Genomic DNA, 121789 nt, shown 5'->3' with positions numbered 1-121789 from the left:
AATTATTCCAAATATGTTATTCAAGACAAAACCCCTGTTTAATGTTAAAATTTGAAACACTAGAAACCTGATTGGTTTTGCTTGATATTGCTGCTCAATGTGTAGGTAGTGTCTCGAGCCAGACGGATTACTTCCGCAATCTTTGAATGCTAGAGTTAAAAAAAGGTCCAATACAGCTTTTTTTATCTCAATATAAAATCATTTCTGAGTATCTTACTGTGATTGCTTTCAATTAAAATGGTCCAAAAAGAAACAAAAATAGCTTCTTAGCAAAGAGCAATTTCTCAAGCAAGAATTTGGCTAGGACTGACTGGGAATGGTCTGATTGGGAGGGGACAACTGAAAACTAGCTTTGGAACTCTGTAATTGATCTATTAACTAATTTTGTGCCTGGCCAAAACTCCATCCCAGCCAAAACAGGCAGACATTTCAGGAGGTCTTTTCAAACAGCTCTTACAACAAAAAGGTATCATCATACATTTTATAATATTATTCCAACCTCAGTGTGGAAAAATATATATAACACAGGGAAATCATGTTTTTGACTGTACTGGGCCTACAAGCCGTTGCCCAAGGTCTGGCTAGTTGAGACTAATGTTTAGGCAGGTACCTGGTGTGAGGTCGACATCAGAAGTGCGACGACGCGAAAGTGTAAGACTGGCACTGTTAAGATCAGAGACTCGTCTCCTGAGTATGCACCTTCGTTCAAGGTGTACATACCTATGTCTCCTAATTACAAACCAAGTAATCTTACCTATAGGTCATCAAGCTCTCTTGAGAACCTTGATCAACTGCGAAATGGAGTCAGTCAGCAGTGGTGAGCGCTCTGAAGTTGAACCAGTCCAGGATGTATTGGGCCTACCTGTGGTGACAGGTGTGGTAGAGTCTTCCAACGTTTGCCCTGAGAACCGTACCAGAGATTATTTTGGACAGGTAGGAGTGCGATTTTTGGAAAGAGTGGATTCCTGCTTTTTGGCCGACCCATACATTGAGTCAAGCTGGGTAAAGGATAAACTGGTTATATTTGTGAACGTTTCGAGAAGATTAATTGTTTAGATTTGTGTATCTGCCTCCTAGAGGAAGTGGGCACTTGGAGTCACGCGGCTCGGGACTCAACCTGTGGTGGGCTTTTTTCTCTGGAGCCACTAAAAAGGGTGATCAGTGGGATAGCGTTGAGTGTAGAGGTGGATCAAATTAAAAGGTATATTTCTAGTGTTTGTGACAACCGCCGTTTGGTAAGACATAGACTCGGTGGAAATGGCGAGACTGAGAATACCCTGTCTGTCATGTTTAGCTTTGCTATTCTGTGAGGGCCTATGTTCTGAACCCGCTTCGGTGCTTTAGGTACCAAGGATTCGGACATGTTGCAGCAGTGTGTAGAAGGGAGATCCCACGATGTGAGAAATGTGCAGGATGGTATAGTCAGAGGGAGTGTGCAGTTGGGATAGAGAAAGCACTGTAGTCAACTGTGGGGGCGCCCATGCAGCTGGGGATCCGAAGTGCCCTGTGAGAGAGAGACAGGTTGAGATTGCCAGAGTTCATGTGGGGCAGAAAGTTTCCTATGAGGCAGTGAAGAGAGTAGAATATAGCCCAAAGATGAGTGAGTCAACTGGGATGCCCCCATGAGTAGGCCTGAAGAGAGAGAGCCAGCGAGGATGAGTTTTAGTAAGGTTGGATTTCTTGCATTTATAGCCATGGTGATCAACTTCACTGCACTAATGGAGCGGAAATCACAGAAAATAGATGTGGTAGTTGCAGCAGCAGATAAATATTTGGGTGTGAAATATTTTTAGCTGAGAAGATCTACAGGACGTTTTGAGAGAAAGGGTTCTATCATCCCAGGCTCGTTTAGGGCCAAAGTTGTGGGATGGGGTGGTGGGATAGTGTATAGGTGCAGGGTTAGATGGTGGTGCAATTAAAGTTTTTCCCTTTTTGTTGGTCACAAAATGTGCAATCCGTACTCTGACCTGCGAATGGCAGCAATTCAACACAGCATCTGATCTACCGGAAAACCAAACGAAGAAGAAGTCTCGACGTCACTACTGTAAACTTCTGATCCGGAAGAATACTTGTCCATTATGAAATCACAGGCGACAGATAAGTGCATTTAGTATACAGTAGTTTATTATAAAAAATATTTCACGGGCCGACATTGTGATCTGTGAATATGACCTTCGCCTTGAGACCAACGCGACGCTTGTACGCTCACCTGTCAACGTCTAATTTTGTGCAGTGTCGCACTATCAAGAAAGAACGCACTTTAAAAGTGAGCATTCAGTTAACTTGGTAATGTGTCAGTTTGTTCTGATATTTTGATCATACCGGTAGTTGATGTTTAAAAGCTTAATGAGCAGCATGATATAATCTTGTTCTGGTAGATAGATAACCGAAATGCACGACTGCATTTATTCTGTAGGCGAGTAGAGCCTTAGCCCTTGATCATGACTCAGTTCCATTGCATTACACATGAGATTCATTGGACGAAGGCGTCTTCTATAGGGGGAGTTTTGTTAAGATCCCGACGCTCGGTCTGAACATTAACATGCATCTCTTGCGCTACTGTTTTGGAAACACAAGAAGCTTTCATATCATATATATATATATATATATATATATATATTTATTTATATATATATTTATTTATTTATATTTATATATATTTATATATATATTTATATATTTATATATATATATTTATATATATTTATTTTTATATATATATATATTTATTTATATATATATATATTTATTTATATATTTATATATATATATTTATATATATATATTTATATTTATATATATTTATATTTATATATTTATATATTTATATATATTTATATATATATTTATATATATATTTATATATATATTATATATATATTTATATATATTTATATATATATATATATATATATATATATATATATTTATATATATATATATATATATATATATATATATATATATATATATTATTTTAACTAAAGGTTAAATTGATACACACCTTGTTAAGGTTAGTGTGGCCATTTCTCTATGTTACAGCACTTGTTTACTGTTCCGAACACCTGTGTGTAATGCCGCGTTCAAAACAACAGGGAACTCAGTGCAAATCATGAAGTCAGTGATCGTCAGTTTGGAACTCTAGAGAGGCCCGGGTTCCCGAGTTGGAATTCTGAGTTGAATAACCCTTCAAATCGATTTTTCCCAGTCGGAGCTAGTTTTTCCCGTGTTTCCCAGTTGTTTTGAATTTCATGTCGGAAGTCGGACATTAGTTTAGTCAGATGGTAGCACCCATAGCTGAATGGATCTGTGCAAACTGCTACATTATGTGTATATGTTTTATTTGAAGGATTCTTTCTCACTGATGAAAGATACGATATTTTTCGAAAGCCATATAGCAAGTGATGATGATTTCCATTTATAAACGTTAACATACAGCGTCGGGATTGTAGTTCATGTGTGGCATTTGTGGGCGAAGCTAATGGCTGAGAACTGTAGGGAGAAGGCAGAATGCCACCTAGTTTTCCAGAGCTAGTATAGCCTAGCCATCTAAGCTACCAAATAAGCACAATTACGTTGAACATGTATTTTTCAGACGTGTACATCACATGCATTTCAGGCTCTGGACGTCAAAAATACATCTTATACGAAAATGAAAAGACGTCTTGTACAGACGTCACATAGGACGTTTTTTCCGGATGTTTAAAGACGTCTTCTCCGGACATTGAAATCAGTGCATTATAGGTGTTGAATGAAAGGTAAAATAGGTATTTTACGGACGTGGAAAATACGTATTTTTCAGGCATTTAATCTATGGCCAAAATTCAACTGCTATACATTCTTAATTAAGTAAGCATTATATCTTCATAGGAAAGAGGAGCAGACTACAGACCACTTCAACTACAATAGCATTCTAGAGTAACGGTTACAGATGTTTTTATTTTTTGCTATGACTGATATGTTGTTTATCTATCTTAGTTGAAAGCACTGACTAAGTCACTCTGGATAAGAGTGTCTGCTGATTGACCTAGACCTAAATGTAAAAACAAATGAGTTGAATGCACTAAGTCACTCTGAATAAGTGTCTGCTGACTGACCTAAATGTAATGCAAAGCATGATGGGTATTAGTCTAATTAGTTTCGCCCCCAAACAAGTACACATTTGGCCGGTGCGAGCCAGATCTACATCTGAACGAATCATAAAGTACGGCACAGTTTAGTATAGTAGAATACAGTACAGGCCCCGGTTTCCCCATGGCGATGGAATTTAGGCTTATGGGTGTTTTAACAATGCATCTTTCCTACAACTGGCGAAGATGTAACACCCGTTTCACAAAACACCACACAGACAGAACGGTCGCTAAGTGTTTTGTTGAAGCATGTGTCTATACTGATGGAGTCGAAAGAAACGTAGAGCTGCTCTCCGATCACCCTTTTCCATTAAAGTCTTACCTTAACATTAGAATTATTTCACAATACTGATGACGAATCAGCTCCTCGAGAGATAAACACTCATGGCTGCAAATATTGAGGTGGCTTATTCTAATTCTTATCCAATAAAAATGCACTAAATCACAGATTTGGAACATTGAGCTCATGTTAGGCTACACATCATGAAATATGTTGAGGCAAAAATGACTGACAGGAGCCAAATAAAACTAAATTGAATGAACATGAAATGTATTTCAATATCATTGAAATACAGTATATAGGCCTATGTAGCCTATACTGTACAGTAGGTAGGCTATTTATCTAATGCAGTCATCTCAGTTTTCATTTGAAGCATCTTTTCATCCTTTGCTTGTTTGCAACAATTTCAAAGACATTGTATTTGTAGTCAACTTTGTTGTGAAGTTATCTGCAGTCACAGAGACAGATAAACCTCTTCTATGTATGAAGTGACACGGAAGGGCAAAAAGGCATCTATCAAAGCACTTAACTAACTGTTCTAAGAGTGGTCTGAGTCAGGCGTTAGAATATAAGCGTTTATAAGTGCATCGTTAATAACGATGGTTTTGGGAAACAGCTCAGATATCTATCGATGAACTTAGCCTTAAGATGCTTTTGGGAAACCAGGCCCAGTACAGGACAGTAGAGTTGTATTCGGTAGAATACGACACAGTAGAGATACATTTAGTAGAGTACAGTTTAGTAGGGTACAATAGGTTTCCAAAACTCTGTCCTAGGGCCCCAATTGGGTGCATGTTTTGGTTTTTACCCTAGCACTACACAGCTGATTCAAACAATCATAGCTTGAGGATGAGTTGGTTATTTGAATCAGCTGTGTATTTATTTATCCTGGCAAGTCAGTTAAGAACAAATTCTTATTTACAATGACCGCCTACCGGGGAATAGTAGGTTAACTGCCTTGTTCAAAACGACAGAATTTTACTTTGTCAACTCGGGGATTAGATTCAGCAACTTTTCGGATACTGTCCCAATGCTCTAACCACTAGGCTACCTGCCGCCCCTAGTGCTAGGGCAAAAACCAAAACGTGCACCCGGGGGGGGGGGCAGGATCGAGTTTGGGAAACCCTGCACAAGAGTATACTTTGCTTTACTTAAAAAGAAGACACATTCTCATTTACAGCAATGACCTGGGGAATAGTTACATGAGAGTGTAGGGGGATGAATGAGCCAATTGGAAGCTAGGGTTGATTAGGTGGCCATGAGGGACAGATTGGGAATTTAGCCAGGACACCAGGGTTAATAACCTTACAATAAGTGCCATGCAATCTATAATAACCATAGAGTCAGTACACCTGTTTAACGTCCCATCCAAAAGACTGCACCCTACAAAGGGCAATGATCCCAGTCATTGGGTTCTTTTTTTGTTGACCAGAGGAAAGAGTGCCTCCTACTGGCCCTCCAACACCACTTCTAGCAGCGTCTGGTCTCCCATCCATGGACCAACCAGGACCGACCCGGCTTAGCTTCAGAGGCAAGCCAGCAGTGCTCTACTATATTGTACTGTACTCTACAGTACTCTACTCCCCTTTTCTTTACTGTACTGTGCCGTCCAAACTTGTTAAACATAGATGTCTATGATTGACCCAAAAAATACGTTGCGTGACGTCAAATGCTTAGTGGGTACTTTCTTAAGAAGGTGCTGAAAACAAGGGTCTCTCTTTGTCAACCCTTATCTTTTGTGATTTTTTTATTTTTTTGTTGTTGTAATTTTCGGGACTTGTGAACAGTAATGCTTTATTACTTGTTACAAGCATGTATACATGTCTTTTTAAGGCTTATAATATTTATTTCTGTGCATTTTTTTAAATTCACCTTTCTGCCTTTCTTGTGTATAGAAGTATACAGTTTATTAATTCAGTCAGAAGTCCAATACACCTATGTGGTTCTTGTACAGTCCCCTTGTTCAGGTATGGCTAAACTGTTACTATTGTGTGTGTCCCTGTGTTAGAATGGTGGGTGGGAGCGGGTGATCCCTGCATTCCGCTCTGTGTGTGGTGAAGATGGAGTGTCCTTGGGTGAAGCAGTCAGGGAGCAACATGGCAGAGACGAGTCTGTACACAGGTGAGCTCCGCCGTCTGGCACCAAGCAGGTGTGTCCTGTCTCTAACATGCACGCACACATACGCACACACTCGATTTGTGTATGTGTTTCAGGGTTAGGGTCAATTCAAATTGAAGCCAGTCAATTCAGGAAGTGAACTTAAATTACAATTCAATAATTGAAAAAGAGGGCATTTATTTTCAATGTCTTCTCAATAAACTGAACAGTAGAAGCTATTTAAAAAAAATCTAAATGTGAATATTAAATTCACATAAATTCCTGAATTGACTGCCTTCAATTCGAATTGACCCAACCCTGATGTGTTTCTTGTGATGGATAGCTACAGGGATTCGGGGTGTGCCTTTGTGGTTCTAGGAGTATCCAATAAGTCTAAGTGATTGTTCTCATCCCAGATGTTGCCCCCCAGACGTAGTGGTGTGGCCGCGGAGTGTGGAGGAGGTCAGTGCCCTCGCCAAGATCTGCCACCACCACCACCTTCCCATCATCCCCTTTGGCACAGGCACAGGCCTCGAGGGAGGAGTGGGTGCACTTAAGGTGAGAGCGAATCAGTCTGTGTCAAGGAGAAAGATAAATACCAGCCTGGAAAGTTTGATTCATCTCTCTGAATTTATAGAGGAATTTATACATAATTTGATTAAGCTAATTGATTGTACACAAATGAGCCATTTTAATTGATAGGATTCAGATAATCTTCAATAAATATAGTAGCTAACATCCAATTTGGAACTTAATTCTTCCTAACAATGAGTAAGACATAAGGAATCCAATAAATCATAAAAAGCCACCCATGGAGCCAACACACCTCATGCCAATCCAACCCCAACAACCAGTACACAGTATCGTTTATCAGTGTTTGAAAAGTAGTATGGCGTATTGCTTCTTCTGCATCCTTTGTAATGTATATCCCTGTGAATCTGGTGATGGTTTTTCCCCCTCTTCAGAGAAATTAGTCATTGAAGTCACTTGCATTTTTTACCATAAATACCATGTTTTGTCCAATAGATGCCGCTGTTCCTGCTACTGCCACCACACCCTTTTATCCATGTTGCTGGTCTCTTGTGTTTATTAAATAAATCACAACATTCTCTTTGCAACTTTGGGTAGAAAACCAATAGCTATTGCTCATGAAGAAAATAGATTTTTATGGTCATCCTCACAATTCAAGCCTGTCCTCCATGAAAGCAATTCCGTTTTTCATTCTCTTAGGCTTAATTTCTGTCCATGAAACAGACCCTCTGTGTGTGGTTTATCCCCTTCAAAAAGGTCTGGATTAGTTAGACCATTCCTGGTGAACAAGCAAACCATTAGGCTACAGCACTTCAATGGTTCAAGTCCCAAATACACACTGTGTGTATATATAGTGTTTTGCAATGGTAATTGTATTGGGTTGGGTTTAATGGTAAATGTCACTAGTCACACTACATAATAGAGATGTTTTCTAAGAATTTGATTGAAAAACATATGACTGCCATGCAATGGATTAGATTTATTATTTTATAAGGGTTGTCATAACATTTTAGTCACTAGCCCATTTCTCCATCAACGTTTTGGGCTTGAAAGAAAAGTCTTCATATGAGAATTGCACCATACGGATAGTTCTCAGAGAGCTGCCACTTGTTGGACTATTCAAGGAGAGTTGGGTTGAAGCATTAGATTGCTAAGAGAAGGACAAACTGAATTGCTTTCATGGAGGACTGGCTTGACCACACAATTGACCACACAATACATTTTCATCATGAGCAAAAGCTATTGGTTTTCGACCCAATTTCCAAAGAAAATGTTGCGATTCATTTAATTAACACAAGAGACCAGAAAAATTGATAAAAGGGTGTGGTGGCAATAGCAGGAACAGCGGTATCTAGTGGACAAAACATGGTACTTTCACACAAATTTATGGTAAGTAATGCAAGCGACTTCAATGGCTAATTTCTCTAAACAGGGGTAAAAACCATCACCAGATTCACAGGGATATACATTACAAATGGTGAATAAGCAATACTCTAAGCCACAGCTCCATACTACTTGTCAAACATAGAGAACTCAATCAATCAAATGTATTTATAAAGCCCTTCTTACATCAGCTGATGTCACAAAGTGCTGTACAGAAACCCAGCCTAAAACCCTAAACAGCAACCAATGCAGGTATAGAAGTACAGTGGCTAGGAAAAACTCCCTAGAAAGGCCAGAACCTAGGAAGAAACCTAGAGAGGAACCAGGTTCTGAGGATACTGATTGATGGGTGGGATTGGCCTGGGTGGCTTTTCACCATTTTATTAGAGTCCATGTGTCTCACTCAATGATAGGAAAAGTTCAGACCAAATCGGATGTTTGGGTACTATAATTTGTTGACTATTATGTGAATCCAATTTGGGTACAATCAATCAGCTTTATTTCTCAATAACAATCTGAGATGCTGGGTGTCATGGCTTTTTGAAATGACATGGAATGACCCTAGAGAGAGAGATTACGAGAGTGAGAGAGAAGGTTGTTTTGTGTAAAAGCCGTAATAATTCATGTTGACGTTTTTTGATTCTCTTGCACAATGTTAGTCGGAATGTGTGTGACAGTAAGACAGGATGCAGTGTCATCATCTCCTAAAGGTGTCTAAATGAAGGGTGCTGTGTAAGAGGTCTTGAAAAAGGGCTCAATGTGTTGTCTGCCTGCTCTGTTTGGTACTGACGTCTGTACAGTGCATCCCTGACCTCTAATAACGTGGGTCCTTGTATTCACAATGTTTCATTGAGGGTCTATAGGAAGTATTCCAATTGTGTGTGTGTGTGTGTGTAAGGGCGGGGTGTGTTTTAGTCTGAGGAACATGGACAGGGTGTTGGACCTCCATCAGGAGGACTTTGATGTGAGCGTGGAGCCAGGTGTGACACGCAAAGGCCTCAACTCCTACCTGAGAGACACGGGCCTGTGGTTTCCTGTCGGTGAGTCACGTGACCTGCGATGATGTCACTGCTCCAACGGGTAGGCCCAATAGGCCTGTCACTATACACACGCCCGAGTTTAGTTAACCATTGTGAAATTAAGTGGAACGTTTTTCCATCGTGAAATAGGGCTCCATGGGTGGAAAATGTTGGGAACCCCTGATATAAGTAATCATACGAACTACCTTCATGTACAATGGTATTGCATGATCGTCATTCTCGCTGGCATTTTGTGCCTGAAGTTGTGAAGAATATTTGAAGTGTTGGGTATGAAATCACTGAGGTGTTCTACTGTCTGTCGGCACACACAGACCCTGGTGCAGACGCGTCTCTGTGTGGCATGGCTGCCACCAGTGCATCAGGCACCAATGCGGTGCGCTACGGCACCATGCGGGAGAACGTACTCAACCTAGAGGTGGTGCTGGCAGATGGATCCATCATCCACACAGCAGGCAGGGGGCGCCGGCCCCGGTAACACACCCAGACATGGATATATTCATGGTTATATACATCATTGGTTACACTGCTAGGCCTGAAACAGAAAGTGACAGTTAAAACATGTTTTAGTGTTTAACTATTAACAACCCATGTGGTGTTCTCTCTCTCTAATTTCACCAGTAATGAGGACATGTATGACCTTTGACCTTCTCTCGTCTCCGTTAGGAAGACGTCAGCGGGCTACAACCTGACCAACCTGTTTGTGGGTTCAGAGGGCACTCTGGGGGTGATCACGAAGACCACCCTGCGTCTCTACGGGGTGCCAGAAGCCATGGTGTCTGCTGTGTGCACCTTCCCCTCTGTCCAGGCAGCAGTGGACAGCACTGTGCAGGTCCTCCAGACTGGAGTGCCCATCGCACGCATCGGTGAGTAGACGAGGTGGCCGTTTACTAGTTTTTTAACACAGAACTGACCTCTGCGTTCATTGTTTTCTAACTGTAAGGTGCCTGTCCATCTTAAACTGGCACTGAGCAAGAGACTGCTATGCATTCTTACTTAAGAGTAACCAAGGGCTTTAGACACTAATTGGAGGACCTGATGCTATTTAAAACACTGACCAAGTGTTTTACCACCATCTTCTCAGTGGAGCTGGAGCCTTGTTCTAAACCAACCACGTCTGTCCTTTCCAGAGTTCCTTGATGATGTGATGATTGACGCCTGTAACAGCTTCAACTCGCTGTCCTACCCCGTGGCCCCCACTCTCTTCCTGGAGTTCCACGGCACTGAGAAGAGTCTGGAGGAGCAGGTTACCGTCACAGGTGTGTGTTTTGTTGCTATACGGTGTTATACTGAATGTGTGATGTAATTGTACGTTAAGTTAACGTTACTTGCGATAGTTTGCTGTAAATTTGACTTGTGAGAGTGAGATTTCTTCTTATTTGTTGATGGGAAACTGTCCAGAGGAGATCACGCAGGCTAACGGTGGGTCAGACTTTAGCTGGGCACGGGATGCAGAGACCCGCGGGCGCCTGTGGAAGGCACGACACGATGCCTGGTACGCTGCCCTGGCACTCAGACCGGGCTGCAAGGTAAGGCTCTGACTCGACTCAAATAATTATTGATAAATAATGTAAATCGCTTTGGCATTATTGTTTGTAATGTTGTAACAGGAATGTGCTGACTCCATTTTGGTCCTGCAGGCCTACTCCACAGATGTGTGCGTCCCTCTCTCTCGTCTCCCTCAGATCATTGTGGAAACCAAGGAGGACCTGATGCTAAACGGACTCACAGGTAACGGCTAGCTAACAATCAACACAGACTCCCTCGTGGGGCGTCACTCAGAGGATACAGTGTTTGTGTATGTTACTGTACATGTTTGTGTGTGACCAGTAGTGTATTGAGAATTCTTTCTCTCCTGAGGTCCGATCGCGGGTCATGTTGGAGATGGAAACTTCCATTGTATAATGGTCATGGACCCCAATGACCAGGATGAGGTCATTAGAGTTCATGAGTTCACTGAGCGACTGGCCAGGTACTGTATGTCTCTCTTTCCTTTCTCCTTTATTGCCCCCTTGTTCCTGACCTTTGAACTCATTCCCTCTTATCCCTGTATTTATAGTTCTCTGTTTCTGTCACGCTGTAGGAGAGCACTGGCCCTGGACGGGACATGTACGGGGGAGCACGGGGTGGGCCTGGGGAAACGAGCGTTGCTCCGAGAGGAGATGGGACCCCTGGCCATCGAGGTCATGCAGGGCCTCAAAGCCACCCTAGACCCCAAGAACCTCATGAATCCTGGGAAGGTTCTGTAGCTGAAGGTACTGAAGCTATGACCTTATCAGAGCACCAAATCAATGAATGAAGTGTAATACAATACATTTGTCTGCCAGAGGGCGTCAGGAGTCTATAGTATTTAATAGCGTAACTGACTGAGTACCAAGGGCAAATTGTGTTATTTTTGCCTGTCCCCCGTTTTTCCTGTTAAGTTCCTCAGAATTAACTGCTGCTAATTTAGATGTTATTACAATGGAACAGTAGCTTGAAATTATTTACTATTTGCGACAAACCTAATGCAACGTTTTGTGTTTTGTTTCTGCTAAATTGTGTGCCCTGTTGATGTGTACATACTGTATTCAAACTGTAATTGGCCACTTCTGATTGACAATGAAGTATTTTTTAAATAAAAATCCCTCATATTGCCATGGTGAAGTTGCTCTTATGTCTAAAGATTTCTTCTTACAATCTGATTTGTTCCTCTTAAGACAATCTTCGCTGATGCCTTGAAATTGGGTGAACAAAGTAACTAAATGATAAGCATTTACACACCATTTCATGAGTAGATTTGTTAAAATTAACATTTAGGCCTGAATCTAGTTAAGGAAATTACATGGGAAAAACATGTTTATTTTGACTTTTTTATTATTATATTTATCATTACTCATCCCACAGATTGCACATCAAAATCATGAGACAATTAGTCGATACCTCCAAAACAGGCATCCATTCACATCCTTTGGAAAAAAAAGTAATCAAAAGACATTAAAACTAAATAAAGCAAGAAATGAAGGTATGGCCCTTTAGAGCGTTGAGCAAGGCTACAGTTAGCAGGAGACGTGAAGTTATATAGTTTATATCATAACTGACTAGTAGTCCGTCTCCCCTGTGTTCCTTGTTCAGTCTGAGAAGCTTGGTGGTTGTCTGCTTGCTTAATGGATGGTTTTTGTAGTGTACTCACGGGTATGAAGCAGATAACCCTGCAAAAATACTATTCTCTACATTTTAATCTAGCACAACTGGAAAAAATATTCACCCATTTGTTCAGCTTTGTTTTTTTTTCTCCCAGAATCATCATTCTGTTATTCTTTATACATTAGAGGGAATCTTCTTAAATGTGAATAAATAAATTGTAACCCCGGAATAGCTCAGGTGTAACCCCGGAATAGCTCAGGTGTAACCCCGGAATAGCTCAGGTGTAACCCCGGAATAGCTCAGGTGTAACCCCGGAACCGGAATAGCTCAGGTATAACCCCAGAACCGGAATAGCTCAGGTGTAACCCCAGAACCGGAATAGCTCAGGTGTAACCCCGGAATAGCTCTAAAATGTTTGGGTTGATGGGTCTTGAACACCTCCATTACAGTAAGTCACATCAGCCAACACAACCAGAGAGGACATGACCTATTTCAGCAGAAAGCATATGGGGCACAGACAGTCTCTTAGGCCAAGAGGCATCACACACACAAACACACTCAAGGCCCTTACAAAGAAATGACTCATTCTGATCAGTGTCTCCCCATCACAGCAACAACCTGGCGGACAAAAATAACTACATAGTGTATGTCATGTCGATTTTCTGTAACTGTAAACATTAGCGAAATGACACATTCACACAGGGAAAATGGACATCTAAATTGTAAACGTTTCAAACACAGACCAACACACAGTATTGTCTCAGACTTCTATTTGACCCTTTAGCAAATCAGGCTCTCACTACAGAGATCATCATCACCCCAACCACACCACGGGTACGGTGACTGACGTCATCCTCACCGCCCCAGCACATAGAACGTAAACCAACTGTCCCCCACAACACACAAGCACACATTCACACACCACCAAGCATAAACAATGTACCCCCTCCACACACAGAACAAGTGTAGTTTGACTGGCATCTTCACTGCCCCAACACATATAGAAGCATAAACTACACCATGACACCGCCCACACACACACACCCCACACAGACCGACCCTGCCTGCCCCGCCAATTCTGTACCTCACACACCGCTACTCCACCTCAAAGCGAAGACTAAGAGAAGCCCATGTGACTCCAGCTAATGAGTGAGTGGGTGGGTGCTGTAACTCTGGTGATTGGGGGGAGCTTCTGTCGGATGATCAGACAACGTCCTGGGAGTCGACCTTTCCCTGGCACACAGGGTGCATCCAGCCCGATTCTTCCTCCTCCTCTGTCTCTTCTGGTGAAGGCCATGCGAGGACTGGATCCAGATGAGTGACAGGGAGCCAGGGAGCGCTAGACTCTGGAGGCAGAATGGAGGGCAGAGCAGGGGGCCAGGGCATGTGGTGGGGCAACTGGCTGGGGGGGGGACAAGCGGCCTGGTGAGGCAGTTTGCCTGGAGGGGTGGTCAGCCTGGTTGGGCCGACTGGTAGTCTCTACGGCTGAAGGGGCAGGGAGGCGGGGCACTCTGTAATGCATGTGGAAGTGACAGTATTGGCTTGATGTTTCTTCTTTTGGTTCAGTTTGCTAGGAATTTTCTTGATAGCTCAATTGATTGGTTGTTTTGATTGTTTCATTTTTTTGGTTACTTCAGTATCCAGATATCCATGGTTTGACCATAAAGTGCCCTGAGAGGTTATAGCATATAATCAAAGTGGATACAAAAAGACAGTTAAGGATGTTATTTAAATGCATAATTCACACTTACAGAATGCCATAATTTCATACCGACTGAGAATGTTAGTTTTATTCAGTACATGCATGTGTGCGTATGTATGCATTATACAGTGCATTTACACCGAGTATACCAAACATTAGGAACATTCCTAATATTGAGTTGCTCAATTCGTCTTGGCATGGACTCTACAAGGTATCAAAAGCATTCCACAGGGATGCTGGCCCATGTTGACTCCAATGCTTCCCACAGTTGTGTCAAGTTGGCTGGATGTCCTTTGGGTGGTGGACCATTCTTGATACACACGGGAAACTGCTGAGCATGAAAAACACAGCACCTTTGCAGTTCTTGACACACTCAAACCGGTGCGCCTGACATCTACTACCCCGTTCAAAGGCACTTAAATAATTTGTCTTGCCCATTCACCCTCTTTAACCTGGCTCCTCCCCTTCATCTACACTGGATTGAAGTGGATTTAACAAGTGACAATAAGGGATCCTAGCTTTTACCTGGATTCACCTGGTCAGTCTGTGTCATGGAAAGAGCAGGTGTTTTTAATGTTTTGTACACTCAGTGTAGATGTGAGTGAGCTATTGCAAGAGTATGTTCTCATCATATTACTACTACCACCTAGTTACACTGAGTGAGTGTCCAATTTGTATCATAGTGTTCTTGTAAGAATCTCCTGTCCCCAGTCTCCTGTGTGGAAGAGAAGGGATGCTCTCACCTTGAAGCAGTAGTAGGACTAGCAGCACAGAGGTCAGTCAGTCTGAAGGATGCTCAGGGCAGGACCGATTAATCTCAAACCAGGAGTCTATACAGCTGGGAGAGGAAGAGAGGAGAAAAAAAACAACCATTACATGAATGCACATATCTCTGGCCTCAGTTACGGTATATCACTGAGGCCTAATTGTATTGCCCCACTGAGTATAATTCATCTAGTGGAGTCATCTCAGGCTGGGTAATCCTGTGAGCCTGCGTGCTTACTGTACAGTGCATTGGGAACGTATTCAGAGCCCTGGACTTTTTCCACATTTTGTTACGTTGCAGCCTTATTCTAAAATATATATATTTTTTATTCCCTCAATCTTCACACAATAACATATAATTACAAAGTGAAAAAAGGTTTTTAGAATGTTATGTAAATGTATTAACTAAAAAACAAAAATACCTTATTTACATAAGTATTCAGACCCTTTGCTATGGGAAATTGAGCTCAGGTGCATTCTGTTTCCATTGATCATCATTGAGATGTTTCTACAACTTAATTGGATTCCACCTGTGGTAGATTCAATTGATTAGACATGATTTGGACAGTGCATGTCAGAGCAAAAACCAAGCCATGAGGTCAAAGGAATTTTCCCTTGAGCTCCGAGACAGGATTGTGTCAAGGCACAGATCTGGGGAAGGGTACCAAAAAATGTCTGCAGCATTGAAGGTCCCCAAGAACACAGTGGCCTCCAACATTCTTAAATGGAAGAAGTTTGGAACCACCAAGACTTTTCCTAGAGCTGTGCCCTTGGTCAAACTGAGCAATCGGGGGAGAAGGGAGGTGACCAAGAACCCGATGGTCACTCTGACAGAGCTCCAGAGTTCCTCTGTGAAGATGGGAGAACCTTCCAGAAGGACAACCATCTATGCAACACTCCACCAATCAGGCCTTTATGGTAGAATGGCCAGACGGAAGCCATTCCTCAGTAAAAAGGCACATGGCATCCCACTTGGTGTTTGCCAAAAGGCACCAAAAGGACTCACACCATGAGAAACAAGATTCTTTGGTCTGATGAAACCAAGATTGAACACTTTGGCCTGAATGCCAAGCATCACGTCTCGAGTAAACCTGGCACCATCCCTACGGTTAAGCATGGTGGTGGCAGCATCATGCTGTGGGGATGTTTTTCAGCGGCAGGGACTGGGAGACTAGTCAGGATCGAGAGAAAGATGAACAGAGCAAAGTACAGAGAGATCCTTGATGAAAACAGGCTCCAGAGCGCTCAGGCCCTTAGACTGGGGCGAAGGTTCACCTTTGAACAGGACAACGATCCTAAGCACACAGCCAAGGCAACGCAGGAGTGGCTTCGGGAAAGTCTGAATGTCCTTGAGTGGCCTAGCCTGAGCCCGGACTTGAACCCGATCGAACATCTCTGGAAAGACCTGAAAATAGCTGTGCAGTGACGCTCCCCATCCAACCTGACAGAGCTTGAGAGGATCTGCAGAGAAGAATGGAAGAAACTCCCAAAATACAGGTGTGCCAAGCTTGTAGCGTCATACCCAAGAAGACTTGAGGTTGTAATGCTGCCAAAGGTGCTTCAACAAAGTATTGAGTAAAGGGTCAGAATACTTATGTAAATGTGATATATATATATATATATATATATATATATATATATATAAAAAATATATATATTTTTTTTTCTTCCAATTAGCAAAATTTTTGAAAAAACTGTTTTTGCTTTGTCATTATGGGCTATTGTGTGTAAATTGTTTTTTCCCCCTCATCAATTTAATCCCTTTTAGAATAAGGCTATAACGTAACAAAATGTGGAAAAAGTAAAGGAGTCTGATTGAATACTTTCTGAATGCACTGTACAGTCCGGACCAGGAGTTGAGTCAGAGGGTTCGTCAAATGGCACCCTATTCCCTATGGTGCATGTCCTTTGACCTGAGCCGTATGTGCCCTAGTCAAAAGTAGTGCACTATCTAGGGGATAGGATGTCATTTGAGACGCAGCCTGAGAGCTGAGTCGTACCTCACCTTTTGTGATAGATGCAGAGACAAGGCAGTCTGGCGATGGTGTCTCCTTGCTGCAGCTCCTCCAGACAGATCACACATTCCCCGGCATCCCTTGCTAGCACGTCATCTGTGACACGCAGGCAGACACACACACACACACACACACACAGGAAATCAGGCACACACAAACACATGCACGCACAAAAGAAAGCAAGACAACGGGGAGTTTCAATGACACATCACATCGTACCAAATATGAAAAACTAAGGCAGTGTGTCACTGCCACAAGAACAAAACTAAAATCAGTAAAACACTGGAGACTATTCCACTAAAGCAACAATAGAACAGGTACACCAGAATAGAACAGAGCAAAAGAAACGCAGCTGTGCACTCTGCCATTCAGGTGGAAGAGCATCCAGTCAGTGCGTCAGAGGAGAGGGAGGACTAGGCCTTGTCTGGTTGCTGCTGTGTAAAATAAACAGCAGGGGGCAGCATTGAGCAAACTCTGGTCTGGACCAACACAACCAGAGAAGAAGAGGCGAAGCAAGAGTGTCCACTGCTGTCAAAATCTGTCCATGCAGGAATACAGCGATAAGCAGACCGATAAGCAGACCGCCTGCCTACCCGCCTTTTGGGACAACGACTACTATTTTTAGGGCAGAGACACAACCATCTCACACAGCATATACACAGTATCTCTAACACAACTCACTGATGCAGGGTTTTACCGGCTTACACCGGGCCAACACATTGTTTGGCTTCTAGACCCAACATGGCTCACAGTTACTGTCTCTGTGCACAGGAAGACAGTACACGAACCAGAAAACTGTGTGTGTGTGTGTGTGTGAGAGCTGTTACTGGAAACATCCAGCCATTTGTTCAGCAAGGTAATGATCAGCAGGCTAGAACACGGTAGCTCATACCCCAACAGTGAGTCACTGAAACACATTTTGCAACAGCTATTGTTCTTAGAATAGGAGATTGTGGATTCCAGTAAAACCTAGTTTTAATTTGACAGGAAATGCTGCACTGCACAGTGCCAGAACAGAGTAGGACACCAGACCACATCCTGTTACAGCAACTCAAAACGTTCCCTGGAAACACCAGTGTGTGTGTACGCGCACATCGTTCTTGTCATGACTGTTTTGTTTGAGTGAGAGTGGGGTTTTAGAAAAAAGGGTAGACTTAAACAGTAAGGCCCAAGGGGCTGTGGTGTATGGCCAATATATCATGGCTAAGGGCTGTTCTTATGCACGACATGAAGCGGAGTGCATTTTTGCTTTTATAAACTGGTTACCAACATACACGGAGTATATTAAACATTAGGAACACCTTCCTAATATTGTGTATCAAAAGCTTTCCACCGGGATGCTGGCCCATGTTGACTCCAATGTTTCCCACAGTTGTGTCAAGTTGGCTGGATGCCCTTTGGGTGGTGGACCATTCTTGATACACACGGGAAACTGTTGAGCGTGAAAAACAGCAGCATTGCTGTTCTTGACACAAAGCGGTGCACCTGACACCTACTACCATACCCCGTTCAAAGGCACTCATTTTTGTCTTGCGCATTCACCCCCTGAATGGCACACAAACACAATCCATGTCTCAATTATTTCAAGACTTAAAAATCCTTCTTTAACCTGTCTCCTTCCCTTCATCTACACTGATTGAAGTGTAATTAACAAGTGACATCAATAAAGGATCATCGCTTTCACCTGGTTGGTCTATGCCATTGAAAGAACAGTAAACAAGTATGTTTGTGTCATACCCGTGGTATATTGTCTGATATACACATTCTGTTTTAGCCAATCAGCATCACAGACCCAAACTACCCAGTTTATAAAACGGGATGGTGAGGTGGACGTGATTATTGAACCTCTGGTAGTCCATTCAAAGCATTTAAGGAAGTAAAGGTTAGATTTTTAAATTACCCTTAATGAAATGTTTGGTTAGGTTTGAGCACTGGGTGAAAACAGTATTGGAACAAAGGAAAGCGGGAGGAGGAGGGATGAGAGAGGGGATGTGGGGAAGCTAAGGTGAAGGGAGGAGAAGACTGCGTGAGATGGAGTGAGACAGACAGAAGACATATGCTCTGAATGTAAATCAGCTTAGCTGGCTGCCCAGTCCCGTCAACCCTCTGCCTCCCCCTCTCTCCCCACCCCCTCTCCTCCAACATCCTCAATCTCCAAAACTGGTCCTCAGTAAATTTATACACAGCTGCTCCCTTTCCACACCCTTGCAGATAGAACAATAAGCACCCCCCCCCCTCCCCCCCTCACCTCCTGCTCCTTAGATTGTTATCCTCTTAGGAGCTATGGCATCAGCGGCTCGCTTTGCATTATGCCAGCCAGCCAGCCAGAGGGAGGGAGTGTGTTTTTGTGCATGCGATGTTGTGTACATGGGGGGATTTAGGTCTTCACACTGCAATGTGCAGTATATGTCTATATATTTGTGTCTGTGGGTATGCATTATTATTTGTGTGAAGTTAGTTAGGTCTTATGTTTTATGCGTATGCATGTATGTATGTGTGTGTGTTTTCTAGGAATCTAGGGGTGTTTGAGTGAGTGACTGACTGTGACACTGTTTTAGTAGAAATGTAAGTTGGAGATTGAAGGATAGGTGTAGCCAGTCCACGTGAGCTGACTACTGTCTTTTTTGGGCTACGGCATTGCATGATGATATTTTAATACCTGTGGTTAAATATAGCCCTTGCAGAGAGAGAGGAGATTTGGAGAGAGAGGAGAGAGAAAGAGTTTGGCTTTTACAGCACAGGTGATGGCTGCCTGCTAGTCTGGAGGACACACAGAGACAGACAGGGAAGCAAGCCATGCTTGAGAAAGCCATAAAAGAAAAGTACTTTAATCCTATTTGATGTGTTTGGGAAGAATGCCAAATCTCTGTTGGCAATATACTGTATGCAAATGACACGGAGTGGGAAAAGAGTTTATCTGTGAAATATAAATGAATAATTCAATAACGTCAAGATATTACACTGTCTCTTACAGTTGATGGTGTACGGCGCTGTTTTTGACCAACATTAATGCACTTATATATATATATCACCACCCCTATGTTAATCTCCTAGCAGGATCAATACTGGCTGGGGTAGACAGGAGTTCACAGGTATAAGCACAATGAAAGACCACTGGGTCAACCACACAAATAATGTGTGGCATTTCTAACCAGTAACCAATATCACAATGTCAATCTTCTGGCCAGATACCCACACCTCACCCAACCCATACAAACACACACTGTATGGATCCTCTATGTCATTATTATAGACACACACAACTCTAGCTGCAGGGTGTGTGTGTGTGTGGAGGTACATTGGCCATGCAGAGAGATCTGCTGATGTGTGACAGGCAGCGGGCCCAGCTGATTGACAATGGACCACAGAGCATTCTGGGAAATAAGATAAGCCGCAGTCCTGTCCCCATGTGTCACTAACTCAGGAGATTGCAGAGCGAGAGATTGGGATGGTGTTCTTCGGCTTGCAAGCCTCCCCCTTTTTCCTCCAATCATGGCCAAACAGTTCTATTTTTGTTTCATCAGACCAGAGGACATTTCTCCAAAAAGTATGATCTTGGTCCCCATGTGCAGTTGCAAACCATAGTCTGGCTTTTTTTATAGCAGTTTTGGAGCAGTGGCTTCTTCCTTGCTGAGCGGCCTTTCAGGTTATGTCAATATAGGGCTCGTTTTACTGTGGATATAGATACTTTTCTACCTGTTTCCTCCAGCATCTTCACAAGGTCATTTGCTGTTGTTCTGGGATTGATTTGCACTTTTCGCACCAAAGTATGTTAATCTCTAGGACACAGAACGCGTCTCCTTCCTGAGCGGTATGATGGCTGAGTGGTCCCATGGTGTTTATACTTGCGTACTATTGTTTGTACAGATGAACGTGGTACCTTCAGGTGTTTGGAAATTGCTCGCAAGGGTGAACCAGACTTGTGGAGGTCTACAATTATTTTTCTGAGTTCTTGGCAGATTTCTTTTGATTTTCCCATGATGTCAAGCAAAGAGCCACTGAGTTTGAAGGTAGGCCTTGAAATACATCCACAGGTACACCTCCAATTGACTCAAATTATGTCAATTAGCCTATCAGAAGCTTCTAAAGCCATGACATCATTTTCTGGAATTTTCCAAGCTGTTTAAAGGCACAGTCAACTTAGTGTATGTAAACTTCTGACCCACTGGAATTGTGATACAGTGAATTATATGTGAAATAATCTGTCTGTAAACAATTGTTGGAAAAATTACTTGTGTCATGCACAAAGTAGATGTCCTAACCGACTTGCCAAAACTAGTTAGTTAACAAGAAATTTGTGGAGTGGTTGAAAACAAGTTTTAATGACTCCAACCTAAGGGTATGTAAACTTCCGACTTCAACTGTATGTAACCTGACCCAAGTTATGACATTACCAACCAAAACGTTCACTAATAGGTCCGGTATCACATCATCAACTTGTATCGATCACATTTTTACTAACATGGCTGAAAATTGTTCTAAAGCTGTATCAGTGGCACAAGGTTGCAGTGATCATAACTTGGTTGCACTCACTAGGAAAACTAAAATACCAAAGGCTGGCCCTAAGATAATCTACCGCAGGTCCTACAGAAGGTTCAATCAGGACTCATTTGTGGATGAGATTACGAATGTGCAACGGTTAGAAGTGTGTAGTAAGGACGATCCTGAAATGTCACCAAGTTTGGTTATGAAATTATTTATGAGTATAGTTGATAAGCACACCTCTTTAAGAAAATGCACTGTGAGGTCAAACGGCACCCCATGGATCGATGATGAGCTGAGAAATTGAATGATTCAACGTTATGATGCCAAAAAGGTAGCAGATAAATCTAGCACTCTGTTTGATAAGCAGAGTTATTGTAAATTAAGAAATCTTGTGACCAAGCTAAACAAAGGAAAGAAGAAAGGATTCGATCAGCACAAAATGAATGAAGGGTGATGGGAAAAAGCTGAGGGGAACGTTGAACACTATTATGGGTAGGAATTCGAACATGTCTGCCTCTTTTGTTGAATCAGAGGGTATATTTATTACAAAACCACATGACATCGCAAAACTACTTGAATGAATATTTTACTGGCAAAGTGGACAAGTTGAGGAATGCTATGATTCCAACTGATGGCTCCATGTCATATACCCTTATAAAAGATTGTATCATGAAGGAGAGGCAATGGATGTTCGAATTTCATCAAATAGAAAGGGAAGAGGTAGAAAGGATGCTGTTGTCTCTTTTGGATGACAAGTCACCTGGTACAGATAATCTTGACGCCAAATTGCTTAGAGCTACAGCTAACCAAATATCTACCCCAATCTCTTATATTTGTAATAGGTGCTTGATGTAGTGGGTGTGCCAGAAGTCTGGAAAGAGTCAAAGGTTATTCCACTACCTAAGGATAAAAAAAATAAAAATCTGCATTCACTGGTCCTAATAGTCGTCCTATAAAGTTTGCTGCCTGAGTTAAGTAAATTATTGTATCTGTACAAATCAAGGATTATTTCTCATGTAGTGATCTGATAACGGGTTTCCAGCATGCATACAAAGAAGGGCATTCTGCGAGTACGGCTTTAGCACAAATGACAGATTATTGGTTAAAGAGTATGGATGACAGGAAGTTAGTTGGTGTTGTGTTGCCAGATGTCAGTGCTGCTTTTGATGTAATTGATCATGAACTGTTACTAGGTAAACTCAAATGTAATGGTTTTAAGTCTGCAGCTCTATCCTGGATGGAAAGCTACCTATCCAGGAGAAGGCAAAAATTGTTCTTTAAATGGTAGCTTTTCAAACAGTAAAGATATACACTGTGGTGTTCCTCAAGGAAGTTGCCTAGGCCCACTTCTCATTACCTTCAGTAATGAACAAAGCAAGAGTGGTCATGTATGCTGATGACTCTACAATGTATAGTGCAGCATCAGAATGTAATGAGCTAACAGATGTACTGAGCAGTGAACTAAGAATGGTGTCTGAGTGGGTTGATATGAACAAATTGGTGTTGAACATTTCTAAAACTAAATGTATCGTAATTGGTTGAAGATATATGTTTGCTGATGATCCCCAATTGAATGTGTTGATGAATAGAACGCATGTAGAGCAAGTGAAAAAAACTAAACTACTAGGCATCATGTTGGATGCAGCTTTATCATGACATAGATAATATTTTTGTTAAGATGGGTAAGGGAATTGCTGTCACAAGAAAATGTTCAGAGTATGTAACATCTAGCACACTGAATCAGGTGATTCAATCCCTGGTTCTATCACACTTAGAGTACTGTCCGGTTATATGGTCATCTGCAGCAAAGAAAGATATACAAAAGCTCCAAATGGCTCAAAACAGGGCTGGTAGATTACCTCGTCATTGCTCTATCCGTATGAATATTATCCAAATACGTCAGAATCTCTCATGGGTTCACGTTAAAAACAAATTACAATCTAGTCTTCTGATTTTCTTTAGAAATGTTACATAAAAAAAAAAAATTAAAAATGATTTTTCAGTCCAGTTAGTACATACTAGCAACACGCATAACCACCAAATCAGACAGGCAAATTCAGGGCAGCTAAAACAACCCAAGCCAAGGAGAAATCACCTTAAATCTACAGTTTTATATAGAGCCATAGCTGAATGGAACAATTTACCAATCCATATTTCTCAGGCAAAAAATAAACCCACCTTCAAGAAAAAATTATTGTTCTTTACATCTAATGCGATAGACCATATGACTGGACAAGAAATAGAAAGCATCAACTGAATGTTAAATGTGTTTCCTGTCAGGTATTTTAATGATCTGTATTGTCTACTTGTTGAATGTTTGTGAAGTCTTGAACGTGGTTGTTTGTAATGTCTTGTTAATTGGTGTTGGAACCCAGGAAGATTAGCCATCGTTACGGCGTTAGCTAATGGGGATCCTAATAAAAATTACAATCGCAATCTTTTTCTACCCCCATTCCTTTTCAGCCCCTCATCTATCTCCTTCTCCATCTCCATCCTGACAGACCTGGCTTTAAACGAGCCCCAGAAAACAGACTGGTCATACGTGACACGTAGCCCACAGGGTCACCTTCAGCCCCAGACCGGAACGGAAAGCGGTCACTCAAACAGGTAGCAGTCAGTCAGTCACAGGGGTGACCAAGGCTGCAGGCAGCCATCTCAGCTAGTCACGCTGTCAATCAAACAACCTGGAGCCAGGCCGGCACACAGGGTCACGGGAAAAGAACAGCAGACAAGCACCCATAATGCCCTGGGAAAGCTGATTGTATACCTGAATCGACTCTGAACATATACCTGGCTTGACTCCCTGAACATACTTATATGTGCTTAGCTGACACTCTGAACATTTAACTGTCTCTCCTACAATTTGAGCATACTGACTTCACATGAACCAAACCCAATTACAGAGCTAATGGCATACATACACTATCTCTGTGTTTGGCTACTGTATGGCACATGTCGATCAGGTTTTTCTTGTTTAGATACTGTGATTACTTCAGTACAAGCAGCTCAAGCCATTGATATAGACATACAGGATTCTAATTCTATGGCTACAGTCTGCAATCCTGAACTCTCATATCGAGGCATGTCCACAGACAGACAGTAGTAATATGGAGAGAATCGATGGAGGGAATAACACTCGCCGTGACCCCCCAGCTCCGGTACTAGAGAGACGGCTCATATAGAGTTCACATCTACATTCCCACAGTCACAGCCAACATCGACATAGGGGGGGAGAGAGCATCATAGGAGACGGGGATGAGAGGCTACGTGAGCAAGAGAGAGACAGAGGGAAGTGTGTCTCAGAGGAGGAAAAGTGACAAACAAGAGGGGAGAGAAGAAGAGATGAAGAGCAGGATATAGGGTCTGGGGAGAGGTCGAGGAAGTGTGTCTCACCATTATAGGACAGGCGGGGCTTGCTTAGACACATGATGAAGTGCACCTCCATCTCATTGGACGCCACAGACTTGGAGCAGACAGGACACTTAAACCCTGTGGAGAACGAGGTTAGACCTTAGTATACACACACACGTTAGTTACACTGGCGCTCAAAGCAACCATCCAATTTACAACAGTGAATAAGTGAAACAAATTATCTTAGATTATTACAAACCAATGTTCCAAACTAAAATGGGAGCACCACAAACATTGGCATCAACCATGGAGTCACACTGAATCACTCTGTCTTTTCTAGTCAGTCCCCTTTGCATGACAATGTGATACAGACCTGTCCCCTATTAATCATGTAATACAACAATTATCATCTGTAAAAATGTTGAATGTTTACCTGCATATGGAAAGGGACTGCAGATGGAAATGAGCTGTGTTGAAAAAGCTGGTGAGATATACAGTATGTTGTCCCTGACTAATAAACTAAACTCTTTTTCAAACTGTGTTGATACAAATCTGGCACATAGAGTGAGTCATTAATCACATACTGTAAATCCCATCTCAAATAACAGACATGACTTACTGCAAAGCCCTATTTTAGCTATCTCCCTTACGATGTTTGGTTTCAGCTTTGTGCATACAACAGCATTAGCAAAGCACATAACAGGAGATTACATCAATTCCTGGCGTCGCTCTCTATCCAGCCACGGGTGGAGTTTTGCATCAGGAGCTCTCAATACTGCTTAAACGCAGACACTAGTAGTGTTCAGCTGGCTGCACCCAACACCTTAAAACGTGCACAGCAACCATAAAACAGACACCGGGGTAGTGTCCCAAATGGCACCCTTTCCCTGTATAGTGCACTACTTTGGAATATAGGGTCTCATTTGGGACACATCCCAGTAGTGTTTAGCTGGCTGCTGCACCAAACCCTTTACATTTATTTACACAGTTACCATCCCAGATCCCACAGCGCTGGGCTGGACTTGCCAGTGTTTTAAATGTACAATAGCAGGCCATTATCACACAGCACACTATGCACACACGCTGTGCTGTGTTTGCATGGTCAGAAATTAGCTAAGCCGTGCCAAAATCAGCGTGTTTTTGGTACAATCATAACTATGCACTCATGAAGATGTTGCTATTCATTTAAACTGGTAGCATATGACCGAGCTATTCTTCATTACTAGTTAGTTATTCATGTATTTTAGAAATAATAAATATATATATATACACTGCTCAAAAAATAAAGGGAACACCTAAACAACACATCCTAGATCTGAATGAAAGAAATAATCTTATTAAATACTTTTTTCTTTACGTAGTTGAATGTGCTGACAACAAAAATCACACAAAAAGAATCAATGGAAATCCAATTTATCAACCCATGGAGGTCTGGATTTGGAGTCACACTCAAAATTAAAGTGGAAAACCACACTACAGGCTGATCCAACTTTGATGTAATGTCCTTAAAACAAGTCAAATGAGGCTCAGTAGTGTGTGTGGCCTCCACGTGCCTGTATGACCTCCCTACAACGCCTGGGCATGCTCCTGATGAGGTGGCAGATGGTCTCCTGAGGGATCTCCTCCCAGACCTGGACTAAAGCATCCGCCAACTCCTGGACAATCTGTGGTGCAACGTGGCGTTGGTGGATGGAGCGAGACATGATGTCCCAGATGTGCTCAATTGAATTCAGGTCTGGGAAACGGGCGGGCCAGTCCATAGCATCAATGCCTTCCTCTTGCAGGAACTGCTGACACACTCCAGCCACATGAGGTCTAGCATTGTCTTGCATTAGGAGGAACCCAGGGCCAACCGCACCAGCATATGGTCTCACAAGGGGTCTGAGAATCTCATCTCGGTACCTAATGGCTGTCAGGCTACCTCTGGCGAGCACATGGAGGGCTGTGCGGCCCCCCAAAGAAATGCCACCCCACACCATAACTGACCCACCGCCAAACCGGTCATGCTGGAGGATGTTGCAGGCAGCAGAACGTTCTCCACGGCGTCTCCACTCTGTCACGTCTGTCACGTGCTCAGTGTGAACCTGCTTTCATCTGTAAAGAGCACAGGGCGCCAGTGGCGAATTTGCCAATCTTGGTGTTCTCTGGCAAATGCCAAACGTCCTGCATGGTGTTGGGCTGTAAGCACAACCCCCACCTGTGGACGTCGGGCCCTCATACCACCCTCATGGAGTCTGTTTCTGACCGTTTGAGCAGACACATGCACATTTGTGGCCTGCTGGAGGTCATTTTGCAGGGCTCTGGCAGTGCTTCTCCTGCTCCTCCTTGCACAAAGGCGGAGGTAGCGGTCCTGCTGCTGGGTTGTTGCCCTCCATGCTCTGGACACTACGCTGACAGACACAGCAAACCTTCTTGCCACAGCTCGCATTGATGTGCCATCCTGGATGAGCTGCACTACCTGAGCCACTTGTGTGGGTTGTAGACTCCGTCTCATGCTACCACTAGAGTGAAAGCACCACCAGCATTCAAAAGTGACCAAAACATCAGCCAGGAAGCATAGGAACTGAGAAGTGGTCTGTGGTTACCACCTGCAGAACCACTACTTTATTGGGGGTGTCTTGCTAATTGCCTATAATTTCCACCTGTTGTCTATTCCATTTGCACAACAGCTTGTGAAATTGATTGTCAATCAGTGTTGCTTCCTAAGTGGACAGTTTGATTTCACAGAAGTGTGATTGACTTGGAGTTATATTGTGTTGTTTAAGTGTTCCCTTTATTTTTTTGAGCAGTATATATATATATATATATATATATATATATATATATGCCGCTGGGACAGCAGTGGGCAGAATGTGTCCTTCCGCATTTTCTCTTTATTCAGTAGAGGGAAGGACAGCATAAATGTGTCAGTGGTGGGATTCGTAACCGTATTGCCCATGGACAATATGTGCTTGGGAGACTGCAGCACTACCGCTATGCCACGCTCCCGCACCGGAATGTGTGTTTAGTGTCAGGATCTAAAGTCTTTCTTTGAGGCTTGTCTGGTTTCTATGAGTCTGTCTGGGATTTACCTAGAGAGCATAAAGCATTAAGCAGACGGACCAGCACAGTCGGGAGAAGAGGTGGAGAGATGAAGACAAGCTGTAGAGGTCTAGGTAAGGGAGTAGCTTGAAAGATAAGTATGACAAAGGGATGAAGGTGGGATTGATAGAGGGAGGGAGAAACTAAGAAGGGAAGTAAATGTAGTCAGTAAACCAGGGCCCCCTCCCCACCCACCAGCCCCCCACGGCAGCTGACCCACTTTTCCCCTGGCTGCTATTTTCAGCCCCTCCTTAGGGACAGACGGAGAGAAGGATGGAAGAAATTTGAGAAAAAAAAGAGAGGTGCAGGAGGACTTTATAAGAGAGATGCTCTGCAGAGGTTGGATGTATCTGATGGACAGAGAAAGCCCATGAATCACCTCCCAGAAGGCAAGAGGCCAGAGAGGAACTATCTGTAAATGGCAAAGCAGACATTATATGGCAGCATCTCTATGACCATTCCAATGATCAAAGAAGTGTTCAAACAGATTTCACTTGACAACACTGTGGACCTTTTACCCTCATCATGGAATGGAAACAATGCTAATTTACCCTTCCCTATCTTGTTCAGACTTCCGCCCATTTTCTCTCACTGAATATAAGTGTGTGTGTCCATCCACTGAGGCAACATCAGCCTCTGAGAACATACTGTAACCGAGAAATAGCACTCTAATGTGAGGTCAAATCGGGGCAAAAAGAAAATCACAAGACTGCATCAAAACACAAGCAAACAAAGATATTCCCTACAGTGAACACAGTGTGTGTCATGAACACAGAGCTGGCCCTTCATCAAACCACACATACTTCATACTGGCAGAGAAAACACAAATAATCAACACAATAATACCTACATGAAACTAAGACTAACCAGCACACCATAACAGATTTCTTATGCGTGATCACGCTCTCCGTAGCCAATGGAAGTGAGACCTTTAAACAGGTTAAATTCACAAGGCCGCAGGGCCAAATGGATTACCAGGACGTGTACTCAGAGCATGCGCTGACCAGCTGACAAGTGTCTTCACTGACATTTCCAACCTCTTCCTGACCCAGTCTGTAATACCTACACATTACAAGCAGACCACCATAGTCCCTGTGCCCAAGAACACCAATGTAACCTGTCTAAATGACTATCGCCCCAAAGCACTCACATCTGTAGCCATGAAATGCTTTGAAAGGTTGGTCATAGCTCACATCAACACCATCATTCCAGAAACCCTGGACCAACTCCAATTCGCATACCGCCCCAACATATCCACAGATGACAATCTCTATTGCACTCCACACTGCCCTTTCCCACCTGGACAAAAGGAACACCTACGTGAGAATGCTGTTCATTGACTACATCTCAGCATTCAACACCATAGCGCCCTCCAAGCTAATTTTTATTTAACTAGGCAAGTCAGTTAAGAACAAATTCTTATTTACAATGACGGCCTACACGGGCCGAACCTGGACGACGCTGGACCAATTGTGCGCCGCCCTAAAGGACTCCCAATCCCAGCCGGTTGTGATACAGCCTGGATTCAAACCAGGGTGTTTGTAGTGACGCCTCTAGCACTGAGATGCAGTGCCTTAGACCGCTGTGCCACTCGGGAGCCCATTACTAAATTAAGGACCCTGGGGCTAAACACCTCCCTCTGCAACCGGATCCTGGCCTTCCTGACGGGTCGCCCCCAGGTGGTAAGGGTAGGGAACAACACATCCGCCACGCTTATCCTCAACAGAGGGGGCCCTCAGGGGTGCGTGCTTAGTCCCCTCCTATACTCCCTGTTCACCCACGACTGCGTGGCCGCGCACGACTCCAACACCATCATTAACACCACAGTGGTAGGCCTGATCGCCAACAACAATGAGACAGCCTACAGGGAGGTCAGAGACCTGGCATTGTGGTGCCATGACAACAACCTCTCCCTCAACGTCCGCAAGACAAAGGAACTGATCGTGGACTACAGGAAATGGATGGCCGAGTACGCCCCCATCCACGGGTCTGTAGTGGAGCATGTCAAGAGCTTGAAGTTCCTGTGTCCACGTCATTAATGAATTATCATGGTCCAGACACACCAACACAGTCGTGAAGAGGGTACAACAATGCCTCATCCCCTTCTGGAGGCTGAAAATATTCGGCACGGGCCCTCAGATTTTCAAAAGGTTCTACAGCTGCACCATTGAGAGCATCTTGACTGGCTGCATCACCGCTTGGTATGGCAAATGCTTGGCAAGGCGCTACAGAGGGTAGTGTGGACGGCCTAGTACATCACTGGGGCCAAGCTCTCTGCAATCCAGGACCTCTATATCAGGCAGTGTCAGAGGAAGGCCCTAAACATTGTCAAAGACTCCAGCCATCCAAGTAATAGACTGTTCTCTCTGCAACTGCACGTTACGCGGGTCGGTGCACCAAATCTGGAACCGACAGGACCCTGAACAACTTCTACCCCCAAGCCATAACACTGCTAGACCCTTTTGGCACTAACTATTTTGACTCATCACATACACTGCTGTTACTGTTTATTATCTATCCTGTTGCCTAGTCACTATCGCTGCCTACATTATATGCCACAGGAGGCTGTTGAGAGAAGGGCGGCTTATAATAATGGCCGGAACGGAGCGAATGGAATAGCATCGATGTATTTGATACCATTCCACTCTAACCATTACCATGAGTCCGTCAACCCCAATTAAGGTGACACCAATCTCCTGTGGTATATGTACATATCTACCTTAATTACCTCGTACCGCTGCACATTGACTCAGTACTGGTACCCCGTGTATTCAGCCAAGTTATCATTACTCATTGTGTATTTATTCCTTGGTGTTATTATTTTTCTATTATTTCTGTTTTTCTTCTCTCTGCGTTGTTGGGAAGGACCCGGAAGCACTTCACCGTTAGTCTACCTGTTGTTTGCAAAGCATGTGACAACTAAAATTGTATTTGGTTTGATATTCTTACTAGGTAATAGTACAGCCACTGTATACTTACCCTGAACAATGTAGAGTACAGATGTTGTCACACAACTGTATAGATATCAAGCCGTTGTTAAAGTAACTATGGAGTGGGCATGCTTAGCCCAAGCTGACCAGCGTGCTGCCCCCATGTTTCTGTAGGTGAAATAGAGCCGTCACACTGCGCTTCTGTTAAAGTGTCCCAAGGCGCCTCTCGACAAAGCCGACACATTTCTCAAGCCGAGCCGACTGACTCAATCTCTGCTTCATGCATTTTTCATGATACCGCTGCAGTCCAGCCCCATTCCCCATCGTCAATGATAAAGAATTCAAAACCTTACAAAAATACCTATGTCTCGGAAGCTCATAAAAATGTCCATGACTGGCCACCAGCATTACGATAGCTTCCTTCCTCAGGACCATTTCCCTCTCGATACCTAACCCCACCTCTCCCTGTGTGTGAGAGAAGAAAAACCATCTCGTTTTCTACATGATGTCAAACTGCATTTACCCTTCTGAAGAAGCACTTCAAAATGTGAATTACTGTGATTTAAGACTAAAGTGTAAACATTAGGCATAAGAAATGGATCACTTAAACCACCAAACAAAAAAAAAAGAAGTAGATAGATAGGATCAGCCCCCTAAATGAGTTTAGATCAAATTAACGGTTAGGTTAATTGTTTTGTAAACCACACTCTGACTGAATCAATACATTGTTGTAACAAGTGTATTCAACCTTCACATAAATATCTAGGCTCTAGACCTGTTTTGGATAAATGCTGATGGTAAAGGCAAGGCCATGCATCTGACACAATATTTCACTCATGTGGTACAAACATCACTGCATAAGCACAGTTCAAATACCTCAGAATAATTTCCTCCACACAGGTCTTTTGGGGGCCATAAGTGAGATTTGGTTGGGGGGCCCCTCACGTCGCAGTAAAACATTTTAGTGCCCCCCCTCTTGACGGTGGAGAGAAAACTAACGTTTTAAAGTTAATTTCCTGCAATTGTACACATTTTGTCTTGGGGCGTAGAGAACATGTTGCAGTTTTATAAAAAATGTCATGCAATTCTAGAGCAGAGACACAAAATGTGCAATTTTACAGCTAATTTCCTGCAAATCTACCTATTTTTCCATGGGATTGAGAAAGATTTTTGCCATTTTAAAGCTAAATCCCAGCAATTCTACATTTCCCCATGACTTATGCCATGATAATATGATATCTGAGTGAGAGTGACTAACAAAATCAATGGGGGCCCTCTGGAGGTCAGGGCCCCTAGGCATGTGCCCGGTGGGTATCCCTGCATGCCCAGTCTATATTCGGCCATGATTACTACAAGTTTAGATAGCTGGCTAGACTACCTATCAATCCAGATATTGTTAGCCGACACGGCTAATTGAGTGACTGTCAGTGATGATGAGAAACATGATGAGAAAAACTGCTAATGCACAACTAAATTTATAAATTGCACTTGGTGTATTCTACTATTCTTACTCTCAATAGTAAGTTGAGACCCCAACTGAGTTCCTAAAAAAAAATTCAAGAAGAGAAATAATATCAGTCTATGAATTTCACGACTGGGAATACAGATACAGTATCAGGTAAGACCCAAATGCAGACTGTGTTGAAGTAACAATATTTATTACAGCAACAGGGGCAGGCAAACGACAGGTCAAGGCAGGCAGGGGTCGATAATCAAGAGTAGTGGGGCAAAGAAACAGGACAGCAGGCAGGCTCAGGGTTTGGTCAGGCAGGCGGGCTCAGAGACAGGACATGCAAGGGTCAAAACCAGCAGGGCGAGAAAGAGAGAGACTGGGGAAAAGCAGGAGCTGAGACAAAACGCTAGTTGACTTGACAAACAAGACAAACTGGCAACAGACAAACAGAGAACACAGGTATAAGTACCCAGGGGATAATGGGCAACACCTGGAGGGGGGGGGGGGGGGGGGTGGAGACAAGCACAAGGACAGGTGAAACAGATCAGATATGCGTCTGTTGGTCACAGATACCTTAAATAAAAGGTAGGGTGTGGATCAGAACACCAGTCCGTATCTGGTGTGACCACCATTTGCCTCTTGCAGCGTGACACTCCTCCTTTGCATAGAGTTGATCAGGCTGTCGATTGTGGCCTGTTGTCACACTCCTCTTCAATGGCTGTGAGAAGTTGCTGGATAAGGGCGGGAACTGGAACAGGATGTCGTACACGTTGATCCAGAGCATCCCAAACGTGCTCAAATGGGTGACATGTCTGGAAAGTATGCAGCCCATGGAAGAACTTGGACATTTTCAGCTTCCAGGAATTGTGTACAGTTCCTTGCGACATGGGGGCGTGCATTATCATGCTGAAACATGAGGTGATGGCGGCGGATGAATGGCATGACACTGGGCCTCAGGATCTCGTCACTGTGCATTCAAATTGCCATTGATAAAATGCAACTGTGTTTGTTGTCCGTTACTTATGCCTGCCAATACCATAATCCCTGTTCACAACATTGACATCAGCAAACCGCTCGCCCACACGACGCCGTACATGCTCTGCAATCTGCCCAGTACAGTTGAAACAGGGATTCATCCGTGAGGAACAAACTTCTCCAGCGTGCCAGTGGCCATCGAAGGTGAGCATTTGCCCACTGAAGTGGGTTATGACGCCAAACTGCAATCAGGTCAAGACCCTGGTGACGTCGACAAGCACGCAGATGAGCTTCTCTGAGACAGAATTTCTGCACAAACTGTCAGAAACTTTGTGTGTGCAAACCCCAGTTTCATCAGCTGTCCAGGTGGCTGGTCTCAGATGATCCTGGAGGTGAAGAAGACGGATGTGGAGGTCCTGAGCTGACGTGGTTATACGTGGTCTGCGGTCGTGAGGCCGGTTGGACATACTGCCAAATTCTTTAAAATGATGTTGGAGGCGGCTTAAGGTAGAGAAATTAACCTTAAATTATCTGGCAACAGCTCTGGTGAACATTCCTGCAGTCAGTATGTCAATTACACGCTCCCTCAAAACTTATGTCACACAACACAATGCCACAAGTGCACATTTAGAGTTGTCTTTTACTGTCCCCAGCACAAGGTGCACCTGTGTAATGATCATGCTGTTTAATCAGCTTCTTGATATGCCACACTTGTCAGGTGGATGGACTATCTTGGCAAATAAAAAAATACTCACTAACAGATGTAAACAAATTTGTGTACAAAATTTGAGAGAAATAAGCGTATGGAAAATTTCAGGGATCTTTTATTTCAGCTCATGAAACCAACACTTTACATGTTGCGGTTATATTTTTGTTCAGTGTACTGTATATTATTTGTATTTTTTTCACTTGGGGGCCCCCTAGCGACCACTTATGCCTGGAACCGGCCCTGCCTCCACAGGTCAAAACTGTGAGCTAGATGAACTTGGAAAGATCTGGTTTTGAATTAATAAAGTTCCATTTCCAGATGTTCTGAAGACTCACCCAAAACCAACACACTATTTTAATTAAATTGTAGCAATTCATTTAGACAAATGTTTGGCTTCTACCTTGAACTTGTATTGATTTTAAAGCAATCATGAATCTGAACACTTCATGAATCATTAATCTCTACTTAAAGCAATCCTGTCATCGCCTCAAGCATTCTGCATAAATTATACAATGCATTCGTTAAGTATTCAGACCCCCTGCCTTTTTCCAGGGGGTCTAATTTTTTAAAATCCTCATCACTCCACAATGACAAAGCAAAGACAATTTCTAAAAACCTAAAGCAAATGTATTAAAAATAAAAAACATACCTTACTTACATTCAGACCCTTTGCTAGGAGACTCGAAATTAAGCTCAGGTGCATCCTGTTTCCATTGATTATCCTTGAGATGTTTCTATAACTTGATTGGAGTCCACCTGCTGTAAATTCAATTGATTGGACATGATTTAGAAAAAGGCACACACCGGTCTATATAAGGTCCCACAGTTGACAGTGCAAAACCCAAGCCATGAGGTTGAAGGAATTGTCCATAGAGCTCCAAAACAGGATTGTGTCAAGGCACAGATCTGGGGAAGGGTACCAAAACAATTCTGCAGCATTGAAGGTCTCCATAAACACAGCGGCCTCCATCATTCTTAAATGGAAGAAGTTTGGAACCACCAAGACTCTTCCTAGAGCTGGCCGCCTGGCCAAACAGAGCAATCGGGGGAGAAGGGAGGTGACCAAGAACCCAATGGTCACTCTGACAGAGCTCCATTGTTCCAATGTGGAGATGGTATAACCTTCCAGAAGGAAGGTTACCATCTCTGCAGCACTCCACCAATCAGGCCTTTATGGTAGAATCGCCAGATGGAAGCCACTCCTCAGTAAAAGGCACATGACAGCCCACTTGGAGTTTGCCAAAAGGCGCCTAAAAGGACTCTCAGACAATGAAAAACAAAATTCTCTGGTCTGATGAAACCAAGATGAATGCCAAGCGTCACGTCTGGAGGAAACCTGGCACCAACCCTACGGTGAAGCATGGTGATGATAGCATCATGCTGTGGGGATGTTTTCAGCGGCAGGGACTGGGAGACTAGTCAGGATTGCGGGAAAGCTAAACAGAGCAAAGTACAGAGAGATCCTTGATGAAAACCTGCTCCAGAGCGCTCAGGACCTTAGACTGGAGCGAAGGTTCACCTTCAAAACAGGACAACGACCCTAGGCACACAGCCAAGACAATGCAGGAGTGGCATTGGGACAAGTGTCAATGTCCCTGAGTGGCCCAGCCAGACCACGGACTTGAACCCGATTGAACATCTCTGGAGAGACCTGAAAATAGCTGTGCAATGACACTACCCATCCAACCTGACAGAGCTTGAGAGGCTCTGCAGAGAAGAATCGGAGAAACTCCCCAAATACACGTGTGCCAAGCTTGTCACGCCAATACCCAATAAGACTTGTGGCTGTAGTCGCTGCCAAAATTTGCTTCAACAAAGTACTGAATAAAGAGTCTGAATACTTTGTAAATGTGAGATTTCTGTTTTGAAAAATGATACATTTGCAAACATTTCTAAAAACGTGTTTTTGCTTTGTCATTATGAGGTATTCTGTGCAGATTGATGAGGGGGGAAAACGATTTAATTCATTTTAGAATAAGGCTGTAACGTAACAAAATGTGGAAAATGTCCAGGGGTCTGAATACTTTCCGAATGCACTGTATATAATACATGATGGTTTACATAGATCAGAATATCATTAAACAACGTGTATTATTACAACAAAGTAAGAAGTACGTTTCAGGGGATTAAAATGCAAGGATGCCTATCCACCTGTTCCCTTAAGCATTCCACAAACATACACATTATCTAAAGGGAGTATTCACAACAAGAAGACCACCTCAGAAGCAGATCATTGGATTTCAAAGTCACAATATTTAGATTCATATTTTAATAGCATTCCCTTGGTTCATTGGTAAAATTTTATGAACACAAAACAAATAACACAAAATAAACTCTCCTGACTAGATCTCTCCCTACATTCATGATGTTTTCAAAATGACATTCGACCGAATCTGTCTTTGCTCAGAGAATCATGTAGAGGGAGAGATGGAGGGAAGAAAGGAGCAGGGGAGTTGTGGTAGCCAGCCAGACAAACACAGTGACACAGCACAGAGGTTCAGGAGGAGCATTATAAACAGAGCCGAGAGGTACAGTAGCAGACAGAGTGCACATCCCAAATGGCACCCTATTCCTTATACAGATGTAGGATCTTAAATTTGAGCCAGTTTGCTACAGCAGGAGAATCATCCTGCAGTAACAGGAAATGTGAATTATTATGTGGATTATAATTAAAGGACATTTTTGTAGGGGTTGCTACATTTTTTTTTAAAGGGAAAATCAAGTCTGAAATTTCAAAGTGGAAATTAAACTTCAAATATACTACAGGTTTTACATTTCCTGCATTGCAGAAAAGTTCTCCTGCAACAGGGTGATCAAACTAAGATCCTACATAAGATTCTACAAAAGTAGTGCACTATATAGGGAGCCATTTGGGATGGGACCCTGGTCAAAAGTAGTGCACTATATAGGGAATAGGGTGCTGTTTGGGATGCAGACAGTGAGAGGGATAAGACACCATTAAAAAAGGTACAGATGGGAAGTCTGTCTCCCTCTAGCAGGCAAGGTGACAGCTAGCTCCTTGTAATACCCTGCCCGGCCTGCTGTCCAAAAAGCCTCTGTCTCTCTGAGGAGAGCAGACACCTTGCTATTTCAAGCCCTCTCTCTGTCAAGTCAAGGACGTAGCTTGTTTACTGTCTACACAGGTCATTAGAGTAGACAAGACAACATAGATTATCTTATTAAATCAGTGACCTTGTTTGTTTGTGTACATCTTCTTTCCATGTGTCTGGGCTGGTTGTCCCTCTAACGATGGTACTAAATGAGGAGTGTATGAGTGTGTCTAGAGACCCGTTTAGTCCAGAATACAGGACATTATGTTCAGAATACAGGACATTATGTTCAGAATACTGGACATTATGCCCATACATGGATAGTAGCCATTTGATTACATCACATCCAACTCAAACCCAACTCAGACAACTCTTTACCTTACCGGAAAGAACAGCAGTTTCCATGGAAACAGCTGAATGAGAGAGTCAAAGACTTGGAGAGGGAAAGGGGGAGGAGGGGGCCGTGAGAGCTGACATACTGACCTATTGTTGTTTTAGCTAAACTCTTTGATTGCAGGAAGTAATGTGGCCATAGATACAGGTGAGACGGGGGTAGAGTTTGGGTAGGAGGGAGGTGTGTAATGGCACTGGTGTGTATTGTGTCGGGGAGAAAGGGGTATCATTACACAGTGAATAAGACAGAATGGCTGTTATGCTGTGGTGAGAAACAATGGGATTTAGGTTTGTGATGCTTAATGATATAGAAAGCATCCGGTGATCAGTGATGCTTGCTAGACATTGGCATTATCAGTGTAGTTGATTGACAGGGGTCATTGCCCCCTGCTACTGATGTCAAAGGTTTATCTTTAGAAAGTCTCTGCTGTATGATGACAGGATTTAGTCCCTACACCATGGCAACGGTCGCCACTGCCACTGCCTTTGCTCCGTCCATTTGTGGTGTCCTTTTATTACTACGGTCTGTCGGCTGTCACTCAACAACATACTGGCTGTGAAACACAGGTGTCAGAAAGTCTGTTAGAGGAACTTATCAAGCCTCTATCCCTCACCTCAGTCTCTTCCTTTCTCCCTCCCTCCCTCCCTCTATCCCTCCTTTCCCTTCCTCCCTCTATCCCTCCTTTCCCTTCCTCCCTCTATCCCTTCCTCCCTCTATCCCTTCCTCCCTCTATCCCTTCCTTCCTCTATCCCTTCCTTCCTCTATCCCTTCCTCTATCCCTTCCTCTATCCCTTCCTCTATCCCTTCCTCTATCCCTTCCTCTATCCCTTCCTCTATCCCTTCCTCTATCCCTTCCTCTATCCCTTCCTCTATCCCTTCCTCTATCCCTTCCTCTATCCCTTCCTCTATCCCTTCCTCTATCCCTTCCTGGCCTTCTGTCTCTTGAGGAAACAAGTGTGTGAGGATATTGTGGGGATAGCAAGGAGCAAGCAAGTGTGCATCTTGAAAACAGCAGTGACAAGCAACATGGTTGTCACAGCAACAGAAATCCTCTCTCAGCAATCCTGTGTAGACTGTGTGTGTGTGTCCCTCTTCCTCTGTATACACTGTGCTGAGCTAATGGGAGAAGGGAGAGAGACAGTGTATGAGGGGATGGGAAAACAGAAATAAAATGAGAGAGAGTGACCTATATTGTTGAATCCCGCTGCCAGACAGTTTAGCACATATGTTCCACAATCCCATCATTCCAAAAAGACTTGCCACTAAAACCCAGCCACAACAGTGTGTGGGTCTACAGTAGTGCGTGTGTTCATGTGTGTGTGTTATCATTGTCATTATTTACATTTCAATTAAAATGGCGGTGTACACAAGTGAATGACTGCTTATGGCTCTAATCTGAGAACAATTACATTGGCTTCCGCCAAAAGAGAGTTCAGTCAGTGCTCTGCTCAGCTCACCTCACATTGGTGAGTGAGTGATTACTTATCTCTGTGACAGGTGACTGAACACTGTGGGTCTAACACAGGAGAGATATTACACAGACCCTTGTTAAAGGGTCTTTCATCTGAAAGTGCATAACAACAACAACAGTAGGTGAACAACTCACTAAGTGACTATGCAGATAGGACTCTGTTTAGGACTCTGTTTAGGACTCTGTTTAGGACTCTGTTTAGGACTCTGTTTAGGACTCTGTTTAGGACTCTGTTTAGGACTCTGTTTAGGAACTGCATCCGTGGAGGGAGAATTGTCTCAGTGTTGTTCACTGCTTGCATCTAGATCAAACAGTTGACTATCAGGAGGTTTACTGCCAGGATCAAGCTTTTCAGGCAGTCATACACCAGCCGCGTAGGCACGGAGACACACTGGAAGCCAGGCCCAACCAATCAGATTGAGCAACAACAAACTATTTACTTGTCAGTGGTCCAAATGGGACATTATTTGTCATGCAGGAAGTTAGCCGTTCTGTTTTTGGTCCACCCAAATTTCCGCTGGCCCACCCACAAATTAATTTATGGCTACGGCACTGTCATACACTATTGATAGAGTGTCAATGCAGTATCATGGAGGCTGAGGAAAAGGACAGGCCAAAACAGTCCAGTTGGTAAAGAGCAGAGGCCTCTGTGATATTTGGGAAATTCCACTGTAACAGAATTACGCTGAGACTCCGATTTTTCCATTTAAAATGTATGTCAAACAAAAAACATTGATTTCAAAGTTTAACAAACCATACAACTCTATGCAAAATGACTATTTTGAACAATTTACACAGTAAAAAAATAACAATTCACTGGAAAAACTGCAAAGTTTGGTAACATAATTGGTAACACAGCTTTATTCTGTTACTAAACATATCTGCACAGTTCATCCTGTACATCAGTTTTTGAAACATTTTCAGTGGAAATGTTTAAAAGTAGTCCTTGTGAATAAAGTTGTATGGTTTGGTAAAGGCCCACTGCAGTCAAAAACATGATTTTCCCACACTATGAGGTTGGAATAATACTGTGAAATCTATGATAATGACTTTGTGTTTTGGTGGGTTGGAGTTCTGGCCTGCTTGGTGACCTGCCTCCCCACTCAGACCACTCCCAGACAGTCCTAGCAAAAGTATTGCTTGAGAAATTGCTATTTGCTAAGAAGCATATTTTATTCTTTTTGACAATTTTAATTGAAAACAATCAGAGTAGGTTACTTAATTGTTAACCAGAAATGATTTGATATTGAGATAAGGGCTGTCTTGGACCAGTGTAATTCTGCTCCCATAGAATTGCCCATTTGTAATGATCAAACCCTTGGAGAAGTACAGTGTATATCCCATTGTCATAGGAAAGCTCTAATGTGACTTTGTGTCATTACATGGTTTATTTTGCAGCAGAACTGTCTACTGTCTACCATGGTGGCAACTCAAGCCTCTCTGTGTTAAAATGCTTTGCAGACTGCCAGTACTGTTTCTAGTTTGACTAATCAATTGAAGGCAACAAGATGTCTCACAAATGCTCCAATGAGATAAGAAATACCCAGAAAAACACTACATGCTATGATAGGAGTGTGACCACAACAGACTGGAGGGTTTGAAATGGATAGAATTTAAGATTTGGTGTCTCTGTCTCAAAACATGCTCTATCAGAGACATGGAGCTCAGAATGGAGTAATTGGACATCTTTAATACTGTGGGTCTAGAATAATCCAGTGTAAGGCATTGGTCTACTTAGCATGGCCTTCCCTTTTCAATTCCCATTAATATCCTGTGAATCTGAAACCTGAATACATTGACTATCTTTTCTGTCATTAGGCCTTCTCTAGCCACACCCCTCCCCCGACCAGAGTGGACAGAAGAAAGCAAAGAAAGACTCCATGTTTTGAAAACAGGGTTCAATTCTGTACCTGAAGCTGGACCAGTGGCTTGCACACAGAAAGCTTCTCAGTCACATAAAAATGAATATCAGGGGTCGCCTAGCGATAAAAGGGAGGCAAACAATCTGGATGATGCCTAACTTTCTGTTTCCTCCTGTGGGCTGCTGGTTTGGGCTTTGGTAATGAGGGCCTGGGGACCTGAGCCAGTGTCCTCCGTTTTCTGCAGCTCAGGCCCTGACAAGCCCAGTCAGTGAGACATATTGTGGTCTGAGGTAAGCGGATGATAATGCTGGGCCCTCCCTCTTCCTCTCTAATCATAGGCCAATTGACTGAGCTAGATTTGGGAACATGGCTTATTAGCGTCATTTCTCACAACAAGGTATTGGAGACATCCTGCCATACAGGAGGTCAGACACTCAATAAACCCTGACTTACTGGCCTGCTGTACACACATACATGCACTGCACAGTCGCACACACTTCACAAATTAATTAACTAAGTTCCATGGATGGTAGGGAAGTTTGCTGATGACATCTAGCCTAATGTCAATGCATCCCTCTGTACACCCTGATAACTGTGATGTATGCTGCCAGCCAGAGGTGGATGTGTTGACACTTACCACTGTGGGCGCTAAACCACCGGGGTGCAATGTGCAGGGGCAAGGTGTCTGCCAACGACCCTCGGGATCCCAGATAGAGCATACCGTCCGTGTGATGCCCGCCGCCTGTTTCCTGGTAGCCGTTACCATGGGCAGCATTAGTGCCAGACCCCCCTCCGGCCCTGTCCGAGTCAGTTCCTCTGGGGGTATAAAACCCAAAGGGCACCGCAGGACTATGTTCTATGCCCATCGTAGCCACTGAACTCACTGAGCGGCTGCGTAGCCCCATAGTGCCACTCGGTCGGTAGTGCCCAAAGTGAGCCGAGGGCGGCACTGCGCTGTCATCCGTCGAGACACCGGGAAAAGCACCCCGTGGCCGCCCTGCCGTACTTTGCTTGCCCCCCATCCAAAGCACCCGAGCAAAATGGGTGGGGGTTGTTGAAATGGGGGCTCCGCAGAGAGTCGAGCCGTCACTGGAATCGCCCCCGACACGCCTGTCTGCAGTGGACTTCTCGCCCTTTGCCAAAGACAAAACGGCACCAAAAAAAAATCAGGGTTGTCAAGTCTGACTAACAGACGCAACAGCCCATTTCCCTGACCGCAACATGAGCGACTGAATGCTTTGATTCACACCAACCGAGAAAACTAGAATCTATAGTATGATGTCAAACGAATGACAGAAAAACAAAACGATAAAGATAAGCAACACGTTTTCCCTCACAGCTAATGACAGGTAGCCTGCCCCAAATCACAACAGGGGTGACAAACACAAAGCGCAACAAACGTATCCGACAGTCGCGCTTCTCCGCAATAGGCTACCACATTTACATGTATTATTTTGCCTTGACTGGCTCAGCTGATCATAACAATGACAACTGTTGCTGTCTGTCTGCCAGTATGTCTTTCCAACGATGTGTGTCCGAGTCCGCTTGTTCTCCGGTTCCCGGAGATTCGGGTCAATGTATGCCGCTCCCCTGCACTATCATATCCGCGCTCTCACTCTTGCTGCTGGCAGACAATGGCGTTCAGTGCGCACACTCGGATTAACAATTTAAATTTCACAGTGTGAAGAGGGAATACACAGTACTCTATATTCTTAATCACGATTAATTGATGAACAGATTGTCCTCGTTATCTATCTCTTCTAGAAATCCAACGATGGCTCTTGTCTGGCTCGCCCCCAGGCTGCCAAATCAGAACGCAGTGTGAGCAGAGGACGAGATATGACCTGATGTCATAGCCAAGTTAACATGCAGATGGCACAGCATTCATATTTCTCACCATATATTGCATTGTTGAGATTATTGACTCATGAGTAATTATGGGATTAGGCCTACTAAATCTCATCCTGATGATTAGTAGCCTTGATGTATTTCCCCCCAAATAGTCCTAATTGTTATTGGCATAAATTATTGCCTAACTGTTTATTAGCCTACTGTTAAATAAACTATAAATAAACAAACAATGAACACTATTCACCATTTATAAACCCAGTAAAGAATTTGTAAGGTGCCAGAATGTAAAATAAACGACCACTGTGTGTTCCTTAAAAAGCAATCTGACTGAGAAAACGGTGTATCATTCCATGGCATCACAGTTGAAAGACAAAGGATAGCCTATAGGCCTACGGAACGAGTCAGAGGTATTTACTTTGCCTTCTTTTATTATTGTGTGTGGGTGTGCCACTGTGCCAGGAAACACACATCGAATGTGTGCGTGTGTTAACAATCTCTTTGATTTAGGCTACACGTGATACAGGTTGGCCTATGTGTCTGAATGTGTGGGTTTGAGTGACAGCACAGTCAGGGGCATAAATGGGAGTGACGGGTGTCTGTCACCCCCCTTCCCACACACACACACACACACACCCATCAACCAACCTACTAGATAAATATTTTAACTGCTTCATACAAAGGCGACCTTGGGACCTCCACTGGCTAAATTAGTAATTGCAAGATACTAATCACTCACCATCACTTAAACTTGCATTGTTGTTGCAAAGAAATACATGCCACCTCAGACTGAACAGTATGGTTATCTATCTTCAGACTGAATAACGTTAGCGTTTTCAGCGATACAGGTTAGAGTATTTTAGCCTATATGATCAGTGAAACATATAGCTAGTCTGCTAATAATGCACGGAGATTAGATATTATATGTTTTTGTTTAAAGAACAAAGAAAAATAAGCATTAAGCATATGTCTTTCATGTACTCTTCTCATAAGAACCGTAATTATAGGCTAAATGTTTAAAAAGCTCTGTTTTATCCGATTGTTTTGACGAAAATCGATTGCTCTCGCCTGACTCTAAAGCGGCCTGTTGCGCATGTCGGGTCATTTCGAAGTTTCGCGCCAAACCAGGGAAGCGAAGTGTAAACAGTCCCACACAGCAGAAGTTAGCTAGCTCGCTAATAACTTGGCGGATATCTACTTTTGAACTACTGTGAGTTTTTAATGGAAACGCATTCGTACTTTCCCGTGCCTCCCGGAGTGGGGATGGAAGAGAATTTCTTATCTCTTGATGACATTTTGCTTTCTCACGAGAGGCTACCTAGTCGGACAGAATGCACATTTCCCCGACTTGGATTCCTGGAGAAATCGAGTGACTCCCGAGACATTCAAGAGGTCAGTCGAACATGTGAAACAATGTAGAGTTAGCTAAAAAAATCCATCCGATAATGTTACTGTGTAGCCATTCATCTCATCACCTGTGGATGTTAGCTAGCTAACTAGTTATCGTTTTAGTTATCCACTTGGAATTCCTGCTGGTCATTCAGTCACCTCGTTCACTAGCCCTTGATCATGGCCCTGTTCCATTACACAAGTCACTGGAGGAAAGCAAAATGAAAAATACATATTTTCTAGGCGTTGAAGTTAACTTCAATTTTGTTGCTGAATGAAAGCAAGAAAGGTATTTAATGTTTAAAATGCATATTTCCAGGATGTTGAAAAGGCGTCTTTTCCGGACGTTGAAATAAGGTTAATTTTAGGTTCTGAATGAAAGTTACAAATTAGTAATTTATAGACCTTTATGTTTGGGCCAAAAAGGCTCGTCCATACCCGACTAAATCTGAACCAAACATAGACGTGCACTGGTGATTTTAGCATGTAAATCTTGGTGGGGCAAAAAAAAAAGTGGGAGATGCATGCTAGCAAAGCCACTGTACAACAAACACTAAACAATACATTAATTGCACTATAACGGTGACAAACGGTGCCTACATAAAGCTGTCCCAACAGCAGTCCTAACTTCTTACCACTGCTAAACCTGGCTATCAGCGGAGCCTTGTCTGGCAGCGGAACAGTACATTCAGCCTCATTTACTGCCTTTTAAAAAAAACTGCTGATATGGCTGAATTGCTTAAACAAATGTGGTTTCTACAGACAATTTAGATGTACAAACTATGGCATAAGGGGACGACGAGAGGATATGAGGCAATCCGGAATTTCGATTAAGACATTAATGAGCAAGCTTGGACGGACTCAGTCAATATAACTATTTCTTTAGCACTTTTGAAATGTACAGCGACAGAATTCAGAAAATGGGCCGTTCATAAAGTGTTCTCCCTGAACACCAAGTCAGAACCGTAGGATAAATGAGGCATATAACCAGACAATGAAAGCTCTTACAATATTCAATCATTATTTCTCAAACAGGTTATAGGCTACATGTGCACCACCAAGTCAGAACAGTAGGCAAAATTTAAGATGTGAAAATAACCCAAATTATTAGGGTGAGGCACATGGGCTACTAACAGCTTCCAACACACATTTACATTTTAGTCATTTCTTTTCTCCGTGCATACACTTAGTATTACTTTCATAGCTACAGTATACATATCTCCCTGGCATACTACATAATTTATGCAACAGCATACAAGACAATTTTGGACTCACCTTGTTCAGGTCACTTGAACTGGAAGGTGGTGCAGTAGTCCTTCGTGGGCAAATTTTGTCATCAAAGTCTGTAATTCTCTGAATTTATAGTGCTTTCAAGACAACTGGGAACTCTGAGAGGGGGGAAAAAAAGGTTGAATCATGATGACGTCAGTGATCTTCAGGTCGTAGCTCTAGAAAGAGGCCCGAGTTTCGAATTTACAATTCCAAGTTGGATGAAAGTTCAAAACGTATTTTCCCAGTCGTAGCTCGTTTTTCCTGAGTTTCCAGTTGTCTTAAACTCACTAAAGCCAGATTTTCCAGTTCGAAGTTAGTTGTTTTGAGCACAGCACAAATCATGCTTCATTGACAGCATGGCCAATGTTGAATGTTTAAGATTAAGGGTCTCTTTTCCTAGTTTAAAATAATAGACTTTGGACCACACAGCCACTCCACAGAATAACATTGCTTTGCAATACTTAGTTAGCCACACTGAATCCTTCCAAACCACTCATTGTTGAATTTGAGATTTCCTTGTGTAATGTGATTTCCATGTGTAACTTGTGGAATGTTTATGGCCGATGAGCACCGATACGTTTTATCTATTTATTTTCATTATTTTTCTTCATGCAACAAGGATTAAAAAGGATTTGTCAGTAGATTGTCTACTTGATTCATGATGACTGCTAGCTAAGATTTTGAAAGTATGATGTTGACATGATCAGTCCAATCAAAGCTACTGTACACGTAACATGATTTGACGTCATTTTATCTGTGGCCAATAACCTTGAGCCTTCTTGGTTGGGCACTTCTAATGGAACTCTATGGCAGAAACCAAGGGGCTATAATTTTCTAGCTCTACCCTTAGACTTGGCGGTGACGTGGTGTCCCCATGAGTGACAGAACACTGAGCCCGATCACAGCGCAACACTCCGTATTTTCTCCTGGCTTGCCCCACCACCACAGAAAGCACTGAGCTAGGCTTAAACACCTGGATTTTTGAGCTGCCTTCCTCAAGAAAACAAGAGACCATGTTTTTGTCTTTTTCAACTAAATGATATATATTTTTGCATTGTTTGCAAACTGATATGTGACACGTATAAATGCCAAAATAGCATGCAAAAAAGGAACCCCCCCCCCCCAAAAAAAACAATGACTGCTCGCCACTGCGTAGATTGGTTCAGATTTGGTCTGAACTGCACCTTAAACAATGTCTGTGGATGTGTGAAATCAAGGCCGGTCTGGACTGCACAAAAAAAAACAACATCTGTGCTTACTGAGGCCTGTGCCTACAGTGTTGCCTAAAATGTTATTTTATAAATGCCCATCTGTGGTATGTCTACCATTTGGAAAACACAAAAAAAGACATCCGTACAGGACCAAAAAATGGCCAAAAGACATCGACTGGAGCCCACTGGGGTGTAGCCAGCAATGTAATTTTATGAATGCCCACCATTTGTATAACAGGCCAATGCATTGGCTTTATTAGTCCTGATTCCTGGGACTAATCAATTTGCTTATTTAAGCTATGAATATCAGCTACCCAACTTTATCAGGAGTTATCGCGAGCCTATTTGTAATGTGTTTACAACAGCGGGAAATACAAAGTATTTTATTTGTCAAAAATGGACAGATACAAACTTGAAACCACTAATGACAATGGAGTAAAACTCCTGGACAACAGTTGTGATTGTCCATTCCAAATTGTCCCTTTTACTTTGACCTGTCCTGTTTTTAGGATATGTTTGTTCACATGCCAGTGCATTTTTATTTTGGTTGAACGCCATTTAGGTTAGGCTATTTTTCATCTGAGAAACCTGCATGGTGTAAAAAGTGTCCTTCTCAAAATATATGACAATGTAATATCTCCAGCCTGTAGGCTACAGAAAAGGCCAAATACTCTTTCTACAGTGGTTCCTCCTTTAGAAGTTGTGAGCGTGCACTGCGGGACTTAGAGGTACCCAGCGTCACAGCTTCATTGCTCCAGACCACCACAAGGGGGAGTTAGAGCACTCATTGTGCATTTGGGTCCCAAGGTTTTTATATGACCAATCATATCGAGTGGTTCCAATGACGAATTTTGACGCAAGCCACCCTTGCCTTGTGGCATCCTTCAACAAAGATGGCTGACAAAACATTACGGTGGAACCAGATGTAAGTTGTTCTAACGTGAGACGAAACTGGGGGAAAACACTACTTGTGTAGAATGTAAACCTCTGGTGTCAACTGTGCTTATGTCTGTGTAGCGTAATGGAAAAAATAAAAACTTCTGGCCTAGCGATCGATGACAAACGGGCTCGCTGCCCAGACTTGCATAATTACAATGAGGAGATTCTCCAGACTTAAAATGGTGCCCGTGTAACAGTTTTGCTTCCGTCCCTCTCCTCGTCACTACCTGGGCTCGAACCAGGGACCCTCTGCGCACACACAGACAACAGCCACCCTCGAAGCATCGTGACCCATCGCTCCACAAAAGCCACGGCCCATGCAGAGCAAGGGGAACAACTACTTCAAGGTCTCAGAGTGAGTGACGTCACCGATTGAAACAATATTAGCGCGCACCCGCTAACTAGCTAGCCATTTCACACCGGTAACACCCGACTTGAGACAAATCTAAATATACACATTGCGAAATTGTTTCCAGCTGCACATTTACAGGCACCAACGCTCTGGTTAACACGAAACGGAGCTCTGCTAGGGTGAGTAAAATGGTCAGTGGTCTCATTTGTGTCTGGAAGTAGCTAGCCAACGTTAGCTTGGGTGCTTGACTGCCGTTTATAAGGCCAGAACGCTCAAATCAACCTACTCCTTGGCCCGAACGTCCAGGTCGCGCTCAGAGCGAAATGGTCTGAATTTACAAACTGACAATTTTTCTCTGAATGGAAACCCAATGATATTAAGCCAAATGTCTTAAAATCAATCCCATATACTATGTTTTTTTTTTTTAAAGTTTTAAATTCTCTGCTATGCCAATATGGAATACTAGCTGAAATGCCCTCTGGTGGTCAAACAGAGAATTAAATGACGTGCCACAGAATGCTGCAGCAGCACACAGGGTGTGCCGCAGTATGATGCAACTTTTAAAGGAGGAACCACTGTACCATGTCTGCTATATGATTTTTTTTTATGTGGTGGAGCGCCGCAGCAATGCGTCTCTCGAACACCACCCTGAAGAGGAGCGCTGGGAATGGACAAGCAAAATATTTTGCGCCCCTACCTTAGACAAAGTGTGAACTGCTTATCACAGGGCAGCATCAGCCCTCACCTAAACTTTTTATTTAACCTTATATTTAAATAGGCAAGTCAGTTAAAAAAAATTCTTATTTACAATGACGGCCTACCCCAGCCAAATCCTAACCCGGATGATGCTCCCGGATGATGCTGGGCAATTGGGATTCCCAATCATGGCCGGTTGTGATACAGTCTGGACTCGAACCACGGTCTGTAGTGATGCCTCTAGTACTGATATGCAGTGCCTTAGACCGCTGCGCCACTCGGGAGCCACTGGTTGAGAGAAATTGTCATTGTTTTTGGGCAGAATTCTGGGAGGTTTTGTGTTGGAGGTACGTATTGGTCAGTTTAGCGCAGAAAATGCAGCCCTGATCGATCTGCCTAATGAGTGGGGTGGCCGTGGTGTTATGAAGGAGGGAGTTTTGTTAAGAGCCGCGACCACAGATAGTTATAAACATCTTTGCCGCGACGCTCGGTCTAAACATTAGCACGCATCGCTTGTGGCACAGTTTTGGAAGCATAAGGACCTTTCATATCGGTGAGAAATAATTATAAAAAAAAACAAAGGGTTACATTTATACACTTTTTTAGGATTAGGGTTCCCACACAGCCATATTTCCATGTTACAGCGCTTGTTTACTGAAGACAGACCGAAGACCAAGTGGAATACCTGTGCTAATTAGCTATCTCCGTCTCTGAACACCTGTGTGTAAACGGAAGACAGATGCCACAAACTTGTCACTGAAATATACTGTCTGCTGCAGCTCTTTAAACAGTGTGCAGTATTTAGCGTTTTGTAAAATTGTTTTGGTGTGTGTGTATGTAGAGGAATTTACGTTTCTAGAACTGGACCGAAATTGAGAATCGATTCATGTTTAGATGGAGTTTTTGCCTTCCAGAGCCAATTCGCCCTTTAAACAAAACATGTAATGTCCTTTTTTATTAGGGGTTCTAGTAGCGAACAAATGGTATAGCGGTGGGTCAAATGGGGAAGTAAATGGAAATAAATTTGGCAAAATTATATCATTACTCCTGTCTGTACAGAAACAAATAAAATAATTCACCAGAAAGCATGACTTAGCCACAGAGGAATCAATGATCATTAGCTTCTTTTTTTTTTGTTATGCTGTGGATTGTTTCAAATCACAAGCTCGTGGGCCCATGCCTATTTGAGAAGCTCCACAATTTGGGCAGCGCGTGTGGCAATGGGCCTAGCTGATGATGATGATGATAATAACGTTTTAGTTTCTCAAAATCATTGTCATGTGGTTAATCATAAAAATCGGAAATAAAATGATCACTTTTAAAGTCTTAGCTGACTTAAACATATCACCAGCCCCTGCCATATAGACACATTGATACACCATGATCCATTGGTGGCTAAAGAAATGAGCACATGGAACTCATAGCCCATTTTAATTACTATTTTTATGATTAACCATGTGAAAATGATTACTTAAACTACAGCTTTATTATTGAAATGAAAACCATTCAACAAAATATGCATATGAAAATCATAACTGGCACTCAGAATGGTAGAAATGGTTGGATAAATTGTAAACGGATATTGCCTATAGACTACTTTGAAGCAAGGTAAGCCATGCCTCATAACTACTCCAGCAGCAACCAGCTGAGGTGTTGCAGGAGAAATCCAGCTCAAAATAGGCTTTTTGTGCGTGTGTGTGATAGTTGTGTTGGATGAATAAGATACACGATGACTAACAAATACACACAGGCCAATTTAATTCCACAAAATTATGCAAATAAACCTATAGGCCTATAATCGTGATGGTCAAATGTATTTCCGTCAACAAATAAAAAGCATTACTTTACAATGGGATTTTTTTTATCCCAGTCATTTTGGCCGGTAACAGGATTAATTTTTTATTTATCAGCTTTTTATTTTTTCTGACAAAAGCCGGCAATTGCCAGCTAATGGAAACCCTGTCAGGGATATGAGTCTAGCTAAGTTGTAAAGTATGGTGGAGCTGTTTTACAGGAAAACATTTCATGCAATATCATTGGCTTGTAGTGGCCTTGTTGTTTGAGCAAGAGTTTAGGAAAATATTGCGTTTTTGAAGACGTGCATCCATAGCCGCGATATAGCAAATTTGGTGCGAGCGATCCAGCAGTTCTGGAGAAGATGTTTTAAAGTAGTTAGCATCATTAGAAATGGTCCAAAAATGTATCAAAAGCAAAAAAAGAATGTTCTGGTATTTGGCAAGCGTGGTAAAGACTACAGAAGTAGCTAATTCTAGGGTGACGTGTCAAATTTTTTTTCCTAATGGTCTCACAGTGGGCCCACAGCTTGAACCCCTGCATTGCTGCTTGCAGCTATATTTCTCATTATTAATAGGAGACAAATATAAGCGCCCACAAATTGTGTAGCTATAGACCCATATAATGTTAAAGTCATGAGCCTTGTGCGTGGCCAAACTGAAATGCATGTTGGGGAGATGTTTGTGACAGTATACGCTGAGGCCAGTTTATTAGGTACACCAAATGGTTCGCTCCTACAGACAGTGAGTCATGTGGCTGTGGCTTGCTATATAAATCAGGCAGACAGGCACCGATGCAGTTCAGTTACTGTTCGATTGAATGTTAGAATGGGCACAAAGAGTGACCTAATCCAGTGGTTCTCAAACCACTCCTCGGGGACGCCCAGACATTTAATCTGTTCCAGAGCTAGCACACCTGTTTCAACTTGTCAACTAATGAGCAATCCCTTGATCAATCCCTTGACTATGTGAATCAGGTGAGCTAGTTGAGGGTTACTACAAAATTGTGAAATGTCTCAGGGTGCCCGAGAAGAGGTTAGAGAACCAATGACCTGAGCGACTTTGAGCGTAAGCAGCATGACTCCATGGCCCCATCCTGCCTGGTGTCAACGGTACAGGCTGGTGGCGGTGGTGTAATGGTGTGGGGACTGTTTTCCTGGCACACGTTAGGTCTCTTGATACCAATTGAGCAATGTGTCCATGCCCCAAAGAATTCAGTCTGTTCTGGAGGCAAAGTGGGTCCGGCCCGGTACTTGATGGGTGTGCCTAAATAAGGGTATATATCTAGCTAGCTATGTTATTTTTGATCCATCACCGAAATAATATTTTTCTCCGGTTTTCCAGGGTACGAAGATGGAGATGCCCCTGTTCCTGGCAAAGGGTTTGTATGAGAGGAAGAGGCGTGTTGTCTCAGTGGAGCTGCCTAAGGTCTACAAAGAGGGCTGGAGGACTGTGTTCAACGCAGACCCCACTGTAGTAGACCTGCACAAGATGGGACCCTATTACTATGGCCTCGGCTCCCAGTTGCTGCACTTTGACAGCCCTGAGAATCCGGAGATTGCCCAGGCAGTACTTCAGGTGAGTACAGCACACAAACATTTATACCCTCTGATATCACTATCTCACTGCTCACTCCACTACCCCCCCCTTGCCGGCAGTTCAGGTGTTATTAACTTTGGCTGCTAGCGGAAACTTTCCTTTGACTCTCCCCCAGAAACTGTGCATATCCCAACTAACCTTCATTGTTTTATTAGTCTGCTGTTGATTCAGTCCCAAAATGTTTGGCATGTCAGCAATCAAGTTTTCAATATATAGAACTTTCAAAATACAGAAAGTGTCACAGTATGATGCGTTTTTCAAATACCAAAATATCGATTTTGAATGGAGTTTTCCTTTAATATCAATCATGGGGTGATATCGTACTATCACTCTTTTACCGTCATCATTGATTTCATATAAGGGAGAAGCGTATAGAGAATTGTGCAAACCAATTCTGGGGAAAAGGTTTTTGAAGGCTCTACAATTTTAAACATACTGGCCTGGCCCTGTGCAGAAACCCAACTCTCTTCTAAGCATAGCTCCTGCCTCATTGGTGCTACTACCATAGCCAAATTATTTCTCACTGATCTTTATCTATTTGTACCCTTTTAGTTGTATGATATCAGTAGAACGTTTGTGAGTGAGTCACCACCCAGGTCAAATGGTTGGACAAGCTGACAAACCCATTCAGTGTTATGGGAATAGTCAGCCACTAGGTGGTGCCATGTGATCGAATTGTCATCATTGACTAAGGCTGCGTAGTGTTGTTTTGTTGCTGGGCAGACTGACAAATCACATCAGTCATCTTTTGAAAAACAATGACTTCAAGTGAATCCAACAGGATTAGTAGTAGTCTCTCTGCATCCACGAAGGATGACTGAGTTTCATAAAATGTTTTTATTCACCTCTTCTATATGTATGTATACGGGTTGTGTGTATTTTTCTTTGGTGGTATTTATATTAACCTCCCTCTTTATTCACCTCTTGTATTTTCTTGAGCTCTAGGTATGGTTGTGTGTATTTCTCGTTGGTTGTGTTGATGTGAAACATTATTATATTCTCATGGCTTAACCCAATGATGTTTGTAAACCCTGGATTGCTAATGGTATGTATTGGCCATTCAGAGGCTTTGAAGACACCAGTCAGCCATATTGGCACATTCCAGTAGGAGCTGTCCTCCCATAGGAATCAATGGAATTCTACAGTATTTCAATTAATTGTTTCAAGGACAGAATGACATGTATTTACATTTTTGTAGTAGGGAGACTAACATTTTTATATGTGTGTTTATTTTTAGCTCATAATATAATTTTTAAAGTATGCATTTAAATGTGCAATAGTCTCCCGATTGGCGCAGCGGTCAAAGGCACTGCAGTGCTAGAGACATCACTACAGAGGGTTTGACTGGCCGGGATGTCCTTGTCCCATTGTGCTCTAGTGACTGCTTGTGGCGGGCCGTGCGCATGCACGCTGACTTCGGTCGGCAGTTGTACGGTGTTTCTTCCGACACATTGGTGTGGCTGGCTTCCGGATTAAGCGAGCAATTTGTCAAGAAGCAGTGCGGCTTGGCAGGGTCGTATTTTGAAGGAAGCATGGCTCGCGACCTTTGCCTCTCCCGAGTCTGTACGGGACTTGCAGTGATGGGGCAAGACTGTAACTACCAATTTGGATATCACGAAAAAGGTGTAAAAAGTACAAAAAAATAAAGGTAACATTTTTTTTAAATCGCGTCGCTATTTCCTGGTTGCTAAAATTCTAACAGTTTGCCCAATTTTAGTTTGACAAAACAAGTATAGAGAACCATTGTACCATCTAAACCACTGTTAAATGTCTTTTCATTAACCAAAACTATTGTATTTTCAACGTAAGAACGGGAAGCATAGAAATGTCGCAAATAGAACAGATCTAACGAGTCTTAGACTTTCAATGACAGATCAATAAGTTATATTTCTGTGAATTTGGTCCAGGTGTCCAAAAAGTTACATATTGCAGCTTTAAGGTGTCTAATAGAATAGATGTGGCAAAAACGAATACAGATATTGATAAATGCAATTCTGTAGCTGTATTTCTTTTTTTCTTTTTTTTTTACAATAGAGGGTGAGTGCCAAGATGGAGTCACTGCTTCAACACAGCTCCCCCTATCAGTCAACTAGTTTGTCTGTCTCTTTTTGTCTGTCTCTTTTTGTCTGTCTCTGTTTGTCTGTCTCTGTTTGTCTGTCTCTGTTTGTCTGTCTGTCTCTGTCTGACTGACTACCACCGTTCAAAAGTTGAGTCACTTAGAAATGTCCTTGTTTTTGAAAGAAAAGCCAAAAAAAATGTATATTTTAAAATGGCATCAAATTGATCAGAAATACAGTGTAGACATTGTTACTGTCGTAAATTACTATTTTGATGGAATGTCTACATAGGCCCATTATCAGCAACCATCACTCCTGTGTTCCAATGGCATGTTGTGTTAGCTAATCCAAGTTTATCATTTTAAAGGGGTAATTGATCAGTAGAAATCCCTTTTGCAATTGTGTTAGCACAGCTGAAAACTGTTTTGATTTAAAGAAGCAATAAAACTGTCCTTCTTTAGACTAGTTGAGTATCTGGAGCCAGTTGAGGACTTGTGAGGTGTCTGTTTCTCAAACTAGACACTAATGTACTTGTCCTCTTGCTCAGTTGTGCACCGTGACCTCCCACTCTTTCTATTCTGGTTAGGGCCAGTTTGCGCTGTTCTGTGAAGGGAGTAGTACATAGTGTTGTACGAGATCTTCAGTTTCTTGGCAATTTCTCGCATGGAATAGCCTTCATTTCTCAGAACAAGAATAGACTGACAAGTTTCAGAAGAAAGGTCTTTGTTTCTTGCCTTTTTGAGCCTGTAATCGAACACACAAATGCTGATGCTCCAGATACTCAACTAGTTTAAAGAAGGCCAGTTTTTATTGCTTCTTTTAAATCAGAACATTTTCAGTTGTGCTAACATAATTGCAAAGGGTTTTCTAATGATCAACTTAGCCTTTTTAAAATGGTAAACTTGGATTAGCTAACACAACGTGCCATTTCAACACAGTGATGGTTGCTGATAATGGGTCTTTGTACGCCTTTGTAGATATTCCATAAGAAATCAGTTTCCAGCTACAATAATAATTTACAACATTAACAATGTCTACACTGTGTTTCTGGTCAATTTTATGCTATTTTAATGGACAAAAAAATTGCTTTTCTTTCAAAAACAAGGACATTTCTAAGTGACCCCAAACTTTTGAATGGTAGTGTACACTGAACAAAAATATAGAAACCAACTATGTAAAGTGTTTCGTGAGCTGAAATAAAAGATCCCAGAAATGTTCCATATGCACAAAAAGCTTATTTCTCTCAACTTTTGTGCACAAATTTGTTTACATCCCCGTTAGATAGCATTTTATCCTTTGTCAAGATAATCCATCCACCTGACAGGTGTGGCATATCAAGAAGCTGATTAAACAGCCTGATCATTACACAGGTGCACCTTGTGCTGTGGACAGTAACAGGCCAATCTAAAATGCCACAGATCTCTCAACTTTTGAGGCGGTGTACAATTGTCAGGAATGTCCACCAGATCTGTTGCCAGAGAATTCAATGTTGATTTCTCTACCATAAGCCACCTCCGTCGTTTTAGAGAATTTGGCAGTACGTCCAACTGGCTTTACAACCGCAGACCACTTGTAACCACTCAAGCCCAGGACCTCAACATCCGGCTTCTTCGTCTGAGGGGAGGGGAGTCAGGGTGCTGAGTAGTATTTCTGTCTAATAAAGCCTTTTTGTGGGGGAAAAACACATTTATTGGTGAAGCCTGGCTCCCAAGTGGGTGGGCCTATGCCCACCCATAGCTGCGCCGCTGCCCAGTCATGTGAAATCCTATAGATTAGGGCCTAATTCATTTATTTCAATTGACTGATTTCCTTATATGAACTATAACTCAGTAAAATCTTTGACATTTTGTATGTTGCCTTTTATTTTTGTTCAGTATAAATCATTGGCTTAACCTCTTCACTTCCAGACATTCATTGGTCGTTTCCGCCGGACCATGGATTCCTCACAGAATGCCTACAACGAAGACACGTCAGCCCTGGTGGAGCGCTTGGATTACCTGGAGAGGGCACTGTTCAGGGCAGGGCAGAGCGGCCTCAACAGCTTCCAGAACTGGGAGAGGGGCCGCGCATCAACCATCACTGCCTCTAGCCTGGTGCTCAACTACCGCAAGAGGAAGATCACTGATCTGCAGCCCTGAGGGGCATCTCCAAAGATGCATCCCAAATGGCACCATATTCCCTATATAGTGCACTACTTGGGCCCTGGTCAAAAGTAGTGCACTATAAAGGGAATATGGTGCCATTTGGAACTCAAAGCAACAGGCCAGAAGAGAAATGACTGAGTTGGAAGGAGAGTAGTGGAGGTGTGTGTGTCATAAAAGATAAACTGATTCCCACATGAAACTCAGTTGAGTTTTGTTTTTATGTTATGGCGTAATCAATTGTGTGCTAAATTTTGAGATGTTTATACACCAATGTTTTTGAGACTTTGTAAATAGTTTTTGAAATATCTGCTTTATGTAATGTAGGTTTGAATTTTAATAAAATGAATGCTACCTTAGTCTTTAAATTTGATGTCATCCTTAAAGTAAAAGAAATGGTGGGGTTAAACAGGAAAGGTTTTCTGAAAGCAGAGTTAGTATTTTGCCGCCGCATGTGGCTATGCATTTCATCAGGGATAAGGCAAAACAACTTTTAAATGGTTGTAAGGATTAACAGGAATGTATTACCATATTATGTAGCTCTGCATGCATAATGAATGTAACCTACCCTTTCTTCATAAATGTCACTACTACAACAACTTAATGAATATATGCCAGAACTGATTTACAACACATCTATTTAGTCTGTTTGAAAACCATCTACAGTTCATCAACTATCATCCCTGAGCTCAGGCTTCTTCCACACGTTAACCTCTAACAGCATTTTTGGTAGTTAAATGCAAAAAACATGTTTTAATAAAAAGCAATCTATTCATTTGGGTTTTGAACACTTGAATTTGTTTCCAAGCATGATGGCTGTACTTTCAGTTTATGGTTGACGCAGCTTGTTGGCCATTAGCTAATCAGCGTTTCTCAACGAGTTCAAAGTACATGAATGCATCCAATTGGTATTTACGACTTCACAACTAGTAACAATGTTAGTCTACAGAGGAGCAGCTTGGATCTCTGCCCATAGAGAATGATAAAGGATTCTTATCTCTCCCATTATGTCATCTGAGCACACGGGCAGCGCCATTGAGGCCATCTCCATTTTGATGTAGTCCATTTTCCTCTACTACTTCTATGAGTTTGTTAACATGCTGAAAAGGGCTGTACTGCCATCTGGAGTGTGTTCATTGGCTGATCCCTCTTGATGACCTGGATGGAATTATGTGATCATGCTGAAACAGGCTTTTTTTGGTCACTAGACACTAGATCTATTGATCTGCTATAGAGCCAGTAGTCATAACAGCACAGAGTTGTTGATGCTGCTGCATTAGCTACGTATTGGTTGTTAGGGGACTTGATCTTTACAATGAAACTGCCGTAAGGCATTACCCAATTAAAAGTACATCTAATTTGTACTCTGTCAGCATCAAAGTTTCATCCTGGGAACATTTTAATCACAGGGAATGATTCTTGACTCAAATGTGAATTGGGTATAACTTTTCATCTCAGTTTGTTTAACCTGAAATGTGATTTGCATAATGGCCCTTGTAATGTAATCCTCTGTTTACAGTACATATTCATGTGGTGCAGTGTCTGCATAATAATGACTGCAGTGACGGGGAGCTCTCAGGAGATGTGTTATGGCCAGCTGAAGGCACAGGGTTACAATGTCAAGTTTTGAATGGTTTATTTTTTGCAAAAGTGTTTTAGTGTTAATGTGTGACACATAAATGTGAGTGTGTTGACCTTGTGCTGCTGCTGTCACTCATTAGACTTGTCTTTGTCGCAGCACTGCCTGTTCCCCAGAGGTGACATTCACACACGTCACATTCATTTGTGTGTGAGAGAGGATCAAAAGCTCTATCTGCGTCATAATGCACAAGAGCAAGTCTCAGTGGGCAAACCTCCGCACTTCACGCACAAATTAAAGACCTGTATGAAGCTTTCTAAGGAGAATAAGTACTGTTTACAAAACGATTAAACCGTCTATCCCTGTTGAGAGGAAATGTACATGCATTATGTATGGTAGTAAATCACTATGTTTCTACAGTACAGTGACAGTCCTATATGTTCTCTCGTGTGTTAAATGCGGGTCAGCTGATGCCTGTCCTGTTAGGGAGTTGGTGATAGAAGCTATTGACGTTCCCCTGTGGGGTGTAGCTATTGATCCTGGGGACTGACCTCTGTGGGGTGGGTTTGAAGAATATTATCAACCTTTCCCTCGTCATAGGCCTACGTCACAGTGTACTGTAACTTTTTATGCTGGACCATCAGGAATCTTACCAGTCCAGACCATTTGGAGGGACTCTGCAGTTCTGGTAATGGTAGAAGTCTGTTGTCAGTGTTTCCTGACCACATGACCTGACCAGGGAAACTCCTGGCTCTGGTCATTAGTACTGCAGAACTGAGGTTACATTCTTAGCTCTTTAGCACAGGGTCCATTTCTCCATGGTCTTGAGGCGAGAGAGAGAATATGGCTTGGCTAGAGTAGCTTCCAATCAACGCCCCAGCGGACTAAGCCAGGGTTGTCTAGATATCTGAAGATTGTGACGTAATGCCCGAGCACCATGTGATTCTAGTGTGTGTGCTATGTAGTATGGCTGATTTGCAGGCTTCTAGAATGTTCTGGTCTGATCTTGTCTGGTGCTGTGACAACTGTCGGAGCTCTCCCTGGAGCCAACTAGAGAGACTATGCTCAGCCAAAAGATTATAAACATCAAAGGGTAGAGTTAGGGACGGAGTCCAGGAACTGAGACACACAACCCAACACAGCAGCCTCTGCTTTCTGTTTAGTTTAAGGGTCTCTGACGGATTTAAAACAAACCTATTTGTGTACGCTTGCGCCTCATTTTCTGGGTATTACGCAGGCAGAGTTGGGCTTTTTATTATGAATGTGGCTGCCAATATACTGTTTCCATGCAATTAACTATTTAATGATCTTTTCTTTGAAGTGTACTACTGCACAGTTCCATAATAGGTCTTGTGTTTTGGGTGCATCCAGCCCACATTATTTACACTACTTTGATCTACTACAGCACTTCTCTTTAAAGTCCTTGTCCTTATTTGAATAATGGTGGCATAATTTATTTATGTCTGGAACTACACCACCCAGCGACATAAAGCGTCTTGATTAATCAGGACCTCGACCTCAGTGAGGTGAAACTTCTCCTCCTCTCTGTCTCCTCAGACTCCATGTCTGTGTGAGAGCTGTGCATGTTCCAGGGGTTTCTGTAAGGGAACAGAGGCGTAGCGAGTGAGAGGTGCTGAGGCGCACATTGCATCCACATAGCAGTGATGAGGTGTGTCAGGATTAGCCGTATCTGAGTGAACGCCCCCACACCGCTCTTCAAATGGGTATAATCTCCCCCCCACTGCGCACTCTGGCACGGACACAACAGCCCAACAATGCCATGGGCTGGGGGTGGGAGGATGGAGAGAGAGGAATGTATTCTTCTCAATATTGTCTAATGCGGCAAACATTGGTTTTGTATAGGCTGAGTGTAGACTGATAAGTAGTGATAATGGAAAAACTGCAACACAGAACCATTGGTTACCCATGTGATGATGCACAGCATGGCTAAACTACCTATGAACGCTCTATAAAGTATACCACAATCTACATGTAAAGTGTTACCGCTCATCCATCTCTCTCTGTCTTGATTGATTCTCTGCATTCTCCCTGGTTCCCTCTGTCTTCTCTACCTCTCTGTCGGTGGATTGTATGTCGCGCTGGGTGTTCTGTCGATGGACAAGGGAGCTTCTCAAGAGAAGTGGTCTCCATAAATACATCAGAGCAGAGCCACTCTCGCTGCCTGAGAGCTGGCCATTCTCAGCATAACATACAGATGAGTCAGAGTTGTACTGCAGGAGGAATACTGTACTCCAGGGTTCCCCAACTGGCGGTCCAATGGACAAATTTGACCTGTGGTTGGTTTTATTTAGCCCCCCAAGTATTCTGAGAAAAAAATATTATATTATGTATTATTATTGTTGGAAACAAAAGACTGTAAAAACACCAGCAAATCAGCTCCAAGTTATTTTAATTTAGGAAATTAATCAAAGTATTCCCACGCATAATAGAGATATACAATCACCAGCCAGTTTATTAGGTACACACATCTAGTACTGTATCGTACCCCCCTTTGCCTCCAAAACATCCTGAATTCTTTGGGGTATTCTACAAAGTGTCAGAAACGTTCCACATGGATGTTGGTTCATGCTGACTCGATGGCATCATGCTACAGATCTGACGGCGGTACGTTCATGATGCAAACAACCTGTTCCATCTCATCCCAAAGATGCTCTAATGCATTGTTCACCAACCTTTTCTGAGTCAAGATCACTTTTTGAGTCAAAATGCAAGCCCGAGATTTACTGCTCATATATATATATGAGCCCGTTCTCATCTATACATACATACATACATGCATACATACATGCATGCATGCATGTGAGGTCAGAAGTTTACATACACCTTAGCCAAATACATTTAAACTCAATTTTTCACAATTCCTGACATTTAATCCTAGTAACAATACCCTGTTTTAGGTCAGTTAGGATCACCACTTTATTTTAAGAATGTTAAATGTCAGAATAATAGTAGAAAGAATGATTTATTTAAGCTTTTATTTCTTTCATCACAATCCCAGTGGGTCAGAAGTTTACACACACTCAATTAGTATTTGGTAGCATTGCCTTTCAATTGTTTAACTTGGGTCAAACATTTCGGGTAGCCTTCCACAAGCTTCCCACAATAAGTTGGGTGAATTTTGGCCCATTCCTCCTGACAGAGCTGGTGTAACTGAGTCAGGTTTGTAGGCCTCCTTGCTCGCACACGCTTTTTCAGTTCTGCCCACAAATTTTCTATAGGATTGAGGTCAGGGCTTTGTGATGGCCACTCCAGTACCTTTGTTGTCCTTAAGCCATTTTGCCACAACTTTGGAAGTATGCTTGGGGTCATTGTCCATTTGGAAGACCCATTTGCGACCAAGCTTTAACTTCCTGAATGATGTCTTGAGATGTTGCTTCAATATATCCACATTATTTTCCTGCCTCATGATACCATCTATTTTGTGAAGTGCACCAGTCCCTCTTGCAGCAAAGCACCCACACAACATGATGCTGCCACCTGTGCTTCACGGTTGGTATGGTGTTCTTCGGCTTGCAAGCCTCCCCCTTTTTCCTCCAAACATACAGTGAGGGAAAAAAGTATTTGATCCCCTGCTGATTTTGTACGTTTGCCCACTGACAAAGAAATGATCCATCTATAATTTTAATGGTAGGTTTATTTGAACAGTGAGAGACAGAATAACAAAACATTTCAGAAAAACACATGGCAAAATGTTATAAATTGATTTGCATTTTAATGAGGGAAATAAGTATTTGACCCCCTCTCAATCAGAAAGATTTCTGGCTCCCAGGTGTCTTTTATACAGGTAACGAGCTGAGATTAGGAGCACACTCTAAAAGGGAACGGGCTACAAGGCTGGAACGGGCTACAAGGCTGGAACGGGCTACAAGGCTGGAACGGGCTACAAGGCTGGAACGGGCTACAAGGCTGGAACGGGCTACAAGGCTGGAACGGGCTACAAGGCTGGAACGGGCTACAAGACCATCGCCAAGCAGCTTGGTGAGAAGGTGACAACAGTTGGTGTGATTATTCGCAAATGGTAGAAACACAAAAGAACTGTCAATCTCCCTCGGCCTGGGGCTCCATGCAAGATCTCACCTGGTGGAGTTGCAATGATCATGAGAACGGTGAGGAATCAGCCCAGAACTACACGGGAGGATCTTATCAATGATCTCAAGGCAGCTGGGACTATAGTTACCAAGAAAACAATTGGTAACACACTACGCCGTGAAGGACTGAAATCCTGCAGCGCCCGCAAGGTCCCCCTGCTCAAGAAAGCACATATACATGCCCGTCTGAAGTTTGCCAATGAACATCTGAATGATTCAGAGGACAACTGGGTGAAAGTGTTGTGGTCAGATGAGACCAAAATGGAGCTCTTTGGCATCAACTCAACTCGCCGTATTTAGAGGAGGAGGAATGCTGCCTATGACCCCAAGAACACATCCCCACCGTCAAACATGGAGGTGGAAACATTATGCTTTGGGGGTGTTTTTCTGCTAAGGGGACAGGACAACTTCACAGCATCAAAGGGACGATGAACGGGCCCATGTACCGTCAAATTTTGGGTGAGAACCTCCTTCCCTCAGCCAGGGCATTGAAAATGGGTCGTGGATGGGTATTCCAGCATGTCAATGACCCAAAACACACGGCCAAGGCAACAAAGGAGTGGCTCAAGAAGAAGCACATTAAGGTCCTGGAGTGGCCTAGCCAGTCTCCAGACCTTAATCCCATAGAAGATCTGTGAAGGGAGCTGAAGGTTCGAGTTGCCAAACGTCAGCCTCGAAACCTTAATGACTTGGAGAAGATCTGCAAAGAGGAGTGGGACAAAATCCCTCCTGAGATGTGTGCAAACCTGGTGGCCAACAACAAGAAACGTCTGACCTCTGTGATTGCCAACAAGGGTTTTGCCACCAAGTACTAACTCATGTTTTGCAGAGGGGTCAAATACTTATTTCCCTCATTAAAATGCAAATCAATTTATAACATTTTTGACATGCATTTTTCTGGATTTTTTGTTGTTGTTATTCTGTCTCTCACTGTTCCAATAAACCTACCATTAAAATTATAGACTGATAATTTCTTTGTCAGTGGGCAAACATACAAAATCAGCAGGGGATCAAGTACTTTTTTCCCTCACTGTAATGATGGTCATTATGGCCAAACAGTTCTATATATTTTTGTTTCATCAGACCAGAAGACATTTCTCCAAAAAGTATGATCTTGGTCCCCATGTGCTGTTGCCAACTGTAGTCTGGCTTTTTTATGGCGGTTTTGGAGCAGTGGCTTCTTCCTTGCTGAGCGGCCTTGCAGGTTATGTTGATATAGGACTCGTTTTACTGTGGACATAGATACTTTTGTATCTGTTCCCTCCAGCATCTTCACAAGGTCCTTTGTTGTTGTTTTGGGATTGATTTGTACTTTTTGCACCAAAGTACGTTTATCTCTAGGAGACAGAACGCGTCTCCTTCCTGAGCGGTATGATGGCTGCGTGGTTCCATAGTATTTAAACTTGCATACTATTGTTTGTACAGATGAACGTGGTACCTTCAGCCATTTGGAAATTGCTCCCAAGGATGAACCAGACGTGGAGCTCTACAATTTTGTTTCTGAGGTCTTGGCTGATTTCTTTTGATTTTCCCATGATGTCAAGCAAAGAGGCACTGAGTATGAAGGTAGGCCTTAAAATACATCCACAGGTACACCTCCAATTGACTCAAAGTATGTCAATTAGCCTATCAGAAGCTTCTAAAGCCATGACATAATTTTCTGGAATTTTCCAAGCTGTTTAAAGGCACAGTCAACTTAGTGTATGTAAACTTCTGACCCACTGGAATTGTGAGTGAATTATAAGTGAAATAATCTGTCTGTAAACAATTGTTGGAAAAATTACTTGTGCCACGCACAAAGTAGATGTCCTAACCGACTTGCCAAAACGATCGTTTGTTGACGACAAATTTGTGGAGTGTTTGAAAAACACGTTTTGATGGCTCCAACCTAAGTTTATGTAAACTTCCGACTTCAACTGTATATATACTGCTCAAAAAAATAAAGGGAACACTAAAATAACACATCCTAGATCTGAATGAATGAAATAATCTTATTAAATACTTTTTTCTTTGCATAGTTGAATGTGCTGACAACAAAATCACACAAAAATAATCAATGGAAATCCAATTTATCAACCCATGGAGGTCTGGATTTGGAGTCACACTCAAAATTAAAGTGGAAAAACACACTACAGGCTGATCCAGCTTTGATGTAATGTCCTTAAAACAAGTCAAAATGAGGCTCAGTAGTGTGTGTGGCCTCCACGTGCCTGTATGACCTCCCTACAACGCCTGGGAATGCTCCTGATGAGGTGGCGGATGGTCTCCTGAGTGATCTCCTCCCAGACCTGGACTAAAGCATCCGCCAACTCCTGGACAGTCTGTGGTGCAACGTGGCGTTGGTGGATGGAGCGAGACATGATGTCCCAGATGTGCTCAATTGGATTCAGGTCTGGGGAACGGGCGGGCCAGTCCATAGCATCAATGCCTTCCTCTTGCAGGAACTGCTGACACACTCCAGCCACATGAGGTCTAGCATTGTCTTGCATTAGGAGGAACCCAGGGCCAACCGCACCAGCATATGGTCTCACAAGGGGTCTGAGGATCTAATCTCGGTACCTAATGCCAGTCAAGCTACCTCTGGCGAGCACATGGAGGGCTGTGCGGCCCCCCAAAGAAATGCCACCCCACACCATGACTGACTCACCGCCAAACCGGTCATGCTGGAGGATCTTCCAGGCAGCAGAACGTTCTCCACGGCGTCTCCAGACTCTTTCACGTCTGTCACATGTGCTCAGTGTGAACCGTCTTTCATCTGTGAAGAGCACAGGGCGCCAGTGGCGAATTTGCCAATCTTGGTGTTCACTGGCAAATGCCAAACGTCCTGCACGGTGTTGGGCTGTAAGCACAACCCCCACCTGTGGACGTCGGGCCCTCATACCACCCTCATGGAGTCTGTTTCTGACCGTTTGAGCAGACACATGCACATTTGTGGCCTGCTGGAGGTCATTTTGCAGGGCTCTGGCAGTGCTTCTCCTGCTCTTCCTTGCACAAAGGCGGAGGTAGCGGTCCTGCTGCTGGGTTGTTGCCCTCCTACGGCCTCCTCCACGTCTCCTGATGTACTGGCCTGTCTCCTGGTAGCGCCTCCATGCTCTGGACACTACGCTGACAGACACAGCAAACCTTCTTGCCACAGCTCGCATTGATGTGCCATCCTGGATAAGCTGCACTACCTGAGCCACTTGTGTGGGTTGTAGACTCCGTCTCATGCTACCACTAGAGTGAAAGCACCGCCAGCATTCAAAAGTGACCAAAACATCAGCCAGGAAGCATAGGAACTGAGGAGTGGTCTGTGGTCACCATTGCAGAACCACTCCTTTATTGGGGGTGTCTTGCTAATTGCCTATAATTTCCACCTGTTGTCTATTCCATTTGCACAACAGCATGTGAAATGTATTGTCAATCAGTGTTGTTTCCTAAGTGGACAGTTTGATTTCACAGAAGTGTGATTGACTTGGAGTTACATTGTGTTGTTTAAGTGTTCCCTTTATTTTTTTGAGCAGTGTATATTACTTAAAAAACGTAACCCTTTGAAACATTAACCTACACTATATGACCAAAGGTATGTGGACACCTGCTCGTCGAACATCTCATTCCAAAATCATGGGCATTAATATGGAGTTGGTCCCCCCCTTTGCTGCTATAACAGCCTCCACTCTTCTGGGAAAGATTTCCACTAGATGTTGGAACATTGCTGAGGGGACGTGCTTCCATTCAGCCACGAGCATTAGTGAGGTTGGGTACTGATGTTGGGAAATTAGGCCTGGCTCGCAGTCGGCGTTCCAATTCATCCCAAAGGTGTTGAATGGGGTCCACCAAACCCATTTTCTTCCGTCGGAGTGCCAGATGACGAGGCGTGATTTATAACTCCAGAGAACGTGTTTCTACTGCTTTAATGGCGGCGAGCTTTACACCACTCCAGCTGACGCTTGGCATTGCGCATGGCGATCTTAGTCTTGTGTGCGGCTGCTCGGCCATTGAAACCCATTTTGTCAAGCTCCCGGCAAACCGTTATTGTGCTGACGTTGCTTCTAAAGGCAGTTGGTAGTGAGTGCTGCAACAGACGATTTTACGCCCTACAGCACTTGGCGGTAGCTTGAGCTTGTGTGGCCTACCACTTTGGCTGAGCCGTAGTTGCTCCAAGACGTTTCCACTTCACAATAACAGCACTTACAGTTGACCCGGGGAAGCTCTAGCAGGGCAGAAATTTGATGAACCGACTTGTTGGAAAGGTATCCTATGACGGTTCCATGTTGAAAGTCACTGAGCTCTTCAGTAAGGCCATTCTATTCATAATTTTTGTCTATGGAGATTGCATGGCTGGGTGCTCGATTTTATACACCTTTCAGCAACAGATGTGACTGAAATAGCTGAATCCACAAATTTTGAAGGGGTGTCCACATACTTTTGTATACAGTACATTCGGAAGGTATTCGGACCCCTTTTTCCACATTTTGTTACGTTACAGCCTTATTCTAAAATGGATTAAATCATTTTTTCCCTCATCAATCTACACACTATACCCCATACTGACAAAGTCAAAATAGGTTTTCCGAATCTTTTGCAAATTAATACAAAATAAAAAACAGAAATACCTTATTTACATAAGTATTCAGACCATTTGGTCAAGGAGGGGCGGCAGGTAGCCTAGTGGTTAGAGTGTTGGGCCAGTAACGGAAAGGTTGCTAGATCGAATCCCCGAGCTGACAAGGTTCACGGGCAGAACGACAGATTTTTACAAGGCAGTTAGCCCTCTGTTCCTAGGCCGTCATTGTAAATAGGAATTTGTTCTTAACTGATTTGCCTAGTTAAATAGTGTAAGTCTGTGCTGTTGTTTTTTTGTCGCACTGCTTTGCTTTATCCTGGCCAGGTCGCAGTTGTAAATGAGAACATGTTCTCAACTGGCCTACCTGGTTAAATAAAGGTGAAAAAAATCAAATAATAATAAAGGTTAAATTTGCTATGAATTGAGCTCAGATGCATCCTGTTTCCATTGATCATCCTTTAGATGTTTCTACAACTTGATTGGAGTCCACCTTTGGTAAATTTAATTGATTGGACATGGTTTGGAAAGGCACATACCCGTCTATATAAGGTCCCACAGTTGACAGTGCATGTCAGGGCAAAAACCAAGCTATGAGGTTGAAGGGATTGTCCGTAGAGCTCCGAGACAGGATTGTGTCGAGGTACAGATCTGGGGAAGGGTACCAAAGCATTTCTGCCACATTGAAGGTCCCCAAGAACACAGTGGCCTCCATCATCCTTAAATGGAAGAAGTTTTGAACCACCAAGACTCTTCCTAGAGCTGGCCGCCCGGCCAAACTGAGCAATCGGGGGAGAAGGACCTTGGTCAAGGAGGTGACCAAGAACCTGGTGGTCACTCTGACAGAGCTCCAGAGTTCCTCTGTGAAGATAGGAGAACATTCCAGAAGGACAACCATCTCTGCAGCACTCCAGACAGAAGCCACTCTTCAGTAAAAGTCACCTGACACCCCGCTTGGCGTTTGTCAAAAGGCACCTAAAGGACTCTGACTATGAGAAACAATATTCTCTGGTCTCATGAAAGACAAGATTGAATTCTTTGGCCTGAATGCCAAGCGTCACGTCTGGAGGAAACATGGCACCACCCCTATGTTGAAGCATTGTGGTGGCAGTATTATGCTGTGGGCATGTTTCTCAGCGGCAGGGATTGGGAGACTAGTCAGGATCGAGGGAAAGACGAATGGAGCAAAGTACAGAGAGATCATTAATGAAAACCTGCTCCAGAACATCTGTTCTGGTTGTCCTTGATTGGCCCAGCCAGAACCCGCACTTGAACCCGATCTTACATCTCTGGAGAGACCTGAAAATAGCTGTGCAGCGACACACCCCATCCAACCTGACAGAGCTAGAGAGGATCTGCAGAGAAGAATGGGAGAACCTCCCCAAATACAGGTGTGCCAAGCTTGTAGCATCATACCAAAGAAGACTCGAGGCTGTAATCACTGCCAAAGGTTCTTCAACAAAGTACTGAGTAAAGGGTCTGAATACTTTTTTTTTTATACATTTGCAAACATTTCTAAAAACCTGTTTTTGCTTTGTCATTATGGGCTATTGTGTGTAGATTCATGAGGGAAAAAACTATTTAATCCATTTTAGAATTAGGCTTTAACAAAATGTGGGACAAGTCAAGGGGTCTGAATACTTTCTGAATGCACTGTGTATATTTTATTTATAACAGTTCTGTAGCAATGTGGTTTGTGGTAAACTATATGTCCAATACATTATCATTGCATATTTGCTATGCTTGAATTGCCCTGCCATTGTTCTTTTCAGACCATTTTGAAATGATATTTAAAAAATGTAGGTATATGATCACACTGGTAATATATAATTTGTTGTATTACTAGTGAGGCACAGCTGAATGAGCATAATCCTGATGGTCTGTCTGAGGAGAGAGAGCAGCGGTGAGGCTGCCTCTCACTCGAGTCACCATCCATCTGCTGAGAAAAGGGCACGCAGTCTTCCAGCTGATGGCAACTCAAGTCGCACTGCATTATTTCTGCCTCATACGCCAATTCATGTATTTAATCCGATGTCCAGATGAAGTGAAATATCAATATAAAAAAATGGACAAGCTGCTAGTAATAACAATGCAAGCTTATCGAAACACTTTGCTGTGAAACAATATTTTTTTGCAGCTGCGGTGCTGGTTGTAGCGTGAGTGGAAGTAGGGAGAATGCACATTTTATTGGTTATAAAAGTGTTGAACAAAGTGTTGACCGTGCTGAATAACAACAAACATGAACTTACTCCTAAAAATAGCAGCTCTTTGCTCTATTCGTTGAGTCTCTCTCTAGTCATGGTTTTAAATGTTTTGTGCTCGGGGCTCCGAACTATCTGATTGGCCAGCGGTAGGCCAGTAGGTGCACATGATATACACTCTGGGACTTCTGGGTTAGGTGGAATTCTAACTTCAGACACATGAAATGGTTCAAAATGGGAACACTTGCCTTTCAGGGGCTAGGGCTGCTGAATCAAGTGCACCTACCGTCAAGAGCACAAAACTTTTTTTTTGTACATTTATTGTTGTGTTTTTTACAGAAATGTTTGATCAACTAGGAATGCCTTGGAGATCGACTGTTTAGTGACCACTACACAGTCTGTGGACTGTGCAGGCCACTGAAGTAAATTTAACTTGCTGTCATGTTCCAGGCTATGTTTTTCAAACTCCTCAATTGTCCAGTGTCGTTGATCGCTTGCCCACTGGAGCAGCAGCTTCTTGTTTTTAGCTGATAGGAGTGGAACACTGTGTGGTTGTCTGCTGCAATAGCCTATCCGTGACAAGGATCAACGAGTTCTGAGATGCCGTTCTGCACAACACTGTTGTACTGCTCCGTTATTTGTGTCTGTTGCCCGCCTGTTAGCTTGCACGATTCTTCCCATAGATGACCCTGCTGGTCATCTAGGAACGTTTGAACATCTTGGCCATGTTCTGTTATAAATCTCCACATGGCACAGCCAGAAGAGGACTGGCCACCCCTCAGAGCCTGGTTTCTCTCTAGGTTTCTTCCTAGGTTCCAGCCTTTCTAGGGAGTTTTTCCTAGCCACCGTGCTTCTACACCTGCTTTGCTTGCTGTTTGGGGTTTTAGGCTGGGTTTTTGTTCAGCACTTTGTGACATCGGCTGATGTAAAAAGGACTTTATAAATCCATTTGATTGATTGGTTGATCTTCCTTCAACCTCTCTCATCAACGAGCTGTTTTTGACCACAGGACTGCCGCTACTAGATGTTTTTTTTTTTTGTCGCGCCATTCTTGGTAAACCCTAGACACTGACGTGCGTGAGAAGCCCAGGAGGGCAGACGTTTCGGAGATACTGGATCCGGCGCACCTAACACCGAAGATCATACCACGCTCCAAGTCGCTTAGGTCACTCGTTTTTGCCCATTCTAACGTTCAATCGAACAGTAACTGAATGACCTCATACCTGTCAGCCTGCTTTATATAGCTAGCCAACGCCATGTGACTCACTGTCTGTAGGCGCGATCAATTTCCGTGAACGGGGTGGTGTACATAATAAACTGTCCGGTGAGTATTTTTTTTATTTTGTTTTTTATTTAACCTTAACTAGACAAGTCAGTTAAGAACAAATTCTTATTTACAATGACGACCTACCAAAATGCCTCCTGCGAGGACAGAGGCTGGGATTAAAAATAAAAGAACACACACATCACGACGAGAGACACCACAACACTACAGTCGTGGCCAAAAGTTTTGAGAATGACACAAATATTAATTTCCACAAAGTTTGCTGCTTCAGTGTCTTTAGATATTTTTGTCAGATGTTACTATGGAATACTGAAGTATAATTACAAGCATTTCATAAGTGTCAAAGGCTTTTATTGACTACATGAAGTTGATGCAAAGAGTCAATATTTGCAGTGTTGACCCTTCTTTTTCAAGACCTTTGCAATCCGCCCTGGCATGCTGTCAATTAACTTCTGGGCCACATCCTGACTGATGGCAGCCAATTCTTGCATAATCAATGCTTGGAGTTTGTCAGAATTTGTGGGTTTTTGTTTGTCCACCCACCTCTTGAGAATTGACAACAAGTTCTCAGTGGGATTAAGGTCTGGAGAGTTTCCTGGCCATGGACCCAAAATATCGATGTTTTGTTCCCCGAGCCACTTAGTTATCACTTTTGCTTTATGGCAAGGTTCTCCATCATGCTGGAAAAGGCATTGTTTGTTACCAAACTGTTCCTGGATGGTTGGGAGAAGTTGCTCTCGGAGGATGTGTTGGTACCATTCTTTATTCATGGCTGTATTCTTAGGCAAAATTGTGAGTGAGCCCACTCCCTTGGCTGAGAAGCAACCCCACACATGAATGGTGTCAGGATGCTTTACTGTTGGCATGACACAGGACTGATGGTAGCGCTCACCTTGTCTTCTCTGGACAAGCTTTTTTCAGGATGCCCCAAACAATCGGAAAGGAGATTCATCAGAGAAAATGACTTTATCCCAGTCCTCAGCAGTCCAATCCTGTACCTTTTGCAGAATATCAGTCTGTCCCTGATGTTTTCCCTGGAGAGAAGTGGCTTCTTTGCTGCCCTTCTTGACACCAGGCCATCCTCCAAAGGTCTTCACCTCACTGTGCGTGCAGATGCATTCCTGAGCAAGCTCTGTACTGGTGGTGCCCCCATCCTGCAGCTGAATCAACTTTAGGAGACGGTCCTGGCGCTTGCTGGACTTTCTTGGGTGCCCTGAAGCCTTCTTCACAACAGTTGAACCGCTCTCCTTGATGATCTGATAAATGGTTGATTTAGGTGGAATCTTACTGGCAGCAATATCCTTGCCTGTGAAGCTCTTTTTGTGCAAAGCAATGATGACGACATGTGTTTCCTTGCTGGTAACCATGGTTGACAGAGGAAGAACAATGATTCCAAGCACCACCCTCCTTTTGAAGCTTCCAGTCTGTTATTTGAGCTCAATCAGCATGACAGAGTGATCTCCAGCCTTGTCCTCGTCAACACTCACACCTGTGTTTAACAAGAGAATCACTGACATGATGTCAGCTGGTACTTTTGTGGCAGGGCTGAAATGCAGTGGAAATGTTTTTGGGGGAGTCAGTTCATTTGCATGGCAAAGAGGGACTTTGCAATTAATTGCAATTCATCTGATCACTCTTCATAACATTCTGGAGTTTATGCAAATTGCCATCATACAAACTGAGGCAGCAGACTTTGTGAAAATTTATATTTGTGTCATTCTCAAAACTTTTGACCACGACTGTACATAAAGAGAGACCTAAGACAACAACATAGCATGGCAGCAACACATGAAAACACAGCATGACAACAACATGGTAGCAACACAACATGGCAGCAGCACAACATGGTAGCAGCACAAAACATGGTACAAACACTATTGGGCACAGACAACTGCACAAAGGCAAAAAAGTTAGAGACAACAATACATCACGCGAAGCAGCCACAACTGTCAGTAAGTGTGTCCATGATTGAGTCTTTGAATGAAGAGATAAAACTGTCCAGTTTGAGTGTTTTTTGCAGCTCATTCCAGTCGCTAGCTGCAGCGAACTGAAAAGAGGAGCAACCCAGGGATGTGTGTGCTTTGGGGACCTTTAACAGAATGTGACTGGCAGAACGGGTGTTGTATGTGGCGGATGAGGGCTGCAATAGATATCTCAAATAGGGGGGAGTGAGGCCTAAGAGCGTTTTAGAAATAAGCATCAACCAGTATGACGTGTATACAGAGATGACCAGTTTATGGAGTTTTATAGAGTGCAGTGATGTGTCCTATAAGGAGGTTGGTGGCAATCTGATGGCCGAATGGTAAAGAACATCTAGCCGCTCAAGAGAAGCCTTACCTGCCGATCTATAATGGGTAGGATGGTCATCTGAATCAGGGTTAGTTTGGCATCTGGGGGGAAAGAGGAGCGATTACGATAAATGAAACCAAATGTAGATTTAACCTTAGCCTGCAGCTTTGATATGTGCTGAGAGAAGGACAGTGTACCGTCTAGCCATACTCCCAAGTACTTGTATGAGGTGACTACCTCAAGTTCTAAACCCTCAGAGGTAGAAATTACACCAGTGGGGAGAGGGGCATTCTTCATACCAAACCACATGACCTTTGTTTTGGAGGTGTTCAGAACAAGGTTAAGGGCAGAGAGCTTGTTGGACACAAAGAAAGCTTTGTTGTAGAGCGTTTAACACAAAATTCCAGGAGGGGCCAGCTGAGTATAAGACTGTATATAAATTGCATATAAATTGATGAGAGAGCTTCCTACTACTTGAGCTATGTTGTTGATGTAAATTGAGAGGAGAGTGGGACCTAGGATCGAGCCTTGGGGTACTCCCTTGGTGACAGGCAGTGGCTGAGACAGCAGATGTTCTGACTTCATACACTGCACTCTTTGAGAGAGGTAGTTAGCAAACTAGGCCAAATACCCCTCAGAGACATCAATGCTCCTTAGCCGGCCCACAAGAATGGAATGGTCTACCATATCAAAAGCTTTGGCTAACTCAATAAAAAAATAGCAGAACAACATTGCTTAGAATCAAGGGCAATGGTGACTTAATTTAGGACCTTTTAAGGTCGCTAAGCACATCCATAACCTGAGCGGAAACCAGATTGCTTACCCGAGAGAATACTATAAATGTCAAAAAAGCCAGTCAGTTGACTATTAACAAGTTTTTCCAACACGTTTGATAAACAGGGCAAAATAGAAATTGGCCTATAACAGTTAGGATCAGCTTGATCTCCCCCTTTAAGTAAAGGACGCACCGTGGCTCCCTTCCAAGCAATAGGAACCTCCCCAGAGAGGAGAGGCAGGTTAAAAAAGTCAGAGATAGGCTTGGCGATGTTAGAAGCTGTAACCTTGAAGAGGAAAGGGTCTAAACCATCTGACCCAAATGTTTTTTGGGGTCAAGTTTAAGGAGATCCTTTAGCACCTCGGACTCAGTGACCGCCTGCAGGGAGAAACCTTGTAGCGGGGCAGGGGAAAAAGAGGGAGAAGCATCAGGGATAGTCGCATTAGAAGGGGTGGGAAATGTGTGACGGGCAAGGAGGAATGGCTGAGTCAAATAAGAATCCTGACTTAATGAAGTGGTGATTTAAAGAGCTCAGCCATGTGCTCCTTGTCAGTAACAACCACATCATCAACATTAAGGGACATGGGCAGCTATGAGGAGGAGGGTTTATTCTCCAGGTTTTTAACTGTTTTCCAGAACTTCTTGGGGTTAGACTCACAGAGAGAGAACTGCTCCTTAAAGAAACTAACTTTGGCCATCCGGATAGCCTGAGTGCACTTATTTCTCATTTACCTGAACGATAGCCTGTCAGCCTGAGTATGCGCGTGCCGAGCGATTTGACAAATGGAATTCTTGAGGTGGAGTAACTCTGCCAAATCACAGTCGAGCCAGGGGCTGAACCTGTTTTTCATTTTCTTTATGCGTGCGTGTTAACAATACCACTGAAAATATAAAAAAGAAGTTCCAAGTGTCTTCCACAGAGGGGATCAAGCTGACTCTATACCAATTTAAAGAGGCCAGGTCATGAAGGAAGGCTTGCTCATTAAAGGTTTTTAGCAAGCGTCTATGACAAATCAGGACAGGTCATTTCACTGAGCAGGCATTACAAACACAGTGATCACTAAGGTCATTACAGAATACACCAGACTGATACCTATCAGGATTATTTGTTAGGATAACATCAAGGAGAGTAGCCTTTTCTCGGTGTTTGGAGTCATACCTTGTGGGATTGGTAATAATCTGAGAAAGATTTAGGGAGTCCCATTACTTTAGGACTTGGTCAGGTTGTTTAAGCATGTCCCAGTTTAGGTCTCCTAGCAGGACAAATTCAGACTTAATGTAAGGGGCCAGGAGAGAGCATTTAGGGTACAGGCCAGTGCTCATGTACAAATGTGATCATGTAAAAATATAAGCAAGGTTTGAAATGAGTGTTTAAGTCAAATATTATACCTGTTTGGGCTTCTTGCGGTCAATTTGCAGTCTACAAATGATTTGTAATTATGTTCCCTCCCCCTGACCATCTGCTCAAGAAAAGATCGGCCCGCGGCTGAATCTAGTTGATGATCCCTGCTGTACAGTATGTGGGTTGAGTAGTTAAGCAAGCTGGCACAAACACCATCCCACATACTGGACCAAGTGCTCTTTAACATTTCTCCTCTGAGGGTAGAGTCCCTCACTGTGCCAGGTCTCTGGTGTCCCTTCAGCCTCTCAGCATGGCCATGCCCTGTTGGTCAACGGCTATTCTTCACTCCAAGATGCTTCTCAAATGGCACCCCTGATCTTATTCCCTATGTAGTGCACTTATTTTGACCAGAGCACTGAGCACTACATAGGGGATAGGGTGCCATTTCAGACACAGTCCCTCTGTGTGCCAGGTTTCCCTTCAGTCTCTCTGCTGGCCACGCCCTATTGGCTAACGGCTGTCCTGTTCTCCACTCCAGCATACTATCCTATCTACATCCTAATAAGGTCTCTGACCTGCTTACTGTGCTGGACCATCAGCAGTATCACTGCACAGACAAATTAGGGCCAATAGCTCCCTGTTTGTGAACACTGCATACACTAATCTGTGTCTGATGAACACTGAGCATTTTGTCCAGACCAAAAATGACAGCGTTTAGAACTGTGACTCACCCTGCCTCACTGAACAAAAAATATAAATGCAACAAGTAACTATTTGAGTTACAGATCATGTAAGGAAATCAGTCAATTGAAATTTTATTCATCAGGCTCTAATCTATAGAGTTCACATGACTGGGAATACAGATATGCATCTGTTGGTCACAGATACCTGGGAAAGAAAGGTAGGGCGTGGATCAGAAAACCAGTCAGTATCTGGTGTAACCACCATTTGCCTCCTGCAGCGCAACACATCTCCTTCGCATAGAGTTGATCAGGTTGTTGATTGTGGCCTGTGGAATGGTGTCCCACTCCTCTTCAATGGCTGTGAGAAGTTGCTGGATATTGGCGGGAACTGGAAGAGGCTGTCGTACGCGTCGATCCAGAGCATCCCAAATGTGCTCAATGGGTGACATGTCTGGTGAGTATGCAGGCCATGGAAGAACTAGGACATTTTCAGCATCCAGAAATACACATGGTCTGTGGTTGTGAGGCCTGGTTTGACATACTGCCAAATTCTATAAAATTACATTGGAGGAGGCTTATGGTAGAGAAATGAGCATTCAATTATCTGGCAACTGCTCAGGTGGACATTTTTGCAGTCAGCATGCCAACTGCACGCTTGATACATGTGTGGCATTGTGTTGTGTCACCAAACTTAGAGTGGCCTTTTATTGTCTCCAGCACAGGTGCACCTGTGTAATGATCATGCTGTTTAATCAGCTTATTGATATGCCACACCTGTCAGGTGGATGGATTATCTTGGCGAAGGAGAAATGCTCACTAACAGGGATGTAAAAAAAAAAATGTGCACAAAATGTGAGAAAAATAAGCTTTTTGTTCATATGGAACATTTCTGGGTCTTTTATTTCAGCTCATGAAACATGGGACCAACACTTTACATGTTGTGTTTTTATTTTTGTTCAGCGTAGAAGAGGCTCTCCATTTTGGCAATCCGTCCATCTGGTCTGATATTACTGTGTCTCGTCAGTGAATCGGTGTTGTTCTAAAGTAGGTCACTTGTTGCAGATCCAGCAAACAAACACAGATCCAATATTGCCTGCATGATGAAAAAAAGATGTTCAAAATAAAAGTAAACCAGCAGATCCCTTTAACAAACCCATTGTATTGATTTATTCCTGTGTGTGTGGGGGGGCTTGAGAGAGGCTGTCTACAGTTAAAATGTGCTAAATGAAATAATAAATCCATAAGTACTGTTTTTTGTGTTTTGGTGGAATGTGCCATTGTGTGGGTGTTGCAGAAAATAGACTTCTGAAGCTCATGATTGTGAACTCATTGGTGCAGTGGAACCTTCACTCTTCTGTTTTCAACAGCAATAGTTATTACCCCAAAACGATCAGTTTCTCTCCTTTACCAAACTCTAAATCTCACTTTTATGACCATATGATTCTATCCATACCTTCCGTTTCATTTACCTCCCATCACGTTCTGTCTTCCCTCTTTCATTTCATCCTCTCTCCCCTTCTCTCCTCCCTCGCCTCTGATCTTCTAGTGTGGCGGCGCTCTCATGCTGCATCATTGGGGATGACACGTGCTCTCTGTTTATTGCCAAGGCGAGAAGGAAGGGAGAAGGGAGCACGAGATGGGAGGGAGGGAGCGAGCGGGAGAGAAAGAGGGAGGGTGGATGAGAGGGAGAGAGATCTGGAGAGCAGAGACCCCATAGAATACACTGCCTCTTTCTGTAGCACGCTCATACACACAGACTGGAACAGACTAAGGGAAAGAGAGAGAAAAACAGACGCACTACAAAATACGCAACAATAGCAGCTGTTGAAGCTCAAACCACCACAAGAGGTAAGTCCTCATGTGTCTGTATGTTCAGTTTGGATCTGATGATGATACCTACATGAGATAGAATGACAAAACTCATTTTTGCAAAGCTTGACTTAACCTTCTTATGCACTATAAAGAGTTAAGGTACATCGATCATGGAAGAGGGAATTGATAGCACATACTGTAAAGGGACATTAGCCCCCTCAGATCCTCTACTGTCTCCTAGCTGTATAAGTGAGGCTCTGACTGTGCCCCAGTGCCAGCCTCTGCATTGGCGTGAGTACGAGGTCGTCAGGTTGAATTTATTAACCCTAGAAACAGGAGTGCGTCATACAGATCAGTACTGCCTGAGACAACCCTGGGCAACCTGCGTATTAGTAAGTAATATAGAGAATATACAGTCTAACTTCCTTACCAGGAGCAGGCCTTCTGCTTTCCAGTTAAAGAGAATAGCGAACTGCTTTGCATTGTTGTGTTTAGTTGTGTATCAGCTGTAGAAAAAGGTTTGCGTACCCTCCCCTCCAACAACCAGCAGCCACACTAATCACTAACACACTGCACTTCATATCTGAGGCCATTGCATGTGGAAGGGGTAGAGTTAGAGATGGATAGAGACGGTAAAGCTTCTATTCTGGTCCAAATAGACTGTGTTCCAAGTTTTACAGTCTCAATGAAGAGTTCATTTCCAGTGCCTTCAGAAAGTGTTCACATGCCCGTTGACTTTTCCCACATTTTGTTCTCTTACAATCTGAAATTAAAATGGATTACATTTAGATGTTTCTGTCACCGGCCTACATACAATACCTCATAGTGTCAAAATGGAATTATGTTTGAAGAATTTGTTACGAATTCATAAATGAATAGCTGAAATGTCTTGAGCCAATAAGTATTCAACCCCTTAGTTATGGCAAACCTAAATAAGTTCAGGAGTAAAAATGTGCTTAACAAGTCACATAACAAGTTGTATGGACTAAGTCCTATGCAATAATAGTATTTAACATGACTTTGGAATGACTGCCTCATCTCTGTACCCCACACATACAATTATCTGTAAGGTCCCTCAGTCGAGCAGAGAATTTCAAACACAGATTCAACCACAAAGACCAGAGAGGTTTTCCAATGCCTTGCAAAGAAAGGGCACCTATTGGTAGATGGGTAAAAAAACAGACATTGAATGATGGTGTATCAATACACCCAGTCCCTACAAAGATACAGGCGTCCTTCCTAACTCAGTTGCTGGAGAGGAAGGAAACAACTTATGGATTTCACCATGAGGCCAATGGTGACTTTAAAACAGTTAGAGTTTAATGGCTGTGACAGGAGAAAACTGAGGTGGATCCACAGTTACTCCACAATACTAACCTAATTGACAGAGTGATAAGAAGGAAGCCTGTATAGAATAAAAATATTCAAAAACATGCATCCTGTTTGCAACAAGTAATACTGCAGAAAATGTGGCAAAGCAATTACTTTTTTTCCTGAATACAAAGTGTTATGTTTGGCGCAAATCCAATACATTTACTGAGTACCACTTTCCATTTTGTCAAGCATAGTGGTGGCTGCATCATGTTATGTGTATGCTTGTAATCATTAAGTACTTGTTAGTGTTTCAGGATAAAAAAGAAATGGAATGGAGCTAAGCACAGCTAAAATCCTAGAGGAAAACCTGGTTCAATCTGCTTTCCAGCATACACCGGGAGATAAATCCACCTTTCAGCAGGACAATAACCTAAAACACAAGGCCAAATCTACACTGGAGTTGCTTACCAAGAAGACTGTGAATGTTCCTGAGTGGCAGAGTTACAGTTTTGACTTAAATCTACTTGAAAATCTATGTAAAAATCTAAAATAGTTGTCTAGAAAAATAGAGCTTGAAGATTTTTTTTAAATATATAATAGGCAAATGTTGCACAATCCAGATGTGGAAAGTTCTTAGAGACTTACCCAGAAAGTCTCACAGCTGTAATCACTGCCAAATGTGCTTCTACAAAGTATTGACTCAGGGGTGTGAATACTTATGTAAATGTGTTATTTCTGAACTAATTTTCAATACATTTGAAAACATTTCATTATTGGGTATTATGTGTAGATGGGTGAGAAAAATAATCTATTTAATCCATTTTGAATTCAGGCAACACAACTAAATGTGGAATAAGTCAAGGGGTATGAATACTTTCGGAAGGAACTGTAATTGGATATCTGTTAGGCCTACATTTCTTTTGAGCTCTTTGTGTATGTGGATGTTCGTTTACATGCTGTGTGCACAGCCTCCTGCCTCATTGAATAGTGGTTGCACACTGGAACCTGTAGGCAAACCCTTTGAGATCTGAGGCTGAATGTCAGGCCTGACATGGTGGGAGTGATCTTCACCACCTGTCAGCAAAACGATGGCAGGCTCCTGGGCTGTGGTGAAAGTAAATGCTGATATGTATCACTTTCACCTTGTGAGAAATATGTCCTGTTCATTTGTACAGTTTCTGTCGACAAGATAATATGAAATAATATGGGTGCAGCCCCAATTCATTGTCTTATATAAGCCTGGTGCAGAATTCTAATACATTAATTTGTTCTAGGATCAAAAGCTTTGACAAATGGTCAGTAGACACAATGTCCCTGTTATTTAATCCACACTGTCTATTATGATTTATTATCACCCTATACAGTGTAAAAAGGACGTTATCAGGTTAGCTTTTTCTCCTTCGGCATATGCAAGCTCAACAAAGCCCACTGTATCCTATGGGACCAGGTCTGTTTCTCTGCTGCTCTTGGATATTAATAGAACTACAAAGAGCATTATAAACTGGGTGGTTCGAGCCCTGAATGCTGATTGGCTGAAAGCCGTGGTATATCAGACCCTATACCATGGGTATGACAAAACACTTATTTTTCCTGCTCTAATTACGTTAGTAACCCGTTTATAATAGCAATAAGGCACCTCGGGGGTTTGTGGTATATGACCAATATAATATGACTAAGGGCTGTTTCCAGGCGTGCCTAAGAACATTCCTTAGCCGTGTTATACCCCCCCCCCCCCGGGCCTTATTGCTTAAAAATACCCTGTGCGTTTGTTCCTCTATCAGCTAGGCTGAGGCAGATAAAATTGCTTTGTTCCTACCACTGTAAAAAAATCGACCTATGAGTCATGACGATATGGCTTGAACTTTGCTGTTCACTTTTTTCCCTCACTCTTTCAATCTCCAACGGATGATTTTATTTTGTACTAATAGATGGGGCCCGGATTGTTTTGGAACTTCCCTTCAAAGGCTAACTGCACGGTGCCGCAGAGCCTGCTGCAGACCATGTACGTAGTGCCTTCTGGAATGGACTTCATATACTGTATATAGCTTCCTTAACTTATGTTTTTGGCATCTCATTCATCACTCTTTTCATTCACCACTGTCCGTCCTTCCTAAAGTCATGAGCTGATGGCCGCAGTGTTTCACACCGAGGCCTAGCTTGTGGACCAGTGGAACGTAACTTAGTGTCCTGGACTACAATTTAATGGCCAATCCCTGCAGAGCATTGGACCACAACTCATGACTCTGTGGCCAATCGTGGCTCAGTGTTGGACTATTACTTGTGAGTCATCAAGCACTTTTATGGCAAAGTTGAACGAGACTCATGAGCCATGGACCAATCGCAGCAGAGCACTGGACCAGGACTGATGCAATTTGGGCGATCATTTGATGACTCGTATCTCACCTTCACCCCATTAAGGCCCTGGTAATGATGCTCAGAACGAGCTTTAGCCAAGCATCACAGCACACATTCTCTATGTGTGTGTTACATTACCATCCATCAGCTTCGAACCCCAGCCGTAGCTGTTGTTGTGTTCAGTCTGGACAGAACTGCATGTGCCACACATCTTGCATGTTAATCATGTCCTTGCTTTGGGGTGTGTAGGTATAGTCTCAAACTCAGTATTAGCATACGCTTGATAGGCTTTTGAAGTAAGGTATAGCTAGTTTTCAAGTGTTTGAAACCTGTTGCTTATTTTTTTTTTTTTTTTACTTTTAGGTTTGTTTCCTGACTACCCACTGGGCACAGACGTCATTTCAACGTCTAGTTTTGATTTACATTTGGTTGAGTTGTCAAATAACGTGAAATCAACCAAACATGTCACCATGTAATTGGTTTTATGTTAAAAGTTGGGTTAAAAAAAATAAGAAATGTGTTGATGACTTTTATTAAATCCAATTAGTTTTCCATGTTGATTCAATGTTTTTTTTTAAAATGACAAACAACATTGATTCAACCCGTTTTTGCCCAGTGAGAAACCAGCATACAGTACTTACTTCTTTTAGTTTTCAGTATCTCAAGTACACATTTTCCAGCCCAATCAAACAAGTTGTTTTTTTGGGGGGGGGGTGGGGGGCAATAAAGAGACTGGATGCTATAGGCCTAGATGTTGTGGATGTTTGGGTTAGAGTAGATAGACAGTGGGGGATTCAGTGAAGCGGATCATGTAGCCCGTTGACATATTGGATATTGAGTGTGGCTTCACTGGACAAGGCTGTTGGCTGACGTCAGAAATAGCCGATGAGGGGCATGTTAGACAGCATATCATGTCAAAGACTCCAGCCACCCTAGTCACAGACTGTTCTCTCCGCCATCACACGGCAAGCGGTACCGGAGCACCAAGTCTAGGTCCAAGAGGCTCCTAAATAGATTCTACCCCCAAGCCATAAGACTCCTGAACAGCTAATCAAATGGCTATGCAGACTATTTGTATTGCCCCCCCCCACCCCCCTTTACGCTGATGCTACTCTCTGTTATTATCTATGCATAGTCACTTTAATAACTCTACCTACATGTACATATTACCTCAGTTACCTCGACACCGGTACACCCTGTATATAGTCCCGCTATTGTTATTTCCTGCTGCTCTTTAATTATTTGTTATTCTTATGTCTTACTTTTTGGGGGGGGGTATTTTCTTAAAACTGCATTGTTGGTTAAGGGCTTGTAAGTAAGCATTTCACTGTAAGGTCTACACTTGTTGTATTCAGCGCATGTGACAAATAACATTTGGTTTGATTTGATTTGAAAACAGCATTTTCTGACCAGTTTAAGTACCCACCAATCTGTAAGCTTTAACAAAACTGAGTCCGGTGGAAGGAGAGGGTTTGGATGACTAAGAAAAGGCAGATCATTTACAGTGTTACATTTCATAATAAAATCATTAAGAGATCCATCTTTTGATATACAAGAATGAACGCTGCAATCGAAAATGTGGTCTTATGAGACAGTGGTGTTTGTTCAGGAAGGTTTTAAGAACCCCTGCCTCTCCCCTCTCTGTTGTGTACAGGTCCCATTGAGATCCACATTCCATGTCCTTCTGGCCGACTGGCTCTGTCCCAAAGCCCTGGGTACCTATAGTGACAGGAGGCAGGGTTAGGCAGGCTGGAAACACAGCCCTGTGGATTCATCAGGGGACACGGCCTATCAGGCCATCTCTGACGCCAGAGCTGAGAGCAGCATAGACACAAAGATAGGGATAGGCTGCGTCCCAAATGGCACCCTGTTCCCTATGGAGTGCACTACATAGGGAACAGTGCACTACATAGGGAACAGTGCACTACATAGGGAACAGTGCACTACATAGGGAACAGTGCACTACATAGGGAACAGTGCACTACATAGGGAACAGTGCACTACATAGGGAACAGTGTACTACATAGGGAATAGTGCACTACATAGGGAGTAGGGTGCCATTTGGGATAGCCACATGGCTGGCCTGCAAGGCAGTTCATGAGCCTGTAAGTATAAAAGGCTAAATGCCAGGGGCACCAGCCATAGCAGCCGCAAGTTGATATCTGGCTATCAATTTTTAATCCATGTTTGATATCTTGCTCCTCCCAGTGCATTTTCATCTAAGGCCTTCAGACATACACCACTATATTAAAAATGGAATGTGTCACTTCAAATAGTGAAAAAAAGCTAGATCTCTAACATTATTTTGATTGCTCGGTGTGTGTGTGTGCTGCCAGTGAGATGATGCCACTTCAAGATTGACCTGTTGAAGTGAATCTCTGGTCACGTTGTCAGTCTCTGTTAGCATCATTCTCTGGGCTTGTGTGGGAGGCGAGTCCTGTAGGAATATGTCCACTTTGCTCATAAACAACACTTGGAGTAGCACAGAGAAACCAAGCAGGAGCAGAGAGGATGACGGATACAGACGATGGATTGGTAGTAACAGATGCGGGTCTGGTCTGAGTAGACTAGAAGATCCCCAAGAAGGGTTTTGAGTTGTTTTGTTTGAAAGCAGATCATTAAGAGAAGAGAGAGGAAGTCTGTGATGACAGCAGGATTACTGTGAGAGAGGTGACACTGGTTGCATCTAAAATGGTACCCTGTTTTCTATATAGTGCATTACTTTTGACCAGTGTTCTTGTTTGCACTTAATCATCATTAGTGTGTATAATTGATTTCATTTCTTGAGTTGTTAGGTTCCAGTGTGCTGAGGAGAGCAAAAGGCCATATTCTGTTTTGGAAGAGTTTTCCTTTAATCCTCTCTAATGTTATCGTCCATATGGCTAATTAATACGCCGTACCAGAGTTAATTATGTTACTGACAGAGAAGAGGCTTAACAAAACATCAATCAAGTAACAGGGCCTTTCTGGACGTTGTTTTTCCAGGGGTCACTGGTGGGTCAGCTTTACTGAATTTATGGGTAAAACAAACTGTTCAAAAACTCGTCAGTAAGAGTTCAAATCCTGACACTACCCAAACACAACCATTACACATCCAAACGCGCACACACACTGTGCACACATGACAGAGAGCCGAACCTGGCCCAGTTTCCGGGAATTGATTCTGAATCGTGCATCTGGTCAGATGCTTCCCCCTACATGCACATCCCATCGATTTCTTGTCCAGCAGAATGCTGTTCCTCAGGCCCACTCTCTATCACCGATATGAGTCACACATAAGGCCCCTGCAACTGTAATTGGGGACTGTGAGAGAGAACTAGTCTCTCCACAGTACAAAGTCAACCCTTCCAGCTCACAACCCTATGAGCTACATGAGAGGAAAGGAGAGTGATATGGAGGATGGAGGACGGCCAGCCAGACAGAGGTCGTTAGTGTGGGTAAAGAGATGCGAGAGGGGGGCAGCTGGTGGTAATGAGAATATGTTAAAAGGAACAGAGAAGGTAAGCCAGATCCTGTTAGAACCAAGGCGAGTCGACAGCCCTGCAGGAGGTTGTCATGGCTACAAAATCTGTGTAGAACTGTAAAAGAACAGGAGGGAGAGAGGGATGAAAACGAGGACAGATTTGTTTGACCATCCTTGACCAAATAAAAGGACGGTCTTCTCTTGACTCTCATGGAGAAAAACAAACCTGAACTTGGTAAGAGAAACCTCACATCTTCTTTTTACTAACAGAGAGCAGATGATGAAAAGACACTGGATGAAAGGAGACTTTAAAGTAGCACTTGACTACTTGACTCCATAGACCATGGATGCACAATGGGCACACATACACACACACCACCAGCACCACCCAAAAGTGAAGTTGATGTTCCCGATCAGCCTCATTTTAGGGTAAATGATCAAGTCCCCCTCATTTCATTTAATTAGTATGAGGAATAATTCCTCAGAGAGAATATAAAACCGTATTTGTGGATTTAGGGAATATTGAATAAAGCAGCTAGCATACAAAAGTATTGAGTCATTTAAACCTGAATCAGTGGGTTTGAAACGGCTTCAACTGGGACGAATATAGACTGTAATGGTAATTGATTTCACAGCAAGCCATCTTATATAAGGAGAGCGAGAGAGAGAGAGAGAGAGATTAAGCAGGCAGAGTAATGAGGCTGGTTGTCCTGGTTAGTTCCTAATTAAAGTTGGTCATGGGCCCATTATAATGTCATGCAAAGGTCACTATCAGACAGAGAACAACAACAGTGTTGTCGCAAATAGGAGGAGAGGGTTTGGTTTTCCAGTGTCGCAAATGACTTACATGGACTTTTGTTTTGGAGTGTCTGCATCTGGGTTTTGTCTAAAGGTCTGGAAACATCCGCTGACAAGAGAGAGAGAGAGTGTATTGACTAGCTGTTGCTGTTACTGCATCCCAGCCATTAAACAACCTGTCACTGTGTGAAGTTGGGGTTTCTAAATCATTATGAGGCCATTTTATCACCATGCATGACTCAATTTGGTAGGAAGACTCAAACAGCAAACAGTGTTTTGATGCTAACTAAGTCTGTCAGTAAAGTACTTGATCCAGCAGGGAATAGTTGGTTTCCACATTTCACCATACATGCTTATTGGGCTGACAGCCTCCCATTGCAGCTACTTTACCATTACGTTTTGATCATCTTTATTTTTTTTACATTTCTTTTATTTTGTTGCATTTGTTTTTCTTGACAATGAGTGAGTTAATGTGCCTGTGTGTGCATGCCTATTGAACGTCTACACCACCTCGAACCTTTGTCACGTTTTGTTGCTTTACAAAGTGGGGATTGAAATATATTTACAAATCAGACATTGAATATCTCTTTAAGGATGGTTGAGTTAATAATGATGCTGTGGATGATGTATTAAACCCCCCAGACATATCAAAGATGCGGTCGTCCTTCTGAACTGAGCTGCAGGAGTGGAAGGAAACTGCTTAGGGAAGTCACCATGGGTGATTTTAAAACTGCTTCCATCAATGGCTATGATGGAAGAAACCTAGGATGGATTAACATTGTAGGGACTCCACAATAATGACAGTGAAAAGAAGAATGAAAAAACGCAGAATAAAAAATATTCTAAAACATGCAACAAGGCACTAAAGTAATACTCCAATAAAACACTGTAAATTAATACACGTTTTGGCCTAAATGCAGCCTTATGTTTGGGGCATATCCAACAAAACACATCACTAAGTAACTACCTCCTTGTGTTCAGGTATGGTGGTGGCTGAAGCATGGTATGGGTATGCTGGACATCTGCAAAGACTGGGGAGTTTTTAGTATGAAAAGAAATGGGATGGAGCCAATCACAGGCAAAACCTGCTTCAGTCTGCTGTACACCAGACACTGGGAGAGGAATTCACCTTTCAGCAGGACAATAACCTAAAACACAAGGCCAGATCTACATAGGTGTTGCTTATCAAGAAGACAGTGAATGTTCCTGAGTGGCCTAGTTACAATTTTGACTTAAATCTGCTTGAAAATCTATGACAAGACTTGAAAATGGCTGTCTAGCCATGATCCCCAACACCTTGACAGAGTTTGGAGAATTTTGAAAAGAATAATGGTCAAATATTGCACAATGCAGGTGTGCAAAGATCTTATGAGACTTAACCAAGAAGACTCACAGCTGTGATTTCTGGCTAAGGTGTTTCTAACATGTATTGACTAAGGGGGGGGGGGTGAATAGGGAAAACCTAGTCAGTTGCACAACTGAATGCATTCAATGAAATGTATCTTCTGCATTAAATAGGTGGGGGGGGGGGCTGCCTTATTCGACGTCATTGGCGCCTGGGGAACAGTTGTTGGGGGTTAACTGCTTTGCTCAAGGGCAGAACGGCAGATTTTTCCAACTTGACGACTTGTGGAGTCAAACCAGCGACCAACGCTCCCGACCACTAGGCTACCTGCCGCCCGATACTTATCTAATACTTATACTTGTAAGACTTATCTAATCATGGTATATTAGTGTTTTGTTTTTCAGTAATCTTCCCGTTGACCAAAAAATGACAATGAAATCTATTTTAATCCCACTTTGTAACAATATAATGTGATGAAATCCAAGGGGGGGTGTAGACATTCTACAGGCACTGTAAATTGGCTGGGTGTGTGTGTGTGCGCGTGCACGTACGTGTGAGCGTTTGATATCCTCAGTGATCCAATGTGTTAGTCGAGTGGCGCCAGCCTGGGTCAGCTCTGCTCTGTGGGCTTAGCAGTGCCCTTGTATAGACATATCAATCTAAATTGATATAGCCCCTCTGTGTCCACTGATCTGGCTACACTGCAGGAGTTTTGTTATATCCTAATGGGAAAGCTCACTGTCTGTCTGTCTGTCTGTCTGTCTGGGTCCTCAGACCTGCTTTATTCAGTCTATGACCCAGTCCATGAGCTGATTACCACTGGAGACCCAAAGAGAATTGGCTACTACTGTTCAATATGTTTTCCAATAGGCCAATACCACAACTTTCCACAAACTTTCCACAACCATTGAAATCTTTGGGCGTCTGCCTTTAGCATTTTTTCTGGTCTCCTAAGTCCAAGCGATGTATAAATCAGTCCACATTATATTATCACGTTTGAGCAAAATAACACAGCGTTTGCCATGGCAAAGTGCATAGAATCGCAGTAAATTTGCTTTAAAACTGCATCAATGTATCTCAGCTCCATGGACAAATTTGTAGAATTGCAGGAATATGTCTCTATAGCGCCAAGATTGGGGCCTCTAAAATGTTCTCTAAAATTCAGACAGGCCGACAGGCCGACCCTGCGAGACACTTTTTGATCCAGAAACAACCCTGGACATGTATTCTCTATTCAGATACTGAGCATCCCTGGACTTCTTTACATGCCCAACAAAAAGGGACTATGGGGGCTGGTGTAGCAATTATATAGGGAAAATGGACTTGCCCAGCCACAGCAACCAAACCTCCTGAAGACCTTGCCACCCAGCCAAAAGCTTGATATACTGTAGATATTTACTGGGGGGAGAAAAACATGATAATGCGGTTTTGCTACGGCAATGGTTTGAATTGGATGAATTTCAGATTTTAAAGTAACAAAGTGTGCGTTGCTATGGTGATTGCAGGTTGCTCTCCAGGATGGCTGGGATGAAGGAGCAGCAATTTACTGAGGAGAAACCCCTACTACCGGAGCAGAGAGGACAAGATACTGAGATGGTAAGCATTTACTTTATATAACTGCGTATGTGTGTGTGTTCAAATATTTATTTGTTTATGTGCAGAGTGTGTGATATAATAGTGTATTTTTGTGTCTTTCTTTGGAAACAAAATGTGTTTACATGTGTAGGAGGGATGAATCATACACTGCATTTCAATTTAGGAGTGTGAAAGAAGGAGTGGGGGCGGGACAAGACTATATAATTGAGAGGATGCAAGGTCTAACCAAATCCACTGATTACAGCAGTATGCTTGTCTTAGCAGAAGCTGTAAGGAACTCTTGATTGCTGGGACTGTATATGAGGGGGACAAGAGAGGTGGCATCGGTAGAGGAAAGAAAATCACATTGATTGAAATGCCAAAGGTCTAAGAGGATATGTCACTGTAATTTATACACTTCCCTGACTCTCTTGACAATGATTGACAGAGTGGAAAAACTGATTACTAAGACGATGCCAAGGCATTGGAGGCCAAATAATAAATTCAAAGTTATTGATGATTATTACCTGCTAGCTAGTAATTAGTCCCAAGGGAAATACATATTCAAGTAAAACATTAACGGGGGTGGATGTGTGACCCAGATTACATTGTGTCCTTTAGAAGTCTATGTTGTTGAAGATTTAACAGGAGGATATCATTACAGCAGCTTATCCAGATAGCTGTTACCTTAGCCTATCCTCTGTTGTCCTCCTCTACGTGGGTCATGTCCTCCCAGGTCTGTTAGTCTTCCTCCCCTCCAGGCCTCTCCCTGCCTGGACCCCCGAGATGGACTGACCAGCCACTGTAACACACCTGTGTTTGTGTTTATGATGCAGAGAGACCAAGGGCGGTGTGTGAACGCACTCCCCTGCGCAAGCCCTGCGCCACTCACCGCCCCCTCTTCCTCAAGCCGCCCCCCACAACGGTGGCATGTGATCGCGCGGCACTGGCTCCACCAGACCCGCAATCGGACCAGCGGGTGCATCCCGGTAATTACAAACCTAGAACTCACCTGCAGGAGGACTATTCCCCATGCCCTGCAGGGGTACCACATCTCCGTTTCCTTTGGCTGTGTTATTGGATGCACCTTTAAATCCTCACCTGCAACACATCCTGAGTCAGAGAAATATGGAGGGCCACAAACAACAGAGAATATCTATATTTTTTAAAGTTCCTTTACACCCAGGCTGTAGTCGTAGCATTAGCAGGGTTTCATACTGACAGAAATTCACAGACAGGCTCAGGATCATCTGATAATAGAGAGATTTGGAACTTTCCTGGAGATCAACATGCAGCCAGCCAACACCTCCAGCACAATGTCGCAGCTCCCCCCCTCCCCCTCCCCCACCATGCTGTGCTACTGCAGTCACACGTGGGCTCCAAAGGACAAGAGTGACACCTGCTGGTCCGACCGCCCCACTGAAACCACTAACCTACTATGTCTCTCCACTAAAAACAACTGCATGAAATAACCATTCTCTCTAGGTGTGTCTGATCACTGTAACACTGTCTTGAATGGCATCACCCTCTATCAATGGACTGCCGATGACAATGCAACCATTTGTCATCTTTCCTCTTTCACCTCGTCCGTGTGTTTATCTATAATCCTATCCTTTTGTCTTTCCTGAAACCACTGTATATGAATACACTATCCAGGATTGCACCTTTAGCATCACAAGGAGTTTGGGGACCATTTTTCTTAACCCACTAATAATGCTTGGTCTGATTCAACTATAACCTCTATAGAGCATGTCCTTCATGTTGCACTGAAGTTTAGGGGAATGTTTGGGTTGTGGTTTGGCTCTTTTAGGGCAGGGAAAACGTATTCTGTCTCTCCTGAGCCTTCTCTTCCCTGTCCACTAACTGCTGTCTGTCTGTTTGGACCCACACAGCCTCTATCTCTGTTGCTCTCTGTGGATCCATCCCCTCAGCTTTAACGGCCTGCTCAGCCCTGTGGCATCTCAGAAGTGGAAGCAGAGGGACTATCCTAATGGGCGTCAGTTGACATTGTGTTTTTGTTATCTGTCTGCAGGAGAACTGTGAGACCCTGATGCCAATTGGAGACTGGAAGGTACTTCAAGTCTATTCTCTTCTATTCTCAATATACTGTGTCCCCGATAATCGTTATGACTGTCCACTCACCTGCGTAACCATGGTGTCGCACTGGGAGGAGAAGGAGGAGGGATTGTTTGGCCAAATGGTTGATGGAATCATTCGCTATCACACAGCACCTCTCACACAGTGTGGTACAGATTTGTGTCTGAATGATAAAGTGTAAAGGACGTATGTGTTTGTGTGTGAGAGAGACTGGAACACTCTTGTTCAATGATGATCACTCACATAATAGGGCATCAATCTCAATACTACAACCATCGCTGTAACCATAGTAACCTACTAACCGTTATGGATTAAAAATATCACAGTCGTTTTAAAGTCCTCAGAAGTTGATTTCTGTACCCGTGATGTTGTCAATTTTAACATGAATCCACGTGACGATGAGATCAGAATAATCCAGACACCTTGTTTCTCACCTCTGTCTGACGCCTCCAGTGTCACCCCCCTCTTCTCTCACCCTCTCCAGTCTCACCTCCTCTCTCTCACTCCCCTCTCCCACCACCACCTCATGATCCTGACAGTCCTTTACAATGGAAAAGCTAACAAACACAGGTGCTGATTAAGTTGAGTTAAACGGGAGGGGACTGTGTACCCTTACGATTGGTGCTATGAAAATAACAACTGTGATTTGCTTTGCACAAATCAAATGAACAGGCCTCTTGAAGTGTGAGTGTTGAGAGCGTGTATGTGTGCGCTTGTGTGCGTGTCCATGCATGTGTGTGTGTGTTGAATTTTAAGTAGCAAAAGCAATCTCACTGCATACTAAGCATTTGTTTATGCATCACCTTCCATGACTTTTGAGGAGCGATAAGAGGGGTGGGAGAGGAAAGGGGACAGGTAGGACAGGGACAATGGGAGGAAGGGAGGGAATTGTTCTGCTATATTCTCAATGACTGAATGCAGACCTTCCTCAGACAACACAATGCTCTCAGCAAAAAAACGCATTGTCTTTCTACCCAAACACAGAACAGACCATATACACACACTACTAAACCAGCATGTTCATCAGGACAGACCATATACACACATTACACACACTAATAAACCAGCATGTTCATCAGGACAGACCATATACACACATTACACACTAATAAACCAGCATGTTCATCAGGACAGACCATAAACACACATTACACACTAATAAACCAGCATGTTCATCAGGACTGACCATAAACACACATTACACACTAATAAACCAGCATGTTCATCAGGACAGACCATAAACACACATTACACACTAATAAACCAGCATGTTCATCAGGACAGACCATATACACACATTACACACTAATAAACCAACATGTTCATCAGGACAGACCATATACACACATTACACACACTAATAAACCAGCATGTTCATCAGGACAGACCATAAACACACATTACACACTACTAAACCAGCATGTTCATCAGGACAGACCATAAACACACATTACACACTAATAAACCAGCATGTTCATCAGGACAGACCATATACACACATTACACACTAATAAACCAGCATGTTCATCAGGACAGACCATATACACACATTACACACTAATAAACCAGCATGTTCATCAGGACAGACCATAAACACACATTACACACTAATAAACCAGCATGCATGTTCATCAGGACAGACCATAAACACACATTACACACTAATAAACCAGCATGTTCATCAGGACAGACCATAAACACACATTACACACTAATAAACCAGCATGTTCATCAGGACAGACCATAAACACACATTACACACTAATAAACCAGCATGCATGTTCATCAGGACAGACCATAAACACACATTACACACTAATAAACCAGCATGTTCATCAGGACAGACCATATACACACATTACACACTAATAAACCAGCATGCATGTTCATCAGGACAGACCATATACACACATTACACACTAATAAACCAGCATGTTCATCAGGACAGACCATAAACACACATTACACACTAATAAACCAGCATGTTCATCAGGACAGACCATAAACACACATTACACACTAATAAACCAGCATGTTCATCAGAACAGCAGAGTGAAAGTATTTGTATGTTTTGCTGATTTTAATAATGCTTTTGATTCCATATGGCATGATGGACTATATAACAAAACTATATATAGTAAAGTAAAGCACAGATATCCCAAAAAACGACTTAAGTAGTACTTCATAGTATTTTTACTTAAGTACTTTACACCACTGACTGTAATAGTGAAGGTGTAAACTTGGCAGTAGAAAACCTAAGCAGTATATTTGACCTCTCAGCTTCTCTATCAAGTATTTTTTTTTCAAGCAGACAACCTAAGAAAATTAACAACAATGACAAATGGTTTGATGAAGAATGCAAAAACCTAAGAAAGAAATTGAGAAGCCTATTCAACCAAAAACATAGAGCCCCAGAAAACCTGAGCCTACGCCTTCACTATGGTGAATCACTAAAACAATACAGAAATACACTACGGAAAAAGAAGGAACAGAAGGTCAGAAATTAGCTCAATGTGTCATGTTCACTTGTTCCTGTGATTGTCTCCACCCCCTCCAGGTGTTCCTTATTTTCCCCAGTGTATTTATCTCTGTGTTTCCTGTCTCTCTGTGCCAGTTCGTCTTGTATGTTTAGTCAAGTCAACCAGCGTGTTTTTCCCCGTACTCCTTTTCTATTCTCTTTTTATAGTCCTCCCGGTTTTTACTCCTGCCTATTCTGGACTTTGTACCCGCCTGCCTGACAGTTCTGCCTGCCTTGACCACAAGCTTTTCTGCCACTCTGTACCTCCTGGAATCTGATCTGGTTTTGACCTTTTGCCTGTCCCCGACTATTCTCTTGCCTACCCCTTTGGATTATTAAACATTGTAAGACTCCAACCATCTGCCTCCTGTGTCTGCATCTGGGTCTCGCCTTGTGCCTTGATACAATGTAATTGAAGAATCAAATTTTCCCGTTTCTGCGAAAATTGGGAAACACTAAACAAACAACAACACGAAGAGTTATCTATCCAAAACGGAGATGTATGGATAAACCACTTCTCCAATCTTTTTTGGCTCTATAACAAAGAACAAACAGCAAAAACATATACAGTACCAGTCAATAGTTTGGACACACGTACTCATTCAAGGGTTTTACTTTACTTTTAATTTTTTCTACGTTGTAACTCTGGGTCTTCCTTTCCTGTGGCGGTCCTCATGAGAGCCAGTTTCATAATAGCGCTTGGTTGGTTTTTGCGACTGCACTTGAAGAATCTTTCAAAGTGCTTGAAATTTTCCGAATTGACTGACCTTCATGTCTTAAAGTAATGATGGACTGTCGTTTCTCTTTGCTTATTTGAGCTGTTGTTGCCATAATATAGACTTGGTCTTTTACCAAATAGGGCTATCTTCTGTATACCAACCCTACCTTGTGACAACACAACTGATTGGCTCAAACGCATTAAAATTAACTTTTAACAAGGCACACCTGTTAATTGAAATGCATTCCAGGTGACTACCTCATGAAGTTGGTTGAGAGAATGCCAAGAGTGTGCAAAGCTGTCATCAAGGCAAAGGGTGACAATTTGAAGAATCTCAAATATAAAATATATTTTGATTTGTTTAACACTTTTTGGGTTACTACATGATTCCATATGTGTTATTTCATAATTTTGATGTCTTCACTATTATTCTACAATGTAGAAAATAGTCAAAATAAATAAAAACCCTTGAATGAGTAGGTGTGTCCAAACTTTTGACTGGTACTGTAAGTATTCAGACCCTTTGCTATGAGACTCGGAATTGAGCTCAGATGCATCCTGTTTCCATTGATCATCCTTGAGATGTTTCTACAACTTGATTGGAGTTCACCTGTGGTAATTTCAATTGATTGGACATGATCTGGAAAGGCACACACCTGTCTATATAAGGTCCCACAGTTGACAGGGCATGTCAGAGCAAAAACCAAGCCATGAGGTCGAAGGAATTGTCCGTAGAGCTCCGAGACAGGATTGTGTCGAGGTATGGGAAGGGTACCAAAACATTTCTGCAGCATTGAAGGTCCCCAAGAACACAGTGGCCTCCATCATTCTTAAATGGAAGAAGTTTGTAACCACCAAGACTCTTCCTAGAGCTGGCCGCCCGGCCAAACTGAGCAAGCGGGGGAGAAGGGCCTTGGTAAGGGAGGTGACCAAGAACCTGATGGTCACTCTGACAGAGCTCCAGAGTTCCTCTGTGGTGATGGGAGAACCTTCCAGAAACACAACCATCTCTGCAGCACTTCACCAATCAGGCCTCTATGGTAGATTGGCTAGACAGAAGCCACTTCTCAGTAAAAGGCACATGACAGCCCTCTTGGAGTTTGCCAAAAGGCACCTTAAGGATTCTCAGACGATGAGAAACAAGATTCACTGGTCTGATGAAACCAAGATTGAACTCTTTAGCTTATCACCTGGTCAATACCATCCCTACGGTGAAGCATGGTGGTGGCAGCATCATGCTGTGGGGATGTTTTTCAGCGGCACGGACTGGGAGTTTAGTCAGGATCGAGGGGGAAATCCTTGAGGAAAACCTGCTCCAGAGTGCTCAGGACCTCAGACTGGGGCGAAGGTTCACCTTCCAACAGGACAACGACCCTAAGCACACATCCAAGACAATGCAGGAGTGGCTTCGGGACAAGTTTCTGAATGTCTTTGAGTGGCCCAGCCAGAGCCTGGACTTGAACCCGATCGAACATTTCTGGAGAGACCTGAAAATAGCTGTGCAGCGACGCTCCCCATCCAACCTGACAGAGCTTGAGAGGATCTGCAGAGAAGAATGGGAGAAACTCCCCAAATACAGGTGTGCCAAGCTTGTCGTGTTATACCCAAGAAGACTCCATGCTGTAATTGCTGCCAAAGATGCTTCAACAAAGTACTGAGTAAAGGGTCTGAATACTTATGTAAATGTGATATTTTATTTATTTCTACATTTTCAAAAAATTCTAAACCTGTTTTTGCTTTGTCATTGTGAGGTATTGTGTGTAGATTGATGAGGGGAAAAACTATTTAATCCATTCTTGAATAAGGCTGTAACTTAACAACATTTGTAAAAAGTGAAGGGGTCTGAATTTTTTCCAAATGCACTATATATATCAACAAATTGGTGAGGGCACTAGAACAGTCTGCACCACCTGGCCTCACCCTACTAGAATCTGAAGTCAAATGTCTACTGTTTGCTGATGATCTGGTGCTTCTGTCACCAACCAAGGAGGGCCTACAGCAGCACCTAGATCTTCTGCACAGATTCTGTCAGACCTGGGCCCTGACAGTAAATCTCAGTAAGACAAAAATAATGGTGCTCCAAAAAAGGTCCAGTTACCAGGACCACAAATACAAATTCCACCTAGACACAGTTGCCCTAGAGCACACAAAAAACTATACATACCTCGGCCTAAACATCAGCACCACAGATAACTTCCACTAAGCTGTGAACGATCTGAGAGACAAGGCAAGAAGGGCCTTCTACACCATCAAAAGGAACATAAAATTCAACATACCAATTAGGATCTGGATAAAGATACTTGAATCAGTTATAGAACCCATTGCTCTTTATGGTTGTGAGGTCTGGGGTCCTCTCACCAACCAAGAATTCACAAAATGGGACAAACACCAAATTGAGACTCTGCATGCAGAATGCAGAATTCAGCAAAAATATTCTCTGTGTACAACGTAAAACACCAAATAATGCATGCAGAGCAGAATTAGGTTGATATCTGCTAATGATCAAAATCCAGAAAATAGCAATTAAATTCTACAACCACCTAAAAGGAAGCGATTCTCAAACCTTCCATAACAAAGCCATCACATACAGAGTGATGAACCTGGAGAAGAGTCTCCTAAACAAGCTGGTCCTGGGGCTCTGTTCACAAACACAAGCACACTCCCACAGAGCCCCAGGACAGCAACACAATTAGACCCAACCAAATAATTTGAAAACAAAAAGATAATTCCTTGACACATTGGAAAGAATTAACAAAAAAAACTGAACAAACTAGAATGCCATTTGGCCCTAAACAGACAGTACACAGTGGCAGAATACCTGACCACTGTGACTGACCCAAAATTAAGGAAAGCTTTGACTATGTACAAACTCACTGAGCATAGCCTTGCTATTGAGAAAGGCCACCGTAGGCAGTTCTGGCTCTCAAGAGAAGACAGGCTATGTGCACACTGCCCACAAAATGAGGTGGAAACTGAGCTGCACCTCCTAACCTCATGCTAAATGTATGACTATATTAGAGACACATATTTCCCTCAAATTACACAGATCCACAAAGAATTTGAAAACAAATGCAATTTTGATAAACTCTCATATCTATTGGGTGAAATACCACATCACAGCAGCAAGATGTGTGACCTGTTGCCACAAGAAAAGAACAACCAGTGAAGAACAAACACCACTGTAAATACAACCCATAATTATTTGATTTATTTTCCCTTTTGTACTTTAACTATTTGCACATCGTTACAACACTGTATATAGCCATAATATGGCATGGCTTTTGTGAGTGTAATGTTAACTGTACATTTGATATTGTTTATTCCACTTTTGTTTATCCATTTCACTTGCTTTGTCAATGTAAACATATGTTTCCCATGCCAATAAAGCCCTTTGAATTGAAGAGAGAGAGAGAATCTCCCCTGATATAGAGCAGTGGTGGTGATGATGAGAGAGCAAAACAAGAGCACAGCAGAGAAGATGCTCTGACTGATTGGGCAGCCAACCAATCAGATGCAGAGAGCCAGCCAAAGGGCTTGAGCTCAGCACGCCCACACGGTGGGGTTTATAAGGTGTCTGGGGGGAAGAGAGAGGGCAGCAGCACTGCAGAGCTCAGCCCTAGAACAGGACGAGGCTAGACGAGACAGAGACCACCAGCAGCAGCAGTCCCACTACCAGAGAGGACGGGCTCTGAATGTCTCGTCTCCACCCGCAGCTCCTACTTCTCCTGCCGCTCTTCCTCCTCTTTCTCCTCCTCCACCGAGCACGCTTACTCAGGCACCATGCCTGAATGCTGGGATGGGGTGAGTGGCAGTGCAAAGTGTGTCTGCAGGTGACTGAGTGACTGATAGCGTGAGGATATTTTGATAAAGTCAATTCACTACTATGTCTTAATCAACTCCGTTGTTCATGGATGTGCATGACGAGCACATTGTGCACGCGTGTATTTCTCATGCACATACACACCCATGTCTTACCTTCTTCATGCATGTTCTTATACCATGTTTATATCTTAGCAAATCCACTAGCTATCTATCATGTACCCATCTGTTTTAATGCTCTGGGATAATGAGATCATGAGTGAAATCTGCATGTTGAAATATTAGTAGTCTAGATTTGGTTTTATTATATAACTGAACATATGAGTTAATGTTGCATAGTGGCTACATGCTTGTTGTACTGTTATTGTGTTGCTCTAATGATCAGTCGTGTAATGTCTGAGTCTGCATGGAGACACACTGATACATTACTGCTGTGACACACTAATGCATTCTGCAACACACGCAAGCCTACACAGAGATGCCCGTAAGTCTGGGGGAGATGCAAATTATTCCGCAATAGGGTGTCTGTGTGACCTTGGGAGTGAGGCAGGAAGGGAATTAGAGAGGAAGATGAGTGAGAGACAAAGAAATCACAGAAGAGACTAAGAAAGGGAGAAAGTGTTTGCAGTGATACAGGTGCTGTTTTTACCTGCAGTTTATTGTGCTGCCATCCAGAAAATACCAAAATAGTTTTACTCATTCCATCAACCCCTATCCTACTACACGTTTAGACAACCCAAATGACCTTTACATTGTATCTGTCAATCGTTCACACAAGCATTTCATGTCACACAAAGACAAAAAAGACAACAGATTTTACAGGTGAGTGTACTGCAGTAGCTGCCAATGTATTGGTTCACAGAGGGCATGCAGCTGCCAGACCGATGTGTGGTTAGGGAGCACTTAGCGTCACAGACTATGGCTACAGTACATCCTCAATGGCACCCTATTCCCTAGTTAGTGCACTACTTCTGACCAGGGCTCATACGGTGCCATTTGGGATGCAGCCTATCAGTGGCATTTCTCTGTCTGGCTGTGATAGGACATAATCCTGGAACGCTGAACCAACGTTTATGGAAATAATATCTGCTGCCTCCATTTTGAGTGTGTCTGCCTGTCTGGCTGTGTTGATGAGGACGCGGGTCATGTGATATTGAAATACCAATGAGTAACTATGTCAACACCACACAACAACATTTTGTAATTAATATGCTATTGCATAGAATGTTTGCAGGTTTGTGTTTTTTCCTTTAACTTAAGACCTAGAAAACCAGATGTGGGGGGGGGGTTACGTACTAATTAGTGACCTTAATTAATCAATCAAGTACAAGGGAGGAGCGAAAACCCGCAGCCACTCGGGCCTCCGTGGAATGAGTTTGATACCTGTGCTTTACAGTATATGCATAGTGTTGTCAGGCCTCTCATAATTCTCCTTTGAATCAATAAAGCTTTTATGTTGATCAGAGGTGGAAGGTTGCAGTTGGTGTCTATTAGATCTCTGTGATAGTGGGGCAACTGTTTGTGCTCATCAGTGAACTCCATTGAACCCCACCAAGATGGCAATGACTGTATGTGCAGAGGTACAGAATGCGTCCCTGTGGAAGTAAATGTACATGCATTTAAATATGAGCATTTGTCTGTTTCAGGAACATGATATAGAGACTCCGTATGGGATGCTTCACGTGGTTATTCGTGGGGCCCCCAAAGGAAACAAGCCTGCCATCCTCACCTACCATGATGTGGGGCTTAACCGTGAGTACAAACACTGTCCTTCTACATTGTGTGTGTGCGCGTGTGTGCACGTGTGTGCGTGCGTGCATTTTCTGTGTGTGCTCCATGTGTGAGTTCATGTCTTTGTTGCACCACCATCTGTCATGTAACAACGACCTGCAGCTGGTTCCAGGGTTCATCTTGCCACACTTCCTCAGGGTGTTGTTCATGGTGGGATCTGGCAGCTGTATCCGTCGAGCTGTCAGTCCCGGGAGGTGTTGTGCCTATCTGAGGTGATAATTGGACTCCATTCTGGGAGCTGTATCAGAGTACCAGTAGCATTCCCTGACAGCCGTCCAGCCAGCCCACTGCAGAGCACAGACAGACAGTGTGAATCTCTCCCCATTACCCAGCATGTCCGTTACTACCTCCCCACCGAGCCTGCTCGTTAGCTCCTCTAATTGGTGGATGGGGACTGCTTTTCAATGTTGCTGCAGTTTGCAGGGAGTCTTGTTACACTTGTAGCATGAAATGACTCCAGGATACAAAACACAACATTTAATCATCTACATTACAACTACATTACCAGTAGCTGTCTGAAATAGGATCCAGTGTGCCCATTGAAGTTCCAGATACAAGCTGCATTCCACGAGATAGCACTGTCTGTCAGTGGTCAGTCATTAAAGGACTGGGTAATGAAAGAATGGCTGGAGAGAGAAAAAAGAGAAAGAGGGAGAGTGAGAAATGTAGGTCAGAAAAACATCCCTATCATACAAGTGGGGTGGTGTTGGGGGAGGGGTCAGCACTGAGGCACTGTAGATCAGCTGCTCCACTGCATGCCTGCCTCCCTCTGCATGCCTGCCTCCCTCTGCATGCCTGCCTCCCTCTGCATGCCTGCCTCCCTCTGCATGCCTGCCTCCCTCTGCATGCCTGCCTCCCACTGCATGCCTGCCTCCCACTGCATGCCTGCCTCCCTCTGCATGCCTGCCTCCCACTGCATGCCTGCCTCCCTCTGAATGCCTGCCTCCCTCTGCATGCCTGCCTCCCACTGCATGCCTGCCTCCCTCTGCATGCCTGCCTCCCTCTGCATGCCTGCCTCCCTCTGCATGCCTGCCTCCCACTGCATGCCTGCCTCCCACTGCATGCCTGCCTCCCTCTGAATGCCTGCCTCCCTCTGAATGCCTGCCTCCCTCTGCATGCCTGCCTCCCTCTGCATGCCTGCCTCCCTCTGCATGCCTGCCTCCCTCTGCATGCCTGCCTCCCTCCCTCTGCATGCCTGCCTCCCTCCCTCTGCATGTCTGCCTCCCTCTGCATGCCTGCCTCCCTCTGCATACCTGCCTCCCTCTGCATGCCTGACTCCCTCTGCATGCCTGCCTCCCACTGCATGCCTGCCTCCCTCTGAATGCCTGCCTCCCTCTGAATGCCTGCCTCCCTCTGCATGCCTGCCTCCCTCTGCATGCCTGCCTCCCTCTGCATGCCTGCCTCCCTCTGCATGCCTGCCTCCCACTGCATGCCTGCCTCCCTCTGCATGCCTGCCTCCCTCTGCATGCCTGCCTCCCTCTGCATACCTGCCTCCCTCTGCATGCCTGCCTCCCTCTGCATGCCTGCCTCCCTCTGCATGCCTGCCTCCCTCTGCATACCTGCCTCCCACTGCATGCCTGCCTCCCACTGCATGCCTGCCTCCCACTGCAGCCACAGCTGGGGGTATTAGTATGCACTGCCAGTAACCACAGCCTGACTCAATCAACACAGATACAGGATGGAGAGAGAAAGCGAGCGAGCGAGAGTCGGAGGGAGAGGAATGAGACTAAATAGAGGAGACACTGGCCTATATGTGGTTTTGCTGCTCCTGTGTTGTGACCTTGTGCTGGGGAGGAGATGTGAGGCAAAGGAAGGGTCACGCTGCCACAGGGAGACAATGAATAATAATGGTCTTCTATGGCTGACTGATGTGGGCGAATCAGAATCACCTCTCTGCCTCTGTGTGATGCCCAGCACTGTAAATCACAGCACCGAACACATCAGTTTCATTGTTGTCTAAAAGAACACCTGGAGCATTTCAGCTTTTTCATTTCCGTCCGGTTTCAGGTTAATTAACCTGCTTAATGATGTTTGTTGGTGTTTGATGAGATGGAACAAACACCTCAGTGTTCTCTCTCACCTTGTCATCTCCATGTTGTTGTCTGAGTCACCACAAACCGAAGAGAAGTAGGACAACAGCGGCGGTGGGAGGGGGGAAACAGAGTTGTTTATCAGAGTTGAGGGGTGGCACTTCAGTTAACCTATAACCTCAGTTAAAATGCAGTATATCAAACTAGATCGTTTTTTCTTTACTCTGACTCAAGCACCCATATGATAATGGAATGACTCCCAGTAAAACCTCAGGTCATTTCCCCATTCTCATTTCCCCTGCTGACAAGGTGCTCTCCGCTTAATGCATGTTTAACGTTTCCTTCTCTGTCTCTCTCTGTCTGCCCTGCACAGACAAGTTGTGCTTCAACAGCTTCTTCCACAACGAGGACATGCAGGAGATCACCAAGCACTTTGTGGTGTGTCATGTGGATGCTCCTGGACAGCAGATTGGAGCCTCTCAGATGCCACAGGGGTATATAATACCTAAACACACGTACATGTCTATACACACGTATCTCTATCCATGCACCTCTGGTTTTGTCTTGTATTGACTGGAGTGTGCAGACAGACAGATAGACAGGGATTCCTACAGTGCTGTCTCTTTGCCACGTGACTGTTTAACTAAAGATCTCCACCTCACCTCTCCACAGGTACCAGTACCCCACCATGGACCAGCTGGCAGGCATGCTGCCCAGTGTAGTGCAGCACTTTGGGTGAGTGGGCCTCCCCTTCCTCTCTCTCCTACTAAACAGTACATACATTATCCATATTGTTCAACTTTGAATGCATTAATGAACCTGTAATTCAAACCATTCTCATTTGACAGATTCAAGAACATTGTGGGCATTGGAGTTGGGGCTGGCGCCTACATCCTGGCCAAATTTGCTGTAAGTCATACCCGGTTATTGTTCTTTGCTTCTCCACGTATTTCATATTTTGGGACCTAATAATGATCCCAGGTGTATCTACCACAGGAGGTTGGTGGCACCTTAATTGGGGAGGACGAGCTCATGATAATGGCTCAAGTGGATTTAGTGGAATGGTATCAAGACATGGTTTCCAGGTGTTTGATGCCATTCCATTCGCTCCGTTCCGGACATTATTATGATCCATCCTTCCCTCAGCAGCCTCCTGTGGTATCTATCTAACATAAGACAGCTTTGCTCTGCTCTGTCCTCAGCTGATCTTCCCTGATCTGGTGGAGGGCCTGGTGCTGCTCAACATCGACCCCAACGGGAAGGGCTGGATCGACTGGGCCACCGGCAAGGTAGCAGACACTGCACCTCTGTGGCAAACACACAAACAGAGTTACCTTTTAAAGCATGTTCCAACTATCAAAATGGCTGCTGTACTTGCAATTGATGCAAGGTAATAATATCTATCTCTCTTTCCTCGTCTCTCTCTTTCTCTCTCTCCTCGTTCCTCTCTCTCCTCCTCCTTTCTCTCTCTCTCCTCCTCCTTTCTCTCTCTCCTCCTCCTTCCTCTCCAGCTGTCTGGGCTCACCAGTGCTCTTCCAGACACAGTCCTGCCCCACCTCTTTAGCCAGGTGAGTTCTCACTGTGTGGTAATCAAACCATTATCCACGTACCTACAATAGTTTGTGGCAATACATAGGACTACACACCAAAATAACAACAACACTAGACTGCAGGCTTTGGACTACACACCAAAATAACAACAACACTAGACTGCAGGCTTTGGACTACACACCAAAATAACAACAACACTAGATTGGAGGCTTTGGACGACACACCAAAATAACAACAACACTAGACTGCAGGCTTTGGACTACACACCATAATAACAACAACACTAGACTGCAGGCTTTGGACTACACACCATAATAACAACAACACTAGACTGCAGGCTTTGGACTACACACCATAATAACAACAACACTAGACTGCAGGCTTTGGACTACACACCATAATAACAACAACACTAGACTGCAGGCTTTGGACTACACACCAAAATAACAACAACACTAGACTGCAGGCTTTGGACTACACACCATAATAACAACAACACTAGACTGCAGGCTTTGGACGACACACCAAAATAACAACAACACTAGACTGCAGGCTTTGGACGACACACCAAAATAACAACAACACTAGACTGCAGGCTTTGGACTACACACCAAAATAACAACAACACTAGACTGCAGGCTTTGGACTACACACCATAATAACAACAACACTAGACTGCAGGCTTTGGACTACACACCATAATAACAACAACACTAGACTGCAGGCTTTGGACTACACACCAAAATAACAACAACACTAGACTGCAGGCTTTGGACTACACACCAAAATAACAACAACACTAGACTGGAGGCTTTGGACTACACACCAAAATAACAACAACACTAGACTGGAGGCTTTGGACTACACACCAAAATAACAACAACACTAGACTGCAGGCTTTGGACTACACACCAAAATAACAACAACACTAGACTGCAGGCTTTGGACTACACACCAAAATAACAACAACACTAGATTGGAGGCTTTGGACGACACACCAAAATAACAACAACACTAGACTGCAGACTGTGTGATGTTAATAACCTTCAGAGACACCAGTCTCTCAGTCTACCTGTGTTATTGTGGATGGTTGTACAGGAGGAGCTGATGAACAACACAGAGCTGGTCCAGAGTTACCGTCAACAGATCAACAACACCATCAACCAGGTCAACCTGCAGCTCTTCTGGAACATGTACAACAGGTAACACACACCTAGTGTCTACACACACACACCTAGTGTCTACAGACACACACACCTAGTGTCTACAGACACACACACCTAGTGTCTACAGACACACACCTAGTGTCTACACACACACACCTAGTGTCTACACACACACACACCTAGTGTCTACAGACACACACACCTAGTGTCTACAGACACACACACCTAGTGTCTACACACACACCTAGTGTCTACAGACACACACACCTAGTGTCTACACACACACACACACACACACACACCTAGTGTCTACAGACACACACACCTAGTGTCTACAGACACACACACCTAGTGTCTACAGACACACACACCTAGTGCCTACAGACACACACACCTAGTGTCTACACACACACACCTAGTGTCTACAGACACACACACCTAGTGTCTACAGACACACACACCTAGTGTCTACAGACACACACACCTAGTGTCTACACACACACACCTAGTGTCTACAGACACACACCTAGTGTCTACAGACACACACCTAGTGTCTACAGACACACACACCTAGTGTCTACAGACACACACCTAGTGTCTACAGACACACACACCTAGTGTCTACAGACACACACACCTAGTGTCTACAGACACACACACCTAGTGTCTACACACACACACCTAGTGTCTACACACACACACCTAGTGTCTACAGACACACACACCTAGTGTCTACAGACACACACACCTAGTGTCTACACACACACACCTAGTGTCTACAGACACACACACCTAGTGTCTACAGACACACACACCTAGTGTCTACAGACAAACACACCTAGTGTCTACAGACACACACCTAGTGTCTACACACACACACCTAGTGTCTACAGACACACACACCTAGTGTCTACAGACACACACACACACCTAGTGTCTACAGACACACACACACCTAGTGTCTACAGACACACACACACCTAGTGTCTACAGACACACACCTAGTGTCTACAGACACACACACCTAGTGTCTACAGACACACACACCTAGTGTCTACAGACACACACACACACCTAGTGTCTACAGACACACACACCTAGTGTCTACAGACACACACACCTAGTGTCTACAGACACACACACACACACCTAGTGTGTACACACAAACTGCAAACTGTGTGTGTGTGTGTGTGTGTGTGTGTGTGTGTGTGTGTGTGTGTGTGTGTGTGTGTGTGTGTGTGTGTGGCAGATGGTGAGAGCACTATATTCTTTGAGAGAATGTAAGCAGTGTGTCTGACAGTTCTCCTCTCCCTCTCAGCCGTAGGGATCTGGAGATGAACCGCTCTGGGACCATCATCAATGCCAAGACCCTGAAGTGAGTCTCTCTCTACACTACTAGACTATTGTCCTTTGGTCCTTCATGGCATTGTCTAATTAAGCAATAATGCACGAGGGGTTGTGGTATATGGCCAATATACCATGGCTTAGGGCTGTTCTAAAGCACAACGCATCGCGGAGTGCCTGGATACAGCCCTTAGCCATGCTATATCACATATTAGGACGAGCAATATCGGAGTGGCTTTGACTAAAATACAGTAGAATAGAATAGAGTATATACTATGAGATGAGTAAAGCAGTATGTAAACATTTATTAAAGTGACTAGTGTTCCATTATTACAGTGGCCAGTGATTCCATGTCTATGTATATATGGCAGCAGCCTCTAAGGTGTAGGGTTGAGTAACCGGATAGTAGCCAGCTAGTGACAATGACTAAGTTCAGGGCAGGGTACTGGGTGGAGGCCAGCTAGTGATGGCTATTTAATAGTCTGATGGCCTTGAGAGAGCAGTTGTTTTTCAGTCTCTCGGTCCCCGCTTTGATGCACCTGTACTGACCTCGCCTTCTGGATGATAGCTGGGTGAACAGGCCGTGGCTCGGGCCGTGGCTCGGTCCACCTGGTTTATAGTAGTGTTTAGGCACCTTTAACATTCATAACAGGTTACTGAAATTAGCCATATTTGTGTATGTGTGTTTGTGTTGTTGCTGATCTGTGCTCTGTGTTTCTAGGTGCCCCGTCATGCTGGTTGTTGGTGACAACGCTCCAGCTGAGGAAGGAGTGGTGAGTCCTTTTCTCTCATCTACACCCTCTCTCCATTTCAATCTCTTCCTCCTCTACCTCCCTTCCTCCCTGCCTCACCTCCCTTCCTCCCTGCCTCACCTCCCTGCCTCACCTCCATACTCCCCTGCCTCACCTCCCTTTCTCCCTGCCTCACCTCCCTGCCTCACCTCCATTTCTCCCTGCTTCACCTCCCTTCCTCCCTGTCTCACCTCCCTGCCTCACCTCCCTTCCTTCCTGCCTCAACTCCCTGCCTCACCTCCCTGCCTCACCTCCCTTTCTCCCTGCCTCACCACCCTGCCTCACCTCCCTTTCTCCCTGCCTCACCACCCTGCCTCAACTCCCTACTTCCCTGCCTCACCTTTCTTTCTCCCTGCTTCACCGCTATTCCTCCCTGCATCACCTCCCTGCATCACCTCCCTGCCTCACCTCCCTTCCTCCCTGCCTCACCTTGCTGCCTCACCTCCCTACTTCCCTGCCTCACCTCCCTGCCTCACCTCCCTACTTCCCTGCCTCATCTCCCTTCCTCCCTGCCTTACCTCCCTGCCTCACTCCCTTCCTCTCTGCCTCACCTCCCTACTTCCCTGCCTCACCTCCCTTCCTCCCTGTCTCATCTCCCTACCTTACCTCCCTGCCTCACATCCCTACTTCCCTGCCTCACCTCCCTTCCTCCCTGCCTCACCTCCCTACTTCCCTGCGTCACCTCCCTTCCTCCCTGCCTCACCTCCCTTCCTCCCTGCCTCACCTCCCTACTTCCCTGCCTCACCTCCCTTCCTCCCTGCCTCACCTCCCTTCCTCACCTCCCTACTTCCCTCTGTTGTGACTCTGTGCAGTATTTGGCATGCTGAAAGGTATGTTTGCCCTCATTGAGAGAAACAGAAGCAGGTTAGTCAGAAGAAGCTCAGCTCTCTGTCTCTCTCTCTCTCTAGGCACCCCTTTCTGGGGACGGCTGAGTCAACTGTGTGTGTCTCACTGCCTCTCCAAGGCCCATATGTCTCTGTCTCTCTCTCTCTCTCTCTCTCTCACTCTCTCTCTCTCTCTCTCTCTCTCTCTCTCTCTCTCTCTCTCTCTCTCTCTCTCTCTCTCTCTCTCTCTGGGTTTCCACATGCTCTTATGGGCCAGATATTTCTATCTGTGTGTCTTTCTGTACTGTTAATCTGCTAGACTTTCAGGAGGTCAAGGCTTAATCACATCCCTCCTCTGTAAATGTAGGGAAGATAGGAGGAGGGGATGGACAGGGGAGGAGGAAAATGAGAGGTTATACATCCTTTTAGAGAGAGATGAAAACATAGATGAAAAACAGAGATATGACAGATGGAGGTCACGTTAATATTTATTGCTATGTAATGTGTCTGCCAGCACACATCTGTACACACCCCGTGTGCTGGAATGACTCATCACTGCAGCAGACTTCAGTAGTTGGGTCCACCCTCTCCCCCAGCTCCCTCCAAGCCTCTCTTCTGTCTTTCATTCACAACATCTATGTCTCTACAATCCTATTGATTCTAGGCAGAGTTGCAAAGAAAAAGCCATATCTCAGACTGGCCAATAAAAAGAAAATATTAAGATGGGCAAAAAGAACACAGAGGAACTGCCTAGAAGGCCAGCATCCCGGAGTCACCTCTTCACTGTTGATGTTGAGACTGGTGTTTTGCGGGTACTATTTAATGAAGCTGCCAGTTGAGGACTTGTGAGGCGCCTGTTTCTCAAACTAGATACTCTTATGTACTTGTCCTCTTGCTCAGTTGTGCACCGGGGCCTCCCATTCCTCTTTCTATTCTGGTTAGAGCCAGTTTGCGCTGTTCTTTGAAGGGAGTAGCACACAGCGTTGTACAAGATCTTCAGTTTCTTGGCAATTTCTCGCATGGAATATCCTTGATTTCTCAGAACAAGAATAGACTGATGAGTTTCAGAAGAAAGTTATTTGTTTCTGGACATTTTGAGCCTGTAATTGAACCCACAAATGCTGATGCTCCAGATACTCAACTAGTCTAAAGGCCAGTTTTATTGCTTCTTTAACCAGAACAACCGTTTTCAGCTGTGCTAACATATTTGCAAAAGGGTTTTCTAATGATCAATTAGCCTTTTAAAATGATAAACTTGGATTAGCTAACACAACGTGCCATTGGAACACAGGAGTGATGGTTGCTGATAATGGGCCTCTGTACGCCTATGTAGATATTCCATAAAAATCGTCCGTTTCCTGCTACAATAGTCATTTACAACATTAACAATGTCTACACTGTATTTCTGATCAATTGCTTTTCTTTCAAAAACAAGGACATTTTTAAGGGACCCCGACCTTTTGAACGGTAGTGTATATCTGAGAATATTAAATATCCAGCTCCTTGGTCCTCTATGTAATATTTTGTTGTTCCTCAAGGTTGAATGTAATTCCAAACTTGACCCAACCAACACCACCTTCTTAAAGGTATGAATGCAAAGCATTAATTGTGGAATGTTGGTCTTTATTAGATTTTTTTATCGAATTAAATAATCAAATGGAAAATAATTGTACCTTACATGTTGTACTTGTTGAAACATTTGATGTAAAAATAGAGTATTCTGTAATGACTAATGTCCCTGTTCTCCCCTGTTGTGCTTCAGATGGCTGACTCTGGTGGACTTCCTCAGCTCACACAGGTCAGAACACTGCCTTCAGATGGCCCTCTGCATCCTCTCATTCCATATTGAAATACTCCTACTATTATTTAGCCATGCCTTCCTCTGCACCACCTCCATATCCCCCTTACTCCCTTCAGTTTCTCTTCTGACGCAACTCTCAGATGACCCCTAACTTCCTGTTTAAAATACCTCTCTAACCTCTCTATATAAGGCCTCCATACAACCCTCTTCTGATGCAACTCTCAGATCACCCCTAACTTCCTCTTTAAAATACCTCTCTAACCTCTCTATATAAGGCCTCCATACACCCTCTGCTGAATCTCCACTTCCTCTGCCACCATGAGAGGGTTGGCTCTATAGCACTCTCCACAGTCATTGACATCATCTGGGGTCAGGGTTACACAGAGTCTTAGAGGTCAAGTGTCTAACCGTACTCTTCTTGTTGTTTTATAGCCTGGAAAACTGTCCGAAGCATTCAAGTACTTCCTTCAGGGGATGGGCTACAGTAAGTATCTAGAACCCGATTACAGTAATTTGTCATATATGAGTGAGTGTGTGAGACTGTGCATGTGTTTGCGGTCTCTCAGAAACTAGGCATCACTACCTTGACTGAGTTTATCTCTCCATACCTTAGAAATACAATGTTGTACAGTCTTCTCCCTTGTTTGTCTTAATCCTCTGCTTAAACACTGTCTGTACGTTGGGTTGTTCTGAATGTGTGATGGAGTCCAGTTCGGACTGTGTTGTGAAAATGTTGTTTGGTATGGTGCGATTTGATGTCTATTGCAGGGACCTGCGTTGTGTTAATCTTGCCCTCTATGTTTTCCTGCCTTCGCTCAGTTGCGTATGTGAAGGATCGGAGGTTGAGTGGAGGGCCAGGTACTTCCTGTTTGCTGTTCACCTCTGACCTCCTCCTCTCTTCTTCCCCTACATGAGATGTGGAGTGATAATACTCTGATCATATATCTGCCTTTTGACTTATTATTGCATTTTATTTGTTTTGGCGCTTGATTTCTGGTCATTGGCAATCTTGACGATTTTATTAAAAATGTTTTTTTTATGCATTTTTCCTCAGCCTAAGGGAAAATATGCCATTGTTACTTTTTTCCCCATCCCTGCCATTGCATTCTCTATCTTGCTCTTTGCATGGGATACAGTTAATTATGATCCAGAATTGAACTCTCACTGGCACATTGGAGTGTCCAAGTGAAGCAAATTCTTGTGGAATGTTTGCATGAAAACAAATAGGAATAGGTCTTGCCAGATTGTAAACTGAGTATTATTGCCAATAGGCCGGTTATGCAAATACAGTGCCCTCCATAAGGATTGGGAGGGTGAAGCATTTTTTATTATTTTGGCTCTTTACTCTAAAAGTTTGCATTTGAAAACAAACAATGACTATGAGGTTAAGTGCAGCTTTAATTTGAAGGTATTTTCATCCATATTGGGTGAACCGTTTAGAAATTACAGCACTTCTTGTACATAGTCCCCCCATTTGATATTTGTGCATCTGTAACTTTCTCACTCGTCATTATTTACGATTCATTCAGGATTATCTGTAGTCATGGTAGCATCCACATTCATGTAGAAGTGTTTAGAAACATATTCTATTCAAATGTACAATAAAAGTTACTCCAAAATGACACAATACATTATTTACCATTCATTTCTATTGGGAACAAAAATCTGAAACACAACCAAAACAAACAGCAAATGCATCCAACAAATTTGTAGAGTCACAAACTCGTAGTCATTGCGTGCTATACAGTGCCTTTGGAAAGTATTCAGACCCCCTGACTTGTTCCACATTTTGTTATGTTACAGCCTTATTCTAAAATTGATTACATAGTTTTTTCCCTCATCAATCTACACATATTACCACATAATGACAGAGCAAAAAGAGGTTTTTAGAAATGTTTGCTAATTCATGAAAAATTTTAAATGGAAATATCACATATACGTAAGCATCTTTGGCAGCGATTACAGCATGGAGTCTTCTTTGGTATGACGCTACAAGCTTGGCACCCCTGTATTTGTGGAGTTTCTCCCATTCTTCTCTGCAGATCCTCTCTAGCTCTGTCAGGTTGGATGGGGAGCGTCGCTGCACAGCTATTTTCAGGTCTTTCCAGAGATGTTCGATCGGGTTGAAGTCCGGGCTCTGTCTGGGCCACTTAGGGACTTTCAGAGACTTGTCCCGAAGCCACGCCTGCGTTGTCTTGGCTGTGTGCTTAGGGTCGTTGTCCTGTTGGAAGGTGAACCTTTGCCCCAGTCTGAGTTCTGGAGCGCTCTGGAGCAGGTGTTCATCAAGGATCTCTCTGTACTTTGCTCTGTTCATCTTTCTCTCGATCCTGACTAGTCTCCCAGTCCATGCCGCTGAAAAACATCCCCACAGCATGACATTGCCAACACCATCCTTCACCGGAGGGATGGTGCCTGGTTTCCTCCAGACGTGATGCTTGGCAATCAGGCCAAAGAGTTCAATCTTGATTTCATCAGACCAGAGTCTTGTTTCTCATGGTCTGAGAGTCCTTTACGTGCATTTTGGCAAACTCCAAGCGGGCTGTCATGTGCCTTTTACTGAGGAGTGGCTTCCGTCTGCCCACTCTACCATAAAGGCCTGATTGGTGGAGTACTGCAGAGAGTTGTCCTTCTGGAGGGTTCTTCCATCTCTACAGAGGAACTCTAGAGCTCTGACGGAGTGACCATCGGGTTCTTAGTCACCTCCCTGACCAAGGCCCTTCTCCCCCGATTGCTCAGTTTGGCCAGGCGGCCAGCTCTAGGAAGAGTCTTGCTGGTTCCAAACTTCTTCAATTTAAGAATGATGGAGGCCACTGTGTTCTTGGTGACCTTCAATGCTGCAGAAATGTTTTGGTACACCCAGATCTGTGCCTCGACACAATCTTGTCTCTGAGCTATAAGGACAATTCCTTCGACCTCACGGCTTGGTTTTTGCTCTGACATGCACTGTCAACTGTGGGAAAGGGGGATACCTAGTCAATTGTCCAACTGAATGTATTCAACTGAAATGTGTCTTCCGCATTTAACCCAACCCCTCTGAATGAGATAGGTGCAGGGGGCGTCCTTAATCAACATTACCATTCTCCTGTGCCCGTGCATCAGTGGGTTAACTGCCTTGCTCAGGGGCAGAACAACAGATTTTTACCTTGTCAGCTCGGGGATTCAATCCAGAAACCTTCTGGTTACTGGCCCAACGCTCTAACCACTAGGCTAGCTGCCGCCCCTGGATATGCACTGTCAACTCTGGAACCTTAAATAGACAGGTGTTTGCCTTTCCAAATCATGTCCAATCATTTGAATTTACCACAGGTGAACAATGAAGTTGTAGAAACAGCTCAAGGATAATCAATGGAAACAGGGTGCACCCAAGCTCATAGCAAAGGGTCTGAATACTTGTGTAAATAAGGTATTTCAGTTTTTTATTTGTAATACATTTGCAAACATTTCTACAACTTGTTTTCACTTTGTCATTATGTGGAATTGTGTGTAGATTGCTGAGGATTTTATTTTATTTTAGAATCAGGCTGTAACGTAACAAAATGTGGAAAAAGTCAAGGGGTCTGAATACTTTCCGAAGGCACTGTATATATGGGACCAAATACTTAACTTTTTGCTACATTAATACACATGTAAGTGAATTTGTCCCAATACATTTGCTCCTCTAAAATGGTGGGAGGGGACTGTCTGCCTTTACCTTTACCTTCAGACTGACCTCCCAAAATTGTACCTTCCCCTATTTCATTCTGTCTTATTTATTTCGCTCTCTTTCTCTCTCTGTCTCCCTCTCTCTTTTTCTCTGTCTGTCTCTCTCTCTTAGTGCCCTCTGCCAGTATGACCCGTCTGGCACGCTCCCGGACGGCCTCCCTGACCAGTGGCAGCTCCATTGAGACTTCTCGTATCCGGGGTTTTACACACACTGACAGCAACGAGGGCCAGGTCAGCCACACCATGGAGGTGTCCTGCTGAACCCTCAAACACACACTTAGATAAACAGACAGACAGATTGACGTTGGTTGGAGAGAGATGAGTTTCTACTTTGAGATTGTTAGTGCAGGATGTTATCTCTATTTGTCTTTGTCCTAGTATTATCTTTCCCAAAGTCCCTCAGTATTTGACAACTTTTGCCACCCCCTCCCCTCACTGTAAAATGACACCAATGTATCACTCTCCCCCTTTAAACTTAAGAAACAGTTTTGGTTTTCTTGAATTGTCGTTTGTTTAGCTCAGTGTCTCCTCCCCCTTCATTTTCCCCTGCTCCCCCAGCCCTCCTCCACTCAGACCCATAGCCTCATCTGCCCCCTCCTCCACTCAGACCCATAGCCTCATCTGCCCCCTCTTCCACTCAGACCCATAGCCTCATCTGCCCCCTCTTCCACTCAGACCCATAGCCTCATCTGCCCCCTCCTCCACTCAGACCCATAGCCTCATCTGCCCCCTCCTCCACTCAGACCCATAGCCTCATCTGCCCCCTCCTCCACTCAGACCCATATCCTCATCTGCCCCCTCCTCCACTCAGACCCATAGCCTCATCTGCCCCCTCCTCCACTCAGACCCATAGCCTCATCTTCCCCCTCCTCCACTCAGACCCATAGCCTCATCTGCCCCCTCCTCCACTCAGACCCATAGCCTCATCTGCCCCCTCCTCCACTCAGACCCATAGCCTCATCTGCCCCCTCCTCCACTCAGACCCATAGCCTCATCTGCCCCCTCCTCCACTCAGACCCATAGCCTCATCTGCCCCCTCCTCCACTCAGACCCATAGCCTCATCTGTCCCCGCCTCCACTCAGACCCATAGCCTCATCTGCCCCCTCCTCCACTCAGACCCATAGCCTCATCTGCCCCCTCCTCCACTCAGACCCATAGCCTCCTCATCTTCCCCCTCCTCCACTCAGACCCATAGCCTCATCTGCCCCCTCCTCCACTCAGACCCATAGCCTCATCTTCCCCCTCCTCCACTCAGACCCATAGCCTCATCTGCCCCCTCCTCCACTCAGACCCATAGCCTCATCTGCCCCCTCCTCCACTCAGACCCATAGCCTCATCTGCCCCCTCCTCCACTCAGACCCATAGCCTCATCTGCCCCCTCCTCCACTCATCCACTTGCCTGCCAACAGTTTCTGTGAGGTGGTCAATGATGGTAGTTAAGTGGGTTGTAGTCAGTGAGGATGGTTGGTCACTGGGGAGAAGACATACAGGACATTATGTATTAGGTTGCTCTATTCTTGCTCTTTGTCTGGGAAGTTCAAGATTTGACAGAAAGCAGCACACAGCCTTATATTTCAGAGGGGTTTTATATCACACTGTGGAGGATGTGTCTGTGTGACAGCTCCTAGATCAGTATTCCCACTCCACATCCCACGCATAGCGTTTTCCCATTGATGGTCATACAGAAGCATAAATACATGTAGTGTGATTCTATACCCATGTAGCCCATGTGATTCCACTCACCTGCATTGGTAGGAGCATCCACCCTATAGGTAGTGTGACCACGGTCATTTCCAGATCCCTAAGATGACAATCACACCTTGACCCAAACCAAACCAGACCTAGGAGCTGAGGCAGAACCTGTTAGATCTGAGATGTTCTTCTCTCAGGTCAGATATACCAAATCTACACACACACACTAACCTAGGACGTCCGGGCTCTGTAAGGGGACCGATTGAAATGATATCGGCACAAAACACACACAAACGCATGCATGCACAAACTTACGCACACACGCAAACACTGTCAATGTATCACAGTAAATGTGTTTTCACAAAACAAACGTTAATGTATTTACATACCCATGCCCATGCATAGCTCACATAGAGAAACAACATCCTAACATCCCACAGAACTCTTTTCCCCCCATGATATTGAGCTGAAACACTGGTCGTTGTTAGTGGAGAGGAGTGTGCTGCTAGCTGCTGTGATGGACTACCCATTGAGTTAAAGAGGAACTGTTGTCCCTGACAATTTGCACAGTAATGTCTTTCTACATTCTATTTGCATTCCTTATTCTCAGTAAAAACATCTCCCTATTCTCTATTTGAATGTCAATATCTGCATCCCCGACAAGAGTGAGGTGGAATAACTACTACTGCAGGGTGATTCCTGGGACTGTCTGTAAGGGACGGGACTTTTTTGGAGCCCATTGCTCAAAGCTAGGAATGTAGGGAAATCCCACCCCCAACCACAAGATACCCTGCCCCTTACAGATACGTCCAGTCGCCCCAAAAGGGCTATCAGCTGAGGTCACTTTTCAGTTCATAGTGTTGCCTAGCAACAGTGCACCAACGTGCAACGTCCCCAAGGGGTACACAGCAAAGATTTTAGGACAGAGAGATGAATTCATGAATGACTTCTGACAAAGAGCGAGGGAAAGGGAGAGATTGTGTCTGGATGAATAAGAGGAATTTTCATTTGGAAAGATGGAAAGAGTGTGAGAGAGCTGGATCTACAAAATGTCTTGATAGGGGGACAATAAGGGGGGGATAATAGGGGGGAATAATACATGTAAAGAGGGTATGAGTGGGGCTTCTGGGAGAGGATATTGGGTCAGGTCAACAAACACTCCCTTATACTCCTCCAATCTGTTTGCATGCACCTTAATGTGTGATATTCAAGGCTGTGGTCATGCATTTTCTCTCCGTAAGACTACTGTTGCTGTCAACTCTGAGCAGGCCTGATTTTGACCCCTCCCTCAGTCTCATGCATACTGCCTGGTGGCCCCTGAATGTAATTGGTCATATTGAAGTGCTGTACAGTATTGTCCAAGTGCCCCCTTCCACCCACCCACCCACCACCACTACCCACTAGTGCTTGTAGCTGCTTTCTCTCCTACCCTAACGCCTACCCTACATTGTACCCTAACTCCTACCCTACATTGTACCCTAACTACTACCTTACACTGTACCCTAACTTTGTACCCTAACTCCTACCCTAACTACTACTCTACACTGTACCCTAACACCTACCCTAACTCTACCCTAACTACTACCCTACTTTGTACCCTAACTTCTACCCTAATTACTACCCTACACTGTACCCTAACTCCTATGCTACCCTAACTTCTACCCTACCTACTACCCTACATTGTACCCTAACTCCTACCCTAACTCCTACCCTACATTGTACCCTAAATCCTACCCTGACTCTACCCTAACTACTACCCTACTTTGTACCCTAACTCCTACCCTAACTACTACTCTACACTGTACCCTAACTCCTACCCTACCCTAACTCTACCCTAACTACTACCCTACTTTGTACCCTAACTCCTACCCTAATTACTACCCTACACTGTACCCTAACTCCTATGCTACCCTAACTTCTACCCTACCTACTACCCTACATTGTACCCTAATTCCTACCCTAACTCCTACCCTACATTGTACCCTAAATCCTACCCTAACTCTACCCTAACTACTACCCTACTTTGTACCCTAACTCCTACCCTAACTACTACCCTACACTGTACCCTAACTACCACCCTACCCTGACTTCTACCCTAACTACTACCCTACAATGTACCCTAACTCCTACCCCACCCTAATTCCTACCCTACATTGTACCCTAATACCTACCCTACCTTAACTTCTACCCTAACTCCTACCCTACATTGTACCCTAACTCCTACCCAAATTCCTACCCTACATTGTACCCTAACTCCTACCCTACATTGTACCCTAACTCCTACCCTAACTCGTCCAAGAGAACCCAAATCCTTCCAGGTCCTCCTTGCTCTGTAGATAGAGCAGTTTAACTGAAAGAGCACTCCAACACTATTGTATTGTGACAAACAGCATTTGGTTCCTCTTTCCTAGAGTTCCTCTTTTTACATAACAATAGAATTAAGTTTTCTGTGGTATATTGGTTCTCGTGTATTATTATTATTATCATTATTACAGTATTATTGATTGATTTATATTGAGCAATAAGTTGTTTTTTGACTGTATGGTTTCATGGGAGTCTCCCCAACATTGTTTCTGTTCACAGAGATAGTAGGATTGACTCTTACCTGCTTAGTCATAAAATGTGTAATGTAAAGTTTAAATATATATACAGTATATATACTGTAAGCTGTCTCTGTCCATGCATTGAACATGTAAAGACAAAGAAATAAAGACTTTATGTCAGCATGGAGTCATATGTTTAATAAGTGCATTTCTTTGCAACACTGGTTTTATTGAAAAAGTCATGATTCACACATTTTTTCACTTGCTTCCACCGATGCTGGATATGTACACAACAAAATACACACTGTCAAGTGAGCAATAAACACTAATTTAGATGCGACTCAAACATTATTGTTGTATATATACAGTAGTTCGCCCAAAATGAACCTTGCTGTGGGGGTGACCATTTTGGCGGTGATGTTGATGTGGCAGACAGCGTCTTTGTTGTAGCAGTTATAGTAAAAGGGCGACCCCGTATGTGATGATGTTCGGCCCCTGGATGGTGTTGGAGATGTGAATCACCACACTGCCTGGAATACTGACCCCCACAACCAGAGAGCTCAGGCTGCTATACAACTCACAACGTTGAGCAAGTTTGAGGTCATGACCCCAAGAGCCATAGCTGAATATACAGTTGAAGTCAGATTTTTACATACACCTAAACCAAATACATTTCAACTCTGTTTTTCACAATTCCTGACATTTAATTCTAGTAAAAATTCCCTGTCTTAGGCCAGTTAGGATCACCACTTCATTTTAAGAATGTGAAATGTCAGAATAATAGTAGAGAGAATGATTTATTTCAGCTTTTATTTCTTTCATCACATTCCCAGTGGGTCAGAAGGTTACATACACTCAATTAGTATTTGGTAGCATTGCCTTTAAATTGTTTAACTTGGGTCAACTGTTTCGGGTAGCCTTCCACAAGCTTCCCACAATAAGTTGGGTAAATTTTGGCCCATTACTCCTGACAGAGCTGGTGTAACTGAGTCAGGTTTGTAGGCCTCCCTGCTCGCACAGGCTTTTTTAGTTCTGCCCACAAATTTTCTATAGGATTGAGGTCAGGGCTTTGTGATGGCCACTCCAATACCTTGACTTTGTTGTCCTTAAGCCATTTTGCCACAACTTTGGAAGTATGCTTGGAGTTATTGTCTTGGGGTCAAGCTTTAACTTCCTGACTGATGTCTTGAGATGTTGCTTCAAAAATATCCACATAATTTCCCCTCCTCATGATGCCATCTATTTTGTGAAGTACACCAATCCCTCCTGCAGCAAAGCACCCCCACAACATGATGCTGCCACCCCCGTGCTTCACAGGTGGGATGGTGTTCTTCGGGCTTGCAAGCCTCCCCCTTTTTCCTCCAACATAACGATGGTAAGTTCTATTTTTATTTCATCAGACCAGAATACATTTCTCCAAAAAGTACGATCTTTGTCCCCATGTGCAGTTGCAAATCGAAGTCTGGCTTTTTTATGGCGGTTTTGGAAAGTGGCTTCTTCCTTGAATAACAGCCTTTCAGGTTATGTCGATATAGGACTCGTTTTACTGTGGATGTAGATACTTTTGTACCCGTTTCCTCCAGCATCTTCACAAGGTCCTTTGCTGTTGTTCTGGGATCGATTTGCACTATTCACACCAAAGTACGTTCATCTCTAGGAGACAGAACGCGTCTCCTTCCTGAGCGGTATGACAGCTGCATGGTCCCATGGTGTTTATACTTGGGTACTATTGTTTGTACAGATGAACGTGGTACCTTCAGGCGTTTGGAAATTGCTCCCAAGGATGAACCAGACCTGTGGAGGTCTACAATTTGTTTTCTGAAGTCTTGGCTGTTTTCTTTTGATTTTCCCATGTCAAGCAAAGAGGCACTGAGTTTGAAGGTAGGCCTTGCAATACATCCACAGGTACACCTCCAATTGACTCAAATGATGTCAATTAGCCCATCAGAAGCTTCTAAAGCCATGACATCATTTTCTGGAACTTTCCAAGCTGTTTAAAGGCACAGTCAACTTAGTCTATGTAAACTTCTGACTCACTGGAATTGTGATTCAGTGAATTATAAGTTAAATAATCTGTATGTAAACAATTGTTGGAAAAATGACTTGTGTCATGCACAAAGTAGATGTCCTAACTGACTTGGCAAAGCTATAGTTTGTTAACATGAAATTTGTGGAGTGGTTGAAAAACGAGTTTTAATGACTCCAACCTAAGTGTATGTAAAGTTCCGACTTCAACTGTAGTATATAGTAGCTGAATATGTGTCGGGACCAGTCACGCTCTGAAGGTGGCCTATAGGACTATTTCCTACATGAGACACAGAATGAACAAGAGGACAGTGACACCACAGCAGCAATCAACTCTTTAAATGCTGATGAGAAAGTTCTAGATGTCAATACAAGTGCTGTGGAATAAAGGCATGGGGAGATGTACAAGGGGAGGGGCAGGAAGATGGTGGCCATTCCCCTGACCACCTGCATGTTGGCAAACTTCTCCAGGTCCCCCAACTCCGCTATGAGCTCCTGCAGCTGGTGAGAGTGCCTAATCATTCCTCAACACACATAGTCAAACTGAGGATCCACATGCTTCTCTACAACACCTTTAAAACATATGTCTGGTTGTCAAACATGTTCATATTTAATGTACTGTGGCTGCTCATTGTTAGGGTTAGTATGATTTACTATAATTTGTGACCCAGCATGCAGGAATACGGTTTTTTTAAAACATGTTTGACAACATCCATTCATTGTTTATTGCCATTGGTAAACCCTTTGATCTTCAGTGGGGTTCCTTACCTGTTTAGCAGTGTATGTGTTGAGGCATTGGTAGCTGTGAGTGGGATTGTTAATTTTGGCCCCAACATTTATTTTTAAACTTTATTTTAGAGGTTGACCGATTAATCGAAATGGCCGATTTCAAGTTTTCATAACAATCGGTAATCGGTATTTTTGGCCACCGATTTGCCAATTTTTTTCTTTAAATTTTTCTTATTATATATATATTTTTTTTACACCTTTATTTAACTAGGCAAGTCAGATTAAGAACACATTCTTATTTTCAAAGTCGGCCTAGGAACGGGGGTTAACTGCTTTGTTCAGGGGGAATTTGGGGATTTGTTTTTGCAACCTTCTGGTTACTAGTCCAACACTCTAACCACCTGCCTTACATTGCGCTCCACGAGGAGCCTGCATGGCAGGCTCACTATCTGTTACGCGAGGGCAGCAAGAAGCCAAGGTAAGTTGCTAGCTAGCATTAAACTTATCTCATAAAAACTATCAATCTTAACATAATCACTAGTTAACTACACATGGTTGATGATATTACTAGTTTATCTAACTAGTTGCATATAATCGATGCGGTGCCTGTTAATTTCTCATCAAATCACAGCCTACTTCGACAAACGGGTGATGATTTAACAAGCGCATTTGGGAAAAAACATCAACCATAAACATCAATGCCTTTCTTTAAAATCAATACACAAGTATATATTTTTAAACCTGAATATTTAGTTAATATTGCCTGCTAGCATGAAATTGCGTCACATCTCTAGCGTTCATTGCACGCAGAGTCAGGGTATATGCAACAGTTTGGGCCGCCTGGCTTGTTGCGAACTAATTTGCCAGAATTTCACGTAATTATGACATAACATTGAAGGTTGTGCAATGTAACAGGAATATTTAGACTTAGGTATGCCACCCGTTAGATAAAATCCGGAACGGTTCCGTATTTCACTGAAAGAAAAAACTTTTGTTTTCGAGATGATAGTTTCCGGATTCGACCATATTAATGACCTAAGGCTCGTGTTTCTGTGTGTTCATTATATTATAATTAAGTCCATGATTTGATATTTGATAGAGCAGTATGACTGAGCGGTGGTAGGCACCAGCACGCTCGTAAGCATTCATTCAAACAGCACTTTCGTGCGTTTTGCCAGCAGCTCTTCATTGCGCTGTTTATGACTTCAAGCCTATCAACTCCCAAGATTAGGCTGGTGTAACCGATGTGAAATGGCTAGCAAGTTAGCGGGTGCGCGCTAATAGTGTTTCAAACGTCACTCGCTCTGAGACTTGGAGTAGTTGTTCCCCTTGCTCTGCATGGGTAACGCTGCTTCGAGGGTGGCTGTTGTCGATGTGTTCCTGGTTCAAGCCCAGGTAGGAGCGAGGAGAGGGACGGAAGCTATACTGTTACACTGGCAATACTAAAGTGCCTATAAGAACATCCAATAGTCAAAGGTACATGAAATACAAATATACAGGTGGTAACAGGTTACAGGTGAACAGTAAACAGGTAACAGGCTACAGGTGAACAGTAGACAGGTAACAGGCTACAGGTGAACAGTAGACAGGTAACAGGCTACAGGTGAACAGTAGACAGGTAACAGGCTACAGGTGAACAGTAGACAGGTTACAGGTTACAGGTGAACAGTAGACAGGTAACAGGCTACAGGTGAACAGTAGACAGGTAACAGGTGAACAGTAGACAGGTGGTTACAGGTGAACAGTAGACAGGTAACAGGTTACAGGTGAACAGTAGACAGGTTACAGGCTACAGGTGAAGAGTAGACAGGTAACAGGCTACAGGTGAACAGTAAACAGGTAACAGGCTACAGGTGAACAGTAAACAGGTAACAGGCTACAGGTGAACAGTAGACAGGTAACAGGCTACAGGTGAACAGTAGACAGGTAACAGGCTACAGGTGAACAGTAGACAGGTAACAGGCTACAGGTGAACAGTAGACAGGTAACAGGCTACAGGTGAACAGTAGACAGGTAACAGGCTACAGGTGAACAGTAGACAGGTAACAGGCTACAGGTAAACAGTAAACAGGTTACAGGTTACAGGTGAACAGTAGACAGGTAACAGGCTACAGGTGAACAGTAGACAGGTAACAGGCTACAGGTGAACAGTAAACAGTTTACAGGTAACAGCTGAACAGTAGACCGGTAACAAGCTACAGGTGAACAGTAGACAGGTGGTTACAGGTGAACAGTAAACAGTAGACAGGCTACAGGTGAACAGTAGACAGGTAACAGGCTACAGGTGAACAGTAGACAGGTAACAGGCTACAGGTGAACAGTAGACAGGTAACAGGTTACAGGTGAACAGTAGACAGGTAACAGGCTACAGGTGAACAGTAGACAGGTAACAGGCTACAGGTGAACAGTAGACAGGTAACAGGCTACAGGTGAACAGTAGACAGGTAACAGGCTACAGGTGAACAGTAGACAGGTAACAGGCTACAGGTAAACAGTAGACAGGTAACAGGCTACAGGTGAACAGTAGACAGGTAACAGGCTACAGGTGAACAGTAGACAGGTGGTTACAGGTGAACAGTAGACAGGTTACAGGCTACAGGTGAACAGTAGACAGGTAACAGGCTACAGGTCAACAGTAGACAGGTAACAGGCTACAGGTGAACAGTAGACAGGTAACAGGCTACAGGTGAACAGTAGACAGGTAACAGGTTACAGGTGAAAAGTAGACAGGTAACAGGTTACAGGTGAACAGTAGACAGGTTACAGGCTACAGGTGAACAGTAGACAGGTAACAGGCTACAGGTGAACAGTAGACAGGTGGTTACAGGTAAACAGTAGACAGGTTACAGGCTACAGGTGAACAGTAGACAGGTTACAGGCTACAGGTGAACAGTAGACAGGTAACAGGCTACAGGTGAACAGTAGACAGGTAACAGGCTACAGGTGAACAGTAGACAGGTTACAGGCTACAGGTGAACAGTAGACAGGTAACAGGCTACAGGTGAACAGTAAACAGGTAACAGGCTACAGGTGAACAGTAGACAGGTAACAGGCT

At 43.6% G+C, this 121789-nt stretch overlaps 4 protein-coding genes and 1 long non-coding RNA gene across 11 annotated transcripts; 3 read left to right on the top strand and 2 right to left on the bottom strand.

Moving 5' to 3' along the window:
- Positions 1-2046: 2046 nt before the first annotated feature.
- ldhd (lactate dehydrogenase D) lies at positions 2047-12101 on the top strand. Its single transcript, XM_029757920.1, has 11 exons — positions 2047-2266; positions 6419-6531; positions 6924-7065; positions 9320-9461; positions 9773-9932; positions 10125-10324; positions 10589-10717; positions 10860-10987; positions 11099-11189; positions 11319-11430; positions 11542-12101. Exons 1-11 carry the CDS (start codon positions 2168-2170, stop codon positions 11705-11707), a joined length of 1482 nt encoding a protein of 493 aa, XP_029613780.1. The 5' UTR covers positions 2047-2167; the 3' UTR covers positions 11708-12101.
- Positions 12102-12296: 195 nt separating this feature from the next.
- znrf1 (zinc and ring finger 1) lies at positions 12297-42671 on the bottom strand. Its single transcript, XM_029757921.1, has 5 exons — positions 41465-42671; positions 24945-25040; positions 17057-17162; positions 15030-15124; positions 12297-14255 (listed from the first exon to the last, which is right to left on the bottom strand). Exons 1-4 carry the CDS (start codon positions 41847-41849, stop codon positions 15067-15069), a joined length of 645 nt encoding a protein of 214 aa, XP_029613781.1. The 5' UTR covers positions 41850-42671; the 3' UTR covers positions 12297-14255; positions 15030-15066.
- A 1105-nt stretch (positions 42672-43776) lies between these two features.
- Positions 43777-56899, top strand: gins3 (GINS complex subunit 3). The gene is made up of 3 exons (XM_029757919.1): positions 43777-44067; positions 51672-51905; positions 55891-56899. The coding sequence occupies exons 1-3, from the start codon at positions 43897-43899 to the stop codon at positions 56119-56121; spliced, it is 636 nt and encodes a 211-aa protein (XP_029613779.1). The 5' UTR covers positions 43777-43896; the 3' UTR covers positions 56122-56899.
- An 18908-nt stretch (positions 56900-75807) lies between these two features.
- Positions 75808-77351, bottom strand: LOC115196903 (uncharacterized). The gene is made up of 3 exons (XR_003878929.1): positions 77173-77351; positions 76400-76522; positions 75808-76023 (listed from the first exon to the last, which is right to left on the bottom strand). It is a non-coding gene; the product is annotated as an uncharacterized LOC115196903 (long non-coding RNA).
- Positions 76608-114944, top strand: ndrg4 (NDRG family member 4). Of its 7 annotated transcripts, XM_029757911.1 has the most exons (19): positions 76608-76778; positions 79985-80058; positions 87523-87613; positions 88429-88581; positions 89625-89663; positions 98391-98496; positions 100939-101059; positions 101238-101300; positions 101414-101474; positions 101768-101854; positions 102077-102133; positions 103215-103318; positions 104601-104657; positions 105348-105399; positions 107780-107827; positions 108004-108039; positions 108475-108526; positions 108862-108900; positions 111857-114944. In XM_029757911.1, exons 2-19 carry the CDS (start codon positions 79985-79987, stop codon positions 112003-112005), a joined length of 1389 nt encoding a protein of 462 aa, XP_029613771.1. In that variant the 5' UTR covers positions 76608-76778; the 3' UTR covers positions 112006-114944. The 7 variants fall into 7 exon arrangements, with proteins under 7 accessions (XP_029613771.1, XP_029613774.1, XP_029613773.1 ...); XM_029757914.1 differs by lacking the exon at positions 88429-88581; XM_029757913.1 differs by lacking the exon at positions 79985-80058 and having other exon boundaries at positions 76610-76778.
- The last annotated feature ends 6845 nt before the right edge of the window (positions 114945-121789 follow it).

The sequence above is a fragment of the Salmo trutta genome, chromosome 7 (assembly GCF_901001165.1).
Source record: "Salmo trutta chromosome 7, fSalTru1.1, whole genome shotgun sequence".
Classification (NCBI taxonomy): domain Eukaryota; kingdom Metazoa; phylum Chordata; class Actinopteri; order Salmoniformes; family Salmonidae; genus Salmo; species Salmo trutta.
This window is presented reverse-complemented; position numbering and strand designations above follow the sequence as displayed.

Coding starts and splice junctions, on each gene's coding strand:
- ndrg4 (XM_029757911.1), top strand. CDS start 79,985: ATGGGGCCCGGATTGTTTTGGAACTTCCCTTCAAAGGCTAACTGCACG. Junction 80,059..87,522: donor CAGAGCCTGCTGCAGACCAT/GTACGTAGTGCC, acceptor TGGTGATTGCAG/GTTGCTCTCCAGGATGGCTG. Junction 101,475..101,767: donor ACATCCTGGCCAAATTTGCT/GTAAGTCATACC, acceptor CTCTGTCCTCAG/CTGATCTTCCCTGATCTGGT.
- gins3 (XM_029757919.1), top strand. CDS start 43,897: ATGGAAACGCATTCGTACTTTCCCGTGCCTCCCGGAGTGGGGATGGAA. Junction 44,068..51,671: donor ACTCCCGAGACATTCAAGAG/GTCAGTCGAACA, acceptor CCGGTTTTCCAG/GGTACGAAGATGGAGATGCC. Junction 51,906..55,890: donor TTGCCCAGGCAGTACTTCAG/GTGAGTACAGCA, acceptor CTTCACTTCCAG/ACATTCATTGGTCGTTTCCG.
- znrf1 (XM_029757921.1), bottom strand. CDS start 41,849: ATGGGGGGCAAGCAAAGTACGGCAGGGCGGCCACGGGGTGCTTTTCCC. Junction 25,041..41,464: donor GTGGTTTAGCGCCCACAGTG/GTAAGTGTCAAC, acceptor CGTTCTCCACAG/GGTTTAAGTGTCCTGTCTGC. Junction 15,125..17,056: donor CTCTGCATCTATCACAAAAG/GTGAGGTACGAC, acceptor TTCCTCTCCCAG/CTGTATAGACTCCTGGTTTG.
- ldhd (XM_029757920.1), top strand. CDS start 2,168: ATGACCTTCGCCTTGAGACCAACGCGACGCTTGTACGCTCACCTGTCA. Junction 10,325..10,588: donor AGTGCCCATCGCACGCATCG/GTGAGTAGACGA, acceptor TGTCCTTTCCAG/AGTTCCTTGATGATGTGATG. Junction 11,190..11,318: donor GATGCTAAACGGACTCACAG/GTAACGGCTAGC, acceptor TTCTCTCCTGAG/GTCCGATCGCGGGTCATGTT.